This window comes from Watersipora subatra, chromosome 11 (genome assembly GCF_963576615.1).
Source record: "Watersipora subatra chromosome 11, tzWatSuba1.1, whole genome shotgun sequence".
Taxonomy (NCBI): Eukaryota; Metazoa; Bryozoa; class Gymnolaemata; order Cheilostomatida; family Watersiporidae; genus Watersipora; species Watersipora subatra.
In genome coordinates this window covers 22,616,835-22,761,013 of record NC_088718.1, presented here as the reverse complement: position 1 = coordinate 22,761,013, position 144,179 = coordinate 22,616,835, and the positions used below count along the sequence as shown (strand labels likewise).

The 144,179-nt window shown below is 36.0% G+C and overlaps 6 protein-coding genes across 6 annotated transcripts; 3 read left to right on the top strand and 3 right to left on the bottom strand.

Moving 5' to 3' along the window:
• The first annotated feature begins 20,805 nt into the window (after positions 1 to 20,805).
• On the top strand, positions 20,806 to 44,096 carry LOC137408736 (NADH dehydrogenase [ubiquinone] 1 beta subcomplex subunit 8, mitochondrial-like). The gene is made up of 5 exons (XM_068095317.1): positions 20,806 to 20,928; positions 40,340 to 40,465; positions 41,992 to 42,172; positions 42,899 to 42,995; positions 43,512 to 44,096. Exons 1-5 carry the CDS (start codon positions 20,820 to 20,822, stop codon positions 43,608 to 43,610), a joined length of 612 nt encoding a protein of 203 aa, XP_067951418.1. The 5' UTR covers positions 20,806 to 20,819; the 3' UTR covers positions 43,611 to 44,096.
• Positions 44,097 to 45,140: 1,044 nt separating this feature from the next.
• Positions 45,141 to 54,461, bottom strand: LOC137407872 (myb-like protein U). Its single transcript, XM_068094252.1, has 4 exons — positions 51,608 to 54,461; positions 51,114 to 51,227; positions 50,030 to 50,124; positions 45,141 to 45,595 (listed from the first exon to the last, which is right to left on the bottom strand). Exons 1-4 carry the CDS (start codon positions 54,459 to 54,461, stop codon positions 45,356 to 45,358), a joined length of 3,303 nt encoding a protein of 1,100 aa, XP_067950353.1. The 3' UTR covers positions 45,141 to 45,355.
• A 5,458-nt stretch (positions 54,462 to 59,919) lies between these two features.
• LOC137407871 (uncharacterized) lies at positions 59,920 to 61,716 on the bottom strand. The gene has a single exon (XM_068094251.1). The coding sequence runs from the start codon at positions 61,714 to 61,716 to the stop codon at positions 59,920 to 59,922; it is 1,797 nt and encodes a 598-aa protein (XP_067950352.1).
• A 212-nt stretch (positions 61,717 to 61,928) lies between these two features.
• Positions 61,929 to 63,062, bottom strand: LOC137407869 (uncharacterized). The gene has a single exon (XM_068094250.1). The coding sequence runs from the start codon at positions 63,060 to 63,062 to the stop codon at positions 61,929 to 61,931; it is 1,134 nt and encodes a 377-aa protein (XP_067950351.1).
• Positions 63,063 to 63,233: 171 nt separating this feature from the next.
• Positions 63,234 to 69,702, top strand: LOC137407868 (uncharacterized). Its single transcript, XM_068094249.1, has 4 exons — positions 63,234 to 63,369; positions 65,142 to 65,503; positions 68,804 to 68,932; positions 69,532 to 69,702. The coding sequence occupies exons 1-4, from the start codon at positions 63,234 to 63,236 to the stop codon at positions 69,700 to 69,702; spliced, it is 798 nt and encodes a 265-aa protein (XP_067950350.1).
• A 4,829-nt stretch (positions 69,703 to 74,531) lies between these two features.
• Positions 74,532 to 141,163, top strand: LOC137408729 (iron-sulfur clusters transporter ABCB7, mitochondrial-like). Its single transcript, XM_068095307.1, has 15 exons — positions 74,532 to 74,632; positions 86,168 to 86,275; positions 86,397 to 86,597; positions 89,147 to 89,264; positions 98,426 to 98,612; positions 108,615 to 108,696; positions 109,284 to 109,372; positions 109,934 to 110,072; positions 118,024 to 118,147; positions 121,251 to 121,408; positions 121,515 to 121,678; positions 127,257 to 127,386; positions 129,267 to 129,438; positions 138,814 to 138,917; positions 140,550 to 141,163. Exons 1-15 carry the CDS (start codon positions 74,576 to 74,578, stop codon positions 140,784 to 140,786), a joined length of 2,070 nt encoding a protein of 689 aa, XP_067951408.1. The 5' UTR covers positions 74,532 to 74,575; the 3' UTR covers positions 140,787 to 141,163.
• The last annotated feature ends 3,016 nt before the right edge of the window (positions 141,164 to 144,179 follow it).

Sequence of the window (144,179 nt, the reverse complement as noted above, 5' to 3'; positions counted from 1 at the left end):
TATATATATATATAAATTTTAACTTTGCTCCATATAGGTAAATGGTAATATCACTTTATATAGGTGAATGATAAGTTTGCGCAATATAGGTGAATGATAACTTACGTTATATAGGTTAATTGTAGCTTAGCTCCGTATAAGTGAATGATAACTTTACTTTATATGCGTGAATTGTAACTTAGCTCCATATAGTTGAGTGGTAACATTACTTTATCTCGGTGAATAACTTTACTTTATACATGTATAGGTGAATTGTAACTTGGCTCCATATAGGTCAATAGTACCTTGGTTCCATATAGGTGAGTTGTAGCTCGGCTCCATATAGGTCGATAGTAACTTGGTTCCATATAGGTCAATAGTAACTTTGCTATATGTAGGTGAATTGTAGCTTTACTTCATAAAGGTAAATTGCAACAAAATCGCTTTGTAAAAAAGCTCGCATCTTGTAATTAGCCATAATCAGATGGTTTCACATAATTTGAGTTGTATTTCTTCTCGATTTGCTGCCTGGGGATAAAATAGTTCACAGAGTCTTATTTCATTGAATTAAGCCTATTAGTCAGAGAGCAGGATAACCCTATCTGTCATACAAATAATTTCTATTACTTTTTTCAACTTAAGCAGTTTGATGCATGCAAAAGATTCTTCAATATTCATGTATTGCCTGTTTGGATGTTGCACTCTGTAATGTCGTTACTTATATACTTTCATGTTTAAATTACATACTCATCAAATGGCGGAGGCGTAATAAACAAGTCGATCGCTATTGCCATTGTGACAAGGAATTTCACAGACTGTGATTGGATAATTGGAACAAAACGTCATAACCCGCCAGATTGCTTAATAATGGCGGCCAAAACTAGTAGCTTGTGCCGGCATGCCTGAGCTACTAACCTCAAGTGATTTAGCAGTTCTATCACCTCATATATATAGGGAGTTTGACTCATCTTCGTATAGGTGAACTGAGGCAAAATGCACAGAAAAGGCTAACTCTATTAAATTGGCCGACTCGGGGTGGTCACACGAGTGCCGAATCGAACTAAATGACGCAAAACGACGTCGCTTTCAGCTGTAAAAAGTTCGGCCGAAGACATTTCTGGCCGAAACGAACCTTTTCGGCCCTGCTCGAAATTTCGTGCCGAACCCTTGCTCTTATTGGCTGGTTAAAATTCTAGAATTCTAGCGAGCACGCGTCACATTTCTCCTTACGTGCGTGTGAGTAAGGTTAAAAAAGAAATGGGACGATACTTTTACTTCGTTAAATAAACAACATGAAGCAATTTATGACAAGGTTCACCCGGACTTATGATTGTGTTGCATAAATGTAAGATGTTGCACTTAAGTTTTGCATAAATGTAAGAGAATGGTTGTGATTTTCTTTCGTGTAGAATATAAGTAATGTGTCATATTCGTCCTGATGAAGTATCGTTGACTGATTTATTTATGTAAAACCACAGTACTATTATAAAGACTGTTTTTGTTTGCTATGTACTCAGCATGGAAAAACATTCATGTTAATAAAAAAAATATAATTATGTTGATGGGAAGGGTTGGCAAAATCTTTGTATCGAGTGATTTATTTTGAGCAGCTGAACGATCTTCTAATAAATCTGCTTTGTAATTATAATTGTTCCTCAAAGTTTTTTGTTTACAATAGAAATATTCAACTCAAATACATAAAAACAACTAATGAAACCGTGTCCTGTCTGTATACGTATGGTATCTAAGAAGCGAAGTTACTTCGGTGGCCGTGTGACATGTGCCACGAACCGAACCAGCCTCCGAACCAATCCTACGTCGGTTCGGTGCTCCTGTGACCACGCCTTTACAGGGTTTCACACAATTTGAATTGGTATGGTGTAAGATACAGAGCATGTAGAGATTGTGTATTTATAGGTAAAGTTACAGTAAATCTAGCTAAAATAACAACATACATGTACATAAAAACGTAAAAATGAGGAAAAACAGAACAACAAACTATCACAGTTCACAACAGGATTTTGTAACCCCTCCCTATCCCATGAAAAGTAGAGGGTAGAGGGCACATGTATTGTAAGTTTTATTATGTCAAATATGTGAGTAATGCACGACCCAACTTAACCATATAGACCCAACCTAACCATATACGGCAAACACTCAGCTAGTGGCTGCCATGGTAGAGGACTCCTAAAAAACTGAGGCTTTCAAGTGCAAAAAAGTTAGCAAGTCATAAAAACAATGATACAATACCAACCTGAACTATTGTAGTCTAGTGGGCTACAGACTGCATATCGAGATGTCTGGCCACACAAGTAGTTTATAGGGTTCGAGACTACAAAATTGTCACATCAAACTAACTTAAGAATGGTTAACATCTAAATATGTGCTAATTATAATTGTACCACCTGCCTAGCAACTTCATTTGATGACACATGTTGGCTAATCGTCTTTGACATGTGACATGCTGACATCTTCTAGTTTAACGAACCTAGAGGCAATGTACGCAGCGAATATACTGATGAGGACAAGGAGGAAGAAGGCGATGTAGAAGGTCTCCTCATCGAAGACAGAGTCGAAACTGGGCACCTTGCTAAAAGAGGGAACATACTAATCAAATAAGTTCAACTTTCTTGTTGCAACACATTTACATCAACCAAATAAACAAAACTGAAGCTTTAAGTAGACTGCATAAAATGTTACAGGAAAATTCGTGCTTTGAAGCCTCCAGAGGGGCTGTACCATGTGTCATGCTATAAAGCCTCGGAAGAGCTATACCATGTGTCATGCTATGAAGCCCCGGAGGGGCTATACCATGTGTCATGCTATAAAGCCTCAGAAGAGCTATACCATGTGTCATGCTATGAAGCCCCGGAGGGGCTATACCATGTGTCATGCTATAAAGCCTCGGAAGAGCTATACCATGTGTCATGCTATGAAGCCCCGGAGGGGCTATACCATGTGTCATGCTATAAAGCCTCAGAAGAGCTATACCATGTGTCATGCTATGAAGCCCCGGAGGGGCTATACCATGTGTCATGCTATGAAGCCCCGGAGGGGCTATACCATGCTATACCATGCAGGCTATACCTATATACAGGAAAATTCGTGCTTTGAAGCCTCCAGAGGGGCTGTACCATGTGTCAAGCTATAAAGCCTCAGAAGAGCTATACCATGTGTCATGCTATATAGCCTCAGAAGAGCTATACCATGTGTCATGCTATGAAGCCCCGGAGGGGCTATACCATGTGTCATGCTATAAAGCCTCAGAAGAGCTATACCATGTGTCATGCTATATAGCCTCAGAAGAGCTATACCATGTGTCATGCTATGAAGCCCCGGAGGGGCTATACCAGGGATGACTCAGTTTAAACGCAGGATGTAAACCAGCCAAATAACCGGTTTTTATGGTTGCCATAATTTTTGTGAAAAACATATTTTAAGCCCCTGGTAGTTCATGTGCGGTAGAAACGCAATGCTATGTAATAATCAGCTGTGAAAGTTCATTTAGCATATAGTAGTAAGGTGGTGGTAGAGCTCATGTTTCAACTACATGAAATCCTAGCACAACAATGAATTAGAGAATTTCATTTTCAATTGCTTTTATCAAGCGATGTGATGATGGAAGATTTAAGCCTTTACTGATGGAAAATGGAAACCATGTGAAGTATACTAATTTAATCATTGGCTTTAATAATGAAGGAAAACTTCCTTAAAGGTTGACTTGCAACAACGATTCACCTTACAGTTATTTGGTATTTTGATCATGATTGAGTGAGAGAGCATGACGTGTAATAAAACGATTATAAGCACAATTATAAGCACAAGAAATTCCATACATACATGTCATACAGCCCACATGTCATACAGCCCACATGTCATACAGCCCGCATGTCATACAGCCCGCATGTCATAAAGCCCGCATGTCATACAGCCCGCATGTCATACAGCCCGCATGTCATACAGCCCGCATGTCATACAGCCCGCATGTCATACAGCCCGCATGTCATACAGCCCGCATGTCATACAGCCCGCATGTCATACAGCCCACATGTCATACAGCCCACATGTCATACAGCCCACATGTCATACAGCCCACATGTCATACAGCCCACGACCAGAGTGATAATGGAAAATGAAAGGGTACTGCTGGTTGAAAAAATGCAATATTAGCAGTCAAATGGCACATCAGTGCAATAGGATAACTGCAATGGTAGCTGTAATGTACTGGGTGTTATTATGTACAACAAACAGCAATAATGAAAAGAAAATATTATGTTTATATCTCTACCTGCAATAGGAGAAATGCAATATTAGAAGTAAAATGTATAATTTTATAGGTAATATTGTAAGAATTGTAATTTTATAGGTAATATTGTTAGAAAAATATCATCGTAATTTCGTTTACTTTCACTGCTTTGGACATCATTTAGAATACCAAAGTACTCGTTATAAGCGTCCAAAATGTCAGAGTCCCGTAGAATCGGCAAAAAAGAAACAATAACTTTTCAGTACTTTTAAGTTAATCACAGAAACCTGAGGCAATTAAACAATGCTATAGACTGGTAAAATGTGCACTTTTTCTCTTGAAACGCGCACGACTTAATAGTTCTACTATTTGTCGCACGGCCTTATTGGCGTTTCGTTGGCCGGTCTTAATTTTGATTAGAAAAAACTTGTCAAGTTTTTATCACGATTTTTGCCCAAATTAATCTGTCTATCTATGTATAACCCGATCAGATGGGTTAGTTTTAGGATCGTGCGGTAACCTTTCAAAGAGTTGGTAACGTATTTAAATAAGTTTATCAATGTTTTATACTGTTATTATACTTGAACGACTTTACACAAAAAAGGTTAAAAAATTTGTTGATGAGATTTCGGTACAAGGGTTTGCGACGGCCGTTAATGAATAATTTTCGTGAGTTGTGTGCACATGTGCATTTATCATACATCTCCCAACCAATCATTCCTCTCGTGTTTGGTCATGGGATAAATCTCCCAACCAATCGCTTCGCTCGTGTTTGGTCGTGGGACAATTTGGCTTCATACTGACCGGCACAACTCTTATCATAAGATTTAGACTAGCTTAAAAGTTGACTTGCAACAAAATTCACATTTTAGTTATTTCATATCAAAAGATTCACCATGTCTTACCCTGTTGTGATGTAAGTTCAAAATATGTAGAAATGTGATTACAAGCTCCTAAAAACTCAAAAACGAACAGTTAATCGCAGCCATCTCAACAACCCTGTAGGTTGGAATCCCTCTCAAAACGGCTCAAATTTGACGTAGTCAAACACAATGTGCTTCTGTTTACACTTTTATGCAATCTCATTCGTCGAAATATCTTCACAAATAAACTTCCCACATCCAATAAAACCATGTCTATTGTTCTTGCGCATCTATTTCATTATCATTGTAATGCTGTCACTTTGAGCACTGATATCTCAAAACCTAGCCTAAAAATTAGTTTAATTTTGTAACCTTAGCTCGAGGGGGTGCATATCATCCTCTGATGACCGTGACGAGCCTGTTGGTCAACTGTGATGGTGAAAAACGCTGCAGAAATTGTTCGCACCATTTGGCCAGAAATATGGGTCACATGATCAGATTATGACTAGACGATTAGAACAAGCTGAAACGAAACTGTAAAGTAGCGAGCATCTATATTGTATATTTGATAAGGGCTTTCCGGTAGAACCCGAAGGGTTTGTCATAAACTAGTGCTACGAAACGTTTTATATTGAGCCTTTTATCGGCTTTTCAATTCATGTGACAAACCAAGAACCACGTCGAGTTGAGTACGTCATCAAAATAAAGGGATTCCAATTTATGGCCATTTTTTTAACTGTTCGTTTTTGAGCTTCTAAGAGCTTGTAATCACATTTCCACATATTTTGAACCTACAACACAACAGAGTAAGACATGACATTAAAGTAGAACATTTTGATACCAAATAATTGTAATTTAAACTTTCTTGCGAGTCAACCTTCAAGTCTGGCCAGTGAGAGAGGATTGCTTACAATTAGAAATTAAAACAACAAAATCTTTTTGGGCAAAAGCTTCAAGTTCGCAAACTAATATTTCATTTAGTGGGCGAAAGCCAAAGAAGTTGGATTGTTAGAATTCAGTTTATTAAGTTTTTTGTGTTTCGAAAAGTTGAAGTTGTGCCTTGAATTTCCAACATGCCTCAGAAACAGAATCCCGTTTGGCAGTTTTTCACTCTAGCTGCAGAAGGCAAAGATTTTATGGCAAAATTTAATAAGTGTAATAAGTGTAATAAGTGTAATAAGTGTGCTGGTGTGTCACCACTACATTGTCGCAATGCAAGGTCAAGGGTCAAACTGCTTCTCACTAGCACACCATTAATCACTAGGATTAAAATTCCTACTTACACATAGAGCTGTATTATTGTATGTAATATATTGACTTTATGTGTTAAGATTTCTGCTCAGTATTTCTTCATTCATGTTTGATTAAAGGTTCATTCTGAGATTTATATATGTTTTCGCTCTGTTTTCTCAAAACAACTCCTACAGTACCATCTTTAACAGATGATTTCACATATGTATGTTTAATACTCAATTATGCAGCTATAGTAAGTGATGTTAATTAGACTTAAAATTGCAAAAACCTTGGTAAAATTATATAAACCGTAAAAACCAGTATAACCCATATAAACCGGTTTAAACCTGGTTTATTCAGTTTTTTCATAAAAACCATGGTTTTTTCAACAATGGGCTATAAAAGATGTCATGCTATGAAACCTCGGAGGAGCTATACCATGTGCCATGCTATGAAGCCTCGGAGGAGCTATACCATGTGCCATGCTATGAAGCCTCGGAGGAACTGTGTCATACTGTCGGGCCATACCAAGTATTGTTAAAAAAAGAGGCTTTCCTGGGTTTCGCGCTTTAGAGACGCTATTCCATGTGCCATACTTTAGAAAGACTATACCTTGTGCCATGCTTTAGAAAGACTATACCTTGTTCTATGCTTTAGAAAGACTATACCTTGTGCTATGCTTTAGAAAGACTATACCTTGTGCCATGCTTTAGAAAGACTATACCTTGTGCTATGCTTTAGAAAGACTATACCTTGTGCTATGCTTTAGAAAGACTATACCTTGTTCTATGCTTTAGAAAGACTATACCTTGTGCCATGCTTTAGAAAGACTATACCTTGTGCCATGCTTTAGAAAGACTATACCTTGTGCCATGCTTTAGAAAGACTATAGCTTGTTCTATTCTTGAGGAAGACTATACATTGTGTTATGCTTTAGAAAGACTATACCCTGTGCCATGCTTCAGAAAGACTATACCTTGTGCTATGCTTTAGAAGGACTATACCCTGTGCCATGCTTTAGAAAGACTATACCTTGTGCCATGCTTTAGAAAGACTATACCTTGTTCTATTCTTTAGGAAGACTATACATTGTGTTATGTTTTAGAAAGACTATACCTTGTGCCATGCTTCAGAAAGACTATACCTTGTGCTATGCTTTAGAAAGACTATACCTTGTGCCATGCTTTAGAAAGACTATACCTTGTGCTATGCTTTAGAAAGAATATACCTTGTTCTATGCTTTAGAAAGACTACACCTTGTGCTATGCTTGAGAAAGACTATACCTTGTTCTATGCTTTAGAAAGACTCTACCTTATGTTATGCTTTAAAAAGACTATACCTTGTGCTATGCTTTAGAAAGACTATACCTTGTGCCATGCTTTAGAAAGACTATACCTTGTGCTATGCTTTAGAAAGACTATACCTTGTGCTATGCTTTAGAAAGACTATACCTTGTTCTATGCATTAGAACGACTATACCTTGTGCTATGCTTTAGAAAGACTATACCTTGTGCCATGCTTTAGAAAGACTATACCTTGTGCCATGCTTGAGAAAGACTATACCTTGTTCTATGCTTTAGAAAGACTATACCTTGTTCTATTCTTTAGGAAGACTATACCTTGTGCTATGCTTTAGAAAGAATATACCTTGTGCCATGCTTTAGAAAGACTATACCTTTTGCTATGCTTTAGAAAGACTATACCTTGTGCTATGCTTTAGAAAGACTACCTTGTGCCTTGCTTGAGAAAGACTATACCTTGTTCTATGCTTTAGAAAGACTATACCTTGTTCTATTCTTTAGGAAGACTATACATTGTGTTATGCTTTAGAAAGACTATACCTTGTTCTATACTTTAGAAAGACTATACCTTTTGCTATGCTTTAGAAAGACTATAGCTTGTGCTATGCTTCAGAACAGAGGTGTGCAAACTACGTCCAATCACAGAATTAAGGTTGACGTGAATAATTGCTTCAATTTTTAACCCTTAGCGTACCAATCTCAATGCAGCCTGTCTGAACTCACACTTCAATAGACTTTTTTATAATTTTTCAATTTACATATAAATATAATGATATATAGATTTGTATGGTAAGCAACAAACTACTGGTATTAGCAATCATGACACACGCTGTACTATTATTTTGAAGCTATTATGTGTGCTTAGCACGCATGCGTAAGATCTGCAAGTCGAAAAATTTTTTCCATTTGGTAAAAAGCTACGTAAAAAAATTCCTGCTCTCTTAAAAATTCGTTTGGACGCTGATATCAACTAGCACAACGGTGCAAGAGAATATTTCTGGATAGAAGACAGTCAGATTGCGAGTCGAGGCAAGGCAAGGCAGCTGATGTCAAGAGGGGATCGATGCTATATAATTTTTCCTAATTCTTTTTGCGTTTCTGCAAGTATTATGAACACTTTTGTTTATGCCACTTATTTTTCACTACATCTTTGCAACATTTGATGGATTATTATATAGCTTACTGATTTGCAAATTTACGTCATACCGCTACATAACACAATGGTCGTTATTTGAACTGGGCATGCGGAGGATCGAGGCTCATGTCTTCTTTTCAATTTTATTTATACAGCCAGATTTTGCTGCAAACTGTAGCAATTATATAATTATGTGCAAAGGGTTTTTCTACAACATGAAAATATAGTTTGTGAAATATAGTTAATGTTCTTTTTCTATTTATGTTTCATATGTAGCGTTAATAAATGCAGGTTTTTATATGTAGGCTATAAAGCAGGCTAGGTCGCATCTAGTGCTGACCTGGCCTGCTTGTCAATTCTTAAAAGTCAATGTTGCCCCCGAGCCGAAAAGTTATCCTACTCTTGCTTTAGAGAGACTGTCATGCTGCAAAACTAAATCAGGTTGTTTGCATTAAATAGAGTCATACTAAGAGTAGGGTTCATAAAACGATATCATCAAGATAGAAAAAAATAAAAGCACAAAATGAGGGATGATAGAGAAAGCCTGCCAAACCTGTAGAGATGCTCAGTAAGCTTGTAAGCGGGTAAGTCTGTAAGTTTCTTGCCCATGATACCGATAAGTCAACAAAAAACCAAGAGAAGAAACTTGTACGAGTTGGAGTTCATCTGTAAAGATAATAAAGCCAGAATAATCGATCTTGCCAGCAATTGTGTCGCACATCTAACAGTCAAAGGTGCTGATGCTTGAACACATCATTAATTTTGATAGGTCTACAGTCAAACATCGGCAGGTCTACAGTCAAACATCGGCAGGTCTACAGTCAAACATCGGCAGGTCTACAGTCAAACATCGGCAGGTCTACAGTCAAACATCGGCAGGTCTACAGTCAAACATCGGCAGGTCTACAGTCAAACATCGGCAGGTCTACAGTCAAACATCGGCAGGTCTACAGTCAAACATCGGCAGGTCTACAGTCAAACATCGGCAGGTCTATAGTCAAACATCGGCAAGTCTACAGTCAAACATCGGCAGGTCTACAGTCAAACATCGGCAGGTCTACAGTCAAACATCGGCATGTCTACAGTAAATCCTTAACTTATAAAGTTAGTCAGCTCCAACATTTCCTTTGTATGCCAAAATAATGGTATATCAACGCAAATATTCTGATGTGAAAATAATTTATTTTATTTAACTCTTTCCAGAGCATATAACATAAATAAATGCTTATGTAATTGGATACAAAACTTAATCAAAGGCATTATATATACATAACAATGTAAAATACTAGATTGATAAAGGAATAATCCATACAAGTTTTACTGTTAGTATAATTATTTAAATATTTCACGTGGTGATATATTTAAATAATTATAGTAACAGTAAAGCAGTAATGCCTTGAGCTTTCTAAAAACTTATTTAGAAACTGTTTCTCCTGTTTTCTTTATACAGTGCCATCAAAAAACATCTCTTTTGTCTTTTGTCATCTCTGTATCTACATGTATGTTTGTACACAGAGATTACAGATTCCTCTAAACTCATAGCATACAGGCAGTATGCTAAGATTAAAAATTTAACAAAAAAGGAACTTTTTGAAGTGGTTGAGTTAGCTGTGTTGAACGCCCCAATAAGAAAAGATAATTAAATTTAGCATGTATACAATTGGTATCATAAAATTAGAAGACAAATATATCTATATCTATATATATACAAATCTCAGTGTTTGTTGGTCATTTTGTTAGTATTTTTGTTTTAATCTCTGTTTCTAAAATCTAGCAATGAACAATATATATCACAGAAGATTTGATCACAGAACCTCCCATTGACAAGGGACAAACTAACTCATTAACCCACACAAAATACAATGGATTCATTAGGCGAATAGGCAATATCTGGGCTAAAATGCGCATAGCGATGTTGAGTTACGCTCAACGTAACTAAAGCTTGCTCTCACGGCACTTATTAGTAAGTTTAGCAATACGTATACTAGCTTACTCAAATTAGTCACTGGCAACTACATTACCTGCCACTGTTCATAAGCTGTTTTATATTACCCATGCAACAGCGACCATCACCTAGTATTTACATATAAATACATGAATATATATATCGGTATATATTTATATATAAAAGATAGCTTTCTCATCCCTTTTAATTCAAGTGGGTGGTCATGTCTACTCAAACTTGGGTCTCTTACCAAAGACCTGAAAGTTTGAGTTGTAAGTGAGGTCTATGTAAGACGAGCAGCAGAGACATAAGGTGTAGAATGTAGATGATACAAAGGGTGAATGACATGAAGTTTAAGTGATGTATTGGATATGTTAGAGATAGGTGAGGTAAGTATAATTGATGTGAGCTATAGGTGACATGAGGGGCAGGTTATGTGAGGTGTACATGATGTGAGCTATTACATAGTTTGTTACTGTGATGGTGACATGAGGTGCAGGTTGTGTGAGGTGTACATGATGTGAGCTATTACATAGTTTGTAACTGCGATGGTGACATGAGGTGCAGGTTGCGTGAGGTGTACATGATGTGAGCTATTACATAGTTTGTAACTGCGATGGTGACATGAGGTGCAGGTTGTGCGAGGTGTACATGATGTGAGCTATGACATTAGTGATTTAAGGTATAAAAGATGCAAGATGGTATGGCATGTGGTAGCTTGAAATATTTCATTGAACCCAACTAACTGACAAAGAGGTGAGAGGAATGAATTAAAAGGAGGAAGTTGAATGATGAATATGAATAATCTGTAATAGTAAAGTAATAGAGTCGTGAGTAGTGATGGAGACTGGTTACCCAAAGCTGTTACTAGAGAAACAAGGCAGAGGCACATGGGCAATATCGGAGGAGATGAACTTGCGTATTAAAAATGCAGCTTACAGAAAAGAGTATAAAAATGCAGGTAATAGCCTAATAGGTGAATATCGTGAAAAGTAGAGAGTGCTATTGCCCCAGTTTTCGGTGTCTTGAACACAGTTGTAGAGAAGCATTAAGAGATGCAGCTGCTTGACAGGTGAAAGAAGTTTATGGAGGTCGAGTAAAATGTAGAGATATAGCAGGATAAAGTGAGCCACATTGCGAGCATAGTAGGCACGAAATAAGAACTTTCCCACATCGCATGTTTTTCTTTTTAAAAGCAAAGTAATGCATCCTGGGATTGAAAAAATAGGCATCAAAATTTAAAGTATAGAATGAAGCAGGGCGGTTACTATGACAGGAGCTGGAGCCATGAAACTAGTAAAAGTAAACAAGGTGGTTGTTGCAAGTAAGTCAACGCTACTCAGTCAAAAATAGAATAACATCTCGCGGTTCACCGCGCTGCCACTATAAATAGTATCATTTGTCTATAAATTTGTTGAGTACACACCTGCATCACACTCTATTCTTATGATTATTTAATACCTCTCTGTTCACCCTGCTGCCACTATAAATAGTATCATTTGTCTATAAATTTGTTGAGTACACATCTGCATCACACTGTATTCTTATGATTATTATAGAAAAGCAGAAAGGAAGTATATACCAACATTAAACAAAGAATAACTTTATTAACTGTACCAGAAAGTAGTCCTGCGCACGCATGTGTGAGTGCGCAACACATGCTCAGTGCAAACTAAATCTCTACATCAGAAAGTGAACGCTCTCCGTCACACACGCTGGCAATTAAAGCAATAATAGGAGAGCATTAAAATTCTAATGTAGGACTTTTAATGCACTCCTACATTAGAAGTCCTACATATTTACTCTAATGTAGGACAGCAAAGGACTCAAAATTAAAAAAAACATGTTTTCCGAGATCAAGCGCACTGCCCTTGACAGAACCTCGCATCCCTGGGTGATATTTGAGAAGCACCAAGGTAAAGAAAGCCAAAAATCAATAAAAAAGGTTGAGTATGTTATGAGAGAGCAGTATGGATGAACAGCATGAATGGGTGCAAGAGTCGAGAACCCTGGTGATGAAAGTAAGCACTAGCATGGCAAGCGTGATACATACAAGCAGAACAATGAGATACGGTGACTAGGGAAACAGCAAACAAGCATTGTCTTCACACCGTAGACATATTAACTATACAGTTAACTGTATAGTGTATATAGTATATATACACTATACATATATACACACAGTAACTGTATATAGTTAAAAGTCTGTGCTTCACACAGTAATAGTTGTATTCACAAAAATGCCATATTCCCTAGCACTTGAAACGAATATGGCAAAAACCAAAGAAAGTGTGAAAAATATGACAAGCGATTAAAGGTTGACTTGCAACAAAATTCACATTACCGTTATTTGATAGGAAAAGATTCACCATGTCTTACTCTGTTGTGTTGTAGGTGCCAAATATGTGGGAATGTGATTACAAGCTCTTAAAAGCTCAAAAACGAACAGAAAATCGCAGCCACACGAGACCGCCGCAGTTTGGATTCCCTTTCCAAAACGGCTCAAATGTGATGTAGTTGTGCGAGATGGTTTCTGTTTACACTTTCTTGCAACCTTATTCGTCGAAATATTTTCACAAATATACTTCACGCAGTCAATAAAACCATGTCTATTGTTCTTGCGCGTCTGTTTTGTCGTCATTGTAATGCTGTCACTTTTAGCACTGATATCTTACAACTTAAAAAATCGTTAAACCTTTTAACCTTAGCTCGAAGGAGTACATATCATTGTCTGATAATCATGATGAGCCTGTTGGTCACTTGTGATAATTGAAAAGTGCTGCAAAAATTATTTGCGAAGTATTGGGTCACATGATCAGATTACGACTTGACGAATGAATACTGCCAAAACAAAACTGTAAAATAGCGAGCATGTATATTTGATACGGGGCCTTCGGCAAAACCCGAAGTGTTTGTCATAAACTAGTACTACGATAAGTTTTATATTGAGCTTTTTATTGGCCTTTCAATTCACGTGAGAACATACGTGACAAGACGATAACCAAATTTTGTGGTTACGTCATTGAAATAAAGAGATTCCAATCTACTGCGGCTTTTCGTCTTTGAGCTTTTAAGAGCTTGTAATCACATTTCCACATATTTGGCACCTACACCACAACAGAGTAAGACATGGTGAATCTTCTGATACCAAATAACTGTAATGTGAATTTTGGTTGCAAGTCAACCTTTAAAGTTTGATACTTGGGCTGAATACTTGAATACTTGGGCTTGACTCAGTAACAAAATCCATAAAGTATTTTAGCAGACACTTAAGATTTAAAGGTAATTGGCAAGAGCTCAACAGAAAAATGCAAATTTATGAAAACAGGGGTATGTGTGTGGTAACGGCATGGAGGACAAACTTGTTAGGTATAATATAATTAATACAACTTGTCAATACATTTTGTTACAGCATATTTAACCAGTTAAATTCTAAAATTACGTTCATTTATTCTAAAATTTTACTCGTGAGACCGAATCCAAATTGGGACATAAGGTAATTTTTCAACAAATGCATGAACTTTATGCCGACGATTAGGCAATGCGTGAATGCAAAAAAAAGCTTCTATTGGCCTCCATTCTAATAAATTTTACCATATCATCTAATCACCATTAATCTGGTTAACCATTTAACCAATTAACCATTTAAGGCATTTTCATGTCACTTTTTTCTATGGAGGCAGAACAATGGGTATAACGAGTCTTAGGTTTAACAGGTAGACCGGAGCATCCCTTATCCATTTAATTAAACCCGTGATACCATTATTAAGCAGCAATAATTACCCATTTAGAGATATGTACGCAATTTTTTTCTTACATCGCGAATAATTAGCCAAATCAACCAATCAACTCTACAGACAAAAAGCTAGATGTGTTTAGTACGGTGGCTACTTGGGCCGAGCGATAGCAATTAGGTACTTAGCGTGTTTCCGAAATTGCACAGTTAGAAACTGTCGTTAACGTTGGCAAAAATTTCATATCTCTGCTCAAATAGATTACCACTGCTGTCTATCATGGATTGCATAATGCATTACAATATAGTACTACATCCTAGCAAACTGATAGCCTTACTAATGGAAAAAACCATTAATCGAACGTTTTTGTGAGCTATTGCGCAGTACAGTGGAACCTCAGTTCTCGAACATAATCCGTTTCAGAAGGTTATTCGAAAACCAAGTTGTTCGAGATCCAAAACAGTTATTCCCATTAGAAGAAATGTATGTAAATTTTAATCCATTCCAAGGCGAGAAAAGAACTTAAGTATTCAACGTGTTAGTTGAACACAATGCTGAACATTTTACACCATAGACTGTACTGTATACTGCATAGTATAAATAAAAACAGGTATATATAGATCGTGTTTAATTTTTATATAGTTTTCTATTTATGATGATGGAAAAAGAAAACGAAAGTAAACATTTCGTATGTTTTGCTCTTAAAACATCAAAAACATTAAAGGTTGAGATACAATATCAAAAATTGAAGAAATTGATAATGAAGCAGGAAAAAAATACAACAAATCTGTTACATCAAAAATCGTAGAAAAAAATATAAACAGCAATGGCACGTTTACTTCACATCTTCACATCTTTGAAGAAGACTCCTCCTCCTAAACAATTTAGGGTAACTCAACTGGAGGGGTTGTATCCTTAGCGAATCTCTTCAGTATAGCGTAGGTGACGTCATCCCAGGTAATTCCTCCTTGTTGTAAAGAACTCAAAAAGTGTAAATTGCTTCTCCATTTGTTAACGAATGTTTCTATGCTGTTTCCGGAGCTGTTCGAATTCTAATTCGAATGCTCCGGTTTGGTTGAGAACCTAGTTTATGTTGCAGATCTGAGACGAACAAATCTAACAACTTTTGGGTCAAAAACCGAGTTGGTCGAAAACCGGAGCATTCGAGAACCCTGAGAAACCCGATTTACAAAACCCTGAGAAGCCAATTTAAAAATATTTAAAGCCACATTAACAACTTGAACTGCTCGGAAAGACCACACTGAATGCTAAGTGATATTTACTCTAAATATAGTCTAAATATCACTTAAAGAACTTAATCCATAAAGAACTTCTTGAGCTGCAAAGGAAATAGCACTCAGCATACTCTTCACTTATAACACTCAGCATACTCTTCACTCATAGCACTCAGTATACTATTCACTTATAGCACTCAGTATACTCTTCACTTATAGCACTCAGTATACTCTTCACTTATAGCACTCAGCATACTCTTCACTCATAACACTCAGTATACTCTTCACTTATAGCACTCAATATACTCTTCACTTATAGCACTCAGTATACTCTTCACTTATAGCACTCAGCATACTCTTCACTTATAGCACTCAGCATACTCTTCACTCATAGCGCCCAGTATACTCTTTACTTAAATCACTCAGCATTCTCTTCACTTATAGCACTCAGCATACTCTTCACTTATAGCACTCAGCATACTCTTCACAAACTCTTATACTCACCTTTTAATAGCTAATTATTTTTAGCTTATTGACTAAAAGAGCGATAGGGCATCAAATTACTGTGTCAAAAATATGCTAAAAGTGGTAAGCTACCATAGACCCCATTCTCTGGCACCTGCTGACACAACAATGGTGTGTCACAGCCAGACTACATGTGTCTATCACACATCTAATCACTCATCTAATCACTACAACACATGTTTTGGTAACTCAATTTGGTAAATAACTAAAAGACGGGGTCAAATCAGGTTTTACAAATACCAAAAATGTCTGGGTCGTATTTATATGTCTTGCAGCTACAAAACCACACCGATTGGCTTGTTAATACACTAAGAAGGAGAAGGAGAAACGGGTTAAATCTTAAACTCCAACCAACACTTGAACGGTCCTTCTCGGTACATGAGGTATTTGTGAATGGGAGACGCCGAGTGAATCGACGTGAAACAGTTAATGCCTCTTGCTTAAAACTGTTTAGTCCGCGCCTCGCCTTAGCAGGTCAGCCTACCCCACCTTCCCAAGATGTTGCAGTAGACAGAACGAGTCCACAAGATCTAAGTTTTCCTGCCTCTCTTGGCACGGATGCTTGGTCTGATGATGGTAGCTCATCTACTGGTGCCTCGTCGAACCGACACCGGTCACCAAACATGTCTCCATTACCCAGTGGTAGGATGGGGCGTGTTCGCATGAGGCCTGTGAGTCTTCTTGACTATGTCTTATTTTAAACTAAGAGATGAATATTAACCTTATCCTTAACATTATCAAATGTGAAGGGATTTGAGGAATATCATCAGTTTAAGACTGACTGCAGGTAGCTTCCTGTGCCCCGATGGATAACATAGATAATCTTGCAAACTATTACTATGATATGCACCACAAACTAGCTTAGGTTGTAAATGAAATTTTTGTGTGTGTATTCTATGTTGTGGTTTCTTTTTGTGTGATAAATTTATTTCAGTCAGGTTATCATAATGAACATGGATATAGCTGAAAAGATCGAGTGGTTGCTAGATGAGTCGGACAATCAAACGGTTGCTGACCCAAGCATAACAATTGTCATCAGCATGTCAGTCCAGCCTATCAGTCCAGTCTGTCAGTCATGTACAGCAGAGTGCAAGGGGGACAATAGCTTTAACACTGCTTCATAATGGTGTCAGAGTTACATCTACCCAAGCTGATGCAAATCTAGAAATTATTTTCAAGATTTCGTGTGAAAGAGTGGACGCAAAGCTTGCTAAGTTATCAAATACCGAAACCAAAGATACATGCAACTCAGAAGATTCTGAAAGCAATAGCGAATAAAAGGGCGATGATTATGGGAATAAAAATATTGAGGATGATGACTCTGATGGCAATGATTATGTTTTAGATTATGTATTGGCACAAAAAGCCAAGGAACTTTGAAAAAAGATTTATAAAATGTCGTGGATAGTCTTCCGACACCTGCTACCTTCAGTGACCGAGACATTGCTATTCATTGGAAATGTGCTCGCCTGAAAGCCGAGAATGCTCATTTTAAAGAGACTGCTCAAAGTTCATCAACATATGAGGTCTGATCAACAAGTTCAAGGAATGGCTGTATTGTTGCAATATAGATAGTTTTACAAACAAACTAAATTAGCCTCCTTCAAAATACATTCCTTGAGAGTTTATACATTTAGTCCAACACCACTTCCGTTGCTCAAAGCAGTGACAGAAGTCCGCTTCCTTCAGGGCCCGCAACTCCAAAGTTGTATTTCTTTTAATTGATTCGATGTCTTCAAATCGTTCACTTTTAAGAGAAAATTTCAACTTTGGAAACAACCAGAAGTCACAGGGAGCAAGGTCTGGTGAGTACGGTGGATGAGGCACAATAGAGATGGAGTGTTTGGCACAGAATTCATTCACAGTCAAAGATGTGTGCACTGGGGCGTTATCATGATGTAACCTCCAACCGCCTGGCTTCGCTAAAGCTGGTCTTTTGCGCCTGATACTTTTTTTCAAGCGCCTCAAGATATCTCTGTAAACATACTGATTAACAGTAGTTCCTGGAGGTAAGAACTCTTTGTGTACTATTCTATCAATGTCAAAGAAAACAACCAGAAGCGTTTTGATCGCTGACCGTGACATCCTCGCCTTCTTTGGTCTAGGAGACTCAGGTGACTTCCACTGTGAACTCTGCATTTTGGTTTCAGGGTCGTACCCATACACCCAGTTTTCATCAGCTGTTATAACAGTTTTTAGGAAGTCGGGATCATGCAGTACTGCTGTCTTAAGTTCGCTACAAATGTCAATTCTTCTCTGCTTTTGATCATCATTCAGCAAACGTGGAACAAACTTTGCAGCTACCCTATGCATGTTAAGATCATCTTTTAATATTTTATGAATAGTACCAAAAGAAAGCCCAGTTCGTTGGCTTACTTCTCGTATAGTAACACGGCGATCAGCGTTGACTATAGCCTTTACAGTGTCAATGGCAGTGACAGTCCTTCGTGATGTTGGAGCTCCAAAGCGTTTATCGTCTTCAACCTCTTTTCTTCCTTCTCTAAACCGTTTGTGCCATTCATAGACTTATGTTTTCTTTAAAGACTTATCCTCGAAGGCTGTATGCAAAATTTGAAGGGTATCTGATGGTGATTTACCGAGTTTGGCATAAAATTCTATACGAACGCGTTGTTCGTTTTGATCGGCCATTTTGAAAAATTTGCCGAAAGATCCAAACTAGTCCGTGATTTTATTAATATTGCTTGGCAACGACTACGAATTTTGGCCTAAAACTTTCTGTACTAACTAATTAGGAGTTGTTCTTTCGTTTGCAACCACGAAAAAGTAACTCCGACATAGACTACTAGTCATGATAACACAATTCCGGGAACTTATTGATCAGACCTCGTATGTCCGACCTGGAGTGGTCTCAGGGTAGTGTGTCCACGTAGTGTGGTCAGTGTGGGTAATGTGTCCACGTAATGTGGTCAGTGTGGGTAGTGTGTTCACGGCCAAAAACTATAATCGAATCTTAAATAGACTAGCATCTTGGATCCTTTATCTTTTGATATTTCATTTTGTTTTGCTATGCAACATTTGGGATGGAGATTGTTATGGATTTCCAGATTTAGCGAGTCAATGCAATTCGGCTTTGTAGCTTCCTGGCCGTAAACCTACATGTACAACCACTGGTTGATTACTCTGCCCCCCACCTAGTCTGCTTTTGCACTAAGGCTAGCTTACTTAAGGGAGTCTCGCAAAAGCTAGGACCGATTTAATTGTTATTAGGATTAGGCTATATTTTTGAAAAACTGGCAGTCGAAAAAACGTTTTTTGTGAACAGGATGTGGACTTTTACTCTTTTACTGTATACTGTGACTCGGTAACTTATATGTATTTTCTAATTTTTTTATGATATAAATTTGGTAATAATGACAACATTGGTGAGATAACCTTTATATCCATACTAGCTGTGCCTTCCGGCGTTGCTCGGGTATTAAAAATCATCTTATAAACATTGGGAAGTGATGAGAGTTGCCTACCACTTGCTATTAGCCTGGCACATTGCCAATGGAAAATAGTATTTAAAATGCGCTTATAAACAATGAGAGGTGATGAGTGTTGCCAATCACTTGCTCACCTACCACTATTAGCCTGGCACATTACAAATGGAAAATTCCAGTAAGCTAGTTAATAAGCGCTAGACTTCTAATGACGGTACGCCATGACATTGCTTAAGCATTGTCCAGCTACGCTATTCTAATAATAGCTATAGTTGGAAAGACACACATACTTTCACAATTATATATAGATAAAAGATAGATGGTGTTTAATAATAATTAAAGTTGTCTTGATCCTAATTGTGGTGTTATTATTTGGTTATTGCTACTGAATCTTTAAAGTAGGCTCCATACAACAATAAGATTAAATAATCACTGGAAAAAGGACCCCATTACCGAAGTATGACTTGTCCACCCCTAACTAGGGCGAAATCAATTTCAACATAAATTCTACCAAACAACTCATAACAATACTAACTACGGGAAGGCTTTAAAACTTACATCAACTGAGCCTAATTGAAAATTAACGATTAACAAAACCGATTTTAGTGGTTATAAAGAAAAGAAGCTCATTTTTTTGAAAATCTGAAACCGTTGTTAAAAAGTCATTGATTATTTTGAAAAACGAGTGACGGAGGTCACGTTGTCTTTTCATGTACTTTCGGTCAAACTCAACCGTTTTGCCTATGATAACCACAAACATTGCAAAAAGGTACAAAACGAATACATGCAGATAATAGCACACACATACTTCCTTAGTATTTGTAATAATTAGTGACGAGGTTTCTTTTTCTACGTAAAGTTATACATAGTTCGACAAAATGTAGCCAGGGCATAGCTCTCGTGGAGGATTGGGAGAGGATTGGCTCTCTCCCAATCCCCCATGAGAACCATGCTTAGGCTAGACCAGTGTCGTATAGTGTCCCTATACGACACTGGGCTAGACACAAACGCGACTTTGCGAAGCATAAAGTTATTGCCATTCAAAGTACCTCGTCATATCGATAGTTGCGTTCAGATAAAAACTTGGGATGTTTCCGATGTTTATGGTCAATACTTCTCTGGTAAATGTCTATGTTGACGATCTCTATCTTAGTTCCTACACTACTACCGACGTCAGTCATGGCTGCATTATCATCGGGAAGGTGGTTTAGCAAATGCAGACATAAAGCATTAATTTTAGCTCTTAGACTGGGTCAATCTTCTAGATTAATAACCAGCACTGCTCGATGTAAGTCAATAAAAGCTAAGGAATTTTTAATTTAATCGTTTGGCGATTACTTGTTTTCTTATACATGTCGTATGACGTGCCGGCAGCATACCTGCCAACTTACTTACTTTCCAATTTATCCCAAACGCCAGTTCAAGGCATATAGGGTATAATAACCTGTATCACCGTGTATTTACTGAGCTCTGAGCAAAGTGAATCAAAGTATAGTCGTTTGCATAAAATGAGGGTAATAAAGTGGTAAAAACTATATATATATGAGTATTTATGTATCATCAGTCCCTTTGCCTAAGGCCGAAGGTGATATAAATGATATATGTGAGTATTTGTGCATATCAGTGAGTATTATCAGTCCGATTGTCTGTGGGCGGAAAATATACTTTAACTTGGTTTTAAATGCGATTGTAAAAGCGAAATCGCCACACATTTGTTCGGTGTTGGTGGCTTAATATCGTACTTCTAGCGTCATGTGTCACAGGTGCAAGTTTAATGTATTTATTTAATTGTATGTTATAGAGACCCACTTCAATTTTTCTGAGGAATAGGGTATCCAGACTATCTCGCCTGTCACTCAGAGAAAGAATTTCATTTTCGTTGCGGCATTCTGTTATACTAGCTCTTTTACGGAGCCAGAAGATCCATCTCAGACCATTGTTTTGGACTTTTTCAATGTTATTTGATAGTCCCACTGTGTGTGAAGACTGTACTTGGGTTGCGTATTCAAGGATTGGTTTGACCATGGTATTAAAAGCTATAAGCTTTGTCTTTTTTGGGGCACCAGTTAAGTTTCTTTTTAGAATACCTAGTGTTCGATTCGCCTTGGCAATAACTTTGCTAATATGGGTGCTCCACTTCAAGTTTGAGTCTATATGGATCCCGAGATACTTGACCGAATCGGAGACCGGAATCTTCTCACTACCTAGTTCGAAAATTATATCTGGGGTGTCCTTTCCAAATTGAATATGACAGCATTTCAGCAGGTTGAATTTCATCCCCCATTGACTTGCCCAGTCATGCAACTGGTTTACGTTCGCCTATAAAACTTGAGGGTCGGGGTGGGAAGAGCATAACACCGTTTCATCTGCATAGAGCCCTGCATCGGAGTTAGTAATTTGGTTTGGGTGATTGCGTGAGTCTCACGCATTGGGCATGAGACTCACGCAGTCACTCCATAGAAAAAATAAAAATACTTGAGATTTTTGTCCCAATTTCCACAATTTTCTATATACTTTCATTGATACATCAATTGCCCCAAAACCAAATCTCAAGCATTGTTCCACTCTTTGGTTGGCATGCCTGTTGCTGTTACCTAGATGGGAAATGCATTGTTATGTATAGTAGTTAAGGAATTTACTCACTCGAACACCGCACTAACATCAGTCATGATTAGTAACTACGGTGTCTTGCTTTACCCAGACTATGCTTCTATGATTAATGTCCCAAAGGCAAGCTGCTGTTTTGTTATGGTTGGCAAGAGTTGAGAGTTCAATTTATAGGACTTGGCCCAGATCTTTAGTGCAAGTCTAATTAGGCTAGTTCTCAGATGTTAATGTAGCAATATAAATGTTCTTTATTCTCATAAACCAAAACGTAATACGTAAGTAGCAAAATTCGAAAATAAACCAAAGTTAACAAGAAGTAGTACAAGCTAAGTAATGTAAAATATATCTTACGCCAACAGCCATGTCTGTTCTTAACCCTTTAGCGACCGCAGGCTTACGGCTGGAAATTCCCCAGCGTACCAGAGCATTTACTATGGCGATTTGAGCCTTCGACACCACTGCGTAAAAACTGCATCAACTTTCATCAAATTTGAGGTAGATACATAAATTAACATGCATAGAAATGCTGAGAAATATTTCTACAAGCTGATACTTTTTTATGTAGCTAGCTAACATTTGCTTTCCTGCAAAAGTCTCAATTCGTTGAAGCTACGAGTTTCTTATTTCTGTACGTCGTTTTCAATTGTATTTCATGTTTACTAAAAGCGATAAAAAAAGTGCAAGGATAGCCAATCCGGCACTAAATTAGATACCGGCCCAACACTAGTATGAAATAGTGTTGGGCCGGTATCTAATTTAGTGCCGGATCGGATATCCTTGCACATTTTAATCGGTTTTCCTCGGTATTTACCATCTTCGGTATCCTTTGCCAACTAAGAAAGTTTGGTATTATTGGTACTATTGTTCGGTATGTGGTTATCATTGTGTCTTTAAATGGTTTAAAGTTTAATGGTTTAAACTTTAAATCATAACTGTCTCGAACAACTTTTATCGTTGTGCAAAAAGTAACCTGTGCAAAAAAAACATTCTTCAGTCAACAGTATATTGTTATGGCAAAGAGACTCCTTGTTTTAGAAAGAAAAAAAAGATGGAAATCTAATTTTCATGATAGATGTTTTTATTGTTTATTCCATTAAAAAATATAGTTATTGATACAAACGTTATGTATAATAAAGAACAGACAGATAATGGCAAAGGACTCTCTTTGTTAAATATACCGAAACAGTTTACAGAAATCTTACTATCACATATTGTAATCAGGTAATGTAATCACATAATTATACGCAGTCCAATTAGAGTCCAGTGCCGTTAGAGTCTTTATACATCCTCCCATCTGTGGAGAACTCCCAAACCTTCGAGGCTGGTGGCATTATCAATGTAACGTAATATAATAGTAGATACAGTAAGCGTAGAAATATTCGTTGAATTTGCTCGCCAATGCGTGCTGAGATTAGCATGTTCGTCACGAAGCGTTTTAAAAATCCCTCCAGATATCCGTATAACCATTTACCGGTAGGCTTTTACGGATAAATACCGATCATATCAAACCGGCCGCGGATACCTAGCTGACACCAAAAATGATTGGTTTTCTCGGATACCGAGAATCCCTCCGTATCGGTAAGAGCGGATAACCCAATACCAGCCCAACACTAGTATGAACCAAAACCTAACACCAGCACAAAAATATACTGAATAATGCCTCTTGTAAATTCACGAATATTATGAACAATGGTGGTGATTTTACTGATCTGTTCGTTTCATTTCGTTGTCAAATAAATATAGTTGCCCAATATCGTCACTGTTATGATCAGTCAGTTCAATCATTAAACCCCGCCCATATTATAGCCGTCACCTATCTTTGTGGCGGGTGTTATATTGTTGCTTTAGGTTACTGAGGTTGGTCATTGAGAGAGCACTGTCTTCAAGTATGTCATCGGAAATTCATCAGACTATTGAGATGGTATATTCAAGCTATTTTGTCAATGTCCAGTGTTAGCTGGGGGGAAACGTTTTTCAGCTTATTTTGGTGGTTTCTTTGATATGCGATTAGCTCATCTTCTGTGGTTGATTTTTCTCAGTTTGGAGTTTCTAATTAGCTTGTTGCTTCTTTCTAGTTGTTGGACTTTGCATGCCTTCAGGGGTCTTGTTGCTGGCTTGGCTTGCTATCTGTACGTCCCATTGTGTGTAGTGCATGTACAACTTCTTAGGCTTACTCCATTCTTTGTCGGTATCTTAATATCTCCAAGCAATGGATAATGTATGTATGTCCAGTAATCTTTTCCATTCCGTGTCGGTATCGAGTTTTAGTGAAATGTCAATATAACACCATTACAGTTGCAGTGTCATGAGTGTTTAGAAGTTTAGAGTGTTTAGAGTGTTTATGCGTAAATAAACCAAATTCACACACAACATTAGTGTTGAGTTTGCTTTGTCATTTTACTCTATTATTTTTATGTTCAGTTTGTGCACTTTCGTTTAGCTTTGGGAAATTAATTTTGATTATTACTGGTTCAGGTACTAGTGAAGGTGTTCAGCTATTGTTAGCGATACTGATATTTACCAGTAAAAGTTACTTCATTATTCGATAAGTCGAACAGTTGAAATACACAACTAACAGAATTTTGAACAATAATATTAATTACACAAGGTTAAAACGGCCAATAAAAGTTACACCCTCACTCGACCGGTTGTCCCATGTTTGCTTGGTCGGCCTCGTACAGCTGCAAGTTTCGACAGTCAAAAGAGAGTCATGGCGGTTTTTATATATAGAGGCTCGGTAGTTGAGGTAGTGGAGTAGAAAAGGATTATCTGATGATAGAGAAGAAGGCTCCATAGGTAGGAAAAAATAGAGCCCCTACAGGCAGAGTGAAATGAGAGAGGGAAGTTTCAAAGGCAAAGGAATGCGCTTCAGCAGGCAGAGGGAGCCTCAGCAGCTCCTTGAGAAAGAGAGATATAAATAGAGAGATGTCGAGTCATTGGAGCTGTTCTCTTTCTTAGATGTCTCTATTAGCCTGTGAGAAAATGTTTAGGAACACAGGTTCTGTTCTTTATGTAGCAGAGGGTTAGCAATTGAGTGAACTTGTCTTAAAGGTTGACTTGCAATAAAATTCACATTACAGTTATTTGGTATCAAAAGATTCGCCATGTCTTACTCTGTTGTGTTGTAGGTGCCAAATATGTGGGAATGTGATTAAAAGCTCTTAAAACTCAAAAACGAACAGAAAATCGCAGCCACACGAGACCGCCGTAGTTTGGATTCACTTTCCAAAATGGCTAAAATGTGATGTATCTGTGCGAGATAGTTTATGTTTACACTTTCATGCATCCTTATTCGTCGAAATATTTTCACAAATATACTTCGCGCTTGCAATAAAAACCATGTCTATGGTTCTTATGCGTCTATTTTATCGGCATCATAATGCTGCAACTTTGATCACTGATATCTCAAAACCTACCATAAAAATATGTTTAATTTTTTAAACTTAGCATGAACGATTGCATATCATCATCTGATGAACATGATGAGCCTTTGGGTCCGGTATGATGGTCGAAAAATGCTGTAGAAATTGTTCGCGTCATATGGCGGGAATTGTAAGTCACATGATCAGATAATGTTAGTTTCAGTTCAAGTTTGATCTATCGCTAATAGCGGACACGCTTTCTCGTATTAAACTTGTTAATTTCCATTCGTCATAATGTCTAACGCGCCACATCGTGTTTGTGCAGCTGCCAAGCTGAGAAGCACCTTTTTTCTTGGCCAAGAGCAAAGAAAAGACCAAACCTTCAGCGGGCGTGGATCAACTGGGTGAAGCTGGATGTGACAAACTTTATTTATTCGCCTGCTTACTCTTACCTTTGTTTTCGCCATTTCAAAGAGGACATGTTTTTTAGCCTGTTTGCATACTCCACATGTCACCAAAGCACGTGAGTAATTTATTTTATGAACTACTTGTATTAGTAGTAGTAACTCGGGTTATTTTCTAGTATTCTCCTAATACTATTGTATTAATCTATATTTAATATTACAATATTAATGTCATTTAATTGTAATATGATATTATTAGTATTTTATCTTTTTAATTATGTGTATTTTTCTTATTATAATAACAAAACTAATTCATACCACATATCTATCTGTAAACCGTAATATATTAATCAATAATTGATAAAATAATGTTATAAGTTTCACGATTAATTTCGCCAAATTTCTTAATCCCACTCACTTATAGATATATAAGATGTTATATAAAATAGTTGAGGGTTCTTATATGTTATATAAAATAGTTATTGTCATTTTCTCTCATCATCGTTAATAGCATATTAATATTATTAGATGATTATTATTAGTATTAGATGATGAAGAGTTTGTGCCAACCACTGAAGACTGGGAAGAGTTTTAGTGCTATGTTGGCCAGCGTCAAACGCTCTCCAATTACATGTAAGATAGAGCTGAACTTAACCAAACTTGACTAAATATAAAGAATATCCATAGAGTTATTACTCACATTTTTATGTTTACAATATCATGGATTCTGATAAGGTTTTGTAAAATCTGTGTCATGATTGCATGGATATATATTTATTCTTTTTCTGATCAAGCAAATATGATATAATAACAGGAAATGATGTTGTACAAATCTTATTGCAAGTCAACTATTGTGTTGTGATTTCAGACCCGAATCCTCCTTCAAAGTGGAGAAAATAATAGTAAGTGTAACAGCACTCCAGCGACTATTTCACTGCCATGCCTGCGCCCTCCCCTGCTCATTCATGATGGTGCGAGAAGGCGGATGGGTAGAGTTCAAGGTTACATGTGCCTCCTGTCACCAATCGTACACTTGGGAAACAACTGCCAGGGTGAACAGAGCTCACGTCATCAACCCCCTGCTGGCAGCTGCATCACTCTTTTCTGGCGGGTGCCTTTCGCAGAACCTCCATTTTCTGTCGCTCCTGAACATCGCGATACCAAGCCACAGCGTTTGCCTCTACCAACAAAGAGAATACTTACATGGTGTGGAGTGTCAATATTTACCCATAAACTTGGAAAATGTGAGTAAAAGCTTGGCACACTAATTGCATAACGACATTTAGAAACAATTTTTTTTTTTAAATGAAAATATGTCATCCTTCAAGCGAAATATATTATAATTTGAAATTCTGATTCTTCATCATAATATAGCACAAAAAGGGGTAAGAGGATTCTACATTTTTAGACTAATAATAATGATACAAATTAATCTTGTATAATGAAGTTTTACAATATTTTACAGTGTATTGCTGAGCAGTACACCCTGCATAATTGATTGCAGCAATCGATTGGGAGCTTGATTTGACAGGTGACGGTAGGTGCGATAGTCCGGGGCATTGCGCACTATACGAGGCCTACACTGTAATGGATCAGAGCTGCGGTTTAATAGTCAGCAGCCATCTTGTCAAGTCAACGGAAACCACCAGCTCTAACGCTATGGAGCTGGAAGGCTTCAAGCGATGCCAGTCCGATCTAATTTTCCACGACCTGAGAGTGAGGTCCATTACAACGGATGTTGTTACAAAGGTGTGCATACCGCCAGCTTGTGTTTTGGCTTATGCCGCAAATTCGTCGCGGTAAGCGACGGCCTCTACCTGCCTGCTTGGTGTCTAAGATTTGGGCTCTTTTCCCACCAACGGATGATGAAAAAGAGTTTGCAGACTATGTGTTCAAGGGCTTCTGCTATGGCGATGAAGAGACTCAACGAATTTGATTGAGAATTCTAGACCAACTCTATATCATAGGCGGTACTCATTTTTATTATATTGTCATTTTATTATTTTACTTTTATTCAGGCTAAGCCACATAGTGACTACACACCATGTAGCTAACAAACTAATTTTTGTTAGTAAATTGCTGTTACATTGCTTCCATACTTAAAATCACATGATTAATGTGCATAAATCGGCCATCACTGATTTTATAAAATAAAAACAAATACATAGAGGAACACATATTGGTTTCACTGCTTACCATCGGTTACTAGGCCCGAGCATTTCCTCGAAGTTGGCGTTCATGGCTGGGGTTCCCTACCTGGGCGCCCACTCTGAGAACCTCGTCGCCGGGGAATGAGTACCACCGACTATTATTCTGGCTTCGAAGCCTCAGAGCGGTCTTTAGAGTTGAGCTGGGATTCTCACTCAAAGTCGTTGAGTCTCTTCATCGCCATGGCAGAAGCCCTTGAAGATGTAGTCTGCAAACTTTTCTTCATATTCGTTGGTGGGAAAAGAGCCCGAATATCAGACACCAAGCAGGCAGGTAGAGGCCGTCGCTCACCACAACGAATTTGCGGCATAAGCCAAAACACAAGATCGCGGTATGCACACAAGCATACTTTCCGAGCATTTGGCGATGGCTCTCCAAATGGGAATAGATTATCTACCAAAACAATTAATGAAAAACAATAATTGCTGATCATCAAAATAATCTCGATCTTTATATAATAAAATCATAAAACTAAAATACACTCTCTACTGTAGTAAGTGTACAAGCCAAATATAACAGTTCTCCTTGTGTTCCACGAGTTCAGAATGTGTGTTCAACCGATGCATTAAATGTGTAACACAAGAATTGTAGATAATGCTTGACACATTAGCATAGCTTTGGTGTTGTTGGCATTAAATGAAAATCCAACTCACTATGATATCGCAGGTAATTATTCCACCCCAACTCAAGGGATGCAGGCACCACAAGTTCGTCCACACCAGGATGCATACACAGGCATTCATGCTCCCAGCGGTCATGAAGACGATGCACAAACTCAGCATCATGGCAGCACAAACATTCAGGAAGAGATGGCATGTCTTGACAGTGCTTGCAGATACACCACTCTGTAGCCGGTGGTATTAGCTACTAAAGAAATGAACAGATATGTCTATGCAACCATAGCTAATACATCAGGTCGCTGTTATCCAACAGTATATCAGTGCATCACTAGATTTAAATATTAAAATTGGTAATGTTGTCATTGGAGAAAAATCTGTAATTATTTTTTCGCAATATGAAGCGATAATTACCATCATTAAAATCATATATATATAATAATATTCGTTCTATCACTCTCTAGCTAAAACTATTAGGTACTACTAGCTAGCTTGGCACATAAGAGTTGGCTAGTGGCGGTGCTTACTTGCTGGGAGGTTTGATTCTGTTGAGGATCTTCTTCAGATAGAGCGTCAGGTTCGAAACGCCAGGGTCTTAACTCTTCAGAAAGTGACATTTTTTATGATCGCAACTCAGACATGTACTCGTACGTTGAATTGTCGGACGGAATGGCCAAGCTGAAACTGTAAAGTAGCGAGCATCTATGTTTGATACGGGGTCTTAGGTAAAACCGGAAGTGTTTGTCATAAACTATTGCTACGATAAGTTTTATATTGAACTTTTTATTGGCCTTTCAATTCACGCGAGAACATCACGTGACAAGACATTAACCAAACTCCGCGGATACGTCATCGAAATCAAGAGATTCCAATCTACGGCGGCTTTTTGTTCTTGAGCTTTTAAGAGCTTGTAATCACATTTCCACAAATTTGGCACCTACAACACAACAGAGTAAGACATGGCGAATCTTCTGATACCAAAGAACTTTAATGTGAATTTTGTTGCAAGTCAACCTTTAAGTATGTCACGAGAGTGTAATGATTGGAAATGATGATTAACTCCAATTGTTTTGGTCGTGTCTGGTAGAGTTCTGATTTCTTTTTACTGGTTTTCTAGCACGTCAATTGATGTCTCTTTCCTCATGGGTTACTTCACAGGAGGTTTTCTAAGCTGCTTGTAGATGATTATATGATGACTGTCTTTATTGCTGGTCCTCTGATGTATTAGGTATTTCATTATAATTCATTGTAGTTCATTGTAATATTGCTTATATTTCCGGTGTTTAGGTACATCTGCGGTGTTTAGGTCTTTCTCAATTATTCTCTCTGTTTTTGCTAATACTTCTATGCAGCAGCAGTACATTTTTTTCGGCATATATGTTATTCTATTAGCAGTGCAATAGCAATAGTAATGTTACATCAATGCAGTATAATTGCCTTGTTTGCTTTTGTACCAGTGCAGTATACTTGCAGTACAACTATATTGCGCAATAAGCCATGTAGGCAGTAGTGGTATTACATACTGCATAGAGTACTGTGCTAGATGCAGTGGAAGTGTTGTTAGTACAAATTTCGCAGTGTTTAATGAAAAGCGAACTTTTGCATTGTTTACTTGGCCTATGAAAAACAAACTTTTGCATTACCATGTACATTGTATATACATTGTTAGTGCATTTTTGTGAAAGCCCACCACAAAATCAAGTTTTTTGGTTGACTTAAGATGCAAACATGACACAACTGCAAAATGTGAATGCTGCTCAAACTCGGGTGAGTGGGCAACAAAATTGATCACAATCAGTATGTTGCATACCGTTAAAATGTGCATATATTATAGTTGTGTTTAGTATTTTATTATGGTTGTAATCAGGCTTGGGGCCACTAGTGAGTATTGAGCGCACTGCACTATTTGCTGGCTAGACGACAGTAAGGTGCACTCGGCACTGCACTAGCACTAGTGCATGGCATAGTAATAATATAAAATGCACTAGACACTGCACTAGCAGAAATTCTTGTGCACTAGGCACTGCACTAGCACTAGTGCATGGCATAGTAATAATATAAAATGCACTAGACACTGCACTAGCAGAAATCCTTGTGCACTAGGCACTGCACTAGCACTAGTGCATCGAAAAGTGAAGTCAAAAATGCGCTAGGCACTGCAATAGCAAAAATTCTTGTGCACTAGACATTGCACTAGCACTAGTGCAGTGTAAAATCATAAATGCACTAGGCACTTCACTATTAAACTTCACTAGGCACTAGACCAATGAGCTTTTTTGCTATAGCAGCTGCAAGAATTGCTTGCTAATCAACAGATATCTACTGCTATCCACTGCAATAGTACAATTATAGTTGTGCAAAGAATGTCAGCCATGTATTTGTCAAATAAACTAGCCTCACCTAAAATTTCAAACAAACCATAGACCTACAATAAGCTCAATATTAAATAGTGCAGATGACAACAGATATCAAATAGTGCAATGTATTACAATTACAATAACTAAATATACTAAGCAAGCATGGAGTGGAAGAATTCACTTCTTATTACATAAATATACTATGTACAACAAGAAAATCAACCCTTGGATAAACCAGTATCATGTAAACAGTAAGTCATATTGATGGCAAAATTGATAAGCAATATTGTTCAGAGAAGATGTTTATTAGACCGAAGGAACATTAGCCTTTCAAAGTTGGCGTCAGTCAGTTTAGACTTGTGCATACTATGTCGCACTAGGCACTGCACTTGCACTGGTGCATTTATGAAAAAGTTTCCAATCTGCACTAGGCATTGCAATAGAGCATTTTACGTTGCACTGTGCACTTGCACTGTGCACTTGCACTAGTGCGTTTATGGGAATTTTCTAATCTGCACTAGGCACTGCACTAGTACATACCATGTCACACTAAGCACTGCACTTGCACTAGTGCACCCAGGGACTCATGTCAAATTTGCACTAGCATTGCACTAGACATTTCTAATTTTAAATTGCACTGCACTATGCACTGCACTAGTGCAGTGCACTAGTGCAGTGCGCACTGCTAGTGGCCTCAAGCCTGGTTGTAATACATATTGCTATTGAAAATACAATACGGAGACCCAAATTTGATCGGAACGGTTATAATGGCTGGTTCCCTATTTTGAAATAAAATGGGAGTTAAAGCTCAATTTAATAAAATTGCTGAACATGGCAATGAATAACTTTGTACAATGGAGTACAGACATTTGGAAAGCCAGCAGTGTTAGTTGTTCCATATTATCAACTAATGTGCCCTTGCAGTTTCAAGTTTTGAAGAATGTGCATTCGCACTATCAGAGTTGGCACATTCTTGATGGGTCCATTTAAACTGCCGACAAAAATCCGATTAAAACCGACCAGCAAAAATTCAAGTGGCTTAAATTCTGTGGCAGAAACCGGCAAAAATTAGTTTCATGTACTATCCAATAAGCTTTTCATCATATTACATCCTCTTTAACATCGAGGTGTCAAAGAATGCATTAAATTGTGTATATATATATATTTATATATTGTATATATGACTCAAAGATGTAGACTTTAGCCAGAAATGTTCATATGGCTTTTAAAAAACACTCAGTTGAATTCATTTCTCGTCAAAAAATTAACAATTCAATTCCCAATTCTTTTGCATCATGTGTCGTGTAAGAATTGATTCAGTTCACAATTCATTGCAAAACGTCACAATTCAATCTTCTATTGTTTAAAGGTTAAAGGTTGACTTCCAACAAAATTCACATTACCGTTATTTGATATGAAAAGATTCACCATGTCTTACTCTGTTGCGTTGTAGGAGCAAAATATGTGGAAAGGTGATTACAAGCTCTTTAAAGCTCAAAAACGAACAGAAAATCGCAGCCACACGAGAATGCCGTAGTTTGGATTCCCTTTCCAAAACGGCTCAAATGTGATGTAGTTGTGAGATATGGTTTCTGTTTACACTTTCTTGCAACCTTATTCGTCGAAATATTTTCACAAATATACTTCATGCATTCAATAATACTATGTCTATTGTTCTTACGCGTCTGCTTTATCGTCATCGTAATGCTCTCACTTTTAGCAGATATCTTATCACTTACTGTAAAAATTCGTTCAATTTTTTAGCCTTAGCTTGAAGGACTACATATCATTGTCTGATAATCATGACGAGCCTGTTGGTCACTTGTGATAATCGAAAAGTGCTGCAGAAATTATTTGCGAAGTATTGGGTCACATGATCAGATTGCGACTTGCCGATTAGACTAAACCGAAAGAAAACTGTAAAGTAGCGAGCATCTATATTTGATACGGGGTCTTCGGTGAAACCTGAAGTGTTTGTCATAAACTAGTACTAATATAAGTTTTATATTGAGCTTTGTATTGGCCTTTCAATTCACGCGAGAACATACGAGACAAAACGACAACCAAACTTCGTGGTTACGTCATCGAAATAAAGAGATTCCAATCTACGGCGGCTTTTTGTTTTTGAGCTTTTACGAGCTTGTAATCACATTTCCACATATTTTGCACATACAACACAACAGAGTAAGACATGGTGAATCTTTTGATACCAAATAACTGTAATGTGAATTTTGTAGCAAGTCAACCTTTAAACAAAATATGATATGGCTATTTTTGTATGCATTTATGAACTTTTACTTAAAGATGTGGTTGCGTCAAATTTGAGTTGATTTTAAAAGAAAGTATTTTTCTTTGTCTATCAGTCAGTATGTTATTTGTTGTGTTAGGCGATCTCATTGTCAAGATATTTTAAGATTGAAATCAAAAAAATTCGATCGCTGTAAAAACGCTAAGGCCAAAAAAACATGACCAGACTTGCCCAAAATGATGTAACGCGGGATACAACCTGTCTCTATCTCTCATATTCCCATCAGCTATTGCGATAAAAGTCTAGTCCTATGCGGCTCCATTGGCATTTATTTTATCTTGTATTCGCTCGTGTTGGCTAGAATAAAGTTTTTAATCCAGCTACAGATACATTGTTACCAATGGCTTAAAGGCCTCAAACAAGGAGAATTAAAAACTTGTCATATTAGCTTCTTCTAAATGCTGTCTAAACATCTTAGTACCGACTACCAATTCTACCAGTCTACGGTAATTCTGTGAAGCAAACTATGTAGAATAAGGTCTTTATATTGGCACAGTTCCGTCGCTACCCACACTAACGATATACAGGCTCCCAAAAGCCTCGCCTACATGCTTGTCGCCTATCCTGGGGGCGGGGCTGTATATCATTGTCCACATCAAAAACTAGCTTCTTACTACCGTAAGTAAAATAAGCTAGCTGCGTCTTTGAAAAGAATATGTGGCGAAACAAACTACATCCCTAAAAGTCATGTACATTGTAGTCGACTGTCAATGCTATCGAGTCATTGGTATCAATGTGTAGAAAAAAATTCACTGGTCAAATTTGATTAGTTGATTCAAGTACTAAACAAATGGGCAGGCTATGCAAAAGTGCTTATTTATCAGAAAAGATTTCAGCACAGGTGTCAACGGGGCTATGATATATTCAATGTTCTGCAAATCATGTTTTGCATTAGGCTATCTTCAACAATATTATTTTATATAAATTTTACAAGCAAAAAAATTTTCATCGGCTTACAGATTTTATTTAAAAACATCTATCCATAATCCAAGTCGTGGCTAATCACATACTTTCAGCTGATACAATAAGACAAATTCATCTACTGCAGCAAACTCAAACAAAACAGCGTTTATGCAGCACACATTCACGTCTCTCTTTCCCATGTATGGCAGTTTCCACACTGACAAAGTTGCTTCGACTAGTGGAACCACATAAACATCCTGTAATCAATGAAACAAATGCAGTAAATACATGTATGTCATTCTAACGCATATCTACTAAAAGTTTTCCAATTTGGTAGTTAAATAGATTGCGAGTGTAATTTTAAAAATGAATGTTTAACAAAAGCATAAGTACGCCAAGCCAACGATTCGAAGCTTTGATTCTGGAAATTAAAGATTTGCATCAATCGATTTTCTTCACTTTCTAAAAGTGGGAAGTGAACATCTAAAGTCAAACCGGAAATCTAATTTACTAGATAAAACTGCCATGGAAAATTTGAAGCAAATATAGCTAGTTGAAATGATAAAAAATTATAAAACGATGATAGGTGATAGCAAAAATTTATAATTTCATTAATTAGTACATTTATTAATGAGTACTAAAATTATTACCTTTAGTAGGCCTATATTCATCAATCTAAGCCATTGTATTGCGAGATGCTATGGATTAAAAAGAAGCCGTCAAGAACTCACTGTACATACGTATCTCGCACGCGCAGGAAATTACATTATATAACCTCAAACAGAGGAATATAATATGAATGTAAACTCAACAGTATATCTATAGAAGACTCAAAGTAAAAGATAAATTTACCTCCATTCTCCTATCTTCCTCCGTAGCACTTTAACCACCTGCTGCCCAAAAACTCTTAGCCACCTTCGCAGTAACTTTACAGCAATCTTTACAAGTCTGTTGTTCGTCAATAAAACGTGTCTATCGATTAATTCATTAAAGTAACGATGCTAATTAATTTAGTCAATATCGATGTCTATGCGATTTAATGATAGAGTAAAATCCCTAATTTTGAGATCACAAACAACGCGTTTTACGAGTGATAACATTTATTACGACCTATATAAAAATTTCGTGCTGGTGATTGGCTAATGAATCGAACTTATATTTATCGCTCGCGGACTTTTCAGATGTATCACTAGTTACGCCACGAATAAAGCACCCACTGGAATGTGAGCTTTTTAAAAGATGGCCTCATTCAAACGCATATATCTCTGGACAGGTTTGGTCTACAAAGACAAAAATGACATCAAATTGTAGCTGATGTTTTAGCCTTTTATTGGACTTAATTTCATTGAATCGACCTTTTTGACGCAACCACATCTTTAATGAATAAATGAGCACTAGGAAACTGCAGTACTATTCAGCTCATCATGTTACTTAAATTTATGTTCAATAATGCAAAATAATATTTGCCAATTACTGCCCATGTTTACCATTTTTTCTTGGTTTTCACCATTTTGCTTGGCAGCTGGCAGAAATTAATTTTGCCTTTGCAAAAACCTACCCTGCGCTGTATGCATAAAAATTGCGGAGTTTCTGGTAATGCACTATGGAAGTAAATGTGCAGTTGATCCCACTGGGAAATTTGCAGTGGGAGTGCAGTAGCACCCACTGTCTACTACACATCAGAAAGTTGTAATGCACTGCCAAATTACTGCATACCACTCTGCATTGACGCAATCCAGTTTTAATATGCCACATCCCTGGTGGTTGATTTACAATTGAAGTTTGTTTCAAGCTATAAATTATTTGACAAGAGTCTTTCCTCATCTCTTTCTCACCAATTAAAGCGTGCACAAGGGGGTGCCTCTTAAATTTATGTCATTAGCCAGTATTTGTCCATGGTGACATATTACATTATGGCTAAATGAAAATAGCCAACAAGGGCAGAAAAGCAAATTGAGGGCAATTGGCAGCATTGTCTAAATGATGTAAGAAATAGCAATACTGCCGATAGCAACCTGTTTGATAAGACTAGCTATTAATGACAAAGCTATGCAAGTGTTAGTGCCTTTTTATGGCAATGCAAGTGAAAAAGATCTGTACTAACTAGAAAATTTAAAGGTTGACTTCCAACAAAATTTACATTACAGTTATTTGGTACTCAAAAGGTTCACCATGTCTTACTCTGCTGTCTTGTGTGTTCAACATGTGTGGAAATGTGATTACAAGCTTTTAAAAGCTCAAAAACTAACAGTTCAAAAATGGTCATAGGTTGGAATCCCTTTATTTTGATGACTTAGCTCGACATGGTCATTGTTTTGACACGTGATCTTATCACTTGGAATGAATGACCAATAAAAGGCTCTATATAAAATGTCCCATAGCACTAGTTTTGACAAACAATTCGGGTTCTACCAGAAAGCAGTTACTAAGTATAGATGTTCGCTACTTTGCAGTTTCATTTCAGCTTGTTCTAATCATCTAGTCATAATCTGATCATGTAACCCATATTTCTCACCAAATTGCGCAAACAATTTCTGCAGAATTTTTTGCTCATCACAGGTAACCAACAGGCTCTTCATGTTCGTCAGAGTATAATATGCAACCCCTCAAGCTAAGGTTAAAAAGTTTAACTAATTTTTGGCTACGTTTTGAGGTGTCAGTTCTCAAAGGGGCAACATTTAAATGATAATAAAATGGACGCATAAGGACAATAGACATGGTTTTATTAAATGCGTGAAGTTTATTTGTGAAAGTATTTCGACGAATGAAGTTGCATGAAAGTGTAAACAGAAGTGCATCGTGTTCAACTACATCAGATTTGAGCCGTTTTGAGAGGGATTTTGTGATGGCCCTGATTAACTGTTCGTTTTTGAGTTTTTAAGAGCTCGCAATCACATTTCAACATATTTTGAACCTAGGCCTACAAGACAGCAAAGTAAGACATGGTGAACCTTTTGATACCAAATAACTGTAATGTGAATTTTGTTACAAGTAAACCTTTAATATTCAAGTTCCACTACCACAGAGCAACCTTTGGCATAGTATTGGTATCACCAAAAAAAAGGTGACAATTAAAATTCAGTCACTCTTGACTGGTAATCAAGCAAGATAACGCTAATTCAAGCTAGAAGAGTACCTTAACTAGGTCTCTACATGGTTGTAGCCAGGGCAGTATCCACCTGTTTGAAATTGGTACTGCGGGGAGAGTCCAAGAGGGGTACTGAGCGTCCTCTCGGGAGTAGGGGGATGGAGGGGGGTCCCGGGGGTTCTCAACCGGAAAAACTTTTAGTATAACTAGTCAAATTGGTGCAAATCTAGCACACTTGGCTCCTGATGGGGGCACATGTTCTAACAGCAAGTTTTGCATTATAATCCAGTTTTCTAAATATAAAACTGTTTATTGAGATCATCTTTAACAACGCTTATTAAAAATATAATGTGAATGAGAGCTGCTAAAGGGGTTGGTCACAGCTAGCATGAGGTAGAATTATCACCGGGTACGATGCTAACTGGTGTAGGAGATGAGTAGTCTCCTAATAGGAGTAGAAATAATTTAATTAAATAATATTGTAGAGTTGAAAAGTAAAATTAATAGAGCACCATGTTAAAAATAATGCACTTATACTATAGTCTATAATACTGAGCAAGTAGTAGTAAATTTAAGTTTAAGCAATGATATACAGCCCCCATGGGGGCTGTATATCATTGGTTTGAGCTATGCATGTAACATGCATAGCTCAAACTTAATTTAATTCTATGAACAAAATCTTTTGTACATAAGCATTCATTTACCTATCTACTACTACAAAAAGTACAACCATGTACAATTGTCTCTGTATGAAATGCTTGGAAGCATTCCTTTCGGTAGCATAAAGTTGCCGTGCGAGCTACCATAACGATCGTTTTTCTCTGTATATTCCAAGTACAGTGAAACATGGATAACTCGCCCTCGGATATAGCGAACACATGGTTAACTCGAATGGATTTGCTTGGTCCGTTCCCACGCAATGATAAATGGCTCTATATAACTCGAACTCAACATTGTAAATTTGAACTGTTTTTTGCCCAACGGCTACCGAAATGGTTGCAATCGCTTTAGAAAATCGCTTTATTCCAAGCCATAGAGGTAAACCTCAACTTTTCTTAATTCATAAGCGTCGTTATTACCTCCATCGGCAAAATATTTTTGTCAACGACTTTTCTAAAGATTTGGTGAAATTTGATTTATACTGCGATACGATGAATAGCACGGGTTAGCCGGGTCACGCGCGCAAGGATTTTCGCCACGCACATACAAAACAAAAATCGCATGTTGTTTTGTATGTGCGTGGCGAAAATCCTTGAGTTCGTGACCCGGCTAGCCCGTGACGAATAGTTTTCCGACGTTGATTCCGTGTTGAATCAACGTCAAAATGTTGAATGTTTAAAACGTCTTAAAAATTGTTGTAATTAAACGTATACGTTGTCTTAGCTAAAAAAAACTATTCATCGTTTGACCTAAACACAGAATACGTGTGTACATTCAATAAGTATCCATTCAAAAAGCGTGAGTGATATACAATGTACCGTTAAACCTCGTAAAACCTTTAATTGAACTGCCTCGGAGTGTTGCTCTTAACGAATCCCAGGTAAAGTAAGGTAATCTTTGCATAAACTTCAAGAAAAATCGGCAAAATTGATTATGGGTAAAATGCTCAAAAGAAAAAGATGTCTTTTCAAAAAGATGTCAAGTTTTGCCAAAGTCAATCTAAAAAACGTCTTGGCAATAACATCACCTCAATCAACAAACCAATCTCAAGTGATAGAAAAATCTCTATACTTTTTGATAAAAACGTTTTAAACTTTACATTAGAAGCATTTAATTTGAAACAAGCCATTTGTGCTTTTGAATTATGTTATAGTTTGTATATGTACATGTATCTACTAATAAGTAAGTAAATACATGGACTTGTGACAGTGCTCTGATAACTTGAACACTCTGATAATTCGAACACTTTTGCTCGGTCCCTTGAAGTTTGAGTTATCCGAGTTTCACTGTATTATAAAAGTCTAAAAAGTTTACATCACTTCTATCATCTGAATTATTGTTGTTCTAATCACACCAAAAATTACTTACGATCGGAGAATCAAATAATAGTTTATTTTACTGTTTTGAAAGTTGAGCCGATGTTGACTGGTATTTCCAGCTTTTATTCTTTTCCAAGGAGGCGCGATTTCCTTAGCACAAAGCAACGCCTTTCGGATAATCGTTTCATATTTGAATTTTTCAACTAATGTTGATATTTAAAACTTACTAGCATTCATATCCTTTGTTTAACGTTACACGACGGCAGCTTTATCAACCGTTTCCCCACGCAACCAATAAACGACATTTTGGTCATTTTCCCAGTCAAAGTGTTAAAATCAAGCAAAAATGACGTGAATTCCGGAAATTTGAGTCTCAAAAAATGGTACTGCCTTGCAGTAGCTGCAGTATAGGAGGATACGGCCCTGGTTGTAGCTAATCACATAGCTTTAGTAGGTTGTCAAAATGAATTAGACATCAAGAAGCTTTATGCTGATATTAATTGCTTATTGCTCACCCTTATTGGTCAGTTAAGTAATATATACATGTATGTATATGTTAGCAAACTATATCTTCATTCACATCCGGGTAGTAACTGAGCTAGGTTAGTATTACAATACATTTCAATAGCCATACAGGGAAGTTATACAGTAAACATGCATTAGCAAAAATAAAATTTATGCTTTTTGTCTGGCATAATTTGTTCACATTAGTCTGCTTGCATTCTGGTTCCGTGTTGATCAGCTTGCCTAACTGTAGTCGCCATTTTTTGTCTCCTTTGGCTTATGACCAATTTTGAAGGCAATTCAACAAATACTAGCACATGTGTAAATGTAGGTTTTATCAGATCAAGGTTTCTCGTTGCCAGCATCGGCTGTGTGGAACCGAGACTGGGTGCCTGGACCATATCCGAAGACACAGGCTGAAAGGGCGGCTGCTGCTGAGAAATACGGTCTGCGAGTAGAGGATTATCAGCCGTACAATCCTGATGAAGGTCAGCCTTTATTCCTCCCCTCTATTTATCTTCCGCGCTTTTTTGGCCTAGTGAAAATTCAAATTGATAGGTACTACCGATATTGTTGGTAAGACAATACTGAGGCAAGTGTGTCGTGAGATAAAATTACAGGGCACCCTCAGGATACGATTGTTATTTGTTCTAGGGTTGGCATTATAAGGTGAAAAAATTATATGTAGGAGTATAGAAGCCGTAGTAATTATATAGTGCAAACATCTCCTGGTAAAATCGTCAAAATTTTATACAATTGCTTTACATATTAAAAATTAGTAACAAAATAGTGTGCTACCCTTAGTAACTATAGTTACCTACAGTAACTTTATTCTACGTAGTGGTTATGATCTGCAATAAAATGTAGCGTTGTAAGGTAAGTATGGTAATCGTACATGTAATTGTACAGTAAGGTAATCGTATCCTCAAGGTGCACTGTACGTTATAATGTTACATTTTATTGCAGATCATAACCACTAAATACAATTAAGTAACTGTAGGTAACTATAGTTACCTACAGTAACTTAATACAGTAATCTACAGGTAACTATAGTTACTAAGATTAACATACTAATGTATTGTTGGTTTTTAATATGTACTGTGTTTATATATAAAATTTTGACGGTTTTCACCGGGGATGTTTGCATTATATAATTACTATGGTTTCTGTACTCCTATATACGATTTTTTCATCATACGATAACAACTTTAGAACAGATCAAAATCGTGTCCTGAGGGTGCACTATACTAGTGCAGTACGTTCTGTGGGGAATTCTTATCTCAAGACAGGCGTACGTATAACATAAACAAACATCAAATAAGTTTAGCTTACTAAACACACACCCTTGAAGCTAAGTTTTAGTATGTAATTTAACTATTTTGCTGAATTTCAACGTTTTATTACTAAAATATTAAAAAACTAAGCGAAAGCAGAACTTATCAGTTGCTGTCTTCGCTTTCGCTTTTAGCGGACCTGTTTAAAACCTTCTTCGACCTAATACGGCAAGAAAACCCGAACGATGATGTTTTCATAATGAAGTGGATTTTTGTTAGCAGATTAAGGGAAGTTGTCTGACCACTAACAATTCTGTTTATTGCAACTCCAATTCTTCCCTGGTTTTGAAGGGAAAATTTTACCGTTCTACACTCGTTGAACTGAGAGAATTCAATCATCGTGTCAGCATTGAAACAACGTGTCGGTTATTGTGAAGACTTTGTTAGCGGACAGCATTTCAGTGTCTTAGTTATTTCGACGTACATAATAACCACACCGACTGCCAAATTTGAACTCAGGCGAAAATTTTGTTGAATCCATATGGTAAAATAAGATTCGTATGGTGAGGTGAAAAAAATCATCATGCTCCCCTTTGTAAAGTGAAAAATCATATATCAGGGTAATCGTATCCTGAGGGTGCACTGTATTATGGGACAAGTGTGGTGAGGGAGCAAGAGCATCATGAGGCATATGTGTAGGAAGATTTTGTTATAGATACTATATGTAGTTGTTTTCACAGACCCTGGTTATGGCGACTATCCAAAGGTGAAATGGATTGGTGCAGAGGCAAGGGACCCATATGACGATATTGACTATCCACATACAGGTACAAACTATAAAGAGGTATTGCATGTACGAGCTGACCAATCGGTCAGTGACCGATACAACCCATCTTGGGAGGATCAATCATATTTCAGCACGTGAGTTTTTGTTTTAAATATTGTGCCGGGCTGCCTTATATCAATTATAGACATATCAAAGTCTAATGTATCGTGATAAAAGACATTTCAAAGTATAATGTATCCTGATGATAGACATATCAAAGTTTAATGTATCGTGATAAATGACATTTTGAAGTGTAATGTATCCTGATGATAGACATATCAAAGTCTAATGTATCGTGATAAAAGACATTTCAAAGTATAATGTATCCTCATAATGAACATCTCATTATTAGTCTAGCGATCATCACATTTTATTGAGATAATAGTTATTCAAATATTGTTACTTAAATAAATGTGTTATTATATCTTAAGAATAGGGACAGCGATATGTGATAATAGAATATACAGTCAACTGTAGTTAATAAAAAGGAATAATGTTAGCTACATATCTATGGTAGTCACCGTAGAACACGGCCAACATAACTCATGTACAACATACTAACTAACAGAATAAACATAAAACAGCTTTTAATATACTGACTAGCAACCTGCATTTGATTCTTAACCCTTCATTTCCAATTTAAGTTGCTTTCTCACTCTGCCAGAGATGACTTTGAAGAATTATATGGTTATTGGTAAATATTGTTACTGGGACAAACATGTGTCATGTTGGTACATCAGCAAAGTTCACTGGTCATTTTTGCTTTGCAGTTCCATAGTGAAAGTATGAAGCTCTGATTCGCAAGTATTTCTGTTTGTTAGGCGGTTCATGCTCACTGTATTTCTCAGCATATATTTTGGTGGAATGGCACTGCAGGCTCTTTGTGAATACTTTGACATCAGAACTCACATGCCTGCGGTAAGTGTGCTCTCATGACAGCTCACTTGATATAGTCATTGTTTCATCACCGCGTTTTATTGTAATGTTTTCTCTTTTCATACCTTCTCTTCTTCATATTTCCTTCAGCCCTTCCACTTCCTCGTCACCAGTCCATCATGTCTTCTCGCTTCGTTCTTGCCTTCTCTTTTTATCCTTTTCTTTTCTCTCTCTAGGCTCCATTGCATTTCCTCCTCCATTCTTGCCTATTTCTTTTTCCCGTCATTGAATTATGTTTCCCTTTTCATTTCAACTCCTTCCTTATGCTCAATCATGTTTCTCTTTTCATTTCTTCACCCGTTTTGTTCAGTGTTCCTGTTCCACTTTTTTGGTTTACCCGCTAAAGTTCACTCACTCTACTTTTCATTTTGTCAGTTGTATTTGTTAGACTATTGTAGACAAGTAATTTTTTCATTTATATATTTGGGTAGATGACTCCCATTTAGCTCACGATGGCGAAACTTTGTACTCACCCATCATAACTTGGTGTACTTGTAGATGCCTAAGCAGTATCCAGATCATTTGTGGGTTCAGCGAGGGAAGGACCGAGAAAAGATGCCTACAGTCACGCATTACACATTTGAGCCAGATTCCTAACATTTCTTCACATCAAGTCGTATGATATAGTGACTACCATTTGTCCTCATGAGTTAGTCACACTCATTAGTTATATGCAAACATTGTTTAAATTGTATAGACAACTTGAGATGTTAAACAAGGTGTGGTAGGAAACATGGTTGTATTTAATTTTAACAGTTAGTCTAGGTGTATTTGTGACCGAGTGTTGCTGCAGTTTTGAAGGTCCCTGCACTCGTGGTTATTTCTTCTTTGTTTGCTATTGATACTACCACATACATGTAGAGTCACTATTACGTGGGATCCTCATTCAAAAACTCCATTTACAATGTCATTGTTAGTCGTCATTGACAAAAGAAGCTAAATGCTAGATTTCTTAGATCCATCATATTTGGCCGATATTAGGTAAAACAATGGGGTTTCATACGTCAAGGTGAGTTTGATTGGTAGTTTTTGTTTCTGTCCATGTATTGATGTTTTAATAAAAATTGCTGATGATAAAAGGTCTTTGTCTGCAAAGTCATATGATTGCGTAGAATGTTAGTCAGAGCGAAGCTTGTGGCGCTAGCCTTTTTTGCCTCTGTTTTGTAAGCAACAAGAATGCAAATGTGCATATAAATAGGTTGTAGATGCACAACATGGTCTGAAATATTGTATTTGTCTTGTAGTTGTGAATAGGCATATGTTCATGTAGAGATAAAGGGTAGGGTGTAGAGTTAAAGGGTAGGGTGTAAAGTTAAAGGGTAGGGTGTAGAGTTGAAGGATAGGGTGTAGAGTTAAAGGGTAGGGTATAGAGTTTAAGGATAGGGTGTAGAGTTGAAGGATAGGGTGTAGAGTTGAAGGATAGTGTGTAGAGTTAAAGGGTAGGGTGTAGAGTTAAAGGATAGTGTGTAGAGTTGAAGGATAGGGTGTAGAGTTGAAGTATAGTGTGTAGAGTTGAAAGATAGTGTGTAGAGTTAAAGGGTAGGGTGTAGAGTTAAAGGATAGTGTGTAGAGTTGAAGGGTAGTGTGTAGAGTTGAAGGGTAGGGTGTAGAGTTGAAGTATAGTGTGTAGAGTTGAAGGATAGTGTGTAGAGTTAAAGGGTAGGGTGTAGAGTTAAAGGATAGTGTGTAGAGTTGAAGGGTAGTGTGTAGAGTTGAAGGGTAGGGTGTATAGTTGAAGGATAGGGTGTATAGTTGAAGGATAGGGTGTAGAGTTAAAGGATAGTGTGTAGAGTTGAAGGATATGGTGTAGAGTTGAAGGATAGGGTGTATAGTTAAATGATAGGGTGTAGAGTTAAAGAGTAGGGTGTAGAGTTGAAGGATAGGGTGTAGAGTTGAAGGATAGGGTGTATAGTTGAAGGATAGGGTGTAGAGTTAAAGGATATGGTGTAGAGTTGAAGGATAGTGTGTAGAGTTGAAGGATAGGGTTTAGAGTTAAAGGCTGTGTAGTTTACATTTACTTTCACCTGTAGCTGACATCAGACGATTTTTCAAATTACACTAATTATTCTAAAACCCTCAATTATTACTATAATATACAAAATGTTTCATTTTATTTTATTCTATGGTTTGAGTAGTAACTTAAATAGCTCATATATGGCAACCTTTGGAGTTAGGTCAACTCATGATGGATTACAAATTATTGTACATGAGGAAAATAACATATTGTACATAGCAAATAAATAGATTTTTAGCAAAGAGAAATACTTTTGCATATATATATAATATATATCTCTATAATATGGTAGCTATTTCCAAAAACTCGCACTTGTTATGTGAGGTCTTCAGAATAACAATGGTTGCAATATCAGGTTTCCGTTGCCAAAGTTGGATGAAATTTGCCCGGAGCTAACTTCCTGTTTCTGTGCAGCATTGAAGTTGGCCTCATTTTGTGAAAGGCTGTTCTGCCACGCACCAAGCGAGTCTTTGCTGGTCACACCTGCTGAAAGGTCATCTTGGAACAAATCCTCCATTTCTTCAAAGCTCTCTGACTCAATAAACTCCTCGTAAGCTAGTCCTTGACCCTAAACATCAACATAAGAAAGTTACATAAGATTTAATAGCCGATCAAGCAGTTTTTCCTCCTATGAACACCTCAAGAAATGCAAATCTATATATATATTTCTCAAAGTTGGTCGTATGTAAGTGTGTCCAGCTATAGCGCACGCTGATTATTTTACCGATACGGCTCCGCGTTACGATGCCCCTGTTAAGAAATATTTTTCTTGAGGTTCGGTTCCCCACTCATATGTATGTACGTCTGTATGTATGTATGTCTGTAGGTACGTGCGCACGTGTGTGGGCTCCTGTTTTGGCTATAGACGTAAACCTAATCAGGCCAGGTAAGGGAGATAACTCTCATCGAAGATATGTCCCATATCGCTGATGAGAGTTGACATCTCACCATGAAATACCTAATTTGTTTCAAACTTTTATACATATGTATGTATATATGTATGTATATAAACATATATATAATTATATCGTTACAACATATATACGTTTCACCTATTTTAATTTGCTCTGATTTTACCATTTAGCATTCCGCTTGGATTTTACGATTTTAATCATACATGCATGTATAAAATATATAATATATGTATATATAAAATATATGTATATTACATATATAAGTTGAATTAGGTAAACTAATTCAAATGTGTTTTGATCATATACAGTCAAACATGGATAAATCAACTTCACGGGACCGAGCAAAAGTGTTCAAATTATCAGAGCGTTCAAGTTATCAGAGCACTGTCACAAGTCCATGTATTTACTTATTTATTAGTAGATACATGTACATATGCAAACTATAATATAAATCAAAAGCACAAATGGCTTGTTTCAAATTAAATGCTCCTAATGTAAAGTTTAAAACGTTTTTATCAAAAAGTATAGAGATTTTTCTATCACTTGAGATTGGTTTGTTGTTTGAGGTGATGTTATTGCCAGGACGTTTTTTTAGATTGACATTGGCAAAACTTGATCGTTGTTGAAATGCTCAAATGAAAAGACATCTTTTTCTTTTGAGCGCTTTACCCACGATCAATTTTGCCGATTTTTCTTGAAGTTTATGCAACTTCAAGAAAAAGTTACCAAAAAAAAATCCCTTACTTTACCTGGGATTCGTTAAGAGCAACACTCCGAGGCAGTTCAATTAAAAGTTTTACGAGGTTTAACGGTACATTGTATATCATTCACGCTTTTTGAATGGATACTTATTGAATGTTCACACGTATTCTGTGTTTAGGTCAAACGATGAATAGTTTTTTTTAGCTAAGACAACGTATACGTTTAATAAAAACAATTTTTAAGATGTTTTAAACATTCAACATTCCGACGTTGATTCAACACGGAATCAACGTCAAAAAACTATTCGTCACGGGCTAGCCGGGTCACGCACTCAAGGATTTTCGCCACGCACATACAAAACAACATGCTGTTTTTGTTTTGTATGTGCGTGGCGAAAATCCTTACGCGCGTGACCCGGCAAGCCCGTGCTATTAATCGTACAGCAGTATAAATCAAATGTGACCAAACCTTTAGAAAAGTCGTTGACAAAATTATTTTGCCGATGGTGGTAATAACAACGCTTATGAATTACGAAAAGATGAGGTTTACCTCTATGGCTTTGAATAAAGTGATTTTCTAAAGCGATAACAACCGTTTCGGTAGCCGTTGGGCAAAAAACAGTTCGAATTAACAGTGTTGAGTTCGAGTTATCTATAGCAATTTATCATTACGTGGGAACGGACCAAAGAAACCGTTCGAATTAACCATGTGTTCGAGCTATCCGTGGACGAGTTATTCATGTTTGACTGTATTTAAAAAGAAGAGGCGTTAATCTTGATTTTAATATATAATAAGCCCAACTTCACAGCATTGGCTAGAAACTATTTACAGAAGTTAGTCAAAACTCTAGAGCAGTCCGTTAATTTTTCAATCCTTTATATTTCATATTTTTCACATTTGTACTAGCTGTACTAGTACTATACTACTAGTACTAGCTGTGCTACCCGGCTATGCTGTGCTATCCCGGCGTTATTATCCCGGCGTTGCCCGGATAATAAAAAGTCTTTGGATAGAAAATTGATTTGTATTTAAAGGTTGACTTGAAAGGGAATCCAAACTACGGCGGTCTCGTGTGGCTGCGATTTTCTGTTCGTTTTTGAGCTTTTAAGAGCTTGTAATCACCTTTCCACATATTTTGCACCTACGACACAACAGAGTAAGACATGGTGAATCTTTTCATATCAAATAACGGTAATGTGAATTTTGTTGCAAGTCAACCTTTAACATAAAAATTATAACAACATTTGCCATCCTAACTTTCAAACTACATATCATGAGAGAAGTGTTTTGTGTAGTTGAAATAAATTAAGAGAAAAAACAAAAACAACTGTAAAGGTTTTCAAACTGTCACCTTAAAACTTCATGAGGAAAAGGTTTTGTGCAGGACAACTAAATTAAAAATAAATAAAACAGCTGAAAAAGTTTTCAAACCAATGTAAATTTAAAATTTCATAACTTTCAGCGACATATATCTTTTAATAACGTACAGTGGAACCTCAGTTCTCGAACGTAATCCGTTTCAGAACGTTGTTCAAAAACCGAGTTGTTCGAGATCCGAAACAATTTCTTCCATTGGAATAAATTTATGTGAATTTTAATCCATGCCAAGGCTAGAAAACAACTTCGGTAAAGTCTTTTTGCAACATTGTGCAGCATAAACTGTACACTACATACTATAAATAAAACCGGGTGGATATAGATCGTGTTTAACTTTAATAAAAGGTTTTCTATTTATGATGATGGAAAAAGAAAACAAAAGTAAACATTCCGTATGTTTTGCTCTTTAAACATCAAAAACATTAAAGGATAATACAATACTGAATATTGCAAAATTTGACAGTGAAACAGCAAAATATGCAACCGATCAGTTAGATCAAAAATCATCTTCAAGCAGTAAATAGTTTTTAAAGTTGACAGTTGTTAATATATTTTATATATATTTCTCAAAGTAAGTAAATATGTCTGTCGTATGTGTGTACGCATTCCAGCTACAGTATTATTAGAATAACTACAGCTGGACAATAATGCAGACTCAAAGTCATGGAGTACTGTCATTAGAAGACTAGCCTTATTAACTAGCTTAGTGGAATTTTCATTGGCAATATGCCAGGCTACTAGCTTGAAATGTACAGTTGTTTGATAAATTTTTAAAGCCTTTACAGTTGTTTTTATTTTTACTTAATTTATTTCAACTATACAAAACACTTTTCTCATGATATGTAGTTTGAAAGTAAGAATGGCAAATGTTGTTAAATGTTAAATACAAATCAATTTTCTGTCCAAAGACTTTTTTATTACCCGGGCAACTCCGGGTGGTACAGCTAGTTTTATATATATATATACATGTATATATATATCAAATTATTATAATTTTAATTATTATAATGATAATATATGCTAGTATATAATAGATTTTAATAGTATATTATAACAATGTTACATATATTATATCTAATGTAATACAATATTGTAACATTATTATATATAATATACATAATAATGGTACAATACACATGTATACAGTATATATCTATATTGTAACAACAATATATATCTATAATAATTGTAACATTATACACAGAGCCTGTGGGAATGAGAGATATGCTGCGTGAGCTAGCATATCTCTCATTCACTGATCTCTGCTAGCAAGTCTAGAGATATGCTGCGTTAGCCTAAGTCTTTGCTATCAGAGATCAGTGAATGAGTTTGTGCACTCGCATCCGCTTGACGTGAAAGGATTAGCAGGGCACTGACATAATCCAAGAGGATTAGTGAAGAACAAGGTACAGTACCGTGTCAGAGGACTGAATCACTAATCTTCAGAGTATTGCTCAGAAAATCACTGGTCTTTTCGCTATATATAATTATTCAATTAGGGCATTCCGTCATAATTGGAGATCATTTCTGGGTAAACTAGTGCTACCATGTATTGGTACCATGTATTGGTACCATGTATTGGTGTCAAAGTTGTGCGTGTTGACACTCATATAATGGGCTGGCACCGATACGGTTAGAAAATCATCCAGTCGGATTAAATTGTGTATAGTTTATTTTTGTTCTCCAAGTTCCTCAAACTTGACGCAGTCCAATGACACTTCACTCCACTTGGCTCTTCAACTCTTAACTAGTCGGTCAGTAAAAAATTTGTGATGTTTTGAGCCAGCAAGAGGCACCATTTTTTTTTTACTAGCAGATGAGCTTCCTCCACCGGTCTCAGAACAATAAGAAATAATTTACATAACTTGTTATAAATGTTTCACATAAAGTTTTCTTTTGATATCTTTGTATCTATTAGTTGAAGTCTACAGATTAAATAATCTTAGAGGGCAAATAAATAGCTATTAATAGTAAGTTAGTAGTTGTAAGTATTTACTAGCAATACTTACAACTTCAAGTTTTGTGCCGGAACCTGAGAACTTTCCAGAACGTTCACTCAGGCTGATTGACTGGGAATTCTTATTCTCTATGTTGAGTGCGAGGCCTGAAAGAAAAGGATAATCAACAAGCCTTCCTCATCTGACTTTTGATTGCTATTATTTTCATGCAAACCCGCTGAAATTGGCTAACGACACAAGGGAGATAACTGCAGTGTAGGTTTGTAAACATGCGTGCTGTCATCAATTGTTTGCTGCACAAGGTGCTTCCTTCGTGTATTTATTTTATATACTGACAGGTTTAATGGCTGTTCCTGGGCATATCCATGTTTTGTACAATTTTATTAATCTATTTAATTTAATATTTCGATTTAGTTTTTCCATTTAGTTTTTATGTAGTTTTATGTATCTAGAGCCGTTTGCAGTTATATAATACTTTAGTACTGTATACCTAAATTACTCTTGCAAAAACGGTATAATACTTATTATTTAGTGATTCTGCAAGGAATATTTATGTACTCTTATATGAGGACAAGAACATATCCAGTGTGTGTCCATATATACTCCTCATCATGCTCATCACTACCTTGTCCTATTATTACTGCCAAGAATCCAATTACCATAGAAATTATTCATTCGAAATTGTCTGCAGTGGTTTCATCACATAATATCTTGTAGCTTGTCATGGATTGTTATATGTAGATACGGAAGTCAACGAATAATAAGTGTTACTGCTATGATGTCAAGAAAAACAGACATAAAACTGTTACACCTAGTACTCTCGTTTATCTTCTGCACTACCTTATCTTTCCTGTTGCAAGAGTAGGTGAGAATTGACTGGTCACAACGTCTGAATATTCTATGAAAAATGAGTATCATTTTCTGCTCACCACTTCATAAGCATTTACCTTTTTTTTTTTACTCAAAAACGGAACAAAGTTGTAAAAAATAATCTAACTAAGCATCTTTATCCTGACAAGTGCTATTGCAAGTTTTGCTTTCCTTGCATGCAATCAAACGTGGTGTAATTTATTCAAAATGTTTTAAAATGTATTTTGGTCAAAATGTTTTAAAGATGCTAGACTGACAGGCTTACCCAATGAGTTGCTTGATTCGACATCGAAAGATATATCCGTGTTTTTAAATTGTTCCTCTTCATCAAATGTTTCTGCTGCCACAGAATCCCTTGAGATAAGCTTTTGGCGCCGAGCTAAATTGATAACCAGCAAAGATATGAGGCGGGTAAGAACAATGAAAGAGCGGTAGAAGATGTTGACTGCCACAGCACAGTTTACGTGATAGACAACTAAAGTACAACATGCAACACGCCTGATACAACGTCTGACACAACAGTCCAATGAGGTTAGAAGTGAAAACATGCTTTCATACAATTCAGATTGAAATATGCCTAAGTTTTCTCCATGATCTGCAATTGAAGCAGATTGCAGCTGCTTGAATGTCTGTTGCATATTTATGTGCATATTTAGGCAGTTAAACTTGGTGAGTTCAGCACTATCGATTGCTAATTGTGAATCGCGCATCTCACCTACTAGAAAACTAAGAAAAAATACAATATAGAGTTATAGACACCTTTTCGTGCTGCTCTTTTCTCAGCTTTATCTTGTTTTCGCAGTTTTTTTAGTGCTGTTTTGTCCTTCTGGGAGACCTGCAAATTTGTGACAGCATCTAAAGAATTTGACTGATCAGCATCGAAGCTATTGACACTGGCCACATTTCCTTGGTTGGCCACACCTCCTTGGGTAACCACACCCCCTTGGCTGGACACACCTCCTTGGGTAACCACACCCCCTTGGCTGGACACACCTCCTTGGCTGGCCACAAGTCTAGCAGGTCTGCCACGCTTTCTAACAGGTCTACTTCTCTTCGGATCTTGACGCTTTTCCAAACTGGCTCCTCGTCTTAATTGTGATTTCGTTCCACTCGGTTCTGCCACCATGTTTTGTCCTGAAGCATTACTTATGAAATTCACAATAGCCGATTCATTCTGATTGAGTGCATTAGCCTCAGTTGCTGTAAAGTCAAGTGTCTGAGTTTCTTGGGCTACATCGTCCAAGTTTATTTGGCTCTTATTTCTTCTTTTTTGGCCTCTTGCTAGGTTAGTTGGCTCAATGACTGTACTAGTGGCTTGGACAATGGCATCAAGTGGTCGGCCATTCGACTTGTTTACGCGTTTGCCTGGCTGCCTGTTGCCGCTTCGTTTCTGACTATTGTTTCTGTTTTTCCCTCCTTGACGAGTATTCAAGTTATTGGCAATAAGCTGCTGCACCTCTTCTACAGTAGGCTCATCGGGATCTTTCTCCTCATCTGTCTTTTCCTTTTGCTCCTCCTCAGCCTGTTCAAGAGCACTTTGGATAAGTTGTTGCAATTCTTCTGGTGAAGGAGAAGATTGTTCAGTAGCATCCGATTTGCTCTCAGTTGCATTTGGGTTTGCTCGTGCTTGTGCATCAATGATTGACTGAGCCAAGCTACTCAATGTTTGTTCGCCATCACCTTTCATGCTTTCGGATATGCTGTCGCTGTTTTGAATCGCTGATGCTATAAGTCCATCTAAACTACTTTCATCTTCTCCAATTTTTTCAGTACCACTCAAGAGAGATCCTATTAACCCCTGAACACCATCAGGAGCTGGTCCAGAATTTTCATTTTGATTTCTCCGTGCTTTTCCTTTGTTTCTTTTCCTTTTCTTCTGATTAGAAAACTCTGTGACAAATAATGGCTCGGGTGGTTGAGTGGTTACCTCTGCAAACTCAATAGGACTCAATGAATGGCTAGAATCCGTGGAGCTATTCTTGCCCTTGCTGTCAATAAATGATGTGTTTGAACTCGAGTTACTTAGCACCAATAAATCTGTGAAAATGACAGCGTCTCTTTCATTTCCATCAACATCTGTTTCTTCAAAAACAGCCTCAATATCTGTCACCGTAAAATTCGAACCTCCAACCATTGGTCTAATCTTAGAAGCTATGAAAGGCATGTTTGACGGCTGCGCTGATGAAGTGGTAGAAGCAGCAAACTCTGAATTAAGTCTTGTGATTGTTTCCAACATCGTAATTGTAGGTTGCTGTGTCACTGTACTCAGTCTTGAAGGATCAGTTGAGTTAACAGTTGCAGTCTTATTTGATGGTGAAGTTGCTTGCACTAGTGCAGCCAGTCTCATAACTGTAGTTGGTCCTATGTTTGTACTCAGTTTTGTAGTTGGTCTGGTTGTAGTTGGTCTTGTTGGAGTTAATCTTGTTGTAGTTAGCCTTGTTGTTGTAGTTGTTGTAGTTGGTTTTGTGATGGTAGTTGATCTTGTTGTCGTAGTTGGTTTTGTTATCGTAGTTGGTCTTGTGGTTGTACTTAGTCTTGTGTTTGTAGTTGGTCTTGTTGTTGTAGTTGGTCTTGTTGTTGTAGTTGGTCTTGTTGTAGTTGAACTTGTTGTAGTTGGTCTTGTTGTTGTAGTTGTTGTGGTTGGTTTTGTGATGGTAGTTGATCTTGTTGTCGTAGTTGGTTTTGTTATCGTAGTTGGTCTTGTGGTTGTACTTAGTCTTGTGTTTGTAGTTGGTCTTGTTGTTGTAGTTGGTCTTGTTGTAGTTGAACTTGTTGTAGTTGGTCTTGTTGTTGTAGTTGGTCTTGTTGTTGAAGTTGGTCTTGTTGTTGTAGTTGGTCTTGTTGTTGTAGTTGGTCTTGTTGTTGTAGTTGGTCTTGTTGTTGTAGTTGGTCTTGTTGTTGTAGTTGGTCTTGTTGTTGTAGTTGGTCTTGTTGTTGTAGTTGGTCTGGTTGTTCTAGTTGGTCTTATTGTAGTTGGTCTTGTTGTTGTAGTTAGTCTTGTTGTTGTAGTTGGTCTTCTCGTTGTAGTTGGTCTTCTTGTTGTAGTTGGTCTTCTTGTTGTAGTTGGTCTTGTTGCAGTTGGTCTTCTTGCTGCAGTTGGTCTTCTTGTTGTAGTTGGTCTTCTTGTTGTAGTTGGTCTTGTTGCAATTGGTCTTGTTGTAGCTGGTGTTGTAGTTTCAGCTTGTTTTGTAGTTGTAATTGGGTGGGAGGCTTTAGTTTTCTGTGCTGTTGACGTGGGCTGTGTAGTAAAATAATTAATGTCTCTTTTAGCAGTTCCTCTGGTTGTCACTCCAACTTGCAATTGATTGGTGTTTGTCTGCTGCAAGTTTCTTTGTGAGCTCTCGGCTGTCCAAGAGTTACCAGATCTGATTCGACTTGAGTGTGGATCTGCACCAGCAACTTTTGGTGGAATTTCATTTACTTTGCTGAAATGAGTTGGTTCTCTTCCAGACACCTCGGTAGGCAATGGCTGCCAACCTTCACGCTGTGCATTGCCACTATGATAAGACCACTGATTATAAAGGGCTGTTAGACGATTTCCATTAGCAGTCAATGATGGCATAAATAAGCCAAGAATTATCAGCAAAGAGGAGATGACTCCGCCAATGACCATGTTTGCTCATAAAGTGCTGTGGTCTACAAAAACAAACTAAAGTAGAATTTGGCATCTGCCGACTGTGCTACCTTACGTATTGATACTTATATTTTGGTTATAATTATATATTAGCTATTGTTAGATATTGGTTATATATTAGCTATAGTTATATGTTGGTTATATATTAGCTATAGTTATATATTGGTTATATATTAGCTATAGTTATATATTGGTTAGATAATAGCTATAGTTATATATTGGTTATATATTAGCTATGATTATATATTGGTTATATATTAGCTATAGATATATATTGGTTATATATTAGCTATGATTATATATTGGTTATATATTAGCTATCATTATATATTTGTTACATAATAGCTATGATTATATAATGGTTATATATTAGCTATAGTTATATATTGGTTATATATTAGCTATGATTATATATTGGTTATATATTAGCTATCATTATATATTTGTTACATATTAGCTATAGTTATATATTGGTTATATATTAGCTATAGCTATATATTGGTTATATATTAGCTATCATTATATATTGGTTATATATTAGCTATCATTATATATTTGTTACATAATAGCTATGATTATATAATGGTTATATATTAGCTATAGTTATATATTGGTTATATATTAGCTATAGTTATATATTGGTTATATATTAGCTATCATTATATATTTGTTACATATTAGCTATAGTTATATATTGGTTATATATTAGCTATGATTATATATTGGTTATATATTAGCTATCATTATATATTTGTTACATATTAGCTATAGTTATATATTGGTTATATATTAGCTATAGTTATATATTGGTTATATATTAGCTATGATTATATATTGGTTATATATTAGCTATAGTTATATATTGGTTATATATTAGCTATCATCATATATTGGTTATATATTAGCTATCATTATATATTTGTTACATAATAGCTATGATTATATAATGGTTATATATTAGCTATAGTTATATATTGGTTATATATTAGCTATGATTATATATTGGTTATATATTAGCTATCATTATATATTTGTTACATATTAGCTATAGTTATATATTGGTTATATATTAGCTATGATTATATATTGGTTATATATTAGCTATCATTATATATTTGTTACATATTAGCTATAGTTATATTGGTTATATATTAGCTATCATTATACATTGGTTATATATTAGCTGTAATTATACATTGGTTATATATTAGCTGTAATTATATATTGGTTACAGAGCAATAAGGAATGTGTAGAATCAACAAATTAGCATGATACTCAGCAAGTGGTAACTGGATGTCTTTTAACAGTCTAATAACAACATAAAAACATATAGGTGGCTTATGTGATGTACCCTTGACATTCAGTGACTTGATAAAACTTTAAAATGTTTTAGTGGTTTCCTAAAAATTTTACCATTTCTATAAAATCTGTGACAGCATACACAACAGTATGTATATGTATATAATATGTATATAATATGTATATAATATGTATATAATATGTATATACAAATGTATTGGCTACTATCTCAATGAAAAGATCATCATCTGTGTTTGTACTAATTACCAACTACATAGAGAATTACTACAGGAACACACGACTATCTTGCATTAGATTGCTTGACATACCTTAGGTGCTGAGGGCTGCAGAGAGGCGCTGAGAAGTGCTGAGATGCTCAAATGCCAATGGCCAACGTCTCCCCACCTTATTATAATATATTAACATTCATGGGTTTTTCATAGCTAATCCTACCAGGCAAGCGATGTAGAAGCGGGCTTCACGATTACTTCCCATAGATGACTTGCAGGATTAAGGCTAGAGGTGTAGTAGAACGCGCATTGAGACGCAGTGTGATACGAGTGATTCATAGATGAGAAACTGTATCAGTGGGTGATGGATGTGCCATGCCCATTCGTAGAGCCTTTTTCTATATTTCATGAATCACTCGAGTCTTGCGTGTTTGGATACTTATCTATCTTTAGAAAAGACCATGTTTGACCTAGGCCTAGCCTTAGCATAAAAGACATCATCTGCAGGTTGAAGACATTGCAAAAGATGCATTTGACTAGCAATTAAGGTCAACTAGACAAACCAACAAATTATGGATTCAGCGATTAGCTTACAGTTTTAATTCTTTTTTAATTCAAGTTATTATTCTACAGTTCTAGTAAAAAATGTGAAATGTAGGTCAAAGTATGAGAGCATTTTAGCTGGATACAACAAGTTGTTGTTAATGTAGGTCAAAGTATGAGAGCATTTTCAGCTGGCTACAACAAGTTGTTGTTAATGTAGGTCAAAGTATGAGAGCATTTTCAGCTGGATACAACAAGTTGTTGTTAATGTAGGTCAAAGTATGAGAGCATTTTCAGCTGGATACAACAAGTTGTTATTAATGTAGGTCAAAGTATGAGAGCATTTTCAGCTGGATACAACAAGTTGTTGTTAATGTAGGTCAAAGTATGAGAGCATTTTCAGCTGGATACAACAAGTTGTTGTTACTACAAGAAACAACAAATAAAAATAACAAAACATTCTGCAAGAATGATGATAATATATAAGTTATTGAACCATATAAAGGTTTTAACACTAATATTGTGGTACTAATTTTATAATATTATTTGAGTGTGTGCGTCTGTCAATCAAGAATATTGTCGCTAATATTTTTTTAATAAAACAACAGTTATGAATAATTAGTAAACATATTAATTGAAAAGTGCTCGTTTACAACTATCACAGATATTGCATATTTTAGTTGGCACTTACATAATAATAATATCTGGCTTTTAGACTCTCATTTTCCTATAAAAATGTTGAAGCATTTTTGTACAACCAATGGCTGAAATCAGTGTGCTATATTATGAGCTATATTATATGTATATTATGAGCTATATTATACGCTATATTATATGCTATATTATGAGCTATATTATATGCTATATTATGAGATATATTATACGCTATATTATATGCTATGGTATGAGCTATATTATAAGCTATATTACGAGCTATATTGTATCCAGTTCTTTTGCAGTAATGAGTGGGCTTATTTTCAGTAGAATCAGAGGCTAACCAAATATTTAGTTGTCAACAGAAGTGCTTTTGTCTTGCATTCAAGCTTTGGCTAGCTGTTGGCTTAGCATTGTAATTCATAGGTACAGGGGAACCTTGCTTAGCATTGTAAATCATAGGTACAGGGGAACGTCGGTTAGCATAGGAATTCATAGGTACAGCGGAACCTCGGTTAGCATTGTAAATCATAGGTACAGTATAACCTCACTTAGCATTGTAAATCATAGATACATGGGAACCTCGCTTAGTATTGTAATTCATAGGTACAGTGGAACCTCGCTTAATATTGTAATTTATAGGTACAGTGGAACCTCGCTTATCATTGTAATTCATAGGTACAGTGAAACCTCAGTTAGCATTGCAATTTTTAGGTACAGGGGAACCCCGCTTAGTATTGTAATATATAGGTACAGTGGAACCCCCCTTAGCATTGTAATTCATAGGTACAGTAGAACCTCGGTTTTCGAATGCTTCGGTTTTCGACCAATTCGGTTTTCGACTAAAAAATGGGAGATTTGTTCATCTGGATCTCGAACATAAATTCGGTTCTCAACCAAACTGGAGCGCGCACTTTAGAATTAAACGTGCGGAACAGCTCCGGAAACAGCATAGAAACATCCATTAACAAAGGAAAAAGCAAGTTACGCTTCATAAGTTCCTTACAAAAAGGAAGGAACCATCTCGGACGATATCCTTCTACTAAAGAGATTTGGTAAGAAGACAACTCCTTCAGTCAAGTTACCCTAAATTGTTTTGGAGGAGGATTCTTCTTCATAGATGTAAAGTAAACGTGCCATTGCTGTTTATATTTTATTTTTCACGATTTTTTATGTAACTAATCTATTGCATTTATGCTGTTTTATTATCAATTTCTGCAATTTTTGGTATTTTATCTTAACCTACGATGCTTATGATGTTTTAAGAGTAAAACATACAAAATGTTTACTTTTGGTTGCTTTTTTCTGTCGTTATAGATAAAAATTATTTTATTAAAATTAAACACAATTCATATCTACCCGTTTTTATTTATAGTATGTAATATATGGCACAGTTTATGGTATACAATGTTAAAGAAATACTTTTCCAAGTTGTTTTCTCGACTTACAACAGATTAAAATTTACATATATTAATTCTAATGGGAATGATTGTTTTGGATCTCAAACACCTCGGTTTTTGAGCAACCTTCTGGAATGGATTATGTTCAAAAACCGAGGTTCCACTTTAATTACACAGATAATCAAAGCAGCTGCTTTGACTCTGATGGTGGTGAATGTAATAATTTTTAGGACTACCTTGATTGCTGATATAAAATAAAAGGAACATAAGGTATAACTAATCAAATTCAAGCTCAAACATTGGAAATTTTATTCATGTAATATACTCTTTTGTTCATTGTAGTAGAAGGATGTATGGAGGCTCTTTTCTACACAGTTTGCTGGTCTCTACAGGTTTGCATGGTTATGCTGTGTACATCTCTTCTGCGGTGGTAAATGCGATATCTTGATTTAATAAGTCTGAATAAATATACAAATGCATGGTGAGTTACAGTGATTTATATACAAGTATTGTTATCATCATAAGGTAAAGTAGTTTATGAATTCGTACCAAAAAGGTTCAAGTGTTCCATCTAGAATTTATCTCTGACACTAGTTAGGCCGTACACACTATCACTCAAATCCACGATTAGCGATGTGATAGACCGCAACTGTGGGCTGCCCTGACATCATCAACTATAAGGTGTACACACTACAAGTGATTAACTGTGGGTGATCGCTACCAACAACCAATAGAAATTATTACAAACGAGCATTCCTGATATTGTGAATATTTTTTTCAAAATAAACTCAGTTTTTATGAAAGGTAGATCAACTATCTAAAATTGCTCATAGTTTGTTACCGCATGTTTAATAGGCTGAACACCAAGAAAAATGAGCTAAAAAAACGCAATAACAACGCTTTTTTGTGATAAAATCGCACTTTTTTGAACTCAATTTTTTTGGCGTTCAGCCTATTAAACATCATGTAACAACCTACGAGCAATTTCCAATAATTTATCTACCTTTCATAAAAAACTGAAAATATTTTGAAGGCTGAATTTAGACAATAGTGGATTTTAAGACACTCATCACTATCAATATAAATCGGACTAAACATCCCAACTACCGTTCTTAAAAAGCTAGCATACGCCACATATTCATTCGCGGAGCTTGTTGTGCCGATTGTGTTGTTTTCGAGACCAGTATTGAAACGCAGTAAAAAATCCTTCATGACTTTGAAAGTTAGTGGACCAATTTTTGTTTTGAGTACAAAATCAGAATCAGCGTGTCTGGTTTACCAAGAAAATATGATAAAAGTTGTACATGGCAGTTATGATTTAACGGCAGCGTGTGACACTAATTTAAAATTTACACTCGTTGATGTAGGACTGAACGGTGGAGTGTTGATATAGGACAGGCTGGACGGTGGAGTGTTGCTGTAGGACAGGCTGGATGGTGGAGTGTTGATGTAGGACAGGCTGAACGGTGGAGTATTGCTGTAGGACAGGCTGAACAGTGGAGTGTTGATGTAGGACAAGCTGAACGGTGGAGTGTTGCTGTAGGACAGGCTGGGCAGTGGAGTGTTGATGTAGGACAAGCTGGGCAGTGGAGTGTTGATGTAGGACAGGCTGGACAGTGGAGTGTTGCTGTAGGACAGGCTGGACAGTGGAGTGTTGATGTAGGACAGGCTGGATGGTGGAGTGTTGCTGTAGGACAGGCTGGATGGTGGAGTGTTGCTGTAGGACATGCTGGATGGTGGAGTGTTGCTGTAGGACAGGCTGAACGGTGGAGTGTTGATGTAGGACAGGCTGGGCAGTGGAGTGTTGATGTAGGACAGGCTGGATGGTGGAGTGTTGATGTAGGACAGGCTGGACGGTGGAGTGTTGATGTAGGACAGGCTGGATGGTGGAGTGTTGCTGTAGGACAGGCTGGATGGTGGAGTGTTGATGTAGGACATGCTGGGCAGTGGAGTGTTGATGTAGGACAGGCTGGGCAGTGGAGTGTTGATGTAGGACAAGCTGGATGGTGGAGTGTTGATGTAGGACAGGCTGGACGGTGGAGTGTTGATGTAGGACAGGCTGGATGGTGGAGTGTTGATGTAGGACAGGCTGAACGGTGGAGTGTTGATGTAGGACAGGCTGGGCAGTGGAGTGTTGATGTAGGACAGGCTGGGCAGTGGAGTGTTGATGTAGGACAGGCTGGATGGTGGAGTGTTGATGTAGGACAGGCTGGACGGTGGAGTGTTGATGTAGGACAGGCTGGGCAGTGGAGTGTTGATGTAGGACAGGTTGGATGGTGGAGTGTTGCTGTAGGACAGGCTGGATGGTGGAGTGTTGATGTAGGACAGGCTGGACGGTGGAGTACTGCTGTAGGACAGGCTGGACAGTGGAGTATTGATGTAGGACAGGCTGGATGGTGGAGTGTTGATGTAGGACAGGCTGAACGGTGGAGTGTTGATGTAGGACAGGCTGGATGGTGGAGTGTTGATGTAGGACAGGCTGAACGGTGGAGTGTTGCTGTAGGACAGGCTGGACAGTGGAGTGTTGATGTAGGACAGGCTGGATGGTGGAGTGTTGATGTAGGAAAGGCTGGACAGTGGAGTGTTGATGTAGGACAGGCTGGATGGTGGAGTGTTGATGTAGGACTGGCTGGATGGTGGAGTGTTGCTGTAGGACAGGCTGGACAGTGGAGTGTTGATGTAGGACAGGCTGGATGGTGGAGTGTTGCTGTAGGACAGGCTGAACAGTGGAGTGTTGATGTAGGATAGGCTGGACGGTGGAGTGTTGATGTAGGACAGGCTGAACGGTGGAGTGTTGATGTAGGACAGGCTGGACGGTGGAGTGTTGCTGTAGGACAGGCTGGACAGTGGAGTATTGATGTAGGACAGGTTGGATGGTGGAGTGTTGATGTAGGACAGGCTGGACAGTGGAGTGTTGATGTAGGACAGGCTGGACGGTGGAGTGTTGATGTAGGACAGGCTGAACAGTGGAGTGTTGATGTAGGACATGCTGGATGGTGGAGTGTTGATGTAGGACAGGCTGGACAGTGGAGTGTTGATATAGGACAGGCTGGATGGTGGAGTGTTGCTGTAGGACAGGCTGGACGGTGGAGTGTTGATGTAGGACATGCTGAATGGTGGAGTGTTGATGTAGGACAGGCTGGACAGTGGAGTGTTGATGTAGGACAGGCTGGATGGTGGAGTGTTGATGTAGGACAGGCTGGGCAGTGGAGTGTTGATGTAGGACAGGCTGGACGGTGGAGTGTTGCTGTAGGACAGGCTGAATGGTGGAGTGTTGATGTAGGACAGGCTGGATGGTGGAGTGTTGATGTAGAACAAGCTCAAGGTGGAGTGTTGATGTAGGACAGGCTGAACGGTGGAGTGTTGATGTAGGACAAGCTGAACGGTGGAGTGTTGATGTAGGACAGGCTGAACAGTGGAGTGTTGATGTAGGACAGGCTGAACAGTGGAGTGTTGATGTAGGACAGGCTGAACGGTGGAGTGTTGATGTAGGACAGGCTGGGCAGTGGAGTGTTGCTGTAGGACAGGCTGGACGGTGGAGTGTTGATGTAGGACAGGCTGGACGGTGGAGTGTTGCTGTAGGACAGGCTGAACGGTGGAGTGTTGCTGTAGGACAGGCTGAATGGTGGAGTGTTGATGTAGGACAGGCTGGATGGTGGAGTGTTGATGTAGAACAAGCTCAAGGTGGAGTGTTGATGTAGGACAGGCTGAACGGTGGAGTGTTGCTGTAGGACAGGCTGAATGGTGGAGTGTTGATGTAGGACAGGCTGGATGGTGGAGTGTTGATGTAGAACAAGCTCAAGGTGGAGTGTTGATGTAGGACAGGCTGAACGGTGGAGTGTTGATGTAGGACAGGCTGGGCAGTGGAGTGTTGCTGTAGGACAGGCTGGACGGTGGAGTGTTGATGTAGGACAGGCTGGACGGTGGAGTGTTGCTGTAGGAAAGGCTGGACAATGGAGTGTTGATGTGGGACAGGCTGGACGGTGGAGTGTTGATGTAGGACTGGCTGGATGGTGGAGTGTTGATGTGGGACATGCTGGACGGTCAATGTTGATGTAGGACAGGCTGGACAGTGGAGTGTTGATGTGGGACAGGCTGGACGGTGGAGTGTTGATGTAGGACAGGCTGGATGGTGGAGTGTTGATGTAGAACAGGCTGGATGGTGGAGTGTTGCTGTAGGACAGGCTGGACGGTGGAGTGTTGATGTAGGACAGGCTGGACAGTGGAGTGTTGATGTAGGACAGACTGGATGGTGGAGTGTTGATGTAGGAAAAGCTGGATGGTGGAGTGTTGATGTAGGACAGGCTGGATGGTGGAGTGTTGCTGTAGGACAGGCTGAACGGTGGAGTGTTGCTGTAGGACAGGCTGGACGGTGGAGTGTTGATGTAAGACAGGCTGGACGGTGGAGTGTTGCTGTAGGACAGGCTGAACGGTGGAGTGTTGATGTAGGACATGCTGGACGGTGGAGTGTTGCTGTAGGACAGGCTGGACGAAGAGAAAAGATGATGTATTAAGTTACATGGATGATGATGTGCAGTGGTGTTTAATTAGCAACGTCAAAAACATGTTTGCTAATATAATTAATATATCCTAGTTGTTCAGTGTTTGCGTCAATGCCAGGTACTATGGCATTACCTGGAGATGAACAGATCGAAGGATACCCAAATACATTGTCACATTGCTTTGTTCGTGATGAAGCTTTCCCATTGGAAACATGGCTTATGAAACCATTCCCTGGACGCGCAATAACTAATGAACAATGTGTGTATAATTACAGACTCTCTAGAGCTCGGCGGACAATTGAAAATGTTGATATGGATAACTGTTCATTTTATTATGCAATTATAAATATAGTGCAAAGAAAATATAAATATTAGTGTATTTATTTGTATTTATGGAAATATATATACTCATATATTCACATACTCTCATACCATGCATGTAGTAACAAAGCAGTCTATGTTTGTTGTAATTAATAATGGTAATTACCATTAATGGTATAGCTTTCTCTCTCTGTGATAATAAAGTCTCTCTTTTTATTGCTGAACGAACTGCTGCACCTGTACAAGTGTAGAACAAATCAATGTTTCTTTTAATTACCGTTAGTGATTCAATTCTCTCAGTAAGAAGTTTCTTTCTTCTATTACTATCAATGTAGCCAGTCGTATTGAAGAGAGACTCACTTGCCACAGATGATGGAGGCAGGCTAAGTACCAATAAGCCACTAGGGTTACTGTATATTGTACGATACAAACGATACATTGTATCGTCAGGATCAAGAGAGTGATAGATAACTTTATGCATCGCTGCTTAAATTACTTTCGAAATGCTAGTAAATAGAAATATTACAGGGCATTCTTCTTTTTCATCTTTGTTATCTTGTTTGTGATTGGCTGCAATAAATCCTACCACTGTAATTGGAAAATGCCACACTTTGTGATTACATCCTGATTAAAGAAAAAAGGTTCCTCAGCTGTGTTGATGTTGATCAGGCTAGAGACATGAAATGAATATTGTGGCAGGCCCGGAATTCATTAGGTAAAGGTAAGGAACTTGCAGCAGATGATTTTTATTAGTGTAGCAGGCTAAAATACTGTTTACTGTTAAATGCTTGATCTGTAAAAAGTATCTGAAGTTTCCGGTTGTTTAACAAAAATCTGCCGATACCGATTCAGACGCTTAACACCCATAGCGGCACCCTAACCAATTCCGATACCAAAATCGGGGCAACTCTAATAATAGGGCACCCAGAGAGAGTATGTACCATCTTGCGTGCTCTGTGCGTGCTGCACAATCTGTTGCAGTGTCGTGAACCAGCAGAATACACTGACACAGATGATGAGCTAGGCCTGTGGATAAATTCTGGAAGACCTTTAGATGAAGTTAGGCAACCTGCACCTAGAAATTCACTAACTCATGCGACCCGCATGAGGAACCATTTTATGCATTACTTCAATTGCAACAGTGGCAGGCTGGATTATCAAGAGCACCAAGTTTTAAACCTTACAGATTAAACAGTGAACATTTTATATCTGCGTAGCTTCTAAAAATTCATTTTTGCTATATATTTGACTGCTTAAATTAATACAAATGTATATAAAATAGAAAAGAAAGATATAAAATAATCTAGTCAGTAGAGTTGAGCAAATTTAAATATGAAGCTGGAGGTGCTTCATCATCTGTTTTATCAGCTCCCTCATTTGCTATAAAATCAAGGATTTTGATTTTTGTTCTGAGAGCTTTTGTGCGGCATTTTTCTGAGGTATCATGCAACCTCCATTCCAAAGTGATAATGAATATTTTTTTTTCCCAAGCAATCCTTTTTTGAACTGTCTTTGAAATGGCTTGGATTCGCATTCTGTAAAATCAAACAGTGATATGTATGCGAGTTTGGATACAAAGATGCCATAAATTATGCATACTTCACAGCTTTTAGTGTTTTACAAATGCTTACCGGAATAGATCGCCTGCATTCTCTGCAGTCCTCCTTCTTTTGGTCGGTTGCAGATCATGCATGTTTGGTGTTTGTGCAGATAAAAGTGCAGATGAAAGTACAGATGAAGGTGCAGATGAAGGTGCAGATAAAAGTGCAGATGAAGGTGCAGAAGAAGGTACAGATGAAGGTACAGATGAAGGTACAGATGAAGGTGCAGATGAAGGTACAGATGAAGGTGCAGATGAAGATACAGATGAAGGTACAGATGAAGGTGCAGATGAAGGTGCAGATGAAGGTGCAGATGAAGGTACAGATGAAGGTACAGATGAAGGTACAGATGAAGGTACAGATGAAGGTACAGATGAAGGTACAGATGAAGGTACAGATGAAGGTACAGATGAAGGTACAGATGAAAGTGCAGATGAAGGTACAGATGAAGGTGCAGATGAAGTAGTAGTAGTAAGTATCGAGGTATCAGATTAGACCCTACAAAGCTACTTTATATGCTTCGTTCAACAGCCCAAACTCATTATAAGATATTTATTGATTTTATATATTATCCGATGAAAGCAATACTCGCAGATAAGACTTGTATCATCACCATCTTCAGGATTACCAAGCAGTTTGCTTATCTGTGCAGCTATCTGGTTGAAAGTATTCATCTTCATGCTCTTAGATTTTTATATGGAGATGAACTAAAGTCGTATAGACACGAGTATTCTTTGAAAAAGCTGATGATTAATACGTTACGAGCATACTTCTTCGCTCTTCACCATGCCTGCCAAATGACATTAATCTTCACAACTGTAAAAATTGGATCCGATGCCGTCTACAAACAGCCAATCAATATGCAGATAGTTGCGATCATCGGTGTCAAAGTTCAACATGTTGAAAGTTCATCGCATCGTCGCTAGCAGCGATTGAGTGGACTTCATCGCAGCCCATCGCTATGGTCTATCGCATCGCTAATCGTCGATTTGAGCGATAGTGTGTACGGACCTTTACGCTAGCTATTATGTAATTATAGACTAAAAGCAACAGGATGTCAAGCAGTTTTTATTACATGTTCAAGAATAAATTTGTGAATTTTCCTCTATGGCTCCTAGCAGTTTTTGCAGGCTTTTGGATATGGATTTCATCATTGTTTTGAGCCATTTTTTAGCAGAGTGCATGAACTTGGACTACTAGAAAAAAATGAAGACCGATCGCAGAAGAGTTTTATTGCCAACTGAGGATCGATAGATGGCATACATAAATGACATAAATAATATGAATAAACATTCAGAAATCAGGCTTCATGCCGATAATGTCTTGTTTTACCGTGATATTAAATAAAAACAGGAATGCATAGAAGTTTATGACCTTATTAGACTTAATACATGACAGAGAAATGGAAGATACAGTTTAATCCTGTAAAATCACATATTATAGTGTTTGAACAAGATGTGCTTGAAAATTACCACCTGTTTAGTCAACCTTTGAGCTATGTAGAAACTATAAAACATTAGGTGTGAATATCATGAGGGATATTGCCTGGGACCGATGGCTCAAAGACCAGAGAATTAAGGATTTGCTCAAAGACCAGAGAACTCGAGGACCAGAAAGCCCGAAGAAGGCATTTGTGAAATTTTTAAAGATCATTTAAAGTCTAAATTATAAGTCTAATTTACATATAGTCTAAGTCTAAATAATTCATATGACCAAGTTATTGAGACAGTTACCAATATACAAAGTATATTTGGTACAAAAGCCTTCACATGTAACGCTGATCATTGTTGAGTTACTGATGGATGCTAAGGATGAAAGTTAGATACAAATTTGCTGTTCTCACGTGTAGGTCAAACATGAAGAAAACAGAAAGAACTGTATGAAAACTACACATATAATGCTAATAGTAAATTGCCAAGCACGTATTGGACGTCTATGGTGTTACTAATTAGGAGTTATCGGCATACATACAATAGGGGTAGACGACTCGCAATCAATGTGTTTTGCTTAGCTAAAATATGGTAAAATATTGTATATACATGTATATATAGGGATATATGGAGCAATAGTTATGAAGTGAGTATGATCGATTTGGTTTGCTTGTTAGTCATTACTTTTTCAGTTGCTTACCACGCACTACTAAGGAACTTAGTCTAAATTAATACCATCCTTTGAAATTCTACATACAGCTTTTCATACCTTTCATGTTGTTATGGGTGGATATGGAGAAATTACATGTTTGTTATGCATAACTAATCAGAATCCACCCAAAACATCAGTGTGAATTTGCTTTGTCATTTCATTCTATTTTGATTTTGTTCAGTTTGTGTACTTTTGCTTCGGTGTGTGGGAACTAATTTGATTATTACTGGCTTGGGTACAAGTGAAGGTGTTAAGTAAGCAATACTGATATTTACCAGTAAACATTAATTATTTATTCTATAAGTTTGACATTTAAAATACACAAATAATAAAATTCTAAACGATAATATTAATGACAAAAGGATAAAACAGCAAATAAAAGTTACATCCTTACTCGAACGGTTGTCATTTTTGCTTGCTCGGTCTCATAGAGCTAGGGGTTTCGATAGTCAGATGAGAGTCATGGCAGTCCTTATATGTAGAAGCTTGTTAGTTAAGATATGGAAATAGAAAAGGGTCAGTTGGTGACGGAGAAAGAGGCTGAATAGGTAAAGGGATTAGATAGAGGCTCCAGAGACAAAGGGAAGAGAGAGAGAGAGGGAGGCTCCAGAGGCAGAGGAATGCGCCTCAGCAGGCAGAGGAAGCCTCAGCAGATCCTTGAGAAGGATAGATAGATACATCAATCTGGTAGATAGACAGACGCTAAGCCGTTGGAACCGTTTTCTTTTATAGATGCCTCTGTTAGCCTGTGAGAAGGTGTTTAGGCGCTCAGGTTACATTCTTTATGTTGTGGACGCTTAGCAATTGAGTGAACTTGTTTTAAGTACGTCATGAGAGTGTAATGATTGGAAATGATGACTAATTCTAATTGTCTTGGTTGTGTCTGGTATACATGTAGGTCTGATATACTTTAATGGTTTTCTGGCACATCAATTGATGTCTCTTTCCTCATGAGCTACTTCCACAGGATATTTCTAAGCTGCTCGTAGATGAGTATATGATGACTGATCTTCGACTAACCTTCTAGCATATGATGACTAATGTATTAGGTGTCATGTGCCACTAGGTGTCATATGTTATTAGGTGTCATGTGTCACTAGGTGTCATGTTCATTGAAATATTGTGTATGTGTCCAGTGTTTAGGCGTTTCTCCATTATGCGATCTGGATTCCTTCATACTTCTATAGAACAATGTTCTTACTAGACGGAACTTACATGTATTTACTGTTTTATTGTAGGACCATTGTTTGTAAAAACTATCAAGTAGATATCTTTATCTTCTAGGCCCCTTTCCCATCAAAAGGGGCCTAGAAGATAAACAAAAAAAAGAGAAGATGACTTTTAAATGACCAAAACTTGGTACGTACTTCCACTGCACTGTGTAATAGTAAAAAGCGAAATGCTTTTCGTATCGGCTGTAAATGCTGATTATTTCTCAACATAATTACAAAGCTATCAATTTGAGACTACGAGTGCATTCACTACTAAAAGATAGCATTCAATTGTGTTGTGTACTTAGTGCTGGGAAGTAGCTGGTTACTGAGCTGAACATCGAACCTGTTTTCTATCTATAAGGTTTTCTATCTATAAGGTTCCATTTATTCTTCTTGCATTTTGTTCGCATTGTAGATGTCTGATGTTAGTGATGTTGAGAGACCTCCAGCTTCCGATGAGAAGGAAAACGATGCGACTGGAAATACTGGCGCTAATGATGGTGCCACAGGCTTTTCATCTAATACTGGGCTGAAACTGGAGAACGTGGCAGATTGTTCTAAATGAAGCCAAGTCCAAGCAAACAAAGAAAAAAAGCTTCAACATGAGATCAGTGATGAGATAGAAATTTTGGATGTGGATTGGTACACTGATGAGAGTGATGATTTAAGCCCAGAAATAGCTGGCTCAATAGCTTGCTACATAGATAAGAGAATGACGACTCGTGTGGCATCAAAAAAGTTGAAAGCAAAGCTGGAGAGAATAAAACCGCCGAGTAATACAAAGTATCTGAGAGATGTCAAGGTTAATGCTGCAATTTATAGCAAACTGCCTCCAGTGTCAAAAAAAGAAATGGCAGATTAAGAAGAATTCATGGAGTATTGAGCAAAGGTATTATCGCGATGGCTATGTGACGGAATATGTGTTCCAACAAAGCAAGGACAAAAGGACCCTAAGTTGAAGAAAGTATATGAAGCATCTTTGATGCCTTAACACTAAAGGGACAATCATCCTACAGCTTAAACATGTATAGGGTGAGTACATCTATGTTAGTATAACATAGATGAAAACCAACACCAGTTTCCAGTGATGGTGTTTATCAAGCTTCTTGCTTATTAATGGCTGTGCTTGATTGTGCTTTTCAGAGAGAAAGCTTGAAGTGTGACATAGCAGCGTTGTTCAAAACACTCTGTGGTGCTGATGTACCTTTGACTGATTTGCTATTCGGAGATGACAAGAAGTTGACCAATGCTATAAAGCAAGCGAAGCTTGGTGACCAACTAGCAAATAATAGGTCAAAAACTGGAAAGGTATAGAATCTCTTAAAGTCCTTTTGACATTTGGTATAGGTTACAGTCAATCTAATTATTAATGTCATTGTTTTGTGCTGTCTGATTGTTGCTCTCCTGGTACTGCATTGTTTCAAGCTTGCAATCAGAACAAACATTTTCGGAACAGAAATTACCCGAACACTTTCAGGAGGGGAAAATGAAAGTCTCCACTGAAGTCATATTAGACCAATGGCAACAGCAGCAACCACAACAACAGCACAAGGAATTAGGCAGTGTAAGAGAAAACTTTGTCCCTGGAAACCTGAAAAATTGTTATTAATTTTGGTCCACTCTAACTCATGGTGAATATGTACGGAGGCAGTGCAAGGTTATAAACTTGAACTAAGTTCTTTGCCATATCAAGCTTTATACAACTATGTGTCCAATACTGGGGACCTCGATACATTAAGATCTGAAACCAGCAAACTTGTGAATTTAGGTATAGTTAGAGAAGCGTTTTCTGTTCAATCATATCCCCTTTGTTTTTTGTTCCTAAGAAAGCTAGTACTAGTCGTCTTAATGAATCCATTGACTATGAACATTTCAAAATGTCAACTGTTCATGAGGCTAGGATGTTGACTCAGAAAAATTTTTTTTATGGCCTCTGTTGATCTTGAGAAAGCTTACTATAGTATACCAATCCATGACCATTTAAAAATATATTTGCAATTCAAGCTGGATGGAAAGGTTTTTGAGTATTAGGTCTTGCCTGATGGTTTTGCTAGTACACCCAAATTATTCACTCGTATTAAGAAAGTGCTTTATAGTCGCTTGCGGTTTTTAGGGTTTTTATCTGTTGCCTATATTGATGACTGTTTGCTTGTGGAGCACTTTTATCTTAAGTGTTTGGCTAGTATTAAAGCTTCTGTGGCATTGTTTCAGAAGGCTGGCTTTTCCATAAAATGGAATAAGTCAGTCTTACAACCTGTTCAGACAATTGAGTTCTTAGGCTTTAAGTTTAGCACTTGTAATTATATCTTGACTCTGCCAGAAGATTAAATTGAAAATATCACACGACTAGCCTCTGACATGCTAAATTGTTCAAGTGTTATTATTAGAAAACTTGCACAAGTAATTGGCTATATAATATCAGTCCTTCTAGCCTATCATTATGGTAGGCTACATTATCGTGGTTTAGAAGCATGTAAAATCAATGCACTTTCACTAAACAAAGGAAACTTCAACAGGCAATGCAGCTTAACAGAAGCACCCAAGTTGGATTTGAGGTTTTGGGCATTTGAGTCCATGGTTGGTGTTGGAGTGCCTATTAGAGATTCAATCAGTTATGAATTTACTGTCCAATCTGATGCAAACCTAGTTGGGTTTGTTCATGGTGATAAGGTACATGGTGAAGAGTGGTCAGATCAGAAGCTGACTATGTCTAACAATAACATAAATTCACTGGAAATGAGGGCAATTCTACAAGGCCTCAGAGTTTTTGAGTTGGAGTTTAGTGGGAAACGTGTATTAGTGAGATGTGATAATTCCACAGCTATGAGTTATATCAATAACATGGAAGGCCAAATATCTCAATTGTGCAATTTATTAGCTAAAGAAATTTGGCAGTGGTGCTTCTCTAGACAAATATATATCCTTGTTTTTCTTTGCTAGAAAATTGAATTATGAGGCTGATTTCATGAGTAAGTTGGATCAAAACAAAAAACTCTCATTGACAGATGAATGTTTTGGAATGATTATCATAGATCTGGGGCTACCCTACATTGATATCTTTGCCAGTTCAAGGAATGCTAAAACTTCAGCTTATATAAGTTGGAAACCAGAGGGCAAATGTGTTTATGTTGATTGTTTTACTTTTAATTTGAACAGACTTGGCTTTATGTATGCCTTTCCTCCTTTTTGTGTCTTACTAACAGTACTCAACAAGGTAAATCAGGAGGCATGAGCCAAAATGATCATTGTCTACCCAGTGTGGCCCGCTCAAACCTTGTACCCGTTATTGAGGAGCATGTTGCTGAAGGGATCCTTCAAAACTGCCACAACAGCCACTGACTCGAGCACAGCCTTTGGGAAGAAAGCTCAACCTTGCATATTGGCTGATATAAAGTTGGAAATGCAGCTTACTTACCATCTAGATGATAATAGTGTTAATTTGATTCTTGGATCATTCAGATTGTCAACAATGAATCAATATGAAAGTTACTTGCGAATGTTTTCATCATTCAGCCGTAAGTCTATTTGAAATGCTAAACCCATAGCTATAGTAAACCCATAGATATAGTAAATAGATATAGTAGTTTAGGGTTTACTATATCTATGGACAAACCCATTGAAGTGGTGAAGTTTTTATCTATGTTATATAAGAAGAACCTAGGTTATAGTGCGCTGAATACTGCTAGACTGGCCATCTCTTCTGTTCATGGCTTTTTCTCTGATACCCAGAGCTTGGGCTCTCATCATTTGTTCACTAGATTTATAAAGGTGGTGTTTCATTCTAGACCCTCGGTCCCTAAGTATTCTAAGACATAGAACCCCAATATTGTGCTTGATTATTTAGATAGAGATTTTTTAGTAAATGGTTCGCTGGCCATGAACCGTAAACTGTTGATGCTATTGTTGTTATCTGGACTGAGATTAGCTACTATTTTTAAAGTTCTTATCAGCGGTATCCATATCGATGGCGCATCTATGACAATTTTTGTGATGTCCTTGTGTAAGCAATTGAGACCTCGGTTTCATCAGTCTTCATTGGTGTTCACGCAGTTTAAAATTAAGCCTAATCTGTGTATTGATATATATCGTTGGTGCTTGTTTTTTTATTTCGGACAAAAGAGCTGAGAATGTGTGGTTGTCAATTTTTATTTTTGATTTCTGTACCTCCTCATAAACTAGCAAAACTAGACACTGTGAAAATGGGAATGCATATGGGTAAAGCATGTCATGAGAGAAGCTGGTATTGATTCAGTTTTTACTGTACACAGTGTTAGAGGCAGACCTGCCAACCCAAGAGTGGGGCAATGCGTGAGATTTGGTTTTGGGGCAATTGGTGTATCAATGATAGTATATTTGTGGAAATTGGGGCAAAAATCTCACGCAATTCTCACGCATTTTCATTTTTTCTTTGGGGTGATTGCGTGAGTCTCACGCCCAATGCGTGAGAGTTGGCAGGTATGGTTAGAGGTGCTGGTACATCAAAAGGCATACGTTCAAATGCTATTTCTTTTTTACACTTTATACTTTTTTAAAAGCTGGAGGCTGGTCCAGAAATTCTGTTTAGTAAACACTATTAGTTTCTCTTGAGAGAGAGTTTTTGCTTGGATAGAACTATTGTGGCTCAATGAACTATTCTAATGTACATTTGTGTATGTGTTGATGCAGATAAAATAAAATGATCAAATTTCTACAGTTGGTTGAATTTTAATATATTTGTATAACATGGTACTCACAATATGACTGCAGTGTTGAAATCTCAAATTGATAGCTCTGTCATTATATTGAGAAATAATTTAAAAATTAAATGAGATGTAATCAAATTTAATTGTAATTATTGCGATAACATAATGAAAAAGGGATCAATTTTCCACTGCATCCTTCCCTGGGTATGTGATGATAACCTTTGATAATGATATCTTGGTGTAAACAAAGACATGGTATGTCTTTGGTGTAAATTCCTTGATGTGACGGTGTTACTGTTGATTCGGTTTCGCAAATGGTTGATTTATAGGCCAAGAGTGAAAAGTTGGTAGTTGTCTTTCCTCTTGGTAATTGGCCTCTGCCACATTGCTCATACAAGTTGAATATTGAATGCTATCCCCTGTGAATGTTAGTTAGTAATCTTTTATCTTGCTGATAACAAAATAACAAAAAGTCTGTATTTGCAGGCATATTATCCTATAAAACGGAAACTGTAGAAGTATCCTGAATGCAAGATAGTAGTGAACAATTCATATTTAGTTTGAGATTATTTGTGTAAAAATTAAAAGAAAATTTACATGAGTGGATGATTTCAAATAAGTAATGTAGGATAACTTATACAAAAATAAATTGATTGATACTATATACAAGGGTTCAGGTCTGAAAAATAGATCCTCTATGAGTATTGATTGTGGCAAGATTGATTGTTATTAATAATTGGATGACTATAATATGGTCTGTACCATCTGTCTGTGTAAGTATAGTTGATGTTTACTTTTATGGTTTATCTGCAGTGGGTTAATTATGCTTTCAATTGAATCATGTACATTCATGCTTCATATCATTCATTCTGCTTTCATGTACAAATTCTAGCAGGTGTTGATAGTTGTGAGGGTTAGGGAATATTTTCTTTCTTAGATTGGTGTAATTGCTGCATCTGTATAGGTAATCATACCTGCCAACTCTCACGCATTGGGCGTGAAACTCATGCAATTGCCCCATGCATGAAAATAAACAACATTCTCTAAAATGTTTCTAAGGAAATCATTGAGCTCTTTATTTACAGAAGTTTGAGTTGTGCACCCTTACCCTTAAATAGTCACATGAGAGGGCAACTGCCAAAGATATTAAGTTTGTTCAATCATTCAGCGCGTTCGGCTTTTCGTATCTACCGGTTGCCATTGCCCCCAAAATAGACTCTCACTCCTTTCCCCACTCCAGGGTTGGCAGGTCTGTAGGTAATGGTCTACTGTTTCGTCCTCATCCAGACTGTGAATGCTATCGCAGACTCAAATTGATCTTTTTTTCATTATGTAATCGAAATAATTACAATTAAATTTTGATTACATCTCATTTAATTTTCAAATTAAAATAATTGTTTCGGAAAGTGGCACAGCCTATCTCCTTTATGAAAACCCGATTCGGTGCTAAGGCCGTCCGAAGGTGAAAAACGAATATGGCGGTTGTGCATTAAGCTAGAGGAACGATGTTAGTAGCCAGATGTAGCGCTTGGATGCGTCAAAACACTCATAAAATCGTGCACGTATGTAACACATTCATCGATTTATTGTAAAATATGTAAACCAGCTCATCATACTTCAAGTTAAAATAGTTAAAAAAATGTTGTGAATTGCATATATCAGAACTAGAAAAGTTAGCTCGTGACACATCCTCCGGCCAGTTGTTTTTGTGGGTGTATGCCAGACTTGAGTTTCAGCCAAAATTTGTATGAAAAATCCGGAAACATTTTTATAGATCGCTAGATCTATATTATATTTTTCACCCAAGAAACGGAGAGAGTTATACTAGATTATAAGTGTAACAATTAAAATACACGACTAACAAAATTTTGAAACAATAATGTTTATGACAAAAGGTTAAAATAAGACAGCCAAATAATGTTACACCCTTACTCGAACCGTCGTGCATGTTCTTTACTCAATTCCGTATGGCTGTGAGGCTGGACAGTCAAACGAGATTCATGACAGTCCATAAATAGAGAGGCTCAACAGTTGAAATAGACATAGCTTCAGCAGTTGCAGAAGAAAGAGGCTGTGCAGATTAAGGGCAAAAGGCTTGGCAGACGGAACTGAAAGAAGCTCTGCAGATGGAGGGGAAAGAGGCTCTGCATATGGAGGGGAAAGGGGCTCTGCATATGGAGGGAAAGGGGGCTCTGCAGACGGAGGGGAAGAGGCAGTCATTGGAGCTGTTCTCATTTATAGATGTCTCTGTTAGCCTGTGAGAAGATGTTGAGGTGCTCAGGTTCTGTTCTTTGTGTTGTAGAGGATTTGTATTTGAGCAGTTTTGTGTTGAGTACACCATAACAATGTACTGGTTGGAATGATGACTAACACCTGTTATTTTGGCTGTGTCTGTTAGGAGTTACTTGAGCTGTGTGCGTGTAATCATCTCCAATTTCTGTGGTTCTGTGATCTACTGAGTAATTTATTATTGTGATTTGTCTTTGCTGATGTTTTCTGAATGTCTTTTGGTGGTTTCTTGATCTGCTGAATAATTTGTTTCTTCTGGTCGAATTTTCTTACCTCTTTGAGGGCACTTTTGCACATTTTTGCGAATCTGCAAAAATGGAACTCGTGAAATCAGTTCAGAAGCTTAACGACTGCTGAATGAAAATAATATTTTTACAATATATATATACAGACCTGGTATATTCTCAGTAGAAATATATTTAGATTGTCTATGAAGCAGTTTTATACAGCTAGGACAAGTATTTAATTAATAGTTAAAATAGTCAATAATAATATTTAATTAATAAACAAAAAAGGGTTGCTAATTAGTAGCGGTAAAAGAAATGAACCAACTGGTGCAAAATAGCACACATTTCATTGCGATGTTGCAAACACTCTCTAAATATTTATCAAGACTTTCAAAACATCGTAACAACTCTCTTAATCCGAGTTCCATCATAATATAAACCTTTATGCATCTATAAAATATTAAAAGAAAGTGACATGTTGGTTGATAATTGCTTATCTCACCAATTGGAAAAGCGATGTTTCACACAAGTCAATCGTCTGAGACTTTTTGTTTCGATAAAGAATATTTATGTATTTGTATGCTGTAGTGCCTACTCTGTTTTGCGTTGTTACAATGCATTTTAGTTTGAATTCGAAATCGTTTTTTGTTAAAGCACTTATTGTCTTCAATTTTAGTAGATTTCTGCTATCGGTAATTATTAGAGATGCCCCGATTCTAACTTCACCAGCCGATTCAGATACCGATCCGATATACCGATTCTTATTGAAAAATAATCCGATTCAGATACCGATTCAGATCTTTTGTGTTTCATAGATAATTGTTAATTTTATTACACAAATATAATGCAAAGAAATTATAAATATTGATGCATTTATTTGTTTGTATTTATGGAAAAAGATATACATGTATACTAAATTCACATACTGACATACCGTGCATCTAGTAACAAAACAGTCCATGTTTCTTGTAATCTCCTATTAATAATGGTAATTACTGTTAGCGGTACATCTTTCTCTGTGATAATGAAGTCTGTCTTCTACTGCTGAACTAACTGATGCACCGGTACAAGTTTAGAGCAAATAAACGTTTATCTAATTTACCGTTAGTGATTCAATTATCTCAGTGAGACGTCCTTATCTTCCATCACTAGCGATGTAGCCAGTCGTACTGAAGAAGGATTCACTTGCAACAGATGATGGAGGACAGGCTAAATACCGATAAGCCACTCAGGTTACCCATTTTATGCGATGCAACCGATACATCATATCATCAGGATCAAGAGAGATACGTAAATAACTTTATGCATGGACTGCTCAAATTACTTTCGTAATGCTAGTACATAGAAATGTTACACCGCACGCACGCATTCTTGTTTCCACCATTGGTCTCTTGTTCGTGATTGGCTGCAATAAATCATATCGCTGTAATTGGGAAATACCGCACTTGTTGATTACGTCCTGTCTAAAGCCAAAAGATTCCTCAGCTGTGTTGACGTTTATCAGGCTATAGACATGAAATAGATTGTGTGACAGGTTTGGAATTCATTAGGTGAAAGTAAGGAACTTGCAGCTGATGATTTTTGATTAGTGCAGCAGGCTAAAATACGGGTTTCTGCTAAATAGTTGAACTGCAAAAAGTATCTGAAGTTTCCGATTTTTTAAGAAAAGATCGGCCGATACCGATTCAGATACTTAACACCCATATCGGCACCGATACCGATTCCGATATTGAAATCGGGGCAACTCTAGTAATTATCCCACGACCAAACACGAGTAAAGCGATTGTTTGGGAGATTTATGATAAATGCATATGGGCACACAACTCCCAAAAAATTATCCGTTAAAGATGGTTGTATCAAATTTGAGTTGATTTTAAAAGAAAGTATTTTTCTTTGTCTATCAGTTAATATGTTGTTTGTTGCGTTAGGCGATCTCATTACGCAGATATTTGAAGATTAAAATCGAAAAAATTCAATCGCGGTAAAAACGCTCAGGCCAAAAAGACATGCCCAGACTTGCCCAAAATGATGTAATGCGTGATACAACCTGTCTCTATCTCTTGTATTCACATCGGCTATTGCGCTAAAAGTCTAGTCCTACGCGGCTCTATTGGCATATATTTTATCTTGTATTTGCTCGTGTTGGCTAGAATAATACATTATTACCAATATCCCTAAGGCCTCAAACAAGGAAAATCAAAAATTAGTCATATTAGCTTTTTCTAAATGCTGTGTAAACATCTTAGTACCGACTACCAATTCTACCGGTCTACGGTAATTCTGTCAAACTATGTAGAATAAGGTCTTTGTATCGGCACACTTCTGTTCGCTACCCACACTAACGATATACAGCCTCCCAAAAGCCCCGCCCACATTATGCCCATCGCCTATAATGGGGGTGGGGCTGTATATCATTGCCCACACCGCAAACTAGTTTCTTACTACCGTAAAAGTAAAATAAGCAAACTTTGTCTTTAAAAAGAATATGTAGCGAAACCAACTACATCCTTAATAGTAATGTACGTTGTATGTATAGTCAACTGTCAACGTTATCGAGTCATTATTGGTATCAATGTGTAGAAAAAATTTCACTGGTCACATTTGATTAGTTGATTCAAGTACTAAACAAATGGTCGAGCTACGCATAAGTGCCTGACCATGCAGCTCTGATTGCACTTCATAAATCCATCTATCAGAAAAGATTTCAACTCAGGTGTCAACGGGGCTATGATATATTCAATGTTCTGCAAATCGTGTTTTGCATTATTTTCAACAATATTATTTATTATATAATTTTTACAAGAAAAAGAAATTTCATCTTGGCATAAAGCTTTTATTAAAAATATTCATCAAGTCGTGGCCACTCACATAGTTTTAGCTGATACAATAGGACAAATTAATCTACTGTAGCAAACTCAAGCAAAACATCATGGTTTATGCAGCACACATTCAAGTCTCTCTTTCCCATTTATGGCAGTTTCCACACTGACAAAGCTGCTTCAGCTGGTGGGACCACATAAACATCTTGTAATCAGTAAAACAAATGCAATAAATATATGTCATTCATTATTAGATATGCCATTTTAACGTGTATCTACTGAAAGCTTTCAAATTGGGAGTTAGATAGATTGCGAGTGTAATTTTAAAAATGAATAAATGTTTAACAAAAGCATAAGTACGCCAACAACCACTCTCTTCCATGAGAAAGTTGTCATTTTCTTCTTAATATCACTTACCGTACGTTGCTAATTTCTTCACCTGAGCTGATTACCACATCTGATTCACTTAAAAAGTTTGCCATCGTCCAGATAAACTTTCCAAAGCGGCAATCAACAATTTTTTAGAACAGTTTATATCTATCACGTAATTTGTTAGCCAAAAATATATTGTCCAATTACATATTTGGTATCAAAATGATGTCGACTTTTAAATTTCGCTTGGTAAATTAATAAAACCGATGTAGCTAAAAGGCTAAGCACTAGAAATTCCACTGTCATACAGCCCACGACCAAAGTGATATTAGAAAAAAGCAAGGGCACTGATGGTTGAGAAATGCAATATTAGCAGTCAAATGGCACTGCTGCGCAATAGGATAACTGCAATGGTAGCTGTAATGTACTGGGTGTGTGGGTGTTATTATATACAACAAACAGCAATAATGAAAGGAAAAGATTATATGTTTATATTTTCCCCCTGCAATAGGAGAAATGCAATATTGGCCAATGTTAGAAGTAAAATGCACTGATATTATTAGAATAACCAAAATTATTAATATAGTAATACAGTAATAATAGAAAACCAATGCACAATTTTGTTTACATTTCAAAACGTCATAGCTAACAATATCAAGAAGTTGTGATATTTATATAGATTTTTAGAAAATCTATTTAGCAAAACTATTTACAAAAAATATTAGCAGTAACATATTACCCATCATCGATGTTGTTAGTGTGACTATTACACTTCAATAGTCATCTAAACTTATAATAAATATTGTAATAATCTCATAAGAATCGTTAGAAAAAAATATCATCGTCATTTCCTTTACTTTTACTGCTTTGGACATCAGTTAGAATACCAAAGTACTCAAAAGTTTCCAAAATATCAGTTACTTTGAAATCGGCAAAAAAGAAATGATTTCTGTACTTCTACATTAATTACAAAAACCTTCGGCAATTCGACAATGCTATAGACTGGTGAAATGTGCACATTATTTTTTCGTGAAATGCGCACGACTTAATGATTCTATTCTCTGTAGCTCGGCGTTTCGTTTACCGGTCTTAACTTTTATTAAACCACGCTTGTCAAGCGTTTTGTGACGAATTTCGGCCAAATTAATTTGTCTATTTGTGTATAATCCGATCAGATGGTTAAGTTTTAAGAGACTGTCGACAAATGACTTGGTAACATATTTAAATAGGCTTATATGTGTTTTGTATCGTTATAATACTTTAACGACTCTACAAAACGATGGTTAAATTTGTTGATGAGATTTTGAAACAAGGGTTTGGGACGTTGTTCATGAATAATTTTCGTAAGTTGTGTGCACATTAGTGCTGGGCACGAGTACTTCTTGGTCAACGGGTTTAGACCCGCCCGTTTCTGTTCGGGTTTTTCGAGTATCGGGTAGCTAGCAGTGCTAGGCTCGGGTATTTCTTTGCCTACGGGTTTTTCGGGTATCGGGTTTGTTGATATGGATTTTATGTTTAAATTTTCTAAACAGATATATTTTCAAATTTACAAAGCAATTATATTTTCAATTTATTTATCATTTTTCACAGTTTTTATTGACTGACATTCGTACTCGCAGCGTTAACAGGCAGATTGTTAAACAGTCAAGATAATCTGGGGGCCACAGGGAATTTTCGTGTCAACAGGTGGCGGAAGATAGGGTCTATGGTAGCTTAATACTTAAGCATGTTCTATGGACCTCTTTGATTTTTTGTAGATGGTGCTCCAAATCTCATAAAAAACTTTACATTATCGGCTTTTTTGGTTAGTAAGGCTTGTTGGCTTAGTAAAACTTGGTTATAATGAATTATGTAATCCATAATAGCTAGCTGTGGTAATCAATTTAAACAGAGCTATTAAATTTTCACTGCTACTACCGCGAAGCTGATGGCAGTTTCTAACAAGGCGATAGCGGAAACAGACTAAGAACCTATGTGTTATCGGTGAAAGCAAACACGCGCCGTATTAAAAAAGGCATAGATTTGTTTACGAAGCCGATTTGGCTAAATGCGCAAATAAAATTTTATTGAAGTATTTCTACTCACCTTTTAATGACAGGTAATCACTGCTTGACTACAATATCTCCAGTAGGTATGGTAAATAAAGTATGAGATGCTTTATTCTATCTATTAAATTAGACTCATACCCCATTGTCATGCCTCCTTAGCAAAAATGACACAGAAATGCCATGTGGGCCCAGACTAAGAGCGCAGGGTGCAATAGACCGAGTTTTTGTTCACACTACCCAACGGATCCGCGTACCAAAACCCGAACTCGAAAGTCAAAACCCGAACCCGAAGGACCGGAATACCCGAAATCTCTATTACCCGATACTCGAGAGAAGATAAACCCGCGATTTCAACGAGTATTACTACCCGTGTCCAGCACTAGTGCACATGCATTTATCATAAAAACTCTCAAACTTCGCTCCCACTCGTTTGGTCGTGGGAATAGAGCAACTCATAATCTACCCCGAAACATTCGGGATCAGGCCCCAAGAGCGCAGAACTCATCCCGAAATATTCAGGAACAGGCCTGAAGGGGTTAATATTGTGTTTGCTTGTGCCTTACAGTTTAGAATTATTTTCTAAAAGAACCACGGTGGTACAACTTCTTTTGTTCTGAATTTAACAATTCGTAGTTTACCACTTTTTAGTAGTTAATACCTTCTATATACCTCCATTTGAATGCCACAGGGCTGTATTTTTCAACCCTTTCACGATACTGGTCCTTTATTAGAAATGTCGTTCAAATGGAGATTGGCACCGTATTTTTCTGTTAGTTCATCGCAATTTTGGAAATATTAATTTATAACCCTTTTACAGGTGAAGCGATGCTAGTGTCGCTTACCGTAAAACCTGTATTTGAACCCTGCCTTTATTTTAATGCCACCTTTATTTGGGGGCCACTATGGGAGAAGGGTTAAAAATAGAGCACCTCTTTGTTAATTGAACATCCCTTTTATTTGAACGCTGCTTCTATCTTAGTGTCATTATTTTGACACTCTTAACCATTGTGAACCCATAATAGCATGTGATCAGTAGAAAAGTCTACAAAACTATACTAATATTGACTCGATTACATCAATAACAATTAATTCATTCATTGTTTCTGTTCGTATCGAAGTCCATTTTGCTACTCCGAAAATTTTCAGTTTTTCATTACAACTTTGAAAATAACACCATAGAAATAGTTACCTATTAATTACATCAAGCTAATAGTAGTTCCTTGTTTAACATGGTCTTGATACTTTGACCTGTGAACAACGGTTTACATTTACAATGGTATATGAATGACTAGTTTTAGGCTAAAAGTTGGGCTTGGCGTCCACGCAAACTATCATGACTACGTCAGAGAAATGACGAGATTCCAATTTATGGCGGCTTTTCGTTTTTGAGCTTTGAAGAGCTTGTAATCACATTTTCACATATTTTGCGCCTACAAGACAACAGAGTAAGACATGGTGAATCTTTTGATATGAAATAACTGTAATGTGAATTTTGTTGCAAGTCAACTTTTAAATTAACCAATTGCTGATCTAGGCAAAATAGTCCTGATAGTTTATGGACAACAAACCCTTTGCTTTCTATAGCTCGCCTCAGTCATTTCATCGAGTGTAGCATTTATAAAAGTGCTCTATCTATTTCTCAAAGCTTGTGGGTATGCATGCAGTTCTCGCTATAGCTATTAAAATCTTGGAATAAGAATCCGTATCGCGGAAGATTTGATCTCAAACCCTCCGGTTTGCCAGTCCAACGCCTTACCAATTCAGCTACACGAGCTTGATGAATTCATCAGGCGATATATGTCGCTATACAGGAGAAAATACGCTACAGCTCTCTGTCATGACGCAAAGTCATGAGAAACACTAGCTCTTATTAGTAAGCTTATTCAACATATTCATTGGCAATGAGCTAAGCTAATAGCAAGTAGCAAGCAACTCACATTACCTCTCATTGTTTATAAGTTGGTTTTTAATACCCAGACAACGTTGGGTAGAACAGCTAGTCTTTTTATAGCTCACCACAGATGACAACGGTGTAACAACTTTGAAAAAAATTTCTTAAAGAACCTCATACCAACCTCATCCAATCTCAAGAAAGCATACCTCCAACCAATTTAATTTTCAACTTGGTTGGAGGTATGCTTGCTGGTTAGAAAAAAATGATTAGCTTATAAGGATGCAAAGACATCGCTCAATGATGAAAAACTTTCGGGCTTTATACGTCTTAAGAATCTTAGGTTTCCGCACCAGGCCCTATCTAAATCATGGCAACCTCATTTGAGGATTATATTGGCCAGATTTTCTAGACTGCCTTAGCTAAATCTGTACAGTTTAGGCTCCTACGATGTAAATAACGTTTACATTACATGGATTTACATTATATGAACACTAAAATACAAGTCGATTGCCTAAATACATGTAAATTGCCAAATAATAGATTTTTTTATATCTACTCGATTAAGAATTGTTTAAATTTATAAAGTAGCAATTTGTTGTACATACAATTATATAGCGAAGCATTTATGGAGCCGGAGAGATCTTTATTTATTCGATTATTGTGTCATGGTCAAAGTGTCATTCCTACACTGTATCTACCAAAGTGTCATTCCTACACTGTATCTACCAAAGTGTCATTCCTACACTGTATCTACCAAAGTGTCATTCCTACACTGTATCTACCAAAGTGTCATTCCTACACTGTATCTACCAAAGTGGTATTCATATACTGTATCTACCAAAGTGTCATTCATATATTGTATCTACCAAAGTGTCATTCATATATTGTATCTACTAAAGTGTCATTCATATATTGTATCTACCAAAGTGTCATTCATATATTGTATCTACCAAAGTGGCATTTATATACTGTATCTACCAAAGTGTCATTAATATATCGTATCTACCAAAGTGGCATTCATATACTGTATCTACCAAAGTGTCATTCATATATATCGTATCTACCAAAGTGTCGTTCATATATTGTATCTACCAAAGTGTCATTAATATATCGTATCTACCAAAGTTTCATTCATATATATTGTATCTACCAAAGTGTCGTTCATATATATCATATCTACCAAAGTGTCATTAATATATCGTATCTACCAAAGTTTCATTCATATATATTGTATCTACCAAAGTGTCGTTCATATATATCATATCTACCAAAGTGTCATTCATATATCGTATCTACCAAAGTTTCATTCATATATTGTATCTACCAAAGTGTCATTCATATATATCGTATCTACCAAAGTGTCATTCATATATTGTATCTACCAAAGTGTCATTCATATATTGTATCTACCAAAGTGTCATTCACATATTGTATCTACCAAAGTGTCGTTCATATATATCATATCTACCAAAGTGTCATTCATATATCGTATCTACCAAAGTGGCATTCATATACTGTATCTACCAAAGTGTCATTCATATATTGTATCTACCAAAGTGTCGTTCATATATTGTATCTACCAAAGTGTCATTAATATATCGTATCTACCAAAGTTTCATTCATATATATTGTATCTACCAAAGTGTCGTTCATATATATCATATCTACCAAAGTGTCATTCATATATCGTATCTACCAAAGTTTCATTCATATATTGTATCTACCAAAGTGTCATTCATATATATCGTATCTACCAAAGTGTCATTCATATATTGTATCTACCAAAGTGTCATTCATATATTGTATCTACCAAAGTGTCATTCACATATTGTATCTACCAAAGTGTCGTTCATATATATCATATCTACCAAAGTGTCATTCATATATCGTATCTACCAAAGTGGCATTCATATACTGTATCTACCAAAGTGTCATTCATATATTGTATCTACCAAAGTGTCGTTCATATATTGTATCTACCAAAGTGTCATTAATATATCGTATCTACCAAAGTTTCATTCATATATATTGTATCTACCAAAGTGTCGTTCATATATATCATATCTACCAAAGTGTCATTCATATATCGTATCTACCAAAGTTTCATTCATATATTGCATCTACCAAAGTGTCATTCATATATATCGTATCTACCAAAGTTTCATTCATATATATCGTATCTACCAAAGTGTCATTCATATATATCGTATCTACCAAAGTGGCATTCATATATTGTATCTACCAAAGTGTCGTTCATATATATCGTATCTACCAAAGTGTCATTCATATATATCGTATCTACCAAAGTGTCATTCATATATATCGTATCTACCAAAGGGTCATTCATATATCGTATCTACCAAAGTATCATTCATATATTGTATCTACCAAAGTGTCATTCATATATATCGTATCTACCAAAGTGTCATTCATATATTGTATCTACCAAAGTGTCATTCATATATATCGTATCTACCAAAGTGTCATTCATATATATCGTATCTACCAAAGTGTCATTCATATATATTGTATCTACCAAAGTGGCATTCATATATTGTATCTATCAAAGTCTCATTCATATATCGTATCTACCAAAGTGTCATTCATATATATCGTATCTACCAAAGTGTCATTCATATATATTGTATCTACCAAAGTGGCATTCATATATTGTATCTATCAAAGTCTCATTCATATATCGTATCTACCAATGTGGCATTTATATACTGTATCCACCAAAGTGTCATTCATATATCGTATCTACCAAAGTGGCATTCATATATCGTATCTACCAAAGTGGCATTCATATATTGTATCGACAGTTTATCCATAATGCTTAATTTATGTAGATTCAGGTTTTGTTGTCAATTTCCAGTATTTATCATCTTTTGAGGTATCTGAATCATACTTCTGCTTTTCATTGGCAGTCTAATATGTTAATTGATCCCTTTGTGGGGGCGTCTTTGCAACTGCCAAACACTTTTTTAAAATCTGCAAAACTAATTAACAAAAACGAATATTCCACAAAGCAAATCTTTACTGTAAATGGAACCAGTTTCTTTCCAGAAGAAAATCATAGAAACAAAGCGTGCAACAGCCGTGACGGAAAAGCCATACCATACCACACCTAGATTTAATTCAGTCCTCATATCATGTTGATCATATATTTATGTGCTTATTTTTTCTCATTGTACATTTGTGCACATTTTTATTATACATATTGTTTCATTGCTATAATGTTATTTAAATGAAGTGAAAGCCCAGATACTGTAGATCATATACACACCTTATACACACGCGCATGCACAGATTCCTATTGCCCGATGTCTTTTATTGGCTTACAAATCAATTTGTTAACATCTTTCTTGTTAAGAAGGAAAGTATAGGTTATATCATTTCTTTTCACTCTTATTGGTGTTCTCTCTCAGACTTGTATAGCTCTTTTCAGATACCTCATCCGCTACGTGTAGGAAGGCCCCTCACTACCACCTCTTTGAAAAATCTGCAAATTCTTGAGAGAAGAGTTCTAATATTTCATTCCACCACGTTCAGGAAGGTTGGTTTGTCTTCAAAGTTTTTCTATTTTTGGGTCTTTCTAATGCCTTAGATGATTTTAAAGTTAGAGAAAATGGATGTGTTCAAAATTGATACTCTCGATGTTTTACTGCTCATTACAGACAGAAACACGAGTGTGTGGTAGACGTGGCTGCTTTCACCCTGGTATTGGTTCAGCAAACTCAAATGCTGCTACAGACTTTGGCAAGCATGTACAGTCAAGAGAGATACTTTCCAGCATGCTCACCTACATTTGGCCCAAGGATAAGCCTTGGGTGAGAAGGAGAGTCCTTCTAGCTCTCAGTCTGCTTGTATCTGCCAAGGTCAGTCTGCGCACTTATCATCTTGTATTTTCTGGTCCAGCCCGTATATTACACTAAGTATTGTCCTTTGTCTTTTACTCGCAAGTGCTACTCCATCGCAACGAAGAGCGTGAAAGTTTTTATATGGATAACTGTTCACAGAAGCAATGGTTGCGGGAAGAAAACCTGATTGAAAATCTCTTCAAGCTCTAAAACATCTGTAAGGTTTTGAACATAGCTTATATAGTTATTAAACATAGTTATTAAACATACATGTAGTTATTAAACATAGTTATTAAATATAGTTATTACACATAGTTATTAAATATAATTATTAAACATAGTTATTAAACATTGTTATTAAACATAGTTATTAAATATAGTTATTAAACATAGTTATTAAATATAGTTATTAAATATAGTTATTACACATAGTTATTAAATATAGTTATTAAATATAGTTATTAAATATAGTTATTAAATATAGTTATTACACATAGTTATTAAATATAGTTATTACATGTAGTTATTACACATAGTTATTAAATATAATTATTAAACATAGTTATTGAACATAGTTATTAAATATAGTTATTAAACATAGTTATTAAACATAGTTATTAAACATAGTTATTAAACATAGTTATTAAATATAGTTATTAAACATAGTTATTAAATATAGTTATTACACATAGTTATTAAACATACTTATTAAATATAGTTATTAAACATAGTTATTAAATATAATTATTAAACATAGTTATTGAACATAGTTATTAAATATAGTTATTAAACATAGTTATTAAACATAGTTATTAAACATAGTTATTAAATGTAGTTATTAAATATAGTTATTAAACATAGTTGTTAAACGTAGTTATTAAATATAGTTATTAAACATAGTTATTAAACATAGTAATTAAACATAGTTATTAAACATAGTTATTACATATAGTTATTAAACAGTTATTAAACATAGTTATTAAATATAGTTATTAAATATAGTTATTAAACATAGTTATTAAACATAATTATTAAACATAGTTATTAAATATAGTTATTAAACTTAGTTATTAAATATACTTACTAAATATAGTTATTAAACATAGTTATTAAACATAGTTATTAAACATGCTGCTACATTGCCTACATTTAGATAAATGTAAGTAATTGTCACATTAAAGTATATGTCAGTCAGTAGGTGGCACCTGAGTCATCTGGTGCTTATCACCAGTCTTTTTGTGTCATTTGACTTGATTGTGTGTTTTCTTCTCAGTTTATCGTTGCCTTCAAATACAGTCATACTTCAACTAATGAGCTTAATGCGTTCCGAGACTGAGCTCGTATGTTAATTTGCTCGCATGTTGGTGCAATTTATTTATATATAGAACAATTAAATATATTTTGATTGGTTTCCGTACTCTAAAAATGCAAATAAAACACTCAAAACAAGATATCGTAACAGAAAGAACATGTTGGTTATTGTCCTAACTTACCACATGCTTTCAAAAAGCAACAATTAAAAAATAATGCAAGGAAATGTGATTAATTAAAATGTAAAATTGAATACATACAATAGTAGCGAGCGCTAGCATTTGCCAGGGAGGGAGATATAAGTTATCCTTCATTACAACAGTTGACTTTGATAAATCTGGATTTTATCAATGTCTTAACTGACAAACTTAGAAGCAAACTTTCATTTTCAACTTAACGTAATTAAAATTTCTTCGGCGTTCATAGTTTGAAGTTTCTCGCTGGTTAGCTAATTTTTCCTTTGTTTCGCTTTCACGACCAGCCGGCCATTTTAAGATAAACCTATCTAAGGACATTTGCTTTTGTCGCCCCATGTTGCCATTAGGACGAACACAGGTGTCGTCACAAAGGGTTAATACACGGCCACTAGCCAACTTGTCCAAATGTCTATTTTTATATTTTTGATAGATAGCACCGGCCTTTTCACATAGCATCGTTTCAGTACGCTGTCACCGACCAATTGTTTCTCTTTTAACCGGTGTTTGAGCAGTCTCTCCATAAGCGGTCGTGAAGATCGCTGTGCCATTTATAAACTATCATTAGTCCTTCTGTGAACTAAATGCCCTGAATATTATCCTTCTGTTTGATAATTGTGGATGTATTTCTGTCAAATTGCTGAACTAGCTCAATCACGCATATATATTTCGCATATTTTTCAATAATTTCCCGTTTAATATCAACTGTTATCATTCGCTTTTTCTTTGCATTATTTTTCATTTTACTGGCAAACTTTCGGTCAACGCGCAGTACTTTTAATTCACATAATTCTGCACTGAACATCGCGCACAAAAAAAAACACGATACAAAAGTATAACCTGAGCAGTTGAAAAATACAGAGTGATGCTGTTCTCATAAATCACCTCCGGCATACTTGGCAAGTGACTCACGTGCTCGTATCTCAAACATGGCTCGTATGTCATGGCTAACACTCCCTTAAAACCTGGCTCGTATCTCAAGTTTCTTGTATGTTGGAGCACTTGTAAGTTGAAGTATTACTGTACAAGCAAGTAGTAAACTAGTTCACATGTTCCTAACAGGTCGTCAATGTGTATGTTCCCTTCATATTCAAACAACTAGTAGATTGGCTGAATGTCGGAGGCTTTGATACACCTCAGCAGACGATCATGACATTTGGCACAGCGCTTGTAGTTGGCTGTAAGTATGCTTTTTGTGTATTCCATTTCTATTGCTTGTTATCGTTTATAAAGGGCCTAATTATATTCACTGTGTATGTCAAGGCTGATGAAAGGTTTGCTGAGAATTTGTGTCCCGCTTCCCTCTTCAGATGAACCAGTATAGAATTACCATATTGAAGGTCATTTGAAGCATCATTTTTTTGTAACTGACTGGAATGTACTAAAATGCATATTATGCTACTCCTCGGTATATAACATCTGTCTCAACCAGTCATTTGATGATGTACCAGGGCCGATCCGAAGGTTCTCAGAATGGAGTTGTGTACACTTGCATATTTGCACCAAGAGAAAATTCATTGCAGCGTTGGCCAGCCAACATTTCATAAATGTTGTCACAAAATTTCAAGTTGCTGCACAAAACGTTCTCGCGTAAGCTTACGTTGTCAAAGTCTGCCCGTGGCTTCCTGCGGTTTTTAACAAATTTATTGACGTGTGCAATCTATCAAAACAACATATTCGCATTAAATTGAGTGAAATTATGGAAAACCAGTTTACGGATACTTGGGAATGTTCAACATTGCTTTTGGAGATTCTACTCTAAAAATGGCCAAAAATGTGAATCTCTGGGTCACACAAACTTTTCTGTAAATGTAGAGACAATCGTCTAGAAGACTAGCCTCAAAACCTGTTCATCATTTTAGAATGTGCAGCCCCTAGTCAAGGTGGATTGCCGTTCAACTTTTAGAAAGATATCTGGCGAGATTGCACTTGATGTTGGGACTGTTCATAGCATTTTATAACTGATAATTTGAAAATAAGAAGAGTTGCAGCGACGTTTGTGTAACGCTTGCTAACTGATGAGTAGAAAGAGCACAGAGTGCACACCTTCAATGATTTCAAGAAAGCTTTAAAGCACATAAATTACATAAAAATTTTTATCATATATTTCAATACATCAGAAGCTTGGCTTTCGAATGAGCCATTGTTTGACATGGTGAGACAGACATTGGTTGGTGTTTATAGGATTTCCATGATTTCCCCAGAGCTCTACCGCAGAAATGTTTAATGGTATTGGCTCGAAAATTGTGATGTCACAATTTTCACTTTCGGTTTTGTGCTCTTACTGCTTATTTTATTGCTTACCGCTGATATTTATCAACTACGATAATGACGCTAGTGGCAGGCGAAGGTAGGACAACTCCAGAGAACCAATGAAGATGACAAAGGAGTCAGTGTCATTAGCCCTCCATGTACAGATTATTTCTATGATAAATAGCTCAGGTTCCAAGCACCATACTATGTTTTCCTGATGATATTATGCACAAGCCCTCTCTTTTCCCACGACCAAATGAGCGGAGCGAAGTTTGAGAGTTTTTATGCTAAATGCATGTGCACACAACTTAGGAAAATTATTCATCAACAACGTCGCAAACCCTCGTTTCAAAATCTCATCAACAAATTTAACCATCGTTTTGTAGAGTCGTTTAAGTATAATAACGATACAAAACACATATAAACCTATTCAAATATATTACCAAGTCTTTGAAAAGTGTTGACAGTATCCTAAAACCTACCCATCTGAACGGATTATACACAAATAGACAGATTTATTTGGTCGAAAATCGTTATTAAAACTTGCTAAGCTTTACTTTTATTAAAGTCAAGACCGGAAATTGAAATGCTAAGCGACAGAGATTAGAACGATTAAGTCGTGCACATTTCACAAAAAAACATTTCACCAGTCTATAGCATTGTCGAATTGCGGAAGGTTTCTGTAATTAACGTAGGAGTACCGAAATCTTTTCATTTTTGCCGATTTCAAAGTAACTGATATTTAGACACTTGAGTACTTTGGTATTCTAACTGATGTCCAACGCAGTGTAAGTAAAGGAAATGATGATGATATTTCTAACGATTCTTATGAGATTATTGCAATATTTAATTATAAGTTTGGATGACTACAGAACAATGACTACGTAGTACAGATTTTCTAAAAGTCTATATAAATATCACAACTTTTTGATATTGCTAGCTATGACGTTTTGAAATGTAAACAAAATTGTGCATTGGTTTTATATTATTACTATATTAATAATATTGGTTATTCTAATAATATCAGTGCATTTTACTTCTAATATTGACCAATATTGCATTTCTCCTATTGCAGGGGGAGAGATATAAACATATAATCTTTTCCTTTAATTATTGCTGTTTGTTGTATATAATAACACCCACACCCAATACATTACAGCTACTATTGCAGTTATCCTATTGCACTGCAGTGCCATTTGACTGCTAATATTGCATTTCTCAACCATCAGTACCCTTTCTTTTTTTCCAATATCTCTTTGGTCGTGGGCTGTACGACAGTGGAATTTCTAGTTATTGTGATGTTGAGAGTTACAACTGAAACTAATTAATTTCAAGCATTGCATGATCTCGCGAAAGCGCGATTGACATATAGTTCAAGGCGACGCAACCGCAGGTCACAATTTAATCTATGTGACTTAATTACCTTTATCAACGACAGTATATTTATTGAAGCTTAATTCATTAAACCAGAACATATGTTGGTATTGGTCGGGCGTTAGCACGATCCCCGGGCTTTGTTGATTATCTAGAATGGTATTTTATTATTAGCAGTCTCTGGGTTTAACAGCACCGATTGTCACAGAAAAGCGCAGCCTCAATGGCAGCGAAAGGGATCGGCTACCTTGGGCTAAATAATAATTATGACATCACATTGTGGGAACCGCAACCAAGCGTTTTTTTATTGCAGGACATACTTTTGACACCCTGTTTTTCATAGCTCTATTATGCTTTGTGTATTGAATATAGGCTCATTCGAAAGCCAAGACTCTGATGTACTGAAATATATAATAAAAAAATTATATAATTTGTGCTTTAAGCAATGATTAAAACCTGATTTCAACTGTAATAACGAGAGAGAAATCTTTGTTGTATGTTTGCGACCCAGAGACTAAATGCAAAGTACCCAGTAAAAGTCCCCAGGCTCTCCTAGACCGAGAATGTTACGGTTATGTGTAAGACCCTGCTGATAACGTTCTTATTGATCAAATTCAAGGAGTAGTACCTACTCCATGAATGTATTACCTACCCCTTTGAGTACGTCCCACAGGATGCTACTGTGAATCAGGATGTCTATATTGAGATTTCGAGAGGACTTGAGATTTTGAGAAAGATCTAGGCACAGAAGATCTGAGTTGTGGCGCACAAGTTCATGGTTGTTGCACCATAATAACGCCACCCACACTGCATTTTCTGTGAGCACTATTAGGATCAAAAGAACATGGCCATCCTACCTTAGGACACTTATGTATTCGCGGCATCTAACTTTCGCATTTTCGCGGCAACATCCTCTCGCGAAAATTTCATGAGCGAAACTAAACAATCATAGCGAACGAGCAAAAACGCAAAATTAAATGGCTTTGTTCATTGATATTCACAATAAAATCGTCATATTAGAAATGTAGTCAAGTTTCGTGTGTGGTTGGCTCATTGGACAATTTTCGCTAAACTCATTATAGCTAATACACCGACTGAGCAGCATGGCAAAACAAATTAAGATAATAAGTTTTTTTGGAAAAGCCTAGACGAATTAGGAAGATGATGATATTAGTTTAGTCATTGAATTTGTAACTGATGAGGATGACAGTCTGGTAGGGAAAGTCATAAAATTGAATAATAGTTATTGCGGTGATGAATTTTATTACAAACCAAAAGCAATAACAACCCGGAGCCATGGCCACCGTGCTATAAATACTTGAATTCTAATATTGGTACCACATTGGTCACTGTGGCAGGGACCTTGACGTCATTGATAGTCCAGGAAACAAATGGCAGCAAGCGATCAAAATGCATTATTGATCTCGCCTACACATTTCTACCTGCGGTTCACAAATAAAAACTACCGTACTTTTTGGACTATTAGCCGCTACTTTTTTCTGATGATTTGAGCCATGCGGCTTATATAAGAATGCGGCTAATCTGTGGCTTTTTCTTTCACCGCTAGGGCGCACTAGCGGGGAAAACTCCAATTAGTGCGCTTCTAGCGGTGAAAGAAAATACAATGCCTCACGGTACTGTCCCGTTAGGCACTAAGTTAAAAAGCGTCAGATAATACGAAACTGTGCCGTTCTGCACTGTTCCTTTTTAAACGGCAAAGTTGCTGCCATGTTAAAAAGCACACTCCTAGTTCTGCGGCCTATACAAAGGTGCGGCTTATGTATTGTTTTATTATCGTTTATTGGAAAATAAAGCAGATGCTGCATATATAGAGGTGCGTTTTATAATCCGAAAAGTACGGTAGTCCCAAATTGAAAAATATTTCGTACCAGTGAACTGGACCTGAGGAATATAATGATGTTTGTTCCACTGCATTTATTTTCACATCACTATATTTTCGCACTCATTGAAGCTGCGAAATTAAGTTCAGCGAAATTTTACTCTGTATGCTCCTCACGAAACTAAATACTAGCGAAATATAAGTGTCCTAGGGTATTTCACCCTTCAAATTTACCCGATACGGACCTGTGGTGTGTGGCCATTTCATGGGTTGAAACTTGCTGTTGAAGAGACTAGAGTTGACATTGTAGAATCGAGTCAACATGCAACAACAGAGGGCTAAACAGTGACTTGAACAATGGCATAAACGACCTAGATGATGGCGGAAACAGTGGCCTAAACAGTGACTTAAACAATGCCCTAAACAGTGACATAAACAATGACCTAATCAGTGACATTAGCAATGACCTAAACAGTGCCCTAAATAGTGACCTAAACAGTGACCTAATCAGTGACATAAACAAGGACCTAAACAGTGCCCTAAATAGTGACTTAAACGGTGCCCGAATCAGTGCCCTAAATAGTGACCTAAACAGTGACCTAATCAGTGACATAAACAGTTCCCTTAACAGTGACCTAAATGATGACCGAATCAGTGACCTAAACAATGACCTAAACAGTGCCCTAAACATTGACCTAAATGACTTTAGGGTAGTTTACACCAATCAGTTTCCAATTTATATCTCTACTTATGGCTAGGAAATTTTTTTACACCAGATTTTCACTCTTTTCTGACACTTATTTGTTCCCCAATATGTCTGATGTTCTGATATATGTTGTATCTGGGTTGAAGGTCTGGTTTGTGTCAAAGTCCCATGACAATTTGTTTTATGAGATTGTCTGGATGTTTACTGATTTGCTCACATCACCCAAAATACCTAAAATTGACCAAAAAAGCTTAAAGAGGGATAAAGGTTTACTGCTACAAGCCAGTTCCGAAAATAAAGACCAAATATCTTGGAGTTGTCTTATGCTTCCTTGCATGTCTGAACGGTATTGAGAAGTTCGCTAATAATATTACTCTAGTCATTCCCACAACCAGTTTTATTTGCTTAGTTGACACCTCGGTCAAACACAGGAAACCAGTCTTATGCCGACTTATCAATTTGTAACTCATTTTAAATTGCCAAATTATTGCTGAGAATGATCAACTTCAATCATGGCTCTTTTACGACTAGGCTTTTACTACCAGGTAAGTCTTAGTTTTGAAAAATTTCTTAAAGCATGCAGGCCATTATCTGTAGCCTGATCTGTAGTCACTTGATGCTTGTTTTGATTTTGACTTGTCGGTATTCTTGAATCTCTGCTGTCTGCTCCAACAGACCCATATACCCAACTAACCACTTCATAGTTACTCCAAACTAACGAAAACCCTGAACACACCAGACAAACATCTAGTCTGACCTATATATACAGCATTCGTATATCATAAGAATTTTTTTAATGCCTACATTGATGTATCATGTTATTATTTTTATTACTGCATGTATTGATTTCTCATGTTATTATTTTTAATACTACATGTATTGATTTCTCATGTTATTATTTTTAATATTACATGTATTGATTTCTCATGTTATTATATTTTCCACGCAGCCTAATTTGCCTTTATCCGCCCTGGCTAGCAAAATGCGGATAAAGGCATGCCTTTTCTAGCATGAATTACTTTTTAGTTAAACAAACCACTACAAAATTTGATTTTACGATCAGCTTTAAGACTAGTTTGTTCTGATATCAGCAAATTTTAAATTGCTCAATGGCATCAATTCTTTTTCACCATGTCCACATATGTGTACACCCTGCATCCGTTCACCAATTCGCATTGTCTACGTATGTGGACGTAGAGCTAATTACGAGAACAATGCGTTGTCTAGGCTGTCATAATATGAACATTTTGCAAGTATCACATATACATGTATGACATATATATTATGACATAAATTTGTATCACTCATCCGGCATATATTTTGCAGACATTACCAAATTGCAAATGAACTGTGACAACCTCAAATCATGAGGGGATACAGCAATAGTCTTTGTATGCAGATGAGTGTCTGCTCGACAGGTTACTGGTGATAGTCAGCAAAGCACTCCGGACAGAGATAGACTTGGCAGACACCACACATATATCTGCACCGCTTCGTGCAAGCAATGGTTCTGCATCGTGAAGCATTTTTCTGCTTTTTCTTTTCTGGAAAATGGCCAAGCCACAGATTCCTTCGGATGATAGCTGGAGGTTGTAGCCGAGACAATTTAGCATGAGGAACTGCTTGAGCAGATGCTGGACGACCTCTGCCTTTTTTGCTTCCAATGATAAACCCTTACCAATTAGGGCTGTTGCAATGCTGCTTCGAAAAGCCAGCATATCAAGAGGAGAGCCTTTTTTAAGCCATCTCTAAATGACCCAGCTGTTTGAAATGGCAAGATTCAAGAAATGAAAAAAGAACCGAAGGTACAATTTTTTTTGCTTCAGGTTGTGGCGATAACAAGACAAGGAAATCTGTCAAATCCACTCCCCATGGGCTGGTTGTAAATTGCTATGGCAAATGGCCTTGTGGCGTTCACTTTTGCCTTCTCTTTTTTGTCCCATCTCTCTACATAGCTTAGAGGCTCGACTCCAGCAAATGTGCTAGCTGTATGGACAAAGCTGTTGTCATTCCACTTTACAACGGTGACATCACACTGGCTTGTTGCGTACTAGAATTCTCCTCGTTTTTTCATGCTCTTATCCTTAGCCAACACGTTCACAGCACCCATCAGCCTGTTTTTTCTTAGCGTATCAGCGCTGAAAATTTTCTTCTCACGAAGTGTTTGCAACAGACCCATAGTGGTGAACAGGTTGTCAAAAAGACTTTGTGAGACTTTCCTTTTAACCCTAAACACAGGCGCATCACTACATCTGCACATAAACCCAACTCTTTTTTAGGCCGATTTCTATTAGCTCTTTGGTAGATTTTAAAATCGTAAACATACCCAGACATAGCTGACCGTACCCAGACCTTGTATCTCCATTTTTTAGGTTTGCTACATCAAAAACTCGTACTGCTTTAGCGAACTTCCTCCAGTAAATGCTACCATCATCTCATCTACACTGTGAAACTTTTCCGGTGTAATGGCAGACTTGAATGTTGAATTCATTGCATCAAGAGATGGTCGAATCTTTTTCAAGCAATGGGTCGATTCTGTGTTTTCTGTGTTATCAGCAAAGTGTAGAAATCGCCGTATTCTCTTAAGTCTATTCACAGACGTGGCATTAGCAATCAAGTTGCATCTCAAGCCAGTGTTGGACGACCAGTACATACGTAGTCTGGAGTAACGAATGTAAGTCATGTCGATGTTGATCCCAAAAAATATAAGCATACCTTTTGTCAAGCCTAGACGAGTATCTATGTTTTGCTGATTTGCATACAAGTTCGATTGATAAACAATGTCATCAAGAAGCTGATCGGTAAAGTAATGACTGAATATGTCTATTGGCTCAATATTTCCTCTTAGAGAAATAGTGAATTTGCGCTTTCCAGAAAAATTGGGAATGTTGTTTACGAGGCTATTATCACAATTGTATTCCAGGTGAGACTTGAAGTTTTAGACTGCTTCTTTGGTAAGGCAGTCTTGTTTTCTCTGGTAAGTGGTGCTTGCGCTTTTGATTGCTGTTCTTTTGTGATCGTCTTTAGAGTAGACGTGACTTTCTTCGATGTAGATGATTGATCAATACTGTTAGCCAAATTTTCAGAGAGAGCTGAGGATGTATTGCAGCTATACTCCTCATCACTGCTACTTTCAGTCTCCACATACTCTTTCAACTGATTTTGTGGGCTTCAATCCTCATCTAGGTCACTGTCATCAATTATCAAGTTATTATCATTACACGTGCATCTGCAAGCACATCATCGGAAAAAATCCTTGGATTGGTACGCTGCCTTCTCTCCATATAGAAACATAATAGGAGTTGTGTAACACTGCCTGAGTATCTCCAATAGCACTTGTTGGTGCAATGCAAGTTCAATTGTGGCGTGGTGTACACATGTGTGAACATCTACTGAAGTGGCCTTACTTCTTTAGCCACATAATTTACTTCAATTTCTGTTTTTATATTGCATTCTTGTCACTTTGTTACACAGGAAGACAAAAATCAGAAGGTTTTACAGATGCACAGCAACCCAATAGCACAACAAAACATGTCGGTATATTTCAGTACTAACCTTTGATGAGCACTCCTAACTGAATTTCCCACCAAAACATTGACCTTGACCTCATGACAAAATTCCACTCACATAGTGAGAGGCCAACTCCAGAATCTAACTAATGCTTCAATTGAAGTTGCTGTGTATGGTCAAAACAACACTTTGTAGCTGCTATAAAATGGTGTGAACATGTGTGGGCATTGCGCATGAAAGGGTAGTAAAGATCAAATGAAATACCTTTTTTCACAGCTAACTTTTGTCTAATGCAGTTGCACTCTGCCTGTAGTTGTGACTTCTTCATAAGTAGTCTTTGTGTAGCCGCATGTACTTTTCACATTCGGAACCCAATTGAAGTTGCCACCGCAAAATTTTAAAAGGATAAAGGATAAAGAATGTTAGAGGTTTGTGGTTGAGCCCCAAGCGTCTTGCTGATATCTCAGTAGATTAATCGCAAGATGAAATTACAAACGTCAGGTAGGGTTGTATAAATGGCTCTACTTACATGGATTCAATGTAAGCCACCCATTTTTATAATTAAACTCAGCTATGAGTGCTTCATCCTATTTTTCCTTTTATTTTAAGCATGGTCATTACTTGAATCTGATTTTTAAATCTGAATCTGGTCTTGCAGATTCTGTCGCCAAGGGCAGTTCAAGCCTGCTGAATGAGCTGAGAAACTATGTGTTTGCCAGTGTCGCGCAGAACTCTGTACGAAGTGTTGGCAAAAATCTCTTTTTGCACCTGCACAACCTAGATCTTAGCTTTCACCTTTCACGGCAGACGGGTGCCCTTTCAAAGGCTATTGACCGTGGAACAAGGTGAGTATTTTGGAGGCCTGAGTTTTTACCCCACGGGTTTAGCACACCGTTTTCATGGCTATAGAGCAGTGCCTTTTAACTTTTGTGGTGCTGTTCGTGCTTATACCAAAGTTCACAATTCCCCTTGTTAGTTTTACATACAATTATCCTCATTTCTTGCTTACTCAGGCTGCTTGATGTCCATTGGCTAGTTTATGTGTTGCTTTCATATAATAATATGGATTGGCTTGTGTCTTTTTATTTTTAACTGAAATACAGAATTTTAAACAATTGCATCAGTATAATTAATCAGCAGATAATTATACTATTATTGTCTCTTTTTGTACTATACATTTGTCCTATATATATATATCGTCATTGTATATATATATATATATATATATATATATACAATGACTATATATATATACATGTATATATACATATATATATATATATATATTGAAATGTATCATACTTAGAACTAAAATCAGAGTGCTCAACATAGGATGGAGCAGTATAAATTGAAAAATTAAATAGTTTACATATCTTTTTTCAGCTACTGACAGTTTCCTGCTAGTGCATTCTTCAGGCTGTAGACTTTAACCAACATATATATATATATATACATATATATATATTTTTTTTTATCTTTTATCTATGTACAGTGAAACTCGGCTAACTTGAACTTCACGAGACCAAGAGAAAGTGTTCGAGTTATCAGAGCGTTCAAATTATGAGAACACTGTCACAAGTGCGTGTATTTATCAGTACATATACAAACTACAGTATATATAAATCAAAAGCATAGATTGCTTGTTGCAAGTTAAGGGGCCATGTAATGTTTTAGCAATTTTTATCAGAAAGTATAAATATTTTCCTATTACTTGAGATTTGTTTGTTTTAAGTGATGTGACTGCCAGGACATTTTCAGATTAAAATAGGCAAAACTTGATAGCAGTTAAAACACTAAGAAAAAAGACATTTTTTTCTTTCGAGCGTTTTAACAAAAAATAATTTTGCCAATTTTTCTTTAAAGGTTGACTTGCAACAAAATTCACATTACAGTTATTTGGTATCAAAAGATTCACCATGTCTTACTCTGTTGTGTTGTAGGTGCCAATTACGTGGAAATGTGATTACAAGCTCTTAAAAGCTCAAAAACGAAAAAATGTATATATTATATATATACATTATATATATACATTATATATATACATGTATATATAGATATATATATACCCGGCGATATATATACCGTAAGTCCTTATGCTCAAGCCGCGCGGCTTGTCGTTGGGCGCGGCTTCTGGTTCGAGGTCATAGGCCGCGGCTAAAGCCAAGTTTTTAAAACTTACGTGAGGCTTAGGGCGGCTTCTCGATAAATGCGGTCTCTGCTCAGTTTCGCGCTATAACCGTAGAATCGCAGTCATGCTACACTTTTATGTACAGGATTTTGGCGACCTACTCGTTTATTTTCAAGTTCATGTTTATGGAATACTTTAGACTAAAGAAGAATTTATCGCTAATGTTTAACTCACCACAGTCGTAGGTTATTAAAACCGTTTCATTCTTGACCGGCATCTTTCCATAAACGTGAAGCCCTCTAACAGCGCAATAAAAGTCTAGCTGAGACATGGCAAGTAAGTTAATATGATGCAAGGGTTTAGGAATTTTAATTCGAACTTGGAAGTAAAAGAAAATTCTTTTCACATGTACTGATGTAGCCTGTTTTCTTATTCAAGAGGACGGGGGTATAGCGAAACCCTTCTCAACACTCTTGCCCCTGAATGGGTCAAGGATGACAAAACCTCAGTCATTAGCCGCGGTCTGTGGGCATACGCGGCTTGTTGGAGGATTATTTTTTCTTTCGTGAGTCATCTGGTTTTGAGCACAAGCCACGCGACTTGAGCATGAGGACTTACGGTACTTGTGTATATATATATACTAGCTGTGCTATCCAACATTGCCCGAGTAATAAAAAAGCCTTTGGACAGCAAATTGATTTGTATTTAAGATATAACAACATTTGCAATTCTAACTTTCAAAACTTCATATCATGAAGAAAATGTTTTGTGCAGGTTAAATAATTTAAAAAAAATGAAACAATTGTAAAAGGGATTAAATGTAAATGTGAAATAATTAGCAAGTAAATTTAGCAAGCATAACTAAATAAGTCTGTTTTGCTACGATTACAATAAAGATGATTTGGTAATAATACAATTAATACGAACTGCGAAAATGAAATCAAAATCCTGAATATGTTGAATTAATAATGACAATTCGTGCATAGAAGTAGTGCTGCACGATAACACGATATAATTCGATATGACAATATATTTCAATAGATGATTTTATATTTGGTCAGTTTTCAAGTCGATATGAATATCGAAACCGATATTTTATCGGAATATCGACTTATTTTATTTTGCAAAAATGGAGTTGTCTATTCTCTTTATTGTATCGAGGTGACAACTCCTGTTTTTCAACCGATATTAACCAATATCTTCTCATATCGTTCATGTTAGTCTAACACTATATATCGAAAGAAGACAACTCCAATGTTCGATATATTTTGAGACCAAATAGTCGAATGTACATGCAAAGATATCGTGCAGCACTACATAGAAGTATGTGTATAAAAAATGTTACTGTTCCACCAGAAGCTATCCGCCAAAACTTTGAATACGACGATACTGGTGCCTCTCAATACTTGAACAAATGTAAAAATAAAATATCGAACTGTTTTTGTCTGACCGAACGGAGCGAGAATGTCGAGGCTTTTCCTACGGAGATAATACAGTTGTGCACGTGAAAAGAATTGGCTTCGACCGTGGATATAGCAATTAAACCTTACGAAAAGCCGAAAATAGAAGTTCTACAAAACACGACAAATCATCGTGTTTCATGGAGTTCATAGAGTTTCAAATAATACGTCATTTAACGTGTGCATACGCTATACGATATATGATAGTGGCTTTGATCAATACACGTTGTATAGCTCAGTGGTAGAGCGTGTGGATTTAAAAGTTGCGATTGCAATCTCCGTGAGTTCAAATCCATCATAATGTGGAGCTTTAAATTCCAAGATTTTAATAGCTATAGCTGGACATACGCACACAAAAACACACACATACTTTGAGAGGTATACATATTTAGACATTTGTAAATCTTATGTATATATCTTACATATCTTATATATAAAATATATAAGATATGTATATATTTATAGATATTTTACATGTATCTTATATCTATATATCCTATAGATATATAAATATACATATATATAAAAAAATACATAAATACACATCTTATATATATATAAGGTATATATTATATATATAAGGTATATATTATATATATAAGGTATATATTATAAAATCTTCAATTATTAGAAGCAATGAGCAAAGACCAGCAACACCAACAGCATCAGTAGAATCCTATTATTGACTTGTAAGCGTGGATAAATCTTTTAATCATTTTCATCGACTGAGGTTGTTGGTTCAATGAGACCTCACTGATTCTCGACCTGGCAGTGTCATTGTTTTCCAAACAGCTAGCTTTCACATTGGCACATTCACACTTGACATATTCTTCCACGCAAGATTTAATGAGGGTCTCACCAATTGTGTGGCTTTCTTTGGATCTGTGCTATGAAAGAGCATATACATAACATGTTCAATATAAAGCAGCATATGACATGTTCAATATAAAGCAGCATATGACATGTTCAATATAAAGCAGCATATGACATGTTCAATATAAAGCAGCATATGACATGTTCAATATAAAGCAGCATATGACATGTTCAATATAAAGCAGCATATGACATGTTCAATATAAAGCAGCATATGACATGTTCAATATAAAGCAGCATATGACATGTTCAACATAAAGCAGCATATGACATGTTCAATATAAAGCAGCATATGACATGTTCAATATAAAACAGCATATGACATGTTCAATATAAAGCAGCATATGACGTGTTCAATATAAAGCAGCTTTGAGCTTCTAAAAGCTTGTAATCACTTTTCCACACATTTGGCACCTACAACACAACAGAGTAAGACATGGTGAATCTTTTGATACCAAATAACTGTAATTTGAATTTTGTTGCAAGTCAACCTTTGAGTATGTTCTGGATTCTGGCTTTGTAATTGATGTGTCAACTGAGTTGGTTTCATGAAACCGTTTACCAGTTTGTTTATGCAGAGCGCGTGATGGCGTAGCTAAAATGCTTGCTTAGTAAAATAAAAAAGCTAAGGGGAATCAGGGATATCAAGCAATTAATTAAGGACATTCAGCAATAATATAAATTCTGTGATAAGCGGTGGCACAACATACCATTATGATTATGTGAAAGTTGGAGAAACCACTGGTAGTCAGAAATACTATTATTCCAGTAACAAGCAGCTCAACGTCTTAAGAGCAACTGGTGTTAGGATATTGTATGTTTATATTCATGCTTAGTAACAGTCAATTCACATAAACAACAGTGCACACAAGATTGAGATGTGTACCTATAAGCGCCCAGAGTATACGGTCCTCCAAGAAAAAGAGAAACGGGCTATTTATATGGTTCAAAGGGAGACTAATTATCAATAAAGCTCTGTTATAAGTCAAATTCTGCCGCAAGTATCTGAGCTACAGACACTCCTACAGTAGGCACTCCTACAGTAGACACTTCTACAGTAGACACTCCTACAGTAGACACTCCTACAGTAGACACTCCTACAGTAGACACTCCTACAGTAGAGCTCCTATGGTAGACACTCCTGCAGTAGAGCTCCTACAGTAGACACTCCTACAGTAGAGCTCCTACAGTAGAGCTCCTACAGTAGACACTCCTACAGTAGACACTCATACAGTAGAGCTCCTGCAGTAGACACTCCTACAGTAGAGCTCCTGCAGTAGACACTCCTACAGTAGACACTCCTACAGTAGACACTTCTACAGTAGACACTCCTACAGTAGGCACTCCTACAGTAGACACTCCTACAGTAGACACTTCTACAGTAGACACTCCTACAGTAGACACTCCTCCAGTAGACACTCCTACAGTAGAGCTCCTATGGTAGACACTCCTGCAGTAGAGCTCCTACAGTAGACACTCCTACAGTAGAGCTCCTACAGTAGAGCTCCTACAGTAGACACTCCTACAGTAGACACTCATACAGTAGAGCTCCTGCAGTAGACACTCCTACAGTAGAGCTCCTGCAGTAGACACTCCTACAGTAGAGCTCCTACACCGTAAATTATTCATTCCAGAAACATTTACATTATAGGGATTTTACATTATACAAACAGTAAAATACATGTAATTTGCCTAATGCGTTCCTAGATCTTCCCAAACTCACCTCTTTTGCCCTTCAAAATGGAGAAAAAATTGGAATTAACTCTTTATTTTACTGACTGTATCATGACATGACATGTATATTTTTAGTGTAGATTTAATGTCAATAATTAGACTGGTTTGTTTTAGCTGAAAACTTAAAAAACAGATTATAGTTATTAAAATTTCAAACTTTCAATAGCAAAAACATAAAATATATAAAGGCTAATCAAATCAATGGCTGATGCTAATTGCGCAAGTCTAAAAATATAAAAAGTAATACAAGAGCAGAGTGATACCTAGAGCGTGAGTAAAATATGGAATTCGAATAGTTTCTGATTTACGCATGCTTATATACGTTTGCCTAGTCATTATGACATGTCGAAACTTCCTAGGCAGTAAGCGATTAAGTAAAAATAAGCAATTACAGTCATACTTCAACTTACGAGCTTAATGCGTTCCGAGCACAGGTGTCCTTTAGCGGGGATATTGCCGAAGCCGAGACCGGGCCGTAGTCTACACACACAAAAAAACAACAAAGGTCCACGTAGTTATGAGCAAAAACAAAAGTATCCACTCAAATATCTCACCAATCCGATGAGCAGTACACACAAAAACTAAACCAATCGACTGAGCCACACATCATGTCAAAATATTCCAAGTTTCAAGTCATGTCGTACACAACTCACCTTATGGTTTGTCAAAACTTGTCCCAAAGTCCCTATTAATTTGGGACTGTCCAATATGTTTTAGAAATAGTCGCCGCTAGCCTAACGTCCTGATTCAACATCTTAGTAACTATCGGGGTATTGCTGAGTGCTCCCGATCTTTTTGAGTCTCTCCTAAGCATGCAAGAACCAATCAAAATCGGGTTAACACTATTGTAAACAAAACTTAAGAGGGACTCAAAAGGATCGAGAGTACTCAGAAATGCCCCGATAGTTACTAAGATGTTGAATCAGGACGTTAGGCTAAGCTAGCGGCGACCATTTCTAAAACAGATATTGGACAGTCCCAAATTAATAGGGACTTTGGGACAAGTTTTGACAAACCATAAGGTGAGTTGTGTACGACATGACTTGAAACTTGGAATATTCTGACATGATGTATGGCTCAGTCGATTGGTTTAGTTTTTGTGTGTGCTGCTCATCGGATTGGTGAGATATTTTGGTGGATACTTTTGTTTTTGCTCAGAACTACGTGGACCTTTGTTGTTTTTTTTGTGTGTGTAGACTACGGCCCGGTCTCGGCTTCGGCAATATCCCCGCTAAAGGACACCTGTGGTTCCGAGACTGAGCTCGTATGTCAATTTACTTGCATGTTGGTGCAATTTATTTATATATAGAACAATTAAATATATATTTATTGGTTTCCATACTCTGTAAAATGCAAATAAAACACTCAAAACAAGATATTGTAACAGAAAGAACATGTTGGTTATTGTCCTAACTTACTACTTGCTTTCAAAAAACAACAACTAAAAATAATGCAAGGAAATGTTTTAAATTAAAATGTAAAATTAAATACATACAATAGCAGCTAACGCTAGCATTTGCCAGAGAGAGATATATAAGTTATCCTTCATTACAACAGTTGACTTTGATAAATTTGGATTTTATCAAAGTCTTAAAAGACAAACTTAGAAGCAAATCTAAAAGCAAACTTTCATTTTTAACTTAACGTAATTAAAATTTCTTCGGCGTGCATAGTCTGAAGTTTCACGCTAGTTAGCTAATTTTTCCATTGTTTCGCTTTCACGACTAGCCGGCCGTTTTAAGATGAACCTATCTAAGGACGTTTGCCTTTGTCGCCCTTTCAACATGTCGCGATTAGGACGAACACAGGTGTCGTCACAAAGGTTTAATGCACGACCACTAGCCAACTTGTCCGAATGTCTGTTTTTATGGTTTTGATAGATAGCACCGGCCTTTTCAAATAGCGTCGTTTCAGTTACGCTGTCACCGGCCAATTGTTTATGTTATATCCAATGCCTGAGCGGTCACTCCATCAGCGGTGGTGAAGATCGCCGCGCCGTTTAGAAACTACGGTTAGTACTTTTGCGAGCTAAATGCCCTGAATATAATCCTTCTGTTTGATAATTGTGGATGTATTTCTGTCATATTGCTGAGCTAGCTCAATCATGCATACACATTTCGCATATTTTTCAATAATTTTTCGTTTAATATGAATTGTTATCATTTGTTTTTTCTTTGCATTATTTTTCATTTTACTGGCAAACTTTCGGTCTACGCACAGTACTTTTAATTCACATAATTCTGCACTGAAAAGCGTGCACAAAACACGGTACAAAAGTATAACCTGTGCAGTTGAAAAATACAGATTGATGCTGTTGTCATAAAACACCTCCTGCATACTTGGCAACTGACTCACGTGCTCGTATCTCAAATATGGCTCGTATGTTAGTGCTAAAACTTGCATAAAAGCTGGCTCGTATCTCAAGTTTCTCGTACGTTGGAGCACTCGTACGTTGAAGTATTACTGTAACATTTATGCTATGCAGCGAAATAGGAGGTGCTAAAAAATTAGAATAACGGCGTGTCAGGCTACCATGAGTCCAGAAATCCGTTTCCTAATTATGTTAAAAAGGGTAATATAAAAGGATATGAGTGGTTCTGCAAGAGGCGTATAATGCTCTTACGACAGGATTCATAAATATTAATATAAGAGCAGAAACACATTACTAGTTCCTTTGTCTCAGACTGACATGTCTTGATGGGCTGTGTAATCAAGGTTAACAAAAGCTCGGTGCTTCACATTTTGTTACAGAATTTATTTTGTAGTACTAAGGAAAAACTTTACACAAGTTCTTTGCATTATCCGGAATATAATTTATAGGAGGTATATGTTATATGAAGTATACGTTATAGGAGGTTATATGTTATATGAAGTATACGTTATAGGAGGTTATATGTTATATGAGGTTATATGTTAAATGAGGTATATGTGATAGGAGGTATGTTATAGGAGGTTGTATGTTATATGAAGTTATATGTTATATGAGGTACACGTTATAGGAGGTAAACGTTAAAGGAGGTAAACGTTAAAGGAGGTAAACGTTAAAGGAGGTAAACGTTATAGGAGGTATATGTTATAGGAGGTATATGTTATAGGAGGTATATGTTATATGGGGTTTACATTATAGGAAGTATATGTTATATGAGGTATACGTTATAGGAGGTATACGTTATTGGAGCTTCTACTTCATTACCGAAGCCAACAAGCATAAATAAGTTAGCATGAGCATAAACAAAGAAAAAATAGAGAGAGAAAATGTAAACATCTTCATGGCTGTGCATGAATATTCACCTACACACATCTATTGTGTCAAGTGGCCATATTGATTGACATACTGGGACTCGGAACATTGTGATATGTGAGATTGTGAGATGTTATCTTAGATTATTATCATTCTGGCACTTACCAGTACATACCAATCACAGTCTTGTTTTCAAAATAAACTTACCATAGCAGTAATTACTGGTAATAATAATTGCTGTGTTGAGTCTTTCCTTCCCTGCCAGGTGCTACATTTTATCTTAAGGAAATGACTACCGGTTTAATCCAGGTAGCACTTACTCGCAATGTAGCATAAAGCGCAATTACAGTACATTGTAACAACTAACAAGCACATTGTTCATGTACTGCCTCCTGCATACATCGATGAACAAGCAAAAGTACAACAAGGCGTAATGAATGCTCGCGTAATCACCATATATTTTTAAAAACTTTGTAATACAATGATTAAAATTTTTAATTTGCTTGTGAAATTTTTGATGAAAATGTCAAATTTGCCTCTAGCTACTAGGAAGACTTGCTATAGGGTGAAGAATGAAGGAAGCTTACATTGTGTCATGAAGAATAGGTTGGCTTATTCCTTCATCACTGTTACGCACTGTAATTAGATACTTCAGTTGGCTGACATTTGCAAACTTCTGACCATCTTGAAGAAGACAATATCTTGGCATAATATGTTGTGTTTCATCTTGCAACACAAAACTGCAACATAATCTTAGAGTCAGCTTATTATCAGAATACACATGTATACACGATTATGAGTATTTGTAATAATACATTTGACAGCAAAACAGTTCTATTTATTTATTTTATAGTAAACATGATTAATTAAGTATGGTCATTTGAATTAAGGAATTTTATGTTTGGAAATTCAACGCTATCTTCGGACTGTTACAGTATCCATTGTTACAGTGTTCACTGTGAAAGTGCATATGTCAGTATTCACTATTCACTGACTGTTACAGTATCCATTGTTACAGTGTTCACTGTGAAAGTGCATATGTCAGTATTCACTATTCACTGACTGTTACAGTATCCGTTGTTGCAGTGTTCACTGTGAGAGTGCATATGTCAGTATTCACTATTCACTGACTGTTACAGTATCCATTGTTACAGTGTTCACTGTGAGAGTGCATATGTCAGTATTCATTATTCACTGACTGTTATAGTATCCATTGTTACAGTGTTCACTGTGAGAGTGCATATGTCAGTATTCACTATTCACTGACTGTTACAGTATCCATTGTTACAGTGTTCACTGTGAGAGTGCATATGTCAGTATTCATTATTCACTGACTGTTATAGTATCCATTGTTACAGTGTTCACTGTGAGAGTGCATATGTCAGTATTCACTATTCACTGACTGTTACAGGGGCATCAACTTTATGCTCAGTGCCCTCACATTTAATGTGATTCCCACAGTTGTGGAAGTTGTCATGGTTTCTACAGTGCTGGTAAGTTTGTCTGTATATTGAAGTGATATAAACCTTCAGTTATCTACTATATATAATGATACAAACCTTCAGTTATGTACTATATATAGTAATACAAACCTTCAGTTATCTGCTATATATAGTAATACAAACCTTCAGTTATCTGCTATATATAGTGCTACGAACCTTCAGTTATCTACTATATATAGTAATACAAACCTTCAGTTATCTACTATATATAGTAATACAAACCATCGGTTATCTACTATATATAGTGATACAAACTTCAGTTATCTACTATATATAGTGATACAAACCTTCAGTTATCTACTATATATAGTGATACAAACCTTCAGTTATCTACTATATATAGTGATATAAACCTTCAGTTATCTACTATATATAATGATACAAACCATCAGTTATCTACTATATATAGTGATACAAACCTTCAGTTATCTACTATATATAGTGATACAAACCATCGGTTATCTACTATATATAGTGATACAAACCATCAGTTATCTACTATATATAGTGATACAAACCTCCAGTCATTTACTTTTTGTATAGTGGTATCAACCTTCAGTCGTCTACTATATATACAGTGGTACAATTGTGGAGGCAAGTATGTGACAGCCACCTTAGCATTCCTTGGAACATACGCAGCTTTCACAATCTTCACAACACAGTGGAGGTGAGAATCTTAATTCAGTCCAATGTTACAGGATAGATGCATGTGGCCTAAGTATTTGGATTTAAATTGTATGGATTGTTTTTGACTAGGTAAATTATCTGTTGATTGTAAACGTTTCCAGTGAGTTAGCAGTGGGAAACAGGCCATAGAAAACCTGTTGACATTTGACATAAAACTCAATTTATTGCTTTGCACTCTTGTTTATGAAAAATGTTCCAACATATGTCTCATTGTATCATGTTCCAACAGATGTCGCATTGTATCATGTTCCAACAGATGTCGCATTGTATCATGTTCCAACAGATGTCGCATTGTATCATGTTCCAACAGATGTCGCATTGTATCATGTTCCAACAGATGTCGCATTGTATCATGTTCCAACAGATGTCACATTGTATCATGTATATATGCATTTATATTCATTTTTAAACTTGCTTCATTTTTGAATTCATTAATTTATATTCAATTCTTGAAGTAGTTTTGTTTTTACTATAGATGAAATGTTTCCTGTTGAGCTGAACATCTCCAGAATGTAAACTTGAAATTATTGGTTATTTCCAGGACTAAGTTTAGAGTTCAGATGAATCAGGCTGACCAATCGGCTGGCAACAGAGCTATTGACTCCCTCATTAATTACGAAACAGTGAAATATTTTAACAATGAGCTTTATGAGGCGGAGAGATATGATGAGCTTCTTCAGGTAAGCGTTTTCAGGTCAACCATTGGTCATCATGTCGTAAGGATCAACTAAAACTAACTTATGATCATATCTCCCAGATAAACTATCATCATACATCAAGTATCAACTATAACTAACTTATGTTCATATCTCACTGATAAACTATCATCATACATCATATATCAACTATAACTAACTTATGATCATATCTCACTGATAAATTATCATCATACATCATATATCAACTATAACTAACTTATGATCATATCTCACTGATAAATTATCATCATACATCATATATCAACTATAACTAACTTATGATCATATCTCACTGATAAATTATCATCATACATCATATATCGACTATAACTAACTTATTATCATATCTCACTGATAAATTATCATCATACATCATATATCAACTATAACTAACTTATGATCATATCTCACTGATAAACTATCATCATACATCATATATCAACTATAACTAACTTATGATCATATCTCACTGATAAATTATCATCATACATCATATATCAACTATAACTAACTTATTATCATATCTCACTAATAAATTATCATCATACATCATATATCAACTATAACTAACTTATGATCATATCTCACTGATAAATTATCATCATACATCATATATCAACTATAACTAACTTATTATCATATCTCACTGATAAATTATCATCATACATCATATATCAACTATAACTAACTTATGATCATATCTCACTGATAAATTATCATCATACATCATATATCAACTATAACTAACTTACGATCATATCTCACTGATAAATTATCATCATACATCATATATCAACTATAACTAACTTATGATCATATCTCACTGATAAATTATCATCATACATCATATTTCAACTATAACTAACTTATGATCATATCTCACTGATATATTATCAGTGCTGCCCGGCGTTGCACAGGTATTCAAAATCAGCTTATGAACAATGAGAAGGTATGAGAGTTGTCTGCCACTTGCTATTAGCCTGGCACATTGCCAATGGAAAGTTTGGACACGCTTAAAGAATAGAGAAAGCATAATATTATTATGCTTTATTAGTTATTTTGAGGTGTTGACTGGTGTTCTAAAAAAAGAATCAAGAAGATTGACCCACTAGAAGCTGAGATATAGCCAGCCAAGCATAGGTTTACCTAATGAAGAATCAGAGGAAAACCCTTCGAAAATCCCGAAAACTGTGACGTATAAAATCGACTTAATGTTCATGTGCCGGAGTTGCGCACCCTTACCGCCGTTACGTATAATGATTGTTTTGGTTACGAGATGTGAAACGCTTCTCGCGATAGTAAATAATTTACAGACGAGCTCTGGTTTCTCAGGAAAATCAAGCAAACATTGTGTGGTAAAGGCATTTGCCCACAACCCCTCGCCGTTATTTTTCAAAACAGAAGAGCAGATTTTGACTATTGTGCTTCAAATTTTAACTCGATCTCCACGGATATGCTCCGAAGATCCTCTGTTCAACGAACGGCGCTTGTATAGTCTATATGCGACATCCGCGATTGCAGTTCGTTTAGAATAAGAAATGGGAATGTGAATTTTTGTTCATTCATCATTTTTCTACTGTGTATCTACTGCAGCATTCAGTTGATTTTTATGATTATCGTCACTATTAACAGACTGTAAGTTCACTACAGCCATAATCTTAAAAAGAATAACTTGACCGCGCTGCTCTTGCTGTAAGAAAAGAAAACGATAACTTTTGATTTGATTTTTCTGTTGATCTATTATCTTATCTATGATTATTTTTTATGATTAATATAATAATCATAATGCATATTATACAAAATAATAATATAACTGCGTATAGAATAAATGATGTAACTAATATAATTTGTAGAAAGTGATAGCAGAATGTTGCGAAATAATAGATGCGTGTAATTATTTTATTCTAAAACTAATCTACACGTCAGAGGGACTGGTTCGGAATTCTCAGAGCAATGATTGTTAGGCCCAATTTGATTGTTCTATACTTCTAGGGATTAAACCAATTAAAACGCCGTGATTGTTATAGGAGAGCGCATTAGTTGGCTTAATTGACCAATGGCACACAAGTCGATTTCATACGTCATATATTGATGATTACCAAAACACTTATGTTTTTTGGTAGATCTGTGTTTGGCTGGCTATATCTCAACTTCTGGTTGGTCAATCTCCTTGATTCTTTTTTTAGAACATCAGTCAACACCTCAAGATAAATAATAAAGCATAATAATATTATGCTTTCTCTATTTTTTAATAATGCGAGCTACCAGCTTCCCGTGACATTATGCTATGACCCTGCGTAATACGCAAAGCCGTTGGGTATTTGCTCCCATATAGCGACATATATCAGCTAGCGAAGAAATCAATCTCTGGGCCTTGTTGGTACGGGACGGACTTGCTAAGAGGAGGGTCCAAGATCAAATCTTTTTCGTGTGGATTCTTTATTCCAAGATTTTAATAGCTATAGCCGGAATGCAGACAGACATATCCACATATGGCACACATACTTTGAGAAATATATATAAACTAGCTGTACCACCCGGCGTTGCCTGGGTAATAAAAAAGTCTTTGGACCGAAAATTGATTTGTCCTTAACATATAACAGCATTTACCATTTTAACTTTTAAACTATCATGTCATGAGAGAAATGTTTTTTGTAGTTGAAATAAATTAGGAGGGAAAATAAAAACAACTGTAAAAGTTTTCAACCTTTCTCAAACAACTTTAACTTTCAAATTTTATATCATGAGGGGAATGATTTTGTGCAGAACAGGTTCTTTTCTTTTGGAGGTATTAGACAATGTGTAACTTCTGAGAATACATGTATTTAACAGATTCATAAAAAATATGACAGCATATGGTAGTATTTTGTGGTTGAAATTTTATTAGAACAATTTCTGCCAAAAATGGTTGAATGAAAGGTTGGAAACTAACTAAGTAATAATAGGTAACAGTGATAGGACAATGAATAATGGTTGAACTTCAAACAGATATTTAACTCAAATTATGTTTAAAAAATGCAAGTTGCAATAAAAACGATAACGTAACAAACTTTAAAAACTTATATTATAAACTTAAAGTTATACAAAGTTTATAAAAGTAATAAGAATATGTAAATCTACCTGTATATATATTTCTCAAAGTATGTAAATGTATGTAAATATGAGAGAGTGAGGAATAACTGATACTAACGATAAATCTTACAGATAATCTTACATTAATCTTACAAATGATTGTAAAATGTGAAAATAATTACGAGTTACTAATTGGTTAGGTTTAGAAGGAAAGATGTGCAAGCTAACACACAAAGCGAGCACTGATAGAAAAAAATTTGAAACACGTGTTTAACGAATGAAACATTCGGCTATTGAGGAAAGGAAATAGCGCTTGTTACTATACTATATCGCTATTAAAATAAACGCTAATTAACAAAATGAATAACATTTAACAAAATAAAAACAATTGTAAAGGTTTTCAAAATTTTTCAAACAACTGTAACTTTCAAACTTCATATCATGAGGAAAAGGTTTTCAAACCACTGTAAATTTAAAAGTTCATAACTCTCAGTGCCGTATAGCTTTTAATAGTGTACAGTTCAACCTATTCTAGTGGAACTGTTCTAGCGTTGCTAACAAATTTTTTTGGATATCCGAAACAATTTTTTCTATTGAAATAAAATTATGTAGATTTTAATCCGTTTCAAGATGAAATAAACGTGGGTAACTTCAGAGTTATACTTTGGTAAAGGATTTTTTTCAACATCTTACACCATAAGCTGTACTGTATACTGCATACTGTAAATAGAAACAGGTATTTATAGATCATATTTAATTTTAATAAAATGTTTTATATTTATGATGATGGAAAAAGAAAGCAAAAGTAAACATTTCGTACATTTGGTTTTTAAAACATCCAAAGCATTAAAGGTTGAAATACAATACTGAAAATTGCAAAAATAGATAATGAAACAGCAAAAAATGCAACAGATAGTTGCATCAAAAATCTTGGGAGAAAGAAAATATAAACAGCAATGGCCTGTTTACTTTACATCTTTAACTTAACAACTTTACATCTTTACTTAACAACTTAACATCTTTACTTAACAACTGTAACTTTCAAACTTCATATCATGAGGAAAAGGTTTTGTGCAGGACAACTAGATTAAAAATAAATAAAACAACTGTAAATGTTTTCAAACCACTGTAAATGTAAAAGTTCTTAACTTTCAGCGATGTATAGCTTTTAGTAACGTACAATGGAACCTCGGTTCTTGAACATTATCCGTTCCAAAAGGTTGTTATGTGTTACCCGTTAGGTTAGGCTATGTGTTAGGTTGTTCTAGCGTTGCTAACCGAGTTTTTCGAGATCCAAAACAATTTTTTTCATTAAAATAAAAATATGTAGATTTTAATCCGTTCCAAGAAGAGAAAAACTTGGGTAAATTCAGAGATATACTTTGGTAAAGTATGTTTTCAACATTTTACACCATAAGCTGTACTGTATACTGCATACTATAGATAGAAACGGGTGTATATAGATCGTGTTTAATTTAATACAATGTTTTATATTTATGATGAAAGAAAAAAAAAGCAAAAGTCAACATTTCGTACGTTTGGCTTTTAAAACATCCAAAGCATTAAAGGTTAAAATACAATACTAAAAATTGCAAAAATAGATAATGAAACAGCAAAAAAATGTAACAGATAGTCGCATCAAAAATCGTAAAAAAAGAAAAATATATAAACAGCAATAGGCTGTTTACTTTACATCTTTAAAGGAGACTCATCCCCCAAAAGAATTTAGTGTAACTCGACTGGAAGGGTTAACTCCCTAGCAAATTTCTTTGGTAGATGAGGCCTCGTCCCACATGGTTTCTCCTTTTTTGTAAAGAATTTACGAAGCGTAAAATGCTTATTCGTTTCTAGGCGTTTCCGAAGCTTTGCTAATTGTAATGCGCATGCTCCAGTTTAGTCGAGAACCGAGTTTATGTTCAAGCTCCGAGGCGAACAAATCTCAAAATCTTTGGTGAAAAACCTCAGGCTAAAATAATTAGCACGCGCATGTTGTGTATTTTATATGAAAATGTATCTGATCACTATGGCGTTATAGCTCAGTGGTAGAGCATCAGTATAAAACACTCGTCGAAGAGAAAATAGTCATGAGTTCATATCTATCAGATTGCTGAAAATCAAGATTTAAAGATCTATAGCCGGAAAACCGACAGATATTCGATACACGGCGACATACTTTGAGAAATATATATACATACACCTATATATACACATATATGTCTCGAGTTATATAGATATGTATATAGATATGCATATATACATTAGAGGTGGAACGAGACAGGTTTTTTAAGTTCGAGATGAGACTCGAGACACTGTCTTGTAAAAATTCGAGACACGAGACAGTAAAATAATGAGCATTTGGTGATGATTTCACTACACAAGTACTAGCTACTTGGTATATATAAAATTGATAAAGCTCTTTTTAAATTGAATTTTCACCAATTTTGAAATACAACATTTTAATAGTGATATGCATGTAGTTTTTGTAAACAAAAGTGACACAAACAGTTCTAAAATACCGAAGTAATATATTCTAAGAATTTTGAGCTTGATTGGTCATAATTATTATAAACATATTGCTTTGTACATGTATATTTTTACCATCTATTGAATAGGTCTCACTTTTTAATGTAATGTGTAATGAAACCGATAGCCGTCGCTCTACAAAGAAATACCGCAACTAAAAGAACACACAATAACACTTTCATTCTTATCGTTTCATTAATGTTAAGTTTTGTTTGTGTATTAACTGTAGTGTGTGAATTATATTTAAATTGTACTCATGAAATTATATTAATTATTGTATATACATGTATGTACATGTATATTCTTATATTGAACTAACAATAACGTCATTGTTAACCGAACACGGACTTTGGTCGACACGGCCTTTCGTTCGTTTCTCCGTGTCCGGGCAAGTTTTGCCCGCGATTGGTAGTATATAAAAGAGGCCCGAATTTTATGAAGGGCAGTTGTTTAGACACGTTATGCAGATTAGTGTTTAGACTCGATACGATAAAATACAGACATTTTACACGCAAAAGTCTTATTTATTAAATTGGATTATCCGAAGGGTAATTAGATACGACCCGGTATCTGTTTTAAGAACACAGAACCGAACTACAATATATTAACAGGGCCGTTGTCCGGACTACATGATTAGACTCGGTGGCCAACATAATCAATAGCAACAGGTAGTAACGGACCGGGTATAACTTTAAAGGCAGTTGCCCGCAATCCATTACAATATATGGAGTTGTTGCTACCGCAAGAAGCCATGTTTTAACAACCGTGCTCATGCGCTTTAGTTCGATTTCCTGTCTCGAGTTTAGCAATAGTTAAGTCGAGACGAGACCGATACGAGACGAGACAGGTCGATACTCGAGACGTCTCGTGTCTCAGTCCACCTCTAATATACATAACTCATACGTACATATATATAACTCGTGACATTCAGCTTAGTAGACTGACGCTATTTTAAATATATACACTATATATATATATGTATGTATATGTACTTACGGTATATATATATATATATATATACCGTAAGGCCTCATGCCTAAGCCATGCGGCTTGCGCTCACAGATGACTCACGAATGGGAAAATATTTTTTACTGTTGGGAAAAATAATCCTCCAACAAGCTGTCTGTGGTATCTAGCCGCCCTTACCAACAAGCCGCATATGCCCACAGACCGTGGCTAGCGACTGAGGTTTTGTCATCCTTGACCTCTTCGGGAGCAAGAGTGTTGAGACGGGTTTCGCTATGCCCCCGTCCTCTTGAATAAGAAAAACTGTTTTGCACTCAGTTTGGTCCTTAGTTTCTGCTTCGATGTCAGCTGGTATTAACACGCTCCCAATCACTTGTCTCTCACTCGTGTGCCACGAATTCATCCCGACATAGAGCGATGAATTCTTCTTTAGTCTAAAGTATTCCATAAACATGACCTTGAAAGTAAAGGAGTAGGTCGCCAAAACTACCGTACATAAAAGTGTATCATGAATGCGGTTCTATGGTTATAGCGCGAGAGCTGAGCAGAAACCGCATTTATCGAGAAGCCGCCCTGAGCCCCACGTAAGTTTTAAAAGAATGGCCTTAAGCCGCGGTCTATGACCTTGAACCAGAAGCCACGCCCAATGACAAGCCGCGCAGCTTGAGCATGAGGACTTACGGTATATATATATAGTATATATACCATAAGTATATACAGTATATATATATCTGTACTGTGTATCACATTATATATCTTTGTACTGTGTATCACAATATATATATATCTGTATTGTGTAACACAATATATATATATATATATATATATATCTGTGCTAGAGAGGTTGTGTTATAGAGAGGTTGTGTTATAGAGAGATTGTGTTATAGAGAGATTGTGTTGTAGAGAAGTTGTGTTATAGAGAGGTTGTGTTATAGAGAGGTTGTGTTATAGAGAGATTGTGTTGTAGAGAGATTGTGTTATAGAGAGGTTGTGTTATAGAGAGGTTGTGTTATAGAGAGATTGTGTTATAGAGAGGTTGTGTTGTAGAGAGGTTGTGTTGTAGAGAGATTGTGTTGTAGAGAGATTGTGTTGTAGAGAGGTTGTGTTATAAAGAGGCTGTGTTATAGAGAGATTGTGTTGTAGAGAGGTTGTGTTATAGAGAGGTTGTGTTATAAAGAGGTTGTGTTATAGAGAGATTGTGTCATAGAGAGATTGTGTTATAGAGAGGTTGTGTTGTAGAGGGGTTGTGTTGTAGAGAAGTTGTGTTGTAAAGCGGTTGTGTTGTAAAGCGGTTGTGTTATCAAGATTTGTTGTAGAGAGGTTATGGAACTTATACCTTTTGCTAATAGATCCACGTGGTCTTTGTTTGTAGAAATTTGAAAAATCTTCCCTTAAAACAACACAGTCTTTGGCCTTCTTAAGTTTTGGACAGCAGGCTATTTTAGCTGGAGGTCTTGGAACAATCATGTACCTGGCTTGCACAGATATAGCTGCAGGTAGGTTGCTACCTAGCTAGCACAGATATAGCTGTTGGTAGGTAGTGTAGGTAAGTATGATATTTACTGTATTGTAGGAGGTACGACTAAATATTCTCTACCTTTGTTTGATATTTACTGTATTGTAGGAGGTACAATTAAATATTCTCTTCCTTGGTATGATATTTACTGTATTGTAGGAGGTACAATTAAATATTCTCTTCCTTGGTATGATATTTACTGTATTGTAGGAGGTACAATTAAATATTCTCTTCCTTGGTATGATATTTACTGTATTGTAGGAGGTACAATTAAATATTTTCTTCCTTGGTATGATATTTACTGTATTGTAGAAGGTACAACTAAATATTCTCTTCCTTTGTATGATAATTACTGTATTGTAGGAGGTACAATTAAATATTTTCTTCCTTGGTATGATAATTACTGTATTGTAAGAGGTACAATTAAATATTTTCTTCCTTGGTATGATATTTACTGTATTGTAGGAGGTACAACTAAATATTCTCTTCCTTTGTATGATATTTACTGTATTGTAGGAGGTACAATTAAATATTTTCTTCCTTGGTATGATATTTACTGTATTGTAGGAGGTACAATTAAATATTTTCTTCCTTGGTATGATATTTACTGTATTGTAAGAGGTACAATTAAATATTTTCTTCCTTGGTATGATATTTACTGTATTGTAGGAGGTACAACTAAATATTCTCTTCCTTTGTATGATAATTACTGTATTGTAGGAGGTACAATTAAATATTCTCTTCCTTGGTATGATATTTACTGTATTGTAGGAGGTACAATTAAATATTTTCTTCCTTTGTATGATATTTACTGTATTGTAAGAGGTACAACTAAATATTCTCTTCCTTTGTATGATATTTACTGTATTGTAAGAGGTACAACTAAATATTCTCTTCCTTTGTATGATATTTACTGTATTGTAGGAGGTACAATTAAATATTTTCTTCCTTGGTATGATAATTACTGTATTGTAAGAGGTACAATTAAATATTTTCTTCCTTGGTATGATATTTACTGTATTGTAGGAGGTACAATTAAATATTCTCTTCCTTTGTATGATATTTACTGTATTGTAGGAGGTACAATTAAATATTCTCTTCCTTGGTATGATATTTACTGTATTGTAGGAGGTACAATTAAATATTTTCTTCCTTGGTATGATATTTACTGTATTGTAGGAGGTACAATTAAATATTTTCTTCCTTTGTATGATATTTACTGTATTGTAGGAGGTACAATTAAATATTTTCTTCCTTGGTATGATATTTACTGTATTGTAGGAGGTACAATTAAATATTTTCTTCCTTTGTATGATATTTACTGTATTGTAGGAGGTACAATTAAATATTCTCTTCCTTGGTATGATATTTACTGTATTGTAGGAGGTACAATTAAATATTTTCTTCCTTTGTATGATATTTACTGTATTGTAAGAGGTACAACTAAATATTCTCTTCCTTTGTATGATATTTACTGTATTGTAAGAGGTACAACTAAATATTCTCTTCCTTTGTATGATATTTACTGTATTGTAGGAGGTACAATTAAATATTTTCTTCCTTGGTATGATAATTACTGTATTGTAAGAGGTACAATTAAATATTTTCTTCCTTGGTATGATATTTACTGTATTGTAGGAGGTACAATTAAATATTCTCTTCCTTTGTATGATATTTACTGTATTGTAGGAGGTACAATTAAATATTCTCTTCCTTGGTATGATATTTACTGTATTGTAGGAGGTACAATTAAATATTTTCTTCCTTGGTATGATATTTACTGTATTGTAGGAGGTACAATTAAATATTTTCTTCCTTGGTATGATATTTACTGTATTGCAGGAGGTACAATTAAATATTCTCTTCCTTGGTATGATATTTACTGTATTGTAGGAGGTACAACTAAATATTCTCTTCCTTTGTATGATATTTACTGTATTGTAGGAGGTACAATTAAATATTCTCTTCCTTGGTATGATATTTACTGTATTGTAGGAGGTACAATTAAATATTTTCTTCCTTTGTATGATATTTACTGTATTGTAGGAGGTACAATTAAATATTTTCTTCCTTGGTATGATATTTACTGTATTGTAGGAGGTACAATTAAATATTTTCTTCCTTTGTATGATATTTACTGTATTGTAGGAGGTACAATTAAATATTTTCTTCCTTTGTATGATATTTACTGTATTGTAGGTGGTACAATTAAATATTTTCTTCCTTTGTATGATATTTACTGTATTGTAGGAGGTACAATTAAATATTCTCTTCCTTGGTATGATATTTACTGTATTGTAGGAGGTACAATTAAATATTCTCTTCCTTGGTATGATATTTACTGTATTGTAGGAGGTACAATTAAATATTTTCTTCCTTGGTATGATATTTACTGTATTGTAGGAGGTACAATTAAATATTTTCTTCCTTTGTATGAAAGTTACTGTATTGTAGGAGGTACAACTAAATATTCTCTTCCTTTGTATGATAATTACTGTATTGTAGGAGGTACAATTAAATATTCTCTTCCTTGGTATGATATTTACTGTATTGTAGGAGGTACAATTAAATATTCTCTTCCTTGGTATGATATTTACTGTATTGTAGGAGGTACAATTAAATATTTTCTTCCTTTGTATGATATTTACTGTATTGTAGGAGGTACAATTAAATATCCTCTTCCTTGGTATGATAATTACTGTATTGTAGGAGGTACAACTAAATATTTTCTTCCTTTGTATGATATTTACTGTATTGTAAGAGGTACAACTAAATATTCTCTTCCTTTGTATGATATTTACTGTATTGTAGGAGGTACAATTAAATATTCTCTTCCTTGGTATGATAATTACTGTATTGTAGGAGGTACAACTAAATATTCTCTTCCTTTGTATGATATTTACTGTATTGTAAGAGGTACAACTAAATATTCTCTTCCTTTGTATGATATTTACTGTATTTTAGGAGGCACAACTAATTATTCTCTACCTTTGTATGATATGAACTGTATTGTAGGTGGTACAACTAAATGTTCTCTTCCTTTAACTAAATAGTTAAATATTTCAGTTCGGCTTCCTTTGCAGGCACGATGACTGTCGGGGGCTTAGTACTGGTGAATGGACTCGTCTTCCAACTGTCCATCCCCCTCAACTTTCTCGGGTCTGTCTACCGGGAAGTCAGGCAGTCAATTATCGACATGCAGTCCATGTTTTCACTACTCGCTGTACATGCTGAGATCCAGGTATGCTTCCGCCACCTCTGCTTTTTACTGTTTTCTTGTGTTCTTACCTTTCCCAGCTAGTACAACTCACTCACCCCTCAGCTTTATTTCCTAATTCTGATGACAGGACAAGCCAAATGCTGTAGATTTCACTTTGAAGCCAGAAGACAGCAGCATTAGATTCAACAATGTCAACTTTGAATACGTACCCGGTGCTCCTATACTACGAGACCTGTCGTTTGATGTACCTGCTGGAAAGAAGGTGGCCATTGTTGGAGGCAGCGGCAGTGGGTTTGTTTCTATATGACTTTCATAGAAATTTCTATTGCTATTTCCATTGCTAGTTCTCTTTGTTTAAACTTATTTCTTTATAGCCATCACATGCGCAGCAATTCCCATAGCCTATCAACATGCGCAGCAATTAGAGATGCCCCGATTCTAAATTCACCAGCCAATTCAGATACCGATCCGATATACCGATCCTAATTGAAAAATAATCCGATTCAGATACCGATTCAGATCTTTTGTGTTGCATAGATAGTAGCTCATTTTATTATGCAAATACAAACATAATGCAAAGAAAACATGAATATTATTGTATTTATTTGTTTGCATTTATGGAAAAAAATATATACATATTCACATACTGACATACCGTGCATGTAGTAACAAAACAGTCCATGTTTCTTGTAATTTGTAAATAAAGGTAATTACTGTTAGTGGTACAGTTCTATCTGTGATAACAAAGTCCCTCTTCTATTGTTGGATGAACTGCTGTGCCTGTACAAGTTTAGAGCAAATCAATGTTTCTTTTAAAAACCGTTAGTGATTCAATTATCTCAGTAAGACGTCTCTTTTCTTCCATCATTATCAATGTAGCCGAGCGTACTGAAGGGGGATTCCCTTGCAACAGATGTTGGAGGACAGGCTACATACCGATACGCCACTGGGGTTACCGTTTTTTGTACAATACAAACGATCCATTGTATCGTCAGGATCAAGAGAGTGATGGATAACTTTATGCGTCGACTGTTTAAATTACTTTCGTAATGCTAGTAAATAGAAATATTACACTGCGTTCTTGTTTCCCACTTTTGTTATCTTGTTCGTGATTGCTTGCAATAAAACCTATCGCTGTAATTGGGAAATACCACACTTTTTGTTTCCGTTCTGGCTAAAGAGTTTCCTTCGCTGTGTTGATCAGGCTATAGACATGAAATAAATCACAGGTGTCCTTTAGCGGGGATATTGCCGAAGCCGGGACCGGGCCGTAGTCTACACACACAAAAAACAACAAAGGTCCACGTAGTTCTGAGCAAAAACAAAAGTATCCATCAAAATATCTCACCAATCCGATGAGCAGCACACACAAAAACTAAACCAATCGACAGTGCCACCCATCATGTCAAAATATTCCAAGTTTCAAGTCATGTCTTGCACAACTCACCTTATGGTTTGTCAAAACTTGTCCCAAAGTCCCTATTAATTTGAGACTGTCCAATATCCGTTTTAGAAATGGTTGCCGCTAGCCTAGCCTAACGTTCTGATTCAACATCTTAGTAACTATCGGGGCATTGCGGAGTGCTCCTGATCTTTTTGAATCTTCCTTAAGCATGCAAGAACCAATAAAAATCGGGTTAACGCTATTGTAAACAAAACTTAAGAGGGACTCAAAAAGATCGGGAGAACTCAGCAGTGCCCCGATAGTTACTAAGATGTTGAATCAGAACGTTAGGTTAGGCTAGCAGCGACCATTTCTAAAACAGATATTAGACAGTCTCAAATTAATAAGGACTTTGGGACAAGTTTTGACAAACCATAAGGTGAGTTGTGCAAGACATGACTTGAAACTTGGAATATTTTGACAAGATGGGTGGCGCTGTCGATTGGTTTAGTTTTTGTGTGTGCTGCTCATCGGAATGGTGAGATATTTGGATGGATACTTTTGTTTTTGCTCAGAACTACGTGGACCTTTGTTGTTTTTTGTGTGTTTAGACTACGGCCCGGTCTCGGCTTCGGCAATATCCCCGCTAAAGGACACCTGTGAAATAAATTGTGTGGCAGGCCTGAAATTCATTAAGTAAAAGTAAGAAGCTTACAGCTGATGATTTTTTTATTAGTATAGCAGGCTAAAATACAGTTTTCTGCTAAATGGTTGATCTGTAAAAAGTATCGGAAGGTTCAGATTTTTTAAGAAAAGATCGGCCGATACCGATTCAGATACTTGACACTCATATCGGCACAGATACCGATTCCGATACCAAAATCGGGGCAACTCTAGCAGCAATTCCCATAGCCTATCAACATGCGCAGCAATTCCCATAGCCTATCAACATGTACAGCAATTCCCATAGCCTATCAACATACACAGCAATTCCCATAGCCTATCAACATGCGCAGCAATTCCCATAGCCTATCAACATGTACAGCAATTCCCATAGCCTATCAACATGTACAGCAATTCCCATAGCCTATCAACATGCACAGCAATTCCCATAGCCTATCAACATGCGCAGCAATTCCCATAGCCTATCAACATGCGCAGCAATTCCCATAGCCTATCAACATGCGCAGCAATTCTCATAGCCTATCAACATGTACAGCAATTCCCATAGCCTATCAACATGTACAGCAATTCCCATAGCCTATCAACATGCACAGCAATTCCCATAGCCTATCAACATGCGCAGCAATTCCCATAGCCTATCAACATGTACAGCAATTCCCATAGCCTATCAACATGCGCAGCAATTCCCATAGCCTATCAACATGCGCAGCAATTCCTATAGCCTATCAACATGTACAGCAATTCCCATAGCCTATCAACATGTACAGCAATTCCCATAGCCTATCAACATGTACAGCAATTCCCATAGCCTATCAACATGTACAGCAATTCCCATAACCTATCAACATGTACAGCAATTCTCATAACCTATCAACATGTACAGCAATTCCCATAACTTATCAACATGTACAGCAATTCCCATAACCTATCAACGTACACAGCAATTCCCATAACCTATCAACATGTACAGCAATTCCCATAGCCTATCAACATGTACAGCAATTCCCATAGCCTATCAACATGCACAGCAATTCTTATAACCTATCGACATGCACAACAATTCCCATAACCTATCAACATGTACAGCAATTCTCATAACCTATCAACATGTACAGCAATTCCCATAACCTATCAACATGTACAGCAATTCCATAGCCTATCAACATGTACAGCAATTCTTATAACCTATCGACATGCACAACAATTCCCATAACCTATCAACATGTACAGCAATTCTCATAACCTATCAACATGTACAGCAATTCCCATAACCTATCAACATGTACAGCAATTCCATAGCCTATCAACATACACAGCAAATCAGGTAGATTAATTTCTCATTGCCCTGCTCTATCATCAGCTCAGACAAGCTGATCTTTGTCTTCGTGCCTTCATTGCTTTTACATGAAAACTTAGTCTTTCTTTCTGTCAGCCGTCAGTCTTGGGCGTATTAATATTATCAATATTATTATTTATATTGTTTTTGTTGGAAATGCCATTTAGCATTTCAAGGATTGTTTTTTCCACATGTGCATGCATTGCTGAGAGGTTTGTTAAGTTTACAGGAGTATTTTTGTTGACATGCGTGTTGTGACATGTTTTTTTAATTGGAGCTAATTTCCAATATCTTCTATCAGTAGTCGTGTCATAGGTCCACTACCCTGACACGAATTTGATGGCCCCTTTGTTTTGCGTAGCATAGGAAGTGTGGTTAAAATATGATTGAGTACATTCATGTATGTACATCTATAGTTGAGTACGTACTTTGCATCGGGGCAGTTTTACAGACATTATCTTACACGTAAATAGATCACAACAACATGCAACTTGAAAAATAACCTAAATGTCTAGAATATGTTGGGCTTGGAAAACGGTCAGCTCTACCAGACTGACTTCGTTGTGCCAGAAACTATACACAAGATTACAAAGCAATAAATATGACCTATAAACATATGACCAATAAAAGTATGACCTATAAACATATGACTTATAACCATATGACCTATAGACTTTTCATAAAACCCAAAATGATTTAACTGAGTAAAGGTACAGACGGCTAATCAACGAGAAACACAGTATTATTCTGCCGAAATTCACAGAATTGTCAGAGCGGCGCATGATTACCGAAATCGTCGACAAAACGCTTCTAATTGGTTAAACAAATTATTAACGAGCACAATTCTACCAGCGTTTGCGATTTATATAATCCGAGGCACATAACGCGGCACGCAAGAAAAATAATCACGCACTTCGCAATAGTAAATATGATGCAACCGCTTTAATTGCGCTAAAGATCGCAACACTTTCTACAACTGAACTTTTGCTGCTAAAAAGGAAAGTGTTATTATTAAAAAAGAAACGATTTGTAGCCATGGTGTCCGAAAGATAAAAACCAACAATAGCGAATTTTAGGCACTATATCGTATATACTATGTTGCATCACGCTGGCACTTTCATTACGCATCATAATACGTGTTTTGGACTATAATAATTGCGAAAGCTGCTCAAATCGCGCTCGCTGATAATTTGCTTAGGCAATTGAATGCATTTCGTCGTTGATTTCTGTGTATATGTACAGCTCTGAGAATTCTGTTAGTTTTGGCCGAATAATTCTGTGTTTTTCATTAAACTAGTGATTTTCGTTGAATCCAGCAGAAAAATTGGCATACATTAATATTTCTACCTGCGAGTCTATAGTTTGCTTCACATAGACTCACGGGTAGTGCCATATAGTGTATGACTACAGATTGTAGTTAGTATTATATAGAGTACGGCTAGAGACTGTATTTAGTATAATATAGAGTATGACTAGAGACTGTAGTTGGTATTATATAGAGTATGACTGGAGACTTTAGTTAGTATCATATAGAGTATGACTAAAGACTGTAGTTAGTATTATATAGAGTATGACTAAAGACTGTAGTTAGTAAAATATAGAGTATTGTAATGACCCTCTGTTTTAAAGGATTATTAACTATAAGTGCTGGATTGGTGGTTCAAGTAGTTGGTTTATGATTTGCGAATTTAAAGGACTGTATTTCAGGTGTAGATTTAATGTCAAGAATTAGACTGGTTTGTTTTAGCTGAAAACTTAAAAACAGATTATATTTATTAAAAAGTCAAACTTTTAATTGCAAAAACATAAAATATATGAAGGCTAATCAAGTCAATGGCTGATGCTAATTGCGCAAGTCTAAAAATATAAAGAGTGATACAAGAGCAGAGTGATACGTAGAGGGTGAGTAAAATATGGAATTCGAATTGTTTCTGATCTACGCAGGCTTATATATGTTTGCCTAATCAGTCAGGCAATCATCACATCCGTAGATCACAGACGATTGGGCGCTGCAAAGCTTCCTAGGAAGTAAGCGAGTAAGTACAAAGAAGCAGATAACAATTATGCTAAGCAGTAAAATAGCAGGTGCTAGGAAGTTGGAATAACAATCTGCGTGTCAGGCTACCAAGAGTTCAGAAAGCTGTTTCCTAATCATATCAAAAATGGTTAAATAAAAGGGGATGAGTAGTTCCGTAAGAAGTGTATAATGCTCTTACGACAGGATACATAAATACTAATATAGAAGTTGATTAACATGATGAGTTCCTTTGTTTCACAATGACAGGTATTCATGGGCTGTGTAACTAAAGATTACAAATGCTGGGCGCTTCACAGTATGACTAGAGACTGTAGTTGGTATTATATAGAGTATGACTAGAGACTTTAGTTAGTATCATATAGAGTATGACTAGAGACTGTAGTTAGTATTATATAGATTATTACACAACACTTTTGATTGCTTTTAGCAAATCCACAATCGTGAGACTTCTTTACCGGTTTTTCGAGCCGCAGAGTGGGACTATTTCAATCGCCAATCAGGATATCAATTTGTTAAAGCTAACAGACCTGCGTAAGGTTCTCGGAGTTGTCCCACAGGTGATGAGTTTTGTTTCTGCTTTGACTTTGTCATGTCGTCAATTTAGCAAGTATTTCTTACTCTCTTTAATCATGTGAGAAGTTAGCGATATTCTTGTATGTAGCAAGAGGTTGGCTTTCCGTTATTATATTAATGTTGGCCTTTACGCTTATTTACGTTATTATATTAATGTTGGCCTTTACGCTTATTTACGTTATTATATTAATGTTTGCCTTTACGCTTATTCATGTTATTATATTAATGTTTGCCTTTACGCTTATTCATGTTATTATATTAATGTTGGCCTTTACGCTTATTTACGTTATTATATTAATGTTGGCCTTTACGCTTATTCATGTTATTATATTAATGTTGGCCTTTACGCTTATTCATGTTATTATATTAATGTTGGCCTTTACGCTTATTTACGTTATTATATTAATGTTTGCCTTTACGCTTATTCATGTTATTATATTAATGTTTGCCTTTACGCTTATTCATGTTATTATATTAATGTTGGCCTTTACGCTTATTCATGTTATTATATTAATGTTTGCCTTTACGCTTATTTACGTTATTATATTAATGTTTGCCTTTACGCTTATTCATGTTATTATATTAATGTTTGCCTTTACGCTTATTCATGTTATTATATTAATGTTGGCCTTTACGCTTATTTACGTTATTATATTAATGTTGGCCTTTACGCTTATTCATGTTATTATATTAATGTTTGCCTTTACGCTTATTCACGTTATTATATTAATGTTGGCTTTTACGCTTATTCATGTTATTATATTAATGTTGGCCTTTACGCTTATTCATGTTATTATATTAATGTTGGCCTTTACGCTTATTCATGTTATTATATTAATGTTGGCCTTTACGCTTATTCATGTTATTATATTAATGTTTGCCTTTACGCTTATTTACGTTATTATATTAATGTTTGCCTTTACGCTTATTCATGTTATTATATTAATGTTTGCCTTTACGCTTATTCATGTTATTATATTAATGTTGGCCTTTACGCTTATTTACGTTATTATATTAATGTTGGCCTTTACGCTTATTCATGTTATTATATTAATGTTTGCCTTTACGCTTATTCACGTTATTATATTAATGTTGGCTTTTACGCTTATTCATGTTATTATATTAATGTTGGCCTTTACGCTTATTCATGTTATTATATTAATGTTGGCCTTTACGCTTATTCATGTTATTATATTAATGTTGGCCTTTACGCTTATTCATGTTATTATATTAATGTTGGCCTTTACGCTTATTCATGTTATTATATTAATGTTTGCCTTTACGCTTATTCATGTTATTATATTAATGTTGGCCTTTACGCTTGTTCATGTTATTATATTAATGTTGGCCTTTACGCTTATTCATGTTATTATATTAATGTTGGCCTTTACGCTTATTCATGTTATTATATTAATGTTGGCCTTTACGCTTATTCATGTTATTATATTAATGTTTGCCTTTACGCTTATTCGTGTTATTATATTAATGTTGGCCTTTACGCTTATTCATGTTATTATATTAATGTTGGCCTTTACGCTTATTCATGTTATTATATTAATGTTGGCCTTTACGCTTATTCATGTTATTATATTAATGTTGGCCTTTACGCTTATTCATGTTATTATATTAATGTTGGCCTTTACGCTTATTCATGTTATTATATTAATGTTGGCCTTTACGCTTGTTCATGTTATTATATTAATGTTGGCCTTTACGCGTATTCATGTTATTATATTAATGTTAGCCTTTACGCTTATTCACGTTATTATATTAATCTTTACACTTAAGAAGAGATTCTTGTACTATTTGAGCTTCTTTGTCTTTTCTTTGTAAATCGTTGATCATCATTTATTTTCCTTTACAGGATTCGGTGCTTTTTCATGACACAATATTCTATAACCTTAAATATGGCAACCTAAATGCTACGGATGAGCAAGTGTATGCTGCTGCCAAGATGGCCGACATTCATGGTACTGTGCTTAGATTTCCACAGGGCTACGAGACGGAGGTTGGGGAGCGAGGTTTGAAGCTCTCAGGTAATTATTAGTAATGCAGTTTTGTGACGTTCGCAATTCAAACATATTTTCAAACTACATTTATAGCAAACATGGATGACATGTTCCTATCTAGGTGATAACCTCAGTCGTTTCACAATCGTCTTGTAGTCAATAAGAGATTTCACAATGACAATACAGTGCACCCTCAGGATACGATTACCTTAATATATGATCTTTTCACCCTACAAAGTGGAACATCATGATTATTTCACCTCACCGTTCTAGCCTTATTTCACCATTTGAGTTCAACAAAATGTTTTTCCGAGTTCAACTTTTGCAGTAGCTGTGCTTATTACATACGTCAAAATAACCAAGGCACTGAAATGCTGTTCATCAAAACAATTTTCACAACGCCTGAAAGAGACTCGATGGCCGATTTCTTTCAATTCAGCAATTCTCTTGTGTAAAATGGTAATAGTTTCTGTTTAAACCAGTAGCAAAGTTTGAGCTGTAATTTCTTTAAACAATGGTCAGACAACTTCCGTTAACCTGCTAACAAAAGCCCACTTCATGACGAAAGCAGCATCGTTCGGGCTTTCTTGCCGACTTGAAAAAGATTTTTAAAAAGTCCGTGAAAAGTTATAGTGAAAGCGAAGACTAAAATTGATATGTAATAAAACTTTAGTGATAAAAAAGTTGAAATTCAGTAAAATAATTAAAAATACACACTAAAACTTAGCTTCAAGTGTGTGTGTTTGTTTGTTAAACCATAACTGTCACGAACAACTTTTGTTGTATTTTCTAGTTAAATCAGACACACTGATTCCAATTTTGTACTCAAAATAAAGATTAGTCCACTAACTTTCAGACTAATGAAGGCTTTTTACAGCGTTTTATTATCGGTCTCGAAAACAACACGATCGGCATAACAAGCTCCGCCCATAAATACGTGACGTAACCTAGCTTTTTAGGAACAGAAGTTACGTAGGGATGTTTAGACCGATTTAGAATAATAGAGATGGGTGTTTTAACATCCACTAATATCTAAATTCGGCATTAAAAATAATATCAGTCTTTTCTTGAAGGTAGATGAGCTATTTAACATTGCATATTAAAAAAAGCGCGATAACAACGCTAGCTTGTGATAAAACCGCGCTTTTTGAGCTCATTTTTCTCGGCGTCCAGCCCATTTAAACGTCATGTAACAAGCTACGAGCAATTTTAAATAGTTTATATACCTTTCATAAAAAACTGAAATTATTTTACAGGCTGGATTTAGATAATAATGGGTTTTAAGACACCCATCTCTATTTTTCTAAATCGGCCTAAACATTCCTAACTTCCATTCCTGAAAAAGCTAGGTTTCGTCACATATTTATGGGCGGAGCTTGTAATGCCGATTGTGTTGTTTTCGAAAGGGATATTGAAACGCTTTAAAAAAGCCTAAATAATGACTTTGAAGGTTAGTGGACTAATCTTTATTTTGAGTACAAAATCGGAATTAGCGTGTCTGATTTACCTAGTAAATACGATAAAAGTTGTTCGTGGCAGTTATGGTTTAAGCTAAACTTATTTGAGGTGAATTCAAAGTTTATTATACATACCTCTATTGAAGGTAAGAACTTTCTATGGTATGTACTAGTGCTGGGCACGAGTACTTCTTGGCCAACGAGTTTAGACTCGTCCCCGTCCGTTCGAGTCTTTCAAGTATTGGGTAGATGGTAGTGCTTGTCACTAGTACTTTTTGACCGACAAGTTTTTCGGGCAATGGGTTTGTTGATACGGGTTTTGTCTAAAATTTCCAACCATCAGACATATTCTAAAATTTACAATGCAGATCTATAATCCTATTCAATTTATTTATTGTTTTTACTATTTTCTAACGACCAATTGTCGTGCTCACAGTCTTAACCCTTTGAAGTTTGAACCCCAACTGTCAGTTTTCAGGCATGGTGTAAGGTGTGTCAGAATATCTATTGGCCAAAATTCCGATATTCACATGGCTTGGTTTACAAAAGCCGTTTCTAAGTAACAGCGTTAGCCAATCAAATTAATTTTTACACAAGATCTTAGACCAGAAATTCCACTTCCATTTGTAACAGTTTTCAAATATCTTTACCTACTTCTTTCATTTTAATAATAAAGCTCATGTGAATGGTATCACAAGAAAATCGACGCGACACGTTTCTTGATAGGCGATAAGTGATTGTGATGCAAATAAAGAATTTTATAATAATATAATACTTAATATATGTAATACTCAATAAAATTTTTCAGTATATTTTGAGTCATAAAATAATGATGTACTCAATGGATATGATGCCATTGTAAATGTGTTTAAGAGTTTTTTCAAATCGTACAAACTATAGTTTTAGTCCGAATAATGATAAAGTACAGTTTTTTCTGTTTGATGACATTTGCTGTGGGTTGCACGACCTTTTTTACTAGTTTTTTCCCAAATTATCAGTGTATTAGGAGCGCGTTCACATATATATAATATATGTTTAAACTTTGGTACGTTGGACAGATTGCTCAGGGTTTCTGACGTGAATTAACAAAAAGGCCAGGGTTTACGGGCGGGTTATCAACAGTGTTTAGAGTGCAGGGCGCAATAGACCGAGTTTGGTCCACTACTCGACGGATCCGTGTACCAGAACCTGAACTCGCAAGCCAAAATCCGAACCTGCAAGATCGAAATACTCAAAATCTTTTTACCCGAGAATCGAGAAAAGATAAACCCGCGAGTTCAACGAGTTTTATTACCCCTGCCTAGCACTAGTATGTACTTTTACATTATAATGTTACATTTTGTTGCAGATCATAACCTAATAACATAATCATTTTGCGCTATTACATTAAATACAATAAAGTTACTGTAGGTAAATATAGTTACGAAGGCTAGCATACTATTTTGTTACAAAGTTGTAATAGGTATGGCACTTGAGAAATTTTGATGAATTTTACCAGGAGATGCTTGCATTATATAATTACTATGGATTCTATAACACTACATACGATTTTTTCTCCCTAAGATGCAATCCTGAAACGCATCAACATCTATCTTGAGTGTGCACTGTACGACCAAACAACCTGATAATACACTTATTGTTCAGTGATAATTGCTGTGCTGTCAGGTGTCAGCTTACACCAAATGGTTACCGAATGGTTATCAGTCAATAATTAAACAGTGGATATCCCGTGTCATTGCTTGTCACAACCACTCGGGCCATTTGTCATAATGCGAGGGAATAGTGAAAAAACTATCCTGTTCTGCTTGATATTGGTCATATTGGTGATATAGGAAATGTAGATGATGTAGGTGATGTAACGTAGGTGATATAGAAGCTAGTATTATATAGAGTATGACTAGAGACTAGTTAGTATTATATAGAGTATGACTAGAGACTGTAGTTAGTATTATATAGAGTATGACTAGAGACTGTAGTTAGTATTATATAGAGTATGACTAGAGACTATAGTTAGTATTATATAGAGTATGACTAAAGACTGTAGTTAGTATTATATAGAGTATGGCTAGAGACTGTAGTTAGTATTATATAGAGTATGACTAGAGACTGTAGTTAGTATTATATAGAGTATGACTAGAGACTGTAGTTAGTATTATATAGAGTATGACTAGAGACTGTAGTTAGTATTATACAGAGTGTGACTAGCCACTAATTAGTATTATATAGAGTATGACTAGAGACTGTAGTTAGTATTATATAGAGTATGACTAAAGACTGTAGTTAGTATTATATAGAGTATGGCTAGAGACTGTAGTTAGTATTATATAGAGTATGACTAGAGACTGTAGTTAGTATTATATAGAGTATGACTAGAGACTGTAGTTAGTATTATATAGAGTATGACTAGAGACTGTAGTTAGTATTATACAGAGTGTGACTAGAGACTGTAGTTAGTATAATATAGAGTACGACTAGGGACTGTAGTTAGTATAATATAGAGTATGACTAGAGACTGTAGTTAGTGTAATATAGAGTATGACTAGAGACTGTAGTTAGTATTATATAGAATATGACTAGAGACTGTAGTTAGTATTATATAGAGTATGACTAGAGACTGTAGTTAGTATAATATAGAGTACGACTAGAGACTGTAGTTAGTATAATATAGAGTACGACTAGGGACTGTAGTTAGTATAATATAGAGTATGACTAGAGACTGTAGTTAGTATTATATAGAGTATGACTAGAGGCTGTCGTTAGTATTATATAGAGTATGACTTGTGACTGTAGTTAGTGTTATATAGAGTATGATTAGACACTAGTTAGTATTATATAGAATATGACTAGAGACTGTAGTTAGTATCATATAGAGTATGACTAGAGACTGTAGTTAGTATAATATAGAGTATGACTAGAGACTGTAGTTAGTATTATATAAAATATGACTAGAGACTGTAGTTAGTATCATATAGAGTATGATTAGACACTGTAGTTAGTATTATATAGAGTATGACTAAAGACTGTAGTTAGTATCATATAGAGTATGACTAGAGACTGTAGTTAGTATTATATAGAGTATGACTAGTGACTGTAGTTAGTGTTATATAGAGTATGACTAGCCACTAATTAGTATTATATAGAATATGACTAGAGACTGTAGTTAGTATCATATAGAGTATGACTAGAGACTAGTTAGTATAATATAGAGTATGACTAGAGACTAGTTAGTATTATATAAAATATGACTAGAGACTGTAGTTAGTATCATATAGAGTATGACTAGACACTGTAGTTAGTATTATATAGAGTATGACTAGAGACTATAGTTAGTATCATATAGAGTATGACTAGAAGCTGTAGTTAGTATTATATAGAGTATGACTAGTGACTGTAGTTAGTATAATATAGAGTACGACTAGAGACTGTAGTTAGTATAATATAGAGTATGACTAGAGACTGTAGTTAGTATTATTTAGAGTATGACTAGAGACTGTAGTTAGTATAATATAGAGTATGACTGAAGACTGTAGTTAGTATAATATAGAGTATGATTAGAGACTGTAGTTAGTATAATATAGAGTATGACTAGAGACTGTAGTTAGTATTATATAGAGTATGACTAGAGACTGTAGTTAGTATCATATAGAGTATGACTAGAGACTGTAGTTAGTATAATATAGAGTATGATTAGAGACTGTAGTTAGTATTATATAGAGTATGACTAGAGACTGTATTTAGTATAATATAGAGTATGACTAAAGACTGTAGTTAGTATTATATAGAGTATGGCTAGAGACTGTAGTTAGTATTATATAGAGTATGACTAGAGACTGTATTTAGTATAATATAGAGTATGACTAGAGACTGTAGTTAGTATTATTTAGAGTATGACTAGAGACTGTAGTTAGTATAATATAGAGTATGACTAAAGACTGTAGTTAGTATTATATAGAGTATGGCTAGAGACTGTAGTTAGTATTATATAGAGTATGACTAGAGACTGTATTTAGTATAATATAGAGTATGACTAGAGATTGTAGTTAGTATTATATAGAGTATGACTAGAGACTGTAGTTAGTATAATATAGAGTATGATTAGAGACTGTAGTTAGTATAATATAGAGTATGACTAGAGACTGTAGTTAGTATTATATAGAGTATGACTAGAGACTGTAGTTAGTATCATATAGAGTATGACTAGAGACTGTAGTTAGTATAATATAGAGTATGATTAGACACTGTAGTTAGTATTATATAGAGTATGACTAGAGACTATAGTTAGTATCATATAGAGTATGACTAAAGACTGTAGTTAGTATAATATAGAGTATGACTAGAGACTGTAGTTAGTATTATATGTCTGTATAATGCGATAATAATAATATATAAAATAATATATATGTAATATATAATATAATATATGACTGTAGTTAGTATTATATAGAGTATGGCTAGAGACTGTAGTTAGTATAATATAGAGTATGACTAGAGACTGTAGTTAGTATTATATAGAGTATGACTAAAGACTGTAGTTAGTATTATATAGAGTATGACTAGAGATTTTAGTTAGTATTATATAGAGTATGACTAGAGACTGTAGTTAGTATTATATAGAGTGTGACTAGAGACTGTAGTTAGTATTATATAGAGTATGACTAAAGACTGTAGTTAGTATTATATAGAGTATGACTAGAGATTTTAGTTAGTATTATATAGAGTATGACTAGAGACTGTAGTTAGTATTATATAGAGTGTGACTAGAGACTGTAGTTAGTATTATATAGAGTATGACTAGAGACTGTGGTTAGTATTATATAGAGTATGACTAGAGACTGTAGTTAGTATTGTGTAGAGTATGACGAAAGACTGTAGTTAGTATTATATAGAGTATGACTAGACTGTAGTTAGTATTATATAGAGTATGGCTAGAGACTGTAAGTATTATATAGAGTATGACTAGAGACTGTAGTTAGTATTATATAGAGTATGACTAAAGACTGTAGTTAGTATTGTATAGAGTATGACTAAAGACTGTAGTTAGTATTGTATAGAGTATGACTAGAGACTGTAGTTAGTATTATATAGAGTATGACTAAAGACTGTAGTTAGTATTGTATAGAGTATGACTAGAGACTGTAGTTAGTATTATATAGAGTATGACTAAAGACTGTAGTTAGTATTGTATAGAGTATGACTAGAGACTGTAGTTAGTATCATATAGAGTATGACTAGCGCCTGTAGTTATTATTATATAGAGTATGACTAGAGACTGTAGTTAGTATTATATAGAGTATGACTAGAGACTGTGGTTAGTATTATATAGAGTATGACTAGAGACTGTAGTTAGTATTATATAGAGTATGACTAGAGACTGTAGTTAGTATTATATAGAGTGTGACTAGAGACTGTAGTTAGTATTATATAGAGTATGACTAGAGACTGTAGTTGGTATTATATAGAGTATGACTAGAGACTGTAGTTAGTATTATATAGAATATGACTAAAGACTGTAGTTAGTATTATATAGAGTATGACTAAAGACTGTAGTTAGTATTATATAGAGTATGACTAAAGACTGTAGTTAGTATTATATAGAGTATGACTAAAGACTGTAGTTAGTATTGTGTAGAGTATGACGAAAGACTGTAGTTAGTATTATATAGAGTATGACTAAAGACTGTAGTTAGTATTATATAGAGTATGGCTAGAGACTGTAAGTATTATATAGAGTATGACTAGAGACTGTAGTTAGTATTATATAGAGTATGACTAAAGACTGTAGTTAGTATTGTATAGAGTATGACTAAAGACTGTAGTTAGTATTGTATAGAGTATGACTAGAGACTGTAGTTAGTATTATATAGAGTATGACTAAAGACTGTAGTTAGTATTGTATAGAGTATGACTAGAGACTGTAGTTAGTATTATATAGAGTATGACTAAAGACTGTAGTTAGTATTGTATAGAGTATGACTAGAGACTGTAGTTAGTATCATGTAAAGTGTGACTAGCGGCTCCGATAGAGTTACATTGATATTCCTATAACTTTATCACTATAACTGGACATACAACAAACAAACCAACAAACACTAAGATTTATATATACCCCAGTATTGGTGCAATGGAAGGACACTTATGTATTTGCCTCATCGAACTTTCGCGTTTTCGTGGAGTCATCCTCTCGCGAAAACTTCATGAGCGAAACTAAACTATCGTAACGAACGAGCGAAAACGCGGAATTAATTAGCTTTGTTCATTGACAGTCCAAGAAACAAAGGCAGCAAGCAATCAAATTGCATTATCGATCTCGCCCACACAATTCTACCTGCGGTTCACAATTACAAACTAGTCCTAAATTGAAAAATTTCTTTTTACTGGTGAACCAAACCTGAAGAATCTAATTATGTTTGTTTCACTGCATTTATTTTCGCACTCGTCAGAGCTGCGGAATGAAGTTGCAGCGAAATTTTACTCTGTATGCTACTCACGAAACTAAATACTAGCGAAATATAAGTGTCCTATGGTATATACATATAACCTGTATACATATTTCTCAAAGTATATTTTCAGTTTTCGGTATGTCCAGCGATGGCTGTTAAAATTTAGTATTTAAAAGTCCGCATTATGCTGGACTGGAACTCACGAAGATCACAAACACAGACTGATTAAACAAAGCCTGAACCACGAGACCACGGAAGCTCATACCTTTTCTCCATCTTTATACTACTCACTATATTACTCGTATATATCGTTTGACACACTTTATGTGTTTTTTTTGTCCTCGGCATATTAGGGCTAATTTGTTTTTGGCAAAACGATATCAACAATAGACTCTCTCGATATTAGAATTCAGCAATTAAATTCTATTAACTCTATGAATCACAATGCCTTTTTTGCATTTTCGTCAACCACTATTTTCGGCTTTTCATAAAGTTCAATTATTAAATCGCTGTGAAGGTTAATACTTTTCACACCGACAATTGTATTATCCCGAGTAGGAATAGCCTCTAGAGTCTAGATTCTCTCACCTTCGATCAAACAAAGACACTACAATATCTCATTTTTACATATCGTCGTACCAGTTTCGTCGTATTCAGAGTTTTAATGGATAGCTGCTGGTGGAACAGTAACCTTTTTTATACACACACACTTCTCTGCAAGAATTGTTATTATTAATTCAACATACTCAAAATTTTCATTTTGTTCTCTCAGTTCGTATTAATTGTATCATTACCGAATCATCTTTTATTGTAATCGTAGCAAAACCGACTCAATTTAGCTATTACTTGCTAATTATTTCACATAAATCTAAACCCTTTTACAGTCGTTTTATTTTTTAATTTATTTGACCTGCACTAAACATTTTTCTCATGATACAAAATTTAAAAGTTGTTTGACAAAGTTTGAAAACCTTTACATCTGTTTTTATTTTTTGAACTGATTTCTTACTCCGGTGTTGAACCAATTTCTTACTCCAGTGTTGAACCAACTTTTTACTCTGGTGTTAAACCAATTTCTTACTCCAGTGTTAAACCAATTTCTTACTCCGGTGTTAAACCAATTTCTTACTCCGGTGTTAAACCAATTTCTTACTCCGGTGTTGAACCAATTTCTTACTCCGATGTTGAACCAATTTCTTACTCCGGTGTTGAACCAACTTTTTACTCTGGTGTTAAACCAATTTCTTACTCCAGTGTTGAACCAATTTCTTACTCCGGTGTTGAACCAACTTTTTACTCTGGTGTTAAACCAATTTCTTACTCCGGTGTTAAACCAATTTCTTACTCCGGTGTTGAACCAATTTCTTACTCCAGTGTTGAACCAATTTCTTACTCTGGTGTTGAACCAATTTCTTACTTCGGTGTTGAACCAACTTTTTACTCCGGTGTTGAACCAAATTCTTACTGTAATGTTTCTTACAAATATTATATCTGTTGTAATTTAGGTGGTGAAAAGCAAAGGGTTTCCATTGGTCGAGCTATATTGAAAGATCCACCGATCATATTGTATGATGAGGCTACATCTTCTCTTGACTCCATAACTGAACAGGTGTGTACAGATGTTCACTGCCTGAAATGTGTTGAGGTATCATCACATGTTAGAAATGTAGTTCGGTGAAAAAGTTGATTGAGAGATGGAATTGGCTAAGATATGTTATTTGCTGAGGATATTATTGGCTGAGTGATGTTATGGGTTGACAGACTGACAGTTGTAATTGGTTGAGAGATGTGATTAGTTGAGAGACTTTATTGGTTGAGAGACTTTATTGGTTGAGAGATGTTATTGGTTAGAGATTTAATTGGTTGGGAGACAGACAGCTGTAATTGGTTGAGATATGTACAGCGCAACCTTAATTTTCGAACGCTTCGGTTCTCGACCAACTTGGTTTTCCACGAAAGATTTTGAGATTTGTTCGTCTCGTATCTCGAACATAAATACGGTTCTCGACCGAGCTGGAGCATGCACATTGGAATTGCAACAGCATGGAAATATTCATTAATAAACAGAGAATCAATTTACGCTTCATAAATTTTTTACAAAAATCCCAGAACCATCTGGGATGACGTCTCCGCTACCGGAAAAATTTGCTAGGGAGATAACCCCTCCAGTCGAGGTACCCTAAATTGTTTTGGAGGAGGATTCTCCTTCAAAGATGTGAAGTAAATATGTCATAGTTGTTAATATTTTATTTTTCCTACGATTTTTGATGTAACTGATCTGTTGCATTTTTTTGCTGTTTCATTTTCAGTTTCGACAGTTTTTGTTATTGTAGCTTAACTTTTGATGTTTGAAGAGCAAAACATACGAAATATTTTCTTTTGTTTTTTTTTCCCATCATCATAATTAGAAAACCTTTTATTAAAATTAAACACAATCTATATTTACCCATTTTTATTTATAGTATGCAGTATACAGTACAGTTTATGGTGTAAAATGTTGAGAGAATATTTTACCGAAGTTGTTTTCTCGTTTTGGAACTGATCAAAATTTACATACATTTATTCTAATGGGAAAAGAAAAATTGTTTCGGATCTCGAACAACTCGGTTTTCTAACAACCTTCTGAAACGGTTCATGTTCGAGGACTGAGGTTCTACTGTAATTAGTGAGAGATGTGATTGCTTGAGAGACGTTATTGGTTTAGAGACGTTATTGGTTGAGAGACGTTATTGGTTGAGAGACGCTATTGGTTGAGAGACGTTATTGGTTGAAAGACGTTATTGGTTGAGAGACGTTATTGGTTGAGAGACGTTATTGGTTGAGAGACGTTATTGGTTGAGAGACGTTATTGGTTAAGAGACGTTATTGGTTAAGAGACGTTATTGGTTGAGAGACGTTATTGGTTGAGAGACGTTATTGGTTGAGAGACGTTATTGGTTAAGAGACGTTATTGGTTGAGAGACGTTATTGGTTGAGAGACGTTATTGGTTGAGAGACGTTATTGGTTGAGAGACGTTATTGGTTGAGAGACGTTATTGGTTGAGAGACGTTATTGGTTGAGAGACGCCGTTGGTTAGGAGATAAGATTTGTTGAGAGATAAGATTTGTTGAGAGATAAGATTTGTTGAGAGATGTGATTGGTTAGTGATGTTATTGGTTGAGAGATATTATTGGCTGAGAGAGATTATTTGCTGAAACGATTGTTGATTGGCTCGGCTCACAATTTACAATCTTGCTGTAGAACATCCTGACTGCCCTGAAGAACGTAACTATGAACAGAACAACCCTTGTCATCGCCCACAGACTCTCTACTGTCATAGATGCAGATCGAATCTTTGTACTTGATAAAGGTCGAATTGCTGAGGAAGGCACTCATCAGCAACTTCTTTCTCAAGCAGACAGTCTCTATAGACATCTCTGGAATAAGCAGCATGAAGCTGCTCTCCTCCAAGTCAATAAAACTCCTGAAACTCCCTGATGCTGTGTAATGGATATCTTTATAGGTTTTATTGGTCACTTATCGGAGTTGTCTCGCTTGTCGTACATTTTCTAGAAATATTGATAACTTTCAACATGTTGTCACCATTTGCATGGACGATTGTCGGTGTGTTGGGTCAGGCTCATTATTTGCTTTTATAGCCCTTAGTGAAATTGTGTTCCCACTTTTGTAAGAAAAGGCATGTTTTTAAGATTTCATTTTAAACATGGCCTTGTTCCTATACATTAAACTTTTCAGATATCTCTACGAACAATAATGATCGTGTATTGGTACTTACTTACAATTGGAAATCATGACTTACATTTAACATGTAGCTACATCTGTTTAGTTTGTTGAAACTCGATATAAATACATATTAAAACCGTTGGTAAAAGGAAGTATAACTCCAAGATCTTTAATACCATTCATACAAGAGGTTAAAGCATTGAAACAGCCATACATTTTTTAGAACAATTTTCAATGTTGGTGTCTATTTTAGGATGAACTTTGGCTCAATGTAGAAATTGGAGTAAACCAACGCATAGGTTCTAGCATGAAATATGCATGCAAGCCTGTTCGGCAGGTTAGGTGTACGCAGCTTTGTAAAACGTGAATGCACAAATAATAATGTGAGATGAATTAAAAAGGTAAATGCGGTGAAGAGACAACAATCTTTTAGTAAGCAGATGATACTGATATGACAAAAATGTTTCACATGCATAAAATAATGTCCTATACAGACAATAAAATTGCCATGTACATCTGTAGCCATGGTTGGGGTTAAAAAAATATTGCATTACACAGAATTCGACCTCGAACTTTCACTATCTCGGAGCAATATTCTGACAGCTGCACTGATCGAATGCCCTCTAGCATGGCAGAATAATTGTACATACAGTTATTACACCTGATGATCGCTGGCGTCACCCTAGACAACTAGGGTACTAGTAATAGCAGAGAGAGAGAAGCTTGATGAGTTGTGGAATTGCCTCAAGTCGCAGATCATTTGCGGCATATTGTATATTTGTATTCATTTCGTTCACAGAGATCTTACAAGGGTAAACAGAGGAGCTAAAATCATATATGCTCCTTTGCAAAATAGTTAAGCTATGCTAAGCTATATACAAATAATATAGGTCAATATATAAAAAATATAAATGGTTTAAAAGTACAGTAATGGTAAAGACACTGGAAGAATAGCAGACAAGCAGAAAGCAAGGTTTTTAAAGTTTAAAATGTGTATCTATATTCCAACCTTTACCTCCCTACATTCGCATCAACTATCCTCCACACATGTTGTAGTGTCTCCAAGCGAAAAAATATAAAAGCTTTTTTCCAGGTTATGACTGTGTAAATTACAATCTTGCAATGCTTCTTTCTTCATATTGTGAAATACTAAAGGGAAATAACTTCAACGGAATCACCTTCAACTGAATTCAGGGCTAATCAGCAATTGTCTAATGAATCTGTCATATCAAGCCTTATCGCTTTCCCATACATTCCTTGCTTCCAGATATAAACCTGTTTGTTTACATATTCTGTCTGTTAACACAAAACTGGAGTTCTCCAAAGCCTTTTTAATCGATTAAAAAGGACAGAAGATCGTAGCTCATCAGAGACACATAACTGGAGGCTCTAGGAAGTTCTTACAAGGCCTCCACCTAATTCCTGGCCTCTAGTAAATCTAGTTTTTACATAGCATGAGCTAATAATAAATTCTAAGCAAGCTATGCAGAAATCGTAGAGCTGTTCTTACGGTAAACGGTGAGTATTTGGGGTCGTACACCTTAGCTTGTTTTTATCTTAACAATTCAGTGCCATTATTTTTATTATTTTTTTCGTTATAAAAACATTGATTTTTCAATCTGGACTACGAATGACAAAGGCATATGATTGTTGTAGAGCCTGCTGTACAAACTAAAAGACTCCTCTGTACAAACTGAAGGACTCTACTTAAATAGTTGTGCAGGAGGAGTTGTGCACGAGGAGTGCTACAGGGCACACTCAGAAAGGCCACATGATAACAGAAATACACAAGTCTGATGAATGTTCCTGGGAAATTTACTCAAGGGACAAGCTTGTAAAGCTTAATAACGCTAGTTCATTGGATGTCAGGATCCAATACCTTGACCTGAGCTTAGCCATGATAGACTTAGCTCAGGTCAAGGTTTATATGTACTGGAATTTCTTAAAGGCCTCATAAGGAAGGTATAATTGTGATAAGGTAGGTGAGCAACAGCAAGTCCTTACTCATAATGGAATGTGAGAAATAAAGACAAGATCTGCAACAGATGCAATTACATTGCTATACCATGGTTGTTGGTGCATTTGTAAAAAAAAGTGCGGTAATTTTCACAAATCTGAAAAAACAATTTCAGTTTGAGTAATGAAACATTGAGAAATTACATCACAAAGGATCGGCAGAATCTGGAGTTACTTAGCCTGTCTTGGCAAACTGTTGTTTTGCTGAGTTGTCCTCCCCCAAACCAATACCATACCCCCAACCACCCCTCACAATTTCTTTTTCATAGAACTACCATCGATAATTTATTAAATGTGAAGAGATCAAGTCATGCTAATGTACCGAAAGCGTGTCGCCGGCCTTACAAGTCTGATGCTTCAACTGCATAGACGGAAGAGAACAACTCCCTTTCAGTGCAGCTGATGCATCAGGTGCAGTCATAGATATAGTAAACCCTTAAGTAATAACATAATTACTTAGAATGAATTGTCAGTCAATAGTCAAATCACCATATTAATATGGACCTCGTTTTTGATATTCAATGACAATGAATTAATAGCTATAATCATGAATGAATGAGCTCTTTGGTTTGATCATAAAAATAAATAGTTCTGCTTATCTAGCAGTAGTTGTAAATAGTTCCAAATGGTTGACCTTAAAAGGGTCAACACGTTCAGTTACTGTTTTTATTTGTTGAGCCAATAGAACTGCTAAATCACTTGAAGTTAATAGCTCTGGCACGCATAGCAGTCCCATGGCTGATACTCTGAAAAAAAACACCTACCTGGCTAGGCCCAAACTTGGATATTGTACCCCCAATCACCTGGTTGGTCAATTCGAAATACACCCCAGGTTCCACGCCCCACTAAACATCCAATATGATTCAAAAGATTTAAAAATAATTTTCATGGCCTTTTCACTGGCTTAGCTGTAGAAACCCCCCCTTAAAGTAGCAATTTACTGACAGTGCCCCATGGTCTGAAAACCCCCCTATACGTGATTTTGGGCTGAGCCTAATAGGCCTTTTGAGTGAGTATCAACCTGGGAATGCAGTCAGCGCGTGCTGCAAGCTTGGACCACCATTACTAAGCAAACTGGCGGGTTATGACGCTTTGTTGCAATTATTTAATCACAGTCTGAGTCTGTGAAAT

Excerpts from the sequence above, each read along its gene's own strand:
- LOC137408736 (XM_068095317.1), top strand. The coding sequence starts at position 20,820 with ATGGCTGCATTATCATCGGGAAGGTGGTTTAGCAAATGCAGACATAAA. Across the intron at positions 42,173-42,898 it reads GATCAATCATATTTCAGCAC|GCGGTTCATGCTCACTGTAT; the intron begins GTGAGTTTTTGT and ends TCTGTTTGTTAG. Across the intron at positions 42,996-43,511 it reads TCAGAACTCACATGCCTGCG|ATGCCTAAGCAGTATCCAGA; the intron begins GTAAGTGTGCTC and ends GTGTACTTGTAG.
- LOC137407872 (XM_068094252.1), bottom strand. The coding sequence starts at position 54,461 with ATGGTCATTGGCGGAGTCATCTCCTCTTTGCTGATAATTCTTGGCTTA. Across the intron at positions 51,228-51,607 it reads GAAAAGAGCAGCACGAAAAG|CTCGGCGCCAAAAGCTTATC; the intron begins GTGTCTATAACT and ends TTATCAATTTAG. Across the intron at positions 45,596-50,029 it reads CCGGCACAAAACTTGAAGTT|GGTCAAGGACTAGCTTACGA; the intron begins GTAAGTATTGCT and ends GTTGATGTTTAG.
- LOC137407871 (XM_068094251.1), bottom strand. The coding sequence starts at position 61,716 with ATGTCCTACATCAACACTCCACCGTCCAGCCTGTCCTACAGCAACACT.
- LOC137407869 (XM_068094250.1), bottom strand. The coding sequence starts at position 63,062 with ATGTCCTACATCAACACTCCACCGTTCAGCCTGTCCTACAGCAACACT.
- LOC137407868 (XM_068094249.1), top strand. The coding sequence starts at position 63,234 with ATGGCATTACCTGGAGATGAACAGATCGAAGGATACCCAAATACATTG. Across the intron at positions 63,370-65,141 it reads CGCAATAACTAATGAACAAT|ATAAAAGTGCAGATGAAAGT; the intron begins GTGTGTATAATT and ends GTGTTTGTGCAG. Across the intron at positions 68,933-69,531 it reads CTGGGCTGAAACTGGAGAAC|AGAGAAAGCTTGAAGTGTGA; the intron begins GTGGCAGATTGT and ends TGTGCTTTTCAG.
- LOC137408729 (XM_068095307.1), top strand. The coding sequence starts at position 74,576 with ATGTTAGTAGCCAGATGTAGCGCTTGGATGCGTCAAAACACTCATAAA. Across the intron at positions 86,598-89,146 it reads GTCTGCTTGTATCTGCCAAG|GTCGTCAATGTGTATGTTCC; the intron begins GTCAGTCTGCGC and ends TGTTCCTAACAG. Across the intron at positions 110,073-118,023 it reads GATATGATGAGCTTCTTCAG|AAATTTGAAAAATCTTCCCT; the intron begins GTAAGCGTTTTC and ends CTTTGTTTGTAG.